This window comes from Numenius arquata, chromosome 1 (assembly GCF_964106895.1).
Source record: "Numenius arquata chromosome 1, bNumArq3.hap1.1, whole genome shotgun sequence".
Taxonomy (NCBI): Eukaryota; Metazoa; Chordata; class Aves; order Charadriiformes; family Scolopacidae; genus Numenius; species Numenius arquata.
Genome location: NC_133576.1, coordinates 54,079,178 through 54,218,732, shown reverse-complemented (window position 1 = coordinate 54,218,732; position 139,555 = coordinate 54,079,178). Strand labels below are relative to the sequence as shown.

General features: G+C 42.5%; 3 protein-coding genes across 4 annotated transcripts; 2 read left to right on the top strand and 1 right to left on the bottom strand.

Annotated features, from left to right (window-relative positions):
- Positions 1-84,830: 84,830 nt before the first annotated feature.
- On the top strand, positions 84,831-93,830 carry PRDX4 (peroxiredoxin 4). The gene is made up of 7 exons (XM_074168226.1): positions 84,831-85,090; positions 87,608-87,725; positions 88,744-88,860; positions 89,447-89,569; positions 90,257-90,387; positions 92,042-92,076; positions 93,651-93,830. The coding sequence occupies exons 1-7, from the start codon at positions 84,856-84,858 to the stop codon at positions 93,699-93,701; spliced, it is 810 nt and encodes a 269-aa protein (XP_074024327.1). The 5' UTR covers positions 84,831-84,855; the 3' UTR covers positions 93,702-93,830.
- A 1,479-nt stretch (positions 93,831-95,309) lies between these two features.
- Positions 95,310-124,445, bottom strand: ACOT9 (acyl-CoA thioesterase 9). 2 transcript variants are annotated; one of them, XM_074147451.1, is made up of 16 exons: positions 124,246-124,445; positions 122,717-122,808; positions 120,422-120,448; positions 117,448-117,493; positions 109,843-110,013; positions 109,720-109,757; positions 107,505-107,588; positions 106,813-106,916; positions 105,635-105,708; positions 103,552-103,619; positions 102,481-102,592; positions 101,294-101,384; positions 100,723-100,808; positions 99,826-99,913; positions 99,493-99,643; positions 95,310-98,475 (listed from the first exon to the last, which is right to left on the bottom strand). In XM_074147451.1, exons 1-16 carry the CDS (start codon positions 124,257-124,259, stop codon positions 98,417-98,419), a joined length of 1,305 nt encoding a protein of 434 aa, XP_074003552.1. In that variant the 5' UTR covers positions 124,260-124,445; the 3' UTR covers positions 95,310-98,416. The 2 variants fall into 2 exon arrangements, with proteins under 2 accessions (XP_074003552.1, XP_074003560.1); XM_074147459.1 differs by lacking the exons at positions 120,422-120,448; positions 124,246-124,445 and having other exon boundaries at positions 95,854-98,475; positions 122,717-122,798.
- A 9,371-nt stretch (positions 124,446-133,816) lies between these two features.
- Positions 133,817-136,960, top strand: SAT1 (spermidine/spermine N1-acetyltransferase 1). Its single transcript, XM_074144305.1, has 6 exons — positions 133,817-134,083; positions 134,428-134,479; positions 134,567-134,650; positions 135,819-135,920; positions 136,019-136,059; positions 136,365-136,960. The coding sequence occupies exons 1-6, from the start codon at positions 134,018-134,020 to the stop codon at positions 136,533-136,535; spliced, it is 516 nt and encodes a 171-aa protein (XP_074000406.1). The 5' UTR covers positions 133,817-134,017; the 3' UTR covers positions 136,536-136,960.
- The last annotated feature ends 2,595 nt before the right edge of the window (positions 136,961-139,555 follow it).

Sequence of the window (139,555 nt, the reverse complement as noted above, 5' to 3'; positions counted from 1 at the left end):
CTCGTGTTAACCTTGTGTTACCCATAGGATGATGAGCAGGCCTGTGGTCACAAACCCAGGGTGATACTGCCTTGCATGAAACTTCTCCTTAGCATCCAATCCCAGTGACCCCCCCCAAATGCCCCATGCAAAACCCGCAAATGCCACCTAGTGAATATTAATTTTCAAGCCAAGAGATACTTCCGAAGCTTCCTCCCTAGCAGAAAATAAAGATAGCCCGATATTTTGCCCTGAAGCAAACCCTTACATACTGACTAGCAACGCAAGTCAGCAGTGCAGCTGGCAACGTTTACTTTCCCCTGGATAAGTCCCTTCCCTAACCAGAAGGAAAGGAAGCTGTGTCCAGGAATGCACAGGCCCTTTGCTTGAACAAGAAACATGTGCTGCGGTAGCAGCTGGGAAGCTTCAACAACAACTTCGGCCTTGGCAGAAGTCAGGTGGACACCTTGGAGACAGCCAAATGAATGCGAGGTGAGGGGAAAGATCCGTTTCCCCTGTTTTCTTTAAACGCAGGCTTGGGGCTATGTTTTGCAGGCAAAAATCGTTCCTTAATTATACTTTCACTGTGGATTTTCTGTGAGGGTCTTTGTGTCATTTAAATAACAATCACCCTGTCTCCTGGCTGTTCAACAGGCAGCTGTAGTGGCTGTTAAACTTCTGAGGGCATTAGCAAATCAGCTGAAAGTTGCAGAGGAATTGCAAACCACTTTTGGCAGCAGCAATCTACTGGCTTGTGGGACACCTGGAAATGGGGGATGTGTGAAAGAGGTTATTTGTACGCTGCAGAGAGAAATACATGGCAAACACTGATTTTACACCTCTGCTATCCCTGATGCTATCACTTGCAAACACCAGACGCAAGGATGGCTACCATAAACCTCTTCACATCTAATTGAAATGCATAGATAGGAGCGGCTTTAAAGAGATGTCCAAAGACAAGCTTGTAGTTTCACAGATCTCTCATTAAATCTCAGCGTGTGAGGCCTTCAGAGGTCTTCAAGGAAGGTGATAAAACCAGCGATAAAATTACTCCTCCATCTCCAAACCTGTCAGAAAAAGGATGTGGAGGCACTTCTATGGCAAAGTGCTGCAGGACAGGCTTGGGTGTCCACAGAAGACAGGGTGAGAAGTCCTGCAGCCCACCCCTCTACCCCAAGGCAGATCCAACAACATATAAATCTTTTCTGATTTTCTGTTTGTCCAGCCCATTCCTAAAAATCTTTATAAGGGCAGATTCCTCCCCTAGCAGTTCCCCCCAGTGCCATGTAACTCCTGCTGGCTGCCTGGGAGAGCCCATGTCCCTCTCCAGACAGGGAAGAACAGGACAGGCAGGAAACAGTCTCTAAAGCCTCCTCACGCCCTTAGAAATCCGAAACAGAGCTAAAAAATGACATGTACATTTCTCACAGTGTTTCTTCTCAAGCCACCACTTCCTCTACCCAATTCCAGGCTTGGTGAGGTAAAGCCATGAAAATGTCCAAGGTGTACTCAGCCCAGGTCCATGAGATTTCTGCCTGAATCCTGATGTGTCTGAGAGATGCACCAAATACTCCTTCTCTACAGGTAGCTTGAATACCTCAACATGAACCAGAGTGGCATGTTCTCAAGGTTTCAAACTATGCTAACCCACTTTGGCCTTCCTCCCCTTTGACTCTTTCCTCTGGAGCAATTTTCTTCACCTCAATTGGCCCTCACTGCGCTGATTGATTACTAGGTGCAGATGCTGTGCTCTGTTCTCAGTCCAAAGCACCCCCGGTGGCTAACTGTGCATAAGATTTTACCCTTACTGGTGAACCTCCGTTTTGGAAGACTACCTAGGCTTAAGCAGTTTTTTGTCATACTCTCAAGTGGCTTTTTAGCCCAGGTATCACTGTGGTTTTGTTTGCAATATAGATGACCCAATTTTTGTATAAATTCAGTGAGTAACAGAGTATTATACACTGTCAGGCACTGACTAAAACCTTAGCAGCAAAAATTTTAACTAAAGCTAACAAGAATATATAGGACTGTGGCTCACTGAGCACATATATCTTCTACAAATATTAACATTTCCATACAGTAAGGTGTGGTGTACAGTATATTTTTACTACAGGGTAAAGCATGGGGAAAAAGAACCAACCGAAGTGCACATGACCATTAAGATCAGTCCAGTTTTCTTGTAACATAATTCCTAATGTTGGCTTAGCAAAGTTCATTTTCAATTTGCAAGTACTCGAGTTGGAGGAAAAGCGAAGAGAGAAAAGTTGGTATAGCTGGAATAACTTTGCTATAAAAATTAATTGATGAAGCCAGAATTTTCTGCCCAAAGCTTTAAGTGGAAATGTTCTAGTTAAAATTAGAGTTGTGAAAGCTGAGAAAAACCTGTCTGGCAAAGAAAAAGAGCTGCTTTTCCAAAGACAAGCAAACACACTTATCATGGTCAATCGCATGAACCTGGAGGGAAAACAGTACCAAAGTGGCCTGAGGTTACGTTGTGCCACATGAGGATTCGCATCTGCTCTCAGAAGCTTTCTGAGCCAGCGCTGAATTCAGGTAAAATGTGTACTGTAAATTGAAAGGTGTACTTTTAAATGCTTTTCTCTAGCCTAGCTGTCCTCCTGTGAGCCACCAAATCCCACCTCAACCAACACCTTGTTTATTTTTATTCAAAGAGAAAACAAAAGAGAGTGGTGGCACGACTGGGCAGGGTTCAGGAGAGTCAGTGGAGACCATGACTTCTCTTAAAAAAAGTCAGAAAGCCAGAAACAGCTCTTTAGCAAGTGGGGTTTTTGGGAGAAGACCTGGTTGTTTCAAAACTTAGCAAACCAGTGTTTCTCCCATTTGTTAAGTTTGGAAGCAAATAGCGTGTTCAAGGAGATGCAGGGAAGGGAAGCCGAGTTAACAGAAGTGAGCCTTGGGTGGGCTGTGGGCCCCAGATTGCTGTAGCTACTCTCCCGTGGTTGGGAGATGGTGGCAGGAAGGGTAGGAGGGGGTCTGCTGCTGGGACACTGGGGACACCAGACCTGGCACTGCAGCGGGGATGCCTCCCATGTCCCCATCCCGCAGCCTGGCCCGACGGCTCCCACCTGTGCCTCGCTTTATGACAGTGCAGCTGGGTTTTGCTGAACCAGAGCTGGTGGGAAGCTTCCCTGTGGGAAGCCACCCTGGTCAGAAAGGATTACCCTGAGCCTTTTCCTCCCCTGCCTTCACAGGAATTAAAACCCCGATGCCTACAAATCAAATTGTACAATTAGCTACATAGGGGCAAAGTCTTTCTTCCAGGGTTTTATCCCTACATCTGTCACTAAAACTACTTGTCATTTATTTACTTATAAATATTTTGAAATAAGTAAGCCTTCCTGGTGTACACAGAGCTCTGATGAGAAGGGGGCGTGGGGGGGAGTGAGCCCCTTTCCCTCCCCAAAGGTAGGCAGCATCCTTCACCCACGGCCAGGCACCACACCATCACCGCAGGGCACCCCCAGGGACCCCAGCCTTGGGCAGGGGCAGGGGAAAAAACCTCATGCCTCCTCCCCAGTCTGATTAGAGAACAGGGGGAGCTTTCATTCCAAATTGTGGCAGGGATGGGACTGCAGGGCGTGTGGCAGTGAGTCCTTGTGAAACCCATCTGCTGTGAGGAAAGCATAAGGGAGAACTTTTGGGTTGGTTTGGGGTTTTTTTTGAGAAAAACATGGCAAAGGCATCCCAGGAGGGAACTCAAAGACATATTCCTGCCCGTGGCGCATAGGTTGGGACAGAGCGGCCTGCCCAACATGCCACCACTCTCCCCGCTGTGGTCCTGGCATAGCTTCCTGCCTGGAGAGGGAGCACCTCAGCACCACCTGCGGCTGCCTGGGGCAGCCACTTCTCAGGCACGAATTGGTCTGATGATGTTGGCGTTCTGCAAGTCATCACCTTTTTTTAATTTGGGAAAAGAAAAAAAAAAAAAAAAGGGCCACATAAATAATTCTACAATATTTAAGCTCCAAGAAGTCTTAATCTGTGCGTCAAATGGCTTGCAAGATGTCAGGGGTTTTTGTTTGGGCTTTTTTTAACCTATTTTTACTATTTTTGTATTAATTTAGGGAAAAAATTGTATAATGAATCTCAATGTATAGCATAAGCCTAAAATAAAATGGCTGTCTCTCTCTTCGCTTCCTGTGCTCCCAAACTGCTACAGAAGTTCCATGCCATCACCAAGCTAACAAACTAATTTACCTGGCCTAACCCAAATAATCAGGCTGTGTGTCTTCTCTGACTCCCATCAGAGAGGAGTGTTGGAGCAGTTCAGGGTCACCTGCACAGAGCCGGCGATGTCCCAGAGATGAAGGGCACGCTGTTTCTCTGGTAGTCCCTCTTGTCCCAGGCTGCACAGTGCTCAGCAGCAACCACAGGGAAAATGCATTTGCTTTACATCCATACATTTCCATATTATTGAGATCCAAATCTTTTGGGGTTTTGTTTTGGTTTTTTTTTTTCAGGGGGGTGGGGTGGGTGGGGTTTGTCGTAGCTAATCCAGAAGCAGAACCCCAGCCTGAGCAGGCAAAGCAACAGCTAAGGTAACAATCTCAAATTCATTTGACCAAAAATTAGTGTTACGTGCTCAGACAAGAACTAGACCTGCTGAGATCTGGTGGGTAGACCCAAAGTATTACTGTTGAACAGAATTATTACTATTAAAAATTTACTTACCAACCCCTTATCATGCACAGAGTTAGGAAGCCCCGCCATCACTGAGACCCACCACTCCAGCTCCCCAGCAGAGCTGCAGCCACTGCCCCAGGATCTTCTGATGACAGTGGTCCGTCATCCTCATCCCGCACCCAAGTACACCACCCATTTACACCTTTTGCCAATGTTTTGGGGAAGGGGAGCAGCACCCCTATAGGCCCACCTGGACCAACTGCTTTGATGGAGAAGCAAGCCACCACACCCAGTGACAAGGGCGATAGCTACAACTGTTCTATCACACCTGCAGCACTGAGATAAAAATCGGTTATTTAGTCGAAAAGTAGGTGAGTCAGACCCAAGCCTGAGTCACTGCAAACAGCAGCAGGCCTGAGAGCTGGTGGGCTTTTGGCTGCCAAGGGCTTTCGGCCAGTTTAGTTTAATGGGAAGTTCGGGTCTGCAATTTAAAGGTGTCTCCTGTCACCTGTTACAGCTCCCCTTATCCCTTTCAGTCATTCTTTCTTGCGTTGCCTCAAATTCAGGGTCCACAAGCACAAGCACTGTTGGCAGAAAATATGGCTGAAACAGAAAATCAAATTAAATCAATTTTCTAAATCCTAATCTATTGTAAGAGAAGCTACATCTAAGCATCACACAGGAACTCAAAGAGCAAACTCCTGTATGAGGCTGGTGTGCCTCATTTGTCTACATTAGCAAGAGTTGTTCATGCAATTCTCCATAGGCCTAATTTACAAAAATCAGGCTTTCCAAATGTGTAATCAGTATGTTTTATTCTGAAAATTCATTTGTATGTATACCTTCAGAATAGAGGCATGTTAAGTCTGATTTTTAGGTTATCAAGGAATACAGTTGAGCCCAACAAACATTCAGGAATGGCAAGTCAATTCCACGTGCAATTCTTGCACTGCTGCATACAGATCAGAATACTTTCATTACAAAATACAACATTTCCTTATTTGTACAACTGATTTGCACACAGAATTAGGCAGGATTATGGACTCAAAACAGTGAAGTGTGCTCGCATTTACATTCATCCTGTATATGTCACTTAAACATGTAAAGGTTAATGGCAATATAGAACTTACTGAGGAGAACTGGATTTGTTTTGCTGATTTTAGCTTACTGGCAGAGAATAACTGAAATATATGTCAAGCACCTAGCTAGAAAGAGCCGGGGAATAAGACATCTAACAGTCCGTAAGCAGAAAGGAAAGTCCACTTGAAAATGTATAGAGATGGAAAACGTAAAAATCATGTTAAAGACCCTAGTAACTGGGTATCTGGACTATATACAATAGAGTATGTTATAAATGAATGCAGAATATTCTATTCTGATTCTCTTCAGCCACATTCAATCCCTTTAAATACGATCTGTTCTGTGAACAGACATACTTTGAGCAAGACTGACACTTATCTTCTGAGAAATTACTGAGTTGCACAGGTGAAGTTTGCTGGAAACAAAATTTTAAGTGTATACAAACAAACTGATGCCAGGAAACACAATTTGCAAAAAAAATATGCCTTCACATACTGATTATATTTCATAATAAGCAATCTGTTCACTGATGCTACAAGTAAAAATGATTTTATATGTCAGCTATATTCAGAAAAATGAGATGCCCCACTAATATAAATATATATATAGTGCATACACCCCCATACCAATTATGTATTTTTATACGCTCAACTCAAGTTGGCTCCATATAAAGAGGAGGAAAAGCCAACCTAGAAACGTAGTTGAAAGCTGGTAGGAAGCAGGTTTAGCTGTCATGAAATTAGTAATGAATCAGCAGGGCCAGGGGGAGCAACAGAGAATTTGGGAAGGAGTTTAGGAACAAAGAAACTAGCTTCAGAAATGCAGAGCTGTTGAGAAAGGAAAATACTCAGGGTTTATTTTGTCAGGTGGATGGGAGAGAATTGATATAAAAACTGAGTTGCAAAGGGAACGAAGGTCTCAGGTAGAATGAGAAGTGAGAAAAATTATATCAGCCTATGTAAAATTTGCAGCTGTAACACATATTAAGGTTGTTTAATAAAAGACAGGGTCTGCCCATGTACAGAAAATAAAAATCCACAACTGCCTAATTATATGAATTAAAATATAGATTCAGAACCTCATTGCTTTGGAATAAAAGGTAGATATCATTCATAATCTAATCTGGATCCCAGAGCTGGAGACTTTAGCATGATCTATATACAATATCATACAGAAAAAAATATCAGTCAAATAGATTCTGGCTCACAACTTACTGAAAAGTAACAAATGGACCCTCACTCTTTTTTACTACAATTCTTAGGGAAGAGCAGCTGACTTTTAATGTTTCTGAAATAGCCATACCTTCCTGATAAAATAATCATGTATTGGAGAGATTTTTTTTCTTTCTTTTGAAGATGTGATCAATTTTCTTTCTGGACAAAGTGAGCCCTCAGGCACATTACCTACAGCGGGAAGTGGGAAATACTGGCTCTCTTAAGGTGATTCCTGAGTCAAGAACATCTGCAATTGAATTTTTCTTTTTCTTTCCTCTCAGCATGCTATTGCAAGCTGTTCCAGACTTGCCTATTGACAGTTTTACCAATCAGTACCCCTGGCTGCAAGAGAGGTGGGATTCTGCTGAGCTTCTCCTGCTGTTGGCTTCAGTGGCAGTGGCCACATTATAATTTCAGGATTATTCCTGCTCATTAGAGCCTCTGATGGGAGCTATTTCTGTCAATAGCTTGGATCTTACTGGAAGGTGGAATAGTGCGTCCAGTTCTGGGGCCCCCAACATAAGAAGGACATGGGTCTGCTGGAGCGAGTCCAGCGGAGGGCCACAAAAATGATCAGAGTGCTGGAGCACCTCTCCTATGAAGACAGGCTGAGAGAGCTGGGGCTGTTCAGCCTGGAGAAGAGAAGGCTCCTGGGAGACCTTATAGCAGCCTTCCAGTACCTAAAGGGGGCCTACAGGAGTGATGGGGAGGGACTTTTTACAAGGGCATGTAATGATAGGATGAGGGTGATGGCTTCAAACTGAGAGAGGATAGATTTAGATTAGATATAAGGAAGAAATTCTTACTAGGAAGGTGGTGAGACACTGGACCAGGTTGCCCAGAAAAGTTGTGGATGCCCCATCCGTAGAAGTGTTCAAGGCCAGGCTAGATGGGGCTTTGAGCAACCTGGTCTAGTGGGAGGTGTCCCTGCCCATGGTAGGGGATTGGAACTCAAGATCCCTTCCACCTCTACAGAGTTCTATTCCATAGAATCTAATGATTCAATGATTGTATGAAAGCCAACAGCATTTTGCTGCTCTGATATACCTCTGATGTATGAGTGACATAACATATATTATTAGATCTAGAAAGGAGAAACATTCAAAGCTCAGTGTCAGAACACCATATTATATTTAATATCACCATCTGTGTGGATGCTATACGCAAATTTATAATATGAAAGTTGCAGAAACTGGGAAACTAAAGAGAGAGAACATCATTTAAACTACTCATTCAGCACTCTCCAAGTCTCTCTATCAAAGGAAGAGTTATTGCTTCGCAGTCAGTGGTGACACCAAGGCTGAAGAATCTAATTTACAGGAAAAGGTTAAAAGAATTTGGCTTAGAAAGGGGGAAATTTGGAGCTGAGATACGTGACTTCAAAATTACAGGAAGGATTGCTAACATCGGTGAGTTCCTTTTTTTTTTGCCCAGCGTGTGCTTCAAAAGCCAAGATCTCAGAATACAAAATGTTTTAAGTGTGAAGCAAATAATAAGTTTATGGCGATTGTTTCATAGGTAGAAATGACAAATACATATTGGAAATGGGAAAGTCAAGGGAGACAAAAAGTCGACTGAGGTGAAAAATGCCTAAATTTATTGTAGAGAACTCCATAAAAACCTACACAGAAAAACTCCCAAATGTACTCACAGCCCTGGAGAGCTCTTCAGGTGGTCTGTTCCAGCATCAGGCTGAAAAGAAGGTAAGAGTTTAAATTATTCACAACTGCAACCAACAGAGCTTTAAACTGTGGAGTCTGAATAAGGGAGAAAATGAAAAAATGATGGAAAAAATACTTCAATTATGTACTCTTTTTTTACATCAACACCTCGCCACAGACTTCACGGGAGTTATAGCTAGTTAACATTTGTTCAAAGCATGACCCATCACATTCCAGATGACTATTTTCCTCTTCTCCTTGAAGCCAAAGGCTTCATTTTGTCAGTCGTCTTTCTAAGGCAGAAGGTCCCTCTGACACTGCCAGAGTGACCGAGGAGGTGGGACACAGAGGTGACCATGGACCAGCATGGGGGTAATGGGAAACAACTCATACCCAAGCCACTGCAGGGCAAAGCTTTATTACTCCTTCATCAGAGAGATGTACAAAAGAGGGCACTGATATTTTTAATGTTCTTTAAAAGCTTATAAGAAAAATTGGCCTCTGTGGTACTCTGTAGATGTGCTAAGATGTAGATGTGCTATGGATGCCATCCAGGCATACTTATGCTTGCACTTTTCCAGCGCTTGGTAGTCCTTAGCCTTTGGCTTCATGCCACACAGCCCGTCTGAGATTCATATTGCAGGTTTTATTGAGATAACTGTTTGGTGAAAGAGAATTTTTTTTGATCAAACAAATCTCTTTAAATATGAACTGGTTTATTCACCCCAGAAGGTTTTCTACATCTGCCATCTCTATCCTCTGTTAGTACATTTGGAAATTAAGGTGGCCATAGTGGGAAGGCAAAAATTGGAAAGCAAGTAAAAGTCCCATTATTTTTGCTAAGTGGCAGCTGATTTTATGGGGCTTAATTAACAGTGATTTTGTGAGACTCATCTTCCCCTACCAAATTTCCAAAAGGTGCTCAATATTCCGCTCCTAATCCATGAAGAATTACAGGTTTTCAGTGTACTCCAAGCAGAGTATAATAGCTGGCTTCAAAACACGTTGCCCAGTGAAAATAAAACACTGGAAAGGGGAGGAGAGGAGGACAGAGTTGCTGGATTTGAGATTTTCAGCAGAAAATACTGGTTTTCTCTTTTTTAAAAAAAGATCACATTTTTACCTTTGTTCTGCGAGGAAAATCTTACTGAGTCTGACAAATCGAAAGCATATAAAATCATTTAGAAAAACTTCTGTGCAGGAGGGGAGAGACAGAGGGTGAGCAGAGGAAAGACATATCTTTTCTGACTTACTTCTATCAGGTCTCAGCCTTGTCACAGACGCAGTTAGCAGCAGTATGTCCAGCATCAAAACAGTGGGGTGCCAGTGTTTGGATACAATTGTTTTATGGAACAGCAAAGTGGTAAATAGTTCCCTGTTAAGGCCGACACTGACCAAGCTTTTTCAAAATGCTGCCGAAGGGAAAGAAGTTATTGAGCTCTAACTCTGCCATGCAGGGAAGATGGAGCTGCAGGTGAGCAGAATTTATCAGGAGGGCAATAGAAAATGCAAACAATAGCAAACCCAGTACACATCTGGAAACACAGATTTGAATGCAGAATCTGCTAAATGTTGCCAAAAATTCCCTCATCCAGGAAAAATAAAGTCAGGGAAAGACCATCAAATCCCCAAACCTCTTTACAGTTCTTAACTTCTTGTTATGTCGTATGTGTAATGTCACCAGTTCCCTGGAGCTCAGGGAACACCATTCAGATCCATAATTCTTTCCTTAGACATAGTTCCCATTAATATACATTGTCAACCAGTAAGCAAATATAAACCATGCTTAGGTGGCCAATCATAGACCTCAAGTAGTCAAGGGTCATCCTTTACAGCTACCCCCATTCCTAAAATACATATGAAATATAAGTATTTCACAGAATAATGGGGAAAATATGTATACAATTCAAATCTACCTGAAAACAACAATTTCCCTTAAATAGGCCAAACAGAATGCAAAATCTGTTTCCAGCAAATACTTTTATAAGCTCTAAATGTGAAGGTGAAGTATCTCTATTTAAGCCTTCTGAAGAGAATTAGAGAGAATGGATGTGAAAAAGCACATGGAGTGCAATTTAAAGAAGCAAGCAAGTCCTGACTAGAGCATGTCTATAAAACCTTGGCAGTTGACCTTCACTGGGTGAGGATGGTAAGTGGTTTGGAGAATCAGCATTTCATCAAGTGGTTGAGTATATTTTTACCCTTATCAAAATATGAACCAGCTCTTCAGGTAAAATCTTATTTTGCAAGGTTTGCCTACTCTCAGTGACCATGAAAAAAAATCACGTTCCTAAATGAACCTGTGATCTCTGCTGACTTTGATTACTTCAGATATACTTATTTCTGTTAACCGCTAAGGGGAACAAAATCAGAAATAAAAATGCTCCAAAGCTTTAATACTTTTTATTTTCTCGAGAATCTATCCCACCCCTCCTACTAGCTTCTTCTTTTGATATGCCAGACCTCTCTTATGAAATTCCCCAATTTCGGCCAATTGGCTCAAGCGCTCCCCTAATACACTCTTGCAATTGTAAGCACTCAGGGGTTCCACTAAAAGGGTGGCTGGATGCAGCTTCAGGACTAATTGTATCCTATGAGTTATAGAATTATGCACCAACAGCTAAAAGGACACAATTACAAGGTGAACTATTGTGACACACACTGTGTAATGTCATACAATCAAATGCAATGTTTAGTAAACATGAACCTCTTTGTCATTTTGTATTTATTTATACAGGTTTAAAAAAAAAAAATAAAGCACATATTTAAAAATATCTCTTTCTCCATTGTGTGGCTGCAGCATTATGCAACTTCCCAGCAAGGCCGATGGGTAGGCAATGACTCGGTCAGTGCCTGGGGGACTCAGCAATGATTAGTGAGGAATATGCAATGTCTATTTGATTGAATTACACTTGCAAAGAGAGAGTGACAGCCTTCCAGAGAGAGAGTGGGAGAGAAAAGGAACAGCTTACCAGGGGTTATCTAGGAGCTGCCCAGGTGGGAAAACCAGATTTCTGCAGATGCAGGAGCCTTAACTAGGTCACTGCTTAGAGGTTTGGATTTTTCCAGCAAAGTGTTTATGGCCCATTGTGACAGTAATGAAACACCAAAGGGTTTGTAATTCCTGAGCTTTCTCCTTGGTCATAAAGCCCATGGGAAAAGGGGAGGGACGAAAAAAGTCTTCCATGGATTCTTGTAGAGCAGGTAAATCTCCAGCATGCCCTAAAAACTTGGAGAGGACTTACAGATCTGCCAAAAGCCAGGCTCCTACCAGTTTGGATACATGGATTGTCCCACCAAGTCTCCAAGGCATGGGAAGGCATTGCTTTGCGGGTCTGTCCCGCCGGACTGTCCCCCTCTTTTCTGGGAGTGACAACACACATTTCCAGATAGCTCTGTCTTTCTTTAGAGAAGGATTTTCCTGGCACCTTGCCCTCCTGAACTGCCATCCTCCTTCTCTCTTCTCCTTTCATTTATTCTCAGCCTCATTTATCTCACGCACACGCACATAAGATGTTCCAATGCAAAAGGGTGATCTCAGCCCACTCCCCTCCAGCTTAAGCCATCCAAACTTCCACTGGCAAAGGAAAGCAATCTATAATTCTGGCAAAATGAACAACTTTCTTCCTTCCTCACTAAACCACAGAAAAAGAGAAAGGTGATATAACAACTGATATCCAAGTTACTGCTGAGAAAAGCAAGGGGCAAGCATGCCACTAATTTTTACTAACAGTGTATTGTGAGTCTAGTACAATGAGTGCTAGAATTAAATCATATGAAGAGAGGCCATATCGTTATTTTTTTTAATGGTTACGGAATCAGTATTTTTTGTGGTAGCGATTTTGATCTGTGCTTTGAATACAAAGCAATTGCAGTGTCAAATGGCACTATTTGGAGGGGGGGAAAAAGTGACTATGAAATTTAATCATGTTCAAATCCCAGAGTTATTGTGGCACAATAGGAATTATCATGTCATATTTCACCTCCATCTCTGTACTCTATTGCTACACATTTGCACTGTATGTGTGTGTGTCCAGAGTTGGGCAGAGAGGAACCTAATGAAGTTCAACAAGGGCAAGTGTAGGGTCCTGCACCTAAGGAAGGAGTAACCCTGAGAGAAATCAGTGGTGCAAACACAAGATGTGAAAAAATTGATTAAACTGCAGTTCTGCAGAAGAGCATCTGAGCTTGCATTTGGTCACTACTTCACCATGTGTAAAAACTGTGGCTATGCTACAAAGCCACCATGTCTAATCCTTAGCCAATTTATTAACAGAATAACATACAGAAGACATAGAAGACTTTTTTTTTTTTTTTTAATCTGTTCTCCTTGGAGCTGATGAGTCTTCAGCTGAACACTGTGGGCATGACACTTGGAAAGAGTACAGAACTGAATGAGAATGGGGAGTCAGGAAAATACACCTTCTGCAGGAAAGCCTGCTTAGTCTAGTAGAGATGAATTTGAGAGCCACAGTAACACTTTTTTGTATGAAAAGGATATACAAGAAGGACAGGTATCAAATATTTCCAGTGTCTCCCGAAGGCGGAACAAGACAAAATCAGCTTAATTTGCAGCAAATGTAATTCAATTTGCATATCCTAATTCCAAGAATAGGCATGCACTGGGAATATGCTGCCCAGGCTGACTGTGGAACCATCTTTAGCAGGGTTTAAAGAACAGGTTACACCAAAAAAAAAAAAAAAAAAAAAAATGCTTGAAACAACCTAGATACTGATTCAGCCTTTTTTCTACAAGAATCCAGTATTTTCCAACTCAAGTGTGGTATAGCGATTTAGCTTGCCCCAAGCTATGTCCCCTTAAATTGGCTCAGATTTGATATTCAGAAACAGAGGCACCTAGAATTGCTTGTCATATTACTTAATGTAAAAGCTGGATTCTTGGCCTGTAGAGGCTGGGATGCGTTTAAAAAAAATGGGAGATTTATGTATCTGTAGCTAATACTTTTAAGTATGGCAATTTGAAAATTTGTAGCAATTCAGCCACAAGTGGAGAAAATGTGATGTCTTCTACTGTTTTCTGATGCACTTTAATATGTAGCTGAGAAATTCAAGTCCTTTGGCTCACCGAAAAACTCTGCCATAAAACATTCAGTAAGGATGGTCCAGGAAGTACAGAATAACAGCAGAAGAAAGAGGCAAATTCATTTGCTGGATAGACAATTATTGGAAGCTTAGGAGAAGAAAAATATCAGACTAAAGACTTTCTCCATTTCTTTCTTGCAAATCAGTCTTTTGGTGTTTAATGAGTTCCTATCAACCTGTGCAAATAATTCACAATGAATAATTTATCTGATGATTTTTTTCTGTTTGTGGGATATCTAAAAGCAAATTGGTTTCCTCTCACATATTCATTATTCAAAATTATGTTAGCACAGCTTTAGGTGAGTGCTTTTTTGCTGCAGTTGCTTTGCTCCACAATTGAGTATTCATGCCACCTCTCTGAGCCAAGTGTCCCACCAGATTCATTTTATCCTTGATGCAAAATGTCCTTCAAGCTGAATTAAGGTCCTGCTTTCAACAGGCTCTGCAGGATCTGTCTTTCCACTGATGCAGTGGAGGGGACTAACCTCCTAACTTGAGCATCTGAATCTGATGCAGGTGGCTGGATTAAGTTGGCCAGTAGGAATTACTGTCATTGCCAAACTAGGGACTCTCTTGGGATCCCGCTTTCCAAATTTGCTGGCTGAAGAGAAGCAAGATTAACCAGGGAAACAGAAGGGGCACTCCTCCACACACCCCATTTCTGCCAATTATGTCCACCATATCTTCCATAGTTTTGGCTGAGCTGTTCTCATTCACCATTATCATAGAATCATTTAGGTTGGAAAAGACCTTTTATATCATTGAGTCCAACCATGTGTTATGTATATCCTTACACTTGGTTTTCACACAGTGGTAAGACAAAGATTATGACCTTAGTCTCAAATCTCATTTTAATAATCCTTACCTGAAGGAAACTACCACCATACTGGAAGTCTTCCCCATTTCAGGTCAAAAAGGATGGTAGGATATAGTCCATGGATCAACAGGAGGATCTCTCCTTCTGCTCCTTGGAACAAGGAATTAAATGCTAATGTGGAGAAACTTCAATTCACCTCTGTCATGAAATTTAGGGATGCCAAACAGACCAGCGAACACAACAGGCATTGTTTGTGTCATGTAACGCACTGAGGATGCCAGATGATGTCAGGGAACTGGCAAAGTCCTTCAGCAAGCAAATTTTGAAGAGGAAAGAAGGCTTAAACAGGACTACAGTTGTTTTTCCAGATATACTCAGATCTTTTGACGATTGCATTACATGGAGGTAGTTCTATAAACTTCCCTGTGACTTCAGTAGAGAAAATTAAGGGGTTCAGTAACTGAACACTACGAAATATTTGTGTTGCAAGCAGCACTTGATAGCAAGACGCACTGTGTTAGATGTTTAGTGTATCCAGCTCCATCAAATGCCTTCTTTAACTTTTTCAGAATGAAGAATGTCATATACACTACAGCATTTGTCTTTTCAGGATCATCTTTCTCACCAGCCCACCTCAGGCTTCCTCTTTCACCATTTCAACTGCGAGAAAAAGTAATTCAAAGTTGCCGAGACCATTTTTATTCACAAATGGAAATGTTAATTTTCTTTACCGCAAAAGATAGGCCATCTAAAACTGCGGACTGTTTGTTGCTGACCTATTAATGTAATAGTGGGAGAACTTGCATGGCAGAGATAAAAAAGCACAAATGAAAGAACAGAAAGCATACAAGGAGGGAAAGGAGATTAACAGACGAGGAAAGAAATAAGTGGAATGGGAAAGAAAAAGAAAAAAAAACAGAAAAAGAAGGCAAAATATACTTTAGTGATGCCCTCTGTAGAAAGGAAAAAAAAAAAGTGAAGAAAAAAAAGGATATTGGGGAAATGCAGGGATGATACCATCTCTTAAAATAATTCTGAGAAAATAGAAAGTGATGTCAAAATCCCAGTAATTGAATTTTTGCTTTGAAAAGCCAGTGACAGCTTTGCTTAAACATTTAGCCACATAAAATCAAACTCCACATCTCTGACTGCATGAATTTCTCAATGAAGTCAACAAAAATCAATAGGAACAGCATCATTCGAATCTATATTGTTCTCATCGCAGCAAATGTAAACGCAGTACTTTTTCCATAACTGCACCACTCTTCTGTCTCTTTATAGCCACTAACATGCTCCTAATATACGTCTATCCCAAAACCACAGTTGTTTGCCTTCCTCTATTGATGGTGTCTAGCTGAAGAGAAGCCAGAAAGGGAGAGCTCACATATTGTCTGTTCTTAATAAATAATCATTAAAAGATAGATTGGCATCACGGCAGCATTCTCCAACACTTAGTCTATTTGCCTTGAGTCAGCTGCTCTGTACTTTCTCCCTATTCTTGCATAATTGAATACTACATCTTACCTTTTTTTTTTTTCTGCACAAGGACAGCTCTTATCTGAAAAATACTGTAAACTCATTCAAATTTCATGAATCCACACTGGGCCTAATGCAAACTAGCCAGGAAGTGGTACAGGAAAATCAAATAAATGAGCAAACCAACACCTTTCCGCTACCCACCAATAGTTCTTCTCTTACTCCTTTTAACTGCTGCCCAGGCCTCCTAGCCTCCCCCACACCCTTTGCAAAATTTATGAGTAGCCAAAACTTACTCAATCATTTCATCTTCTTCAGACTTACAGCCTACTGCATAAAGTCGGTATTCAAACAGTTGAACCGTCACACTGAGATCACATTTCTTGGACCATTGACATCTCCATCCATCTGACCTGATGGGTCTGATAAGACAACCTGCAAACAGGGGCCAGATGAGGTAACAATAGTGTCACCTAAGAGTTAGAGAAATGCTTCACTGGTGGCACCTGTTCAAAGATTTCTTGGCAGTTTAGACAAAAACTGGACGTCGCTATACTAAAAGCAAATGAGCTAGCAGGTCTCCTTTCAGATGGTGGTGAAACAGATGGTGATGGTGAAGGGCTGTGGGTAAGCACAGGGGACACAGGGTCATGGAGGCTATGGGTAAGGAGCCAATGAGGTCCATGCTGATCTGGAGGGGCTGGCCGGCAGCCAGAGACTTTCTGGAGTTTGCGGGGATGCCCGTTTCCCATCTCCCCATTGACCTTGCAGATGCAGGAGCACCATCTCCCAGCTAATTTTATCTCTCCGGTGGGGCTCTGGTCTATAATAGGGGCACAACACAGCATCAGCCCCCCAGCCCTGCTCCCTCAGGAATCTCGACCTATGCCCTCCAGTGGAGGGGGCCTGGCTGCCAGGCTGCCCTTGGGTTGTCCCATCCCAGTGAGGAGCCCCACTTCCTCTCAGACATATGGTTTCCACCAAATCAGCTAAGGTGCTCCATGCTGAGAAAAGGATGGGCAGGAGCTATGTGGGCACCTCTACTGGCAGGCTGCCCAATCGTCCTGCCCATCTGCTGGCACACAAGGAGGTCAGCACATTACACCCCAGGCATCAACATGAGTGAGAAACACTAACTTTTGAAAACACACCCTAAAATGTAATGGGCTTAGGTCTTCGAGATCTTGTCAGTGTAAAAGCCTAATGATTCTTCAGTTTAATGTTAGTCTAGATACCAGAGACACGACAATCCATAGGGAGCCGTCAGGCTTGTAGGCTTCTCTATATGTCTCATTTGTGATGGGAAGACAGATAATATACAATTATGTTAATTAGCCAGAAGGCGTGACTTACAGTCTTGTGCACTGTGTCCTTTGAATTCTGACCACAGCTAAGCAAAGAAACAAATTTGAATATGTTCCTGAGTGGCCAACAGAATCAAACATATCTATATCTAGGCCCTAAAACTTGAGGAGGATTTGTTTCCCTTTTAAAAATCAAGGTCTCCAAGCACATAATACTGAAGGAGAGAAGACTTAATATTTCCCTCTAGAAGCCTTTCAGCAAAAGAATGTGTCAATGATATACAGCAGGTAGGGCAAGAAAACAAATTTGATAGAATAAAAATACTGAATAATTATTTTTAAGGACACTGTCCCATAATATTTTTGGTTATGATCCAAAATCATATCTTTGATTTGCACAATATGAGCCTTTCCAGAAATGCTGCATTAGTTGTATAAAATGCTGGGTAGTCAAGAAGAATCTTCCATCAAAAAGCAGAACAAGCAGGTTTCTTATTTAGAGAGGGATAGAGTTCACCAAAGGTACGAGGTCAGGTGAAATGAATAAGCAAAATTCTCTGGGTTTTTCAGTCACTGGGGCTGTGAGAAAAACACTTTCTGAATTCTTCCCATTTATGTGCCCATTATGTACCTGCGCAGCGCAAGGTTTCTTGTACACAGAAAGCGGGATGCATTAATCATGAGGAAAGGAGGGCCTGGAGCTGCAGTGTGCCACTCCACGTGAAAAACCTCTAAAATAGTGCCAGGTCTGCTTGTGCTGAAAATTACGTACTGTTCATAAAGTTGCATCTGAAAAGAGTAAAATTAGTTCTGTGCTCTCAGAAAATTTGCTGCACATCTACTCCCGATTTCTTTCCATTTCTGCCCTACCAAAGCATTGTAATTCCGATCACTGTCTCGAGCGTGTTCCTCTCGTATCTTTCACCAGACCTACGCGGGGCCCGCCTGCATTTCTCGTGCAAGTTCACCTCAGTGAAATTACCAAGGTGGATGAAGCGAGCAAGATTTTCCCATTACTTCATGGGGAATTCATCTGCTGAGGCTTCATTCTCTGAAACGTGCGGCTTCTGTCCCTGGCCTCCTCCACGTGCTTACGCACACGTGCTTACGCACAGAAATCTGACTTTCTGATGTGCTGCTTTCTCTTCGTGTGCACCTGCCAGGTGGTGGAGTGTATTAGCTGTGAAGGCGAGCACTAAGCGATAAAGCCTGCTTGTTGTCGTACTGGAGAAGGAACAGCCCCGGCCACGTTCCCGAGCATTTACTCTTTGTCTGGAGTTCCTCAGATATTTCGGTGCCAGCCATACATCACAACTTTAAGAGCCGAGGTGACAATTCAAAATATGAAAATCATTGCAGAGTAAATGAAGCAAATGATCGTTTTTGACAAATACACATGAGTGTGGCACTCAGAAATCTGGCTTGAATGTCTCTAAATAATTAAATTTATCTACCTCAGTAGCTACATTTGAATTGCAAATTAATTCTCCAATGCAGCCCTGCCGCATATGTGCGTACCTGCCGGTGGTACCCTGAGCTCTCTCTGGCTGCTCCCTCCCAGGTGCACGAACACCTTTGGGCAAAGGCGTTTCAGTGCGGAGAGCACCCAAGGGCGAGGACCCTTGTCACTGCTTGGCAGAAGCAAGCGAGCCCCGCTGCACGGCGCCCTCCTTGCACTTTCTTTTGGTGCCTCTAAGCCTGTGCTGCGTTATGCAGCATGCTCATAGCCCAAGGAGCGGCTGGTAGCGCTGAGCACGGGGCTCCTGAGGCAAGGCTGCCTTTGCAGACCTAGCTTAGCTCCATCACCTGCGTGTTGTGGTGCCCTTCAGCCCTCTGGTCATACACTATCCTCTCCGCAACGCTCCTGGCCTTCCCCTCTGCACACAGAATAGCTACTCAGCTGATATTCCTCACCGGGGGAGCGGCAAAGGACCATCCAACACTGCCAGAGTTAATTCCCTGTATTGTTTCCATCTTTGTTCAGGGCTCCATTAATGCCTCCCCTATTACATGTTACTCAAATTCTTTTGTAGAGACAGAATTATTCATCTCCCTACATACTCTTCAGTGTATAAGCATTTTCCCAAAAATGATGACTGTGTTCTCCCAAATGTCCTGTGAGATGAGGTGACTTCCTTACATCCATTTAACAAACAGAGGCTGGAGACACAGAGATATTAACATCAACAGGGCTAACTCATTTGAAACATTTACAGATTTATTTTTTTTTAGGGAACCTGGCATTTTTATTGCACTATATTTCCCCAGAGCAAAGCAGAGCTCTCCTCGTCTCCATTGGAAACTCCAAGTGTTCTTCATTTCATTTCAACAAGTCAGACTGAAGGGCTCAGATAAGAAATCCAGAAACTGAAGAACACACAGGCATCACCTGTGAAAAATGTCAGTGAAGTGATGTGATTTATATCCCTATGGAATTCAGGCAGCATCAGGAAGAAAATCAAGTTCTCCAGGGTAGTATTTAACAGCCCATCCCAGGAGACTTCCCCTTGCTCCATCTTATTCACTGCACACTTTCCCAGTTCCTGCAGCAAATAATGCAGAGGTCCTGGAGGCCACAGCCTCTTTCTCCCCATAGCTGTGATACATCCCCCAGCCCATGTACCCTGAACCATTCACAAGTCTGTGGAAAATACTGTGTATGAGCAGGTAACCCAAGGCTGCACTTGGTACCATTTGGGAGAATAAAGCCAGGTTTGCACAGGAAACTTGAAAATTGATTATTTTTTCTTGTCCTGTGTCTCCCTCTGGTGCAGTAAGCAACCCTTGACAACAAGTGAGGAAGGTGCTAGGAAGTTCAGAGGCTGCATGCCTGCAGCTCTAAACTGCCTGATGAGGCAAGAATAAACCTCTGCTCAGCTGTCACAAAGATGCCAACGGGAGATGGTCACTCTGGTTCCTTAGCAAAAGGGGCTGTACACTGCCATGACAGCAAGTGAATTTTTACCCTTCCACCCCTTACCTTGACCTCTTCTGTTCCTCGGGCCAGGTTGAACCCCCCTGGCAGCTTGTGGCTCCTGATGCCTCCAGCTCAATCCTGCCTGAGCCCGCTCCCCAGCCCACAGGGCTCAGTCCTGCCTCCTGCTCCTGCCTCCTCATTCCCACCCATCCCTTACCCACCCCCACATCCCTCTTCACCAGACATTCAGCCCCTGCATACAGAATGAAATAAGACAGCAGAAACTGCAGTCTTTCAGGGCTATTTTCACAGGGAGAGTAGGGGACAAACCCTGACACCAGCCCAACTCCTCACCCAGCTTTCCAGCCCTGCTCTAGGGCTCTACCTGTGCTAAAATGTGCTTTTTCACTCAAGCAAGGCAGCCATCTCTTTCTAGCAAACAGCTAAATGGTTTCAGAGAATAGAAATTGTGCGCACGTTCTGACCGTGAAAGTTTTAAATATAAACTTTTAAATTTTGGCAAAGTTATAAAACATAGAAAAACAATTATATAGATATTGCTCTATCCTAGAGCGAGGCTTGATTACCAGGCTGCATTATTTAAGGAAAGTTTTTACAAACAGAGAATATGTATATCGGCTCTGGATAACCAGATAACCTCAGCTTACAAAACAGTAACTAAATGACCGCACTATTTAGTGTAATTTTCTCTATCAGGTGGCCAATCCTCTCTAGTCAGAGATTGCAGGGTAAGTTCTGTCTTTTGTTTCCTTTCTCTGTATCTGAAAGTAAAACCCAAAGCTTTTTAGCAGCACTTCCAATTTATCCTTTCCACTAACAAGCAGCACCCTCTCCAAAATCTTTTCATCTTCCTCCACAATGCTAAATTACACGGACCTAATCCCAACTGAATCAGATGATTGTGCCCATCTGTGCTGTGGAGGGACTTACAGACAGCTTTGCTCAACATAAGCAGCAGCCGTTCTGCAAACACCATACCTGCTATTTGTACCAGATCCAGCAGTTATGACTGACTGACAATTATTTCTGTAATGCTAGCCCAACTGCATACTATTTATTTATATAATCTGGACTATATTTATATATTTATTTATAACTAATGAATAATGTATTGTAATAATATACGATTAAATTATACATTATTTTTGCTTATTTCCTTAATCAATTTATAATCTGCTAGTCCAACTACAGATTTAGGTGTATATAAAAGTATCAGGCAAGCATAGTTTACCTGGTACCATTTGTCATAGTTACTGGTAGCACAGGTGCTACAGAGATCATGGATAGCCTTGGGAAGGGGAGGGGGTTTGTGTGGGCATGCTCTGTGAATTTTTAGGAGTTTTGTCAAATCTGTCAAATCAATCAAATGAAGATAGGATTTTATACTGATTCCAAGTGACTCCATTACTGCAGCTGGGTACAAAGTGCCGGGTAGCCACGCTGCCTGATCACAGCTCACAGTTATAGAATCACAGAACTGTTTGGGTTGGAAGGGACCTTAAAAATCCTCTTGTTCCAACCCCTCCTGCCATAGGCAGGGACACCTCCCACTAGACCAGTCCGATGCCAACTGGGTTGCAGCATCACCTTTCAAACACAGACAAAGACCCAGCCTTCTGCAGCACATCTAGATTGCCACTTAGGCTCAAGCCTGAGGTGTGGAACCAGAAGCCAGCCTAGCAAGGCTCCCGACCGGCCCTGCTGCTGCCATGGCCAAACTAATCAGCACCTACCTGGCTTAAGAGGAGCCGGCGCTCTGGCCAGACCCTGCGCGCCTGCAGCTTCAGGTTGCCTCCAGCAGCACAAGGGAAGCTTTGGAAAACAGTCTGAGCTGGGCAGATGTTTGTCTGCAAAATAGCATGTAAGAAGTTGAAGGAGCTGCTGTCTCAACAGGGAGCTTCCTCTCACTCAGCTGGGATGTCTCGACTGCTGAAACAGCTCAAAGTTCTTAAATAGCTTTGAACTCTTTCAAAAGCCAGTGCCCTTGCCCCAGGTTCACTCACAGCTGTTGTTCAGTGCCCCAGAACTGCAGGCACAGGGTTTAAGGAGAGATTTAAAACTCCCCATGTGTCACTGGTGGGGCTGGTCCAGCAGGAGCTGGAAGTTTTCATCCATCCAGCAAAGACCCACGTGCTTAGGCTGGCAGTCACACTGGAAAAACAGATGTGGGATCTGGAGCCTGCTCCCAAATTCAGGGCAAATTTGCAGTGCATATTCCCCTGAATGATTAATGTAGTGGCCCCTAGTGCTAGCTGTTAATAGAAATAATGACACCCACTCTCTGCTTATTGTATGCAACAAATGCGCATCCCTTAAGTCTGGGCAACCCTGGCTCTGCCATCTTTCTGAGGACGGCAGGGAGGAGGACTTCATCGCAAGCACAATACCAAAGCCCAAGGCAAGCTGTGGCCGCAGGAGGGTGTCCCACGTACCCTGGCTGGGTGCATGAGGTTTTGGTGCAGGCAGCGCCTCCCAGGCCTGACAGTGGCTGAGAGTCAAGAGAAGGCATCTGGAGCTGCCAGTGCTCTCCCGAAATTCATGACTGCCCACTCAGGTCAGGGAAACCATCCCGACAGCCACGCGCTTGCAGAAACCACCCACCAAGCTGCATAAAATTGTCCTTCAGAATTACAGGATTTTTGAACTAGAAAGCATTCGTCTTCTCTTACGCTCTAATTTCTGTCTTTGGAGTCCCACATATAAGCTGGTCTCTTGTGACTATGAAAGCCTCCTAATAACATAATATAGGGTAGATTTAGATTAGATATTAGAAAGAAGTTTTTCACTATGAGGGTGTTGAGGCGCTGGAACAGGTTGCCCAGGGAAGTTGTGGATGCCCCATCCCTGGAAGCGTTCAAGGCCAGATTGGATGGGGCTTTGAGCAACCTGCTCTAGTGGGAGGCATCTGCCCAGGGCAGAGGGGTTGGAACTAGATGGTCTTGAAGGTCCCTTCCAACCCAAACCATTCTATGATTCCATAGTAACATGACTTTGGACAGGGAAGCCTCAAGGACAACACCAAAAGTTGCGACTCCTGCAGCAAAGCTGCCGCAGCTGGCAGCACCAGGAAGGCATCGCAGGCCGACTCTCAGCATGCCATCCACCAGGGGCCACCTGCTGATCTGACCGTCAGGCCCTTTAGTTTTCTTCCATTTCCACTCCACCATCTCTCATCAAAGTGAAAGGCGTGAGACCATGGATATCAGTTAATGTCTGTTAGCTACTTACATGAAAGTTGACAGAATATGAAATCCTATTATTGAATGCATCAAAATAACTAAAGGGAGGCTGAAGTGCATATATATGTAATTATATATTTCATATATACATATATTTAAAAAATGTTTTTTCTCAAGAAGCCAATGAAAAATTATTTGCTTTTATTCCTTCCTGAGATTGTGACTTTCTGATTAGGTAGAGCACTGACAATTATTCCACTGCTTGTTATATGAAACACTAGAACATTTCATATGTAAGTGATGCTTTACTGGAAATAATTATCTTTTTGACATAATGGTATATCACAGAATCACAGAATATTTTTGGTTGGATGGGACCTTTGAGATCATCGAGTCCAACCAACAAAACAAAACAAAACAAAAAAAACCCCAAACAAACAAAAAAACACACCCAAAAAATCCCAGAACACCAACACCAAAACCAAACCAAGACAAACACCCACAACCACACCACACCCACCCACAAACAGACACAAACCAACAATCTCAGGCACTAGAGCATGCCCTGAAGTGCCATGTCTACACGTTTCTTAAATACCTCCAGGGATGGCGACCCCACCATCTCCCCGGGCAGGCTGTTCCAGTGCCTGACCACTCTCTCAGTAAAGTAATTCTTACTAATATCTAATCTAAACCTCCCCTGCTGCAACTTCAGACCATTCCTCTGGTCCTGTCATTATTCACTTGGGAGAAGAGGCCAACACCCACCTCTCTACAACCTCCTTTCAGGTAGTTGTAGAGGGCAATGAGGTCTCCCCTCAGCCTCCTCTTCTCCAAACTAAACGTGCCCAGTTCCCTCAGCCTCTCCTCATATGACTTGTTCTCTAGACCCCTCACCAGCTTGGTGGCTCTCCTCTGGACACTTCTTTGTTGAGGCATCCTACAGGTTAATAAAATCAAGAGCCAGATGCCTTGGGACAAATTAGCTATTTCCTGTCAATAAAATGTAACGCTGCACACTTAATTTACAGGAAACACTGATGCCATTAAATGCTTTGGGCTGCCTTGGCTACTCATCCCCGTGGAAGCACTGTTATTATTGCAGCTCTACTACTACACAACATCAGTTTATAAGCATAAAAGAGTTTATCTAAGAGCCGTGAGAAATGTAAGAGGGTTCTGCACCAAAAAGATCCGTCTGACTTTGAATTTGCTTAGTCAGCCTCCAATTCATTCTTCATCTCCAGGATTCACTATATTCACTCATAAAACCAGGACGTTTTTACAAACATTTGAATAATGACAGTGCTCTGCAGCAGTTTGGTACTGCTTCTGAAATGGCATTTGTGTTGGTGAAGATCCCTTTGATGAGACCAAATGCTCATCTAAGCAACCACACAGTTGTTAATAAGCAACTTGAGAGAAGAAAAAATTCTAAAAAAGTAAAAGAAATTTTTTAAACCATCCTATCAACCTGTATTTTTCTTGCATATTTATAATTCATATAAGGGTCGTTCTCTTCTCTGGGCTTTGGTTAAGAAACATTCATGCCCAGTTTGAAATAAGTCGGTGAGATTTATTTGCAGCTGGCACAGTTAATTTTAGAAGACCTGCTGCCATGCCATGCCATAGTTAAGCTGCCTTATATTTTATCGTGTTGTTTAACATGCGAAACATGCAGTATCACCCTCAAATGTTTACCACATACTCTTTCTAAAACTTGACATTTATGAGGTGTTTCAGGAAAAACAGTAATTTAGGCTCTAAGTGCTAAGTAATTAAAAATTAGTCAAAAAAAAGAAGCAGGATTGCTTAGAGAATGCTACTCAGGACTGCATCCAGGCAGGTCTTGAAAATCTCCAAAGAAAGGGACTCCATAACCTCCCTGGGCAGCCTGTTCCAGGGCTCTGTCACCCTCACCGTGAAGAAATTCTTCCTCATATTCGAGTGGAACCTCCTATGTTCCAACTTGTGCCCGTTGCCCCTCGTCCTCTCACTGGGAACCACTGAAAAGAGTCTGGCTCCCTCCTCCTTCAACCCACCCTTGAGATACTCATAGGCGTTAATAAGGTCTCCCCTCAGCCTTCTCTTCTCCAGGCTAAAGAGTCCCAGCTCTCTTAGCCTTTCCTCATAAAGGAGATGCTCCAATCCCTTAATCATCCTCGTTGTCCTTTGCTGGACTCTTTCCAGTAGTTCCCTATCCCTCTTGAATTGGGGAGCCCAGAACTGGATGCAGTATTCCAGTTGTGGCCTCACCAGTGCAGAGTAGAGGGGGAGAATGACTTCCCTCGACCTACTAGCCACACTCTTCCCTATGCAGCCCAGGATTCCATTGGCCTTCCTGGCCACAAGAGCACATTGCTTGAAGCACATTTTTTGAAGCCTTTTTACCTTGACAGAGCAAATACTGAAAGTCTTGTGGCTTCTTGGTGGCTCTGTGCTTATTTTGTTTACTAACAGTAGCCTTCAACATTCAGACTTTGTTAGTCAACCAAAAAAAACAAATTGTCTGACAGTTTCTCCCATTCTTCAACATGAGAAACCATCTTAATCAGGTCAGGAGAGAAGTGTGATGGGACCCAATCGCACAGGACCCTCACTAAGGCTCCCTGCCTCCAAAGCCAAGGAGGCAAAAAGAACCTCTGCTGGACTTTAATATAAAAAAATATTCTGGGGGGCATTCACTGCAGGTTTGTTGAAGACAAGGTGGAAGACCTGAACTGGCTAGCAATGGGTTTAAAGGAAACAAAGAAATCTGTTAATTCATCAAAGCTTATGAGTCCTGTGGAGTGCCCAGCCCACCCCCCATATCCTTTTGATTTATAGCACCTCGACTCACGCCTTCAAACAGTTGGGTTCTTTGCACTCCCCTCCTGAAATAACTGAACAATAAAACCAGCCAATAAAAACAAACAAAACCCCCTCCTTTTTTAAACAATAGTGACCTTTTCTTGAGAAAATAACAATTTTGATAAAAGTTTATTGTTTTCCCAGACTCTGGTGACCAGGGAAGAAAAGGTCAAGTTCCCACTAAAGCATTTTTCATCTGAGCAGTCTTGAGAGGACGAGGAGCTCAGCTTGCTGAGGGCGAAGTCCCAGAGGCGACCATGTCCGCTCGAGTGCTGGCTGCCACTGGTGGTCCAGTCCCCTCCCTCCAGCCCCAGTGCCCACTGCTCCTGTCCCCCTGGGCTGCCTCCCCTCCTGCCACAACACAAAGCAAACCCACCCGAACACAACCTCGCCCATGCCACCCTGCTGGAAAGCTCAATGAACAGGAGAGGCTCTAACAAAGCGAAGGACTCTTTTTTTACACCAAACAAGAGGGTCTATAAGGAAAATTGGACATTGGGCAAAAAAATCCCAAATCTTTTCCATCTAGCAACAGTTATGATAAAATGTGCCCACTTGAGAAATTACAGTATGTGGTGAGGACATGGTACCATAATAATTTCAAAAACATTTTTGAAAAAAATTTCAAATCCAGAAGCCCCACTTGACCCTCACTCCTCCTCCCAGTTCTGCTGTGCCCCCTTCACTCCTCCATGGATTGGGACCCCCCCTGTCTACCTCCAGACTCTGACACAGAGCGTTCCCACGCCTTGCACTGGAAACAGCAACAGCAGGAGGCTTCACACCTCACCAATCCGAGCCCTGCAGCCTGGAAAACAAGGAAGAAAAGCAGGGGCGAAGAACATAGCAACTTTGATCAAGAAAGGGAACTTCGATATTAAATTGCAGCCGAATACAGATTAAAAGTGGTTGAACCTGGTTTGGCATGGAAACTCATCCGCATCTATTCCCTCTGCAAAGTTATATTTGGCCAATCTGCTTGTAGCTTCCGGTAAAGCTTATTTATGGGCCACCCTTTCATTTTTGTTAATGCACAATTATGAAGTACTGAGTGCTAAATTATTTGCAGCAAATGGAATTCATATTGAACTGGAACATGCCTCCTAATATCCCATGGAAAATGAGTTCCTGGTGTCTCCAGCAGGAATCTTCCGTCCGGCACCTCTGGATTATGCATGAGTTGCAGACTGATGTGCTTTGGCTGACAGGGGAGCGCTTTCTACCGATACACGTCTGCCTTTTAGGATTATTAGAGGAAGGAAAAAGCTTACCAGTGCATTTTACAGAATAGCTGGAATTTGTGTATGTGAATGTCCTCACTGAAGAACCTGCTCACACCAGTCAAATCTCAGTATAAAGAATACGTACGCAACCCAAGAGGGTGATTTCAAAAGCCCAGTATACAAGATATGAATGGAAAAAATATACTTATTCACTGCATGCTGACACAGTGTTCAACTCGCTTCCAATTAAACTTTCCTTTTTAAGGAAAATTAGAATAGGGTTTTAATTCAACGGCATCTCCGGAAAAAGATTTATACTTCATAGCTTCATATTTATCATGTCAATGGGTAAAATCAAATGAGCATTCTGCCACTGAATAAAATGTCATTAAAGCCAAGTGACACATTTAGAATTTAAAAAATTTTATTCCAGGAGAGAGAGAAACTGTTAAAAACAAGTAAGAAAAAAGTAGAGAAATCAAAACAATGAAATTGAGGAATTTTTTTTGCTTTATTACCTCTAGAATTCCCACCTCTTCTATTTAACCGTCAGGGAAACAAAGACCTGTCATCCAGTATCTTCACAAATTACAGTCCGACCTGCAAATATAAACTGAGCACTTAATATGATGTTGAGGTGTTTCTCTTTTCTATTTAATACTGTTTCATGCATTCATGTGCTAATAAAGGTCAAACCAGATGATCCTTCAAGCTACCCTCCACACTTTATCTGCCAGAGCTATAAAAGCCAAAGAAAATTGGTGCATTTATATTTTGAAAAGAGAAAGACTCCAAACATTGCAATGAAGTAGGGTATTTCTTCTTGTCTGTCATTTCAGCAGCAGTTGTTTACAACAAAAACATTTAGTCAGAACTGGATTTTTATGATAAATCCTCATGTGTTACTAATCTTCTGCTGACATCAGACTGATTCCCCTGGATCATTCATTTGCTCCTGGTGAATCACCCTGCTCATAAAGCAAATTGCCTTGCCCTGACTTTGATTTCCACGTTGATTTTCAGTGTAGCTTCAGGTATATGCAGCAGTTTACCCTTGAGAAAATTCAGCATAGTCATGCTAGCACAATCTTCATCCTAAATTAACACGAACAACCATTGTACAATGAACAAAAAAAACCAAAAAAAAAAAAAAAGGGAGGAACTTATTCATAAACACTTCCGCTCTAGAACAGCCTTTTTACCTCAGACTCCAAAAACAGAAACAGATGCAAAATCAAGTACAAGATAGCCCACATAACCACAGATCAGAAGCAGACAGAAGTTTCTATCAAACTGTCTGCTTATACCCCATGACTTCCTAGCCTTGCCTTCAGCATTTCTAAAAGATCAATTGCTCCTCCTTCATACTGCAAATAAATCAGCCCCTTTTTAACCCTCTCAGTAGCCTGAAACACATACCAAAAAAACCTGCTGTGGAGTCCCACAAAGAACCTGTAGGCAAAAAATCAGCTGACTAATGTCATCTCTTCAGATCTCCATGTCCTTCAAAAGATAAGAGCAAGTTCATGAATGTAAATGGTTGGCTTGGCTGAGAAGTGATGGATTTGGATTAGAAATGCTGTAAGGAAAAAATGTAATTAAAACCTTTATAACACATAGACAAAATCTCAGATTTCCCTATGGAGAGAAAGCTAACAAAAAATATAGACAGAGAGGCTATAGGTGTTTCCACTGTTTCTCCAAATAATGTTTAGCTGAGATAAACATGAACTAGCAAATCTTGATGCGTCCACTGATCAGGTTAGAGAGAGAGTTATCATTGTAGAATAAATGGTATTCTCCTTTGAGGAGAGTTGGTAAACAGCAGTCTAAAGGGAAGCAAAAAAAGCAAGCATGTCCATTGCAAGGGAATCACAATAAAACCCCCTTGTGTTACTATAATGTTTCATGATCACACAGGATGAGCCAACACCAATTAGAGGCCAAATTCTGTTTTTAAAGTACAAGCTAGTCTCCCATTTACAGCAGCACTTGTAGAAGAGGCAAATTTTAACCATGACCTCATCTTTTATTAACATCCTAGATGCCAGAAACCAGATTTACAAAGGTATTTTTTGAGCTAAAATTGCATATGTGCCCATTGACACAAATATAGGCATTTGTAGAAAATCCTCACAGGATGCCTGAAGTGGCTTTTTCAATTTTTAATCACAAACAAATGATTCATGTTAGAAAGAGTACACAGAAAGGGAACTACTACCATCACCACCAGCACTGATAGTTTTAAGAAACCTAAATTAAGCTTGCCAATCCCAGGCACTGGAAGTTCCTTCTCTCTGACATTTGTATGCACACACACAGTCTGACAAAGCACCCCCAAAATTAAAACACAGATTTTAAAAAAAAAGAAAAACACACAATGCCAATTTTTAGAAAAATCTGCCATAGTGCAGTAAAATCTTTTCATCATTTTCTCATATTTTCTATTTAATCTGAAAAATGCATATCACATTAAGCCCTTTTCTCTATGCTTTCTATACATGCAATGTACAGTAGGAACTACTCTTTTTTAGACATTTTAAGATCTATAATCAAACCAAATCTGGGTTTTTCCAACATAATTATACTGAACTACTTCCTTCCTTTTTCATATGCATATATTGACTTAAGTTGGTTTTTACATTTAAATTGGAGCAACTGAAATTGAAATTGAGAAAAACATTTAATTTTCTTATATCAACAGATTCTTTATACTTTCCAAATATGCTTCTATTATTATCAGGGAACAATGTGAGCTATCCTTACTAACTCAGGCTGGGTCTGGAAACTTCCCTGTATGGCAGGCTAATCAGTGCTTCTTTAGTCTAGAAAACAGCTCATCTTTTGAAATATTAAGTTATGTTCTTTGAATGATGTATTTTGTCGCACTCAGGGTTTTTTTCTTTTTTGCTGAAATGTCTTCGTTGAATGCTTTTACACTTAAGATGGTAAAATGTAGATTATCTAAGTGTCTACCATTGTCTGCATCATCCTTCTCTATTTACTGTAGTCTACAGACCTTGAGATTCTGCATTTGACAGCAGTGCCATCATCCAAGCCACTTACAGAAAAAATAAACACTGTGGCTACAGCAAGATCTTGAACTCATGTGTTAGAAGGTTTTTGCATTTCATAATTATTGTTCTTTGCCTAGAGTTCCCAACAGAAAACTGATCCCTTCTAGGTATCAGGTGAAGTGTAATGAAAAGTGAAAGGGAAGCTGAGAATAATCACTTGTTGACCGATATTCTTTTCTCCAGCTGTCATTTATGCCCACACCCATGCTTTCTTTTCTGTTTCCAAGTTAAATGTTTTCATTTTCACCAACCTTATGCCGAAATTCGGCACAAAGCTATTTAAAATATTTAGGGTCCAGATTAACTCCTATTCAAGGAGATGGAAAGAAAGATTGATTTCATTTCTCTAAGAGCTGGGTTCAGAATAGAAAATGTTCCTGTATTTCTGCTAAGACAAAGGCCAGAGCAATATGTCAAACTGCTACATTCAGTCATGCCAGAAGCATTCCCCATGCATGTCTTAATAACACAGCATACTGATGAACCCAAAAGCTCTTTTCCCAAGAAACAGCACCTCACCAGTCCTGTCCCAAGCTCCTCCTCACTCCTTCCTGACGTGAGCCAGTTGCTCAAAGTCTTGCCCACACTTTTTTCTATTTACTTTCCTTATATTTACTGCCTAATTTATACTGGCCTTGCAATGAAGCTGGCCAAATTGTTCCCTTTTGTCTCGAGAACAAGGTTGGATTATTTTTTTTTTTTGTGTAGATCATTCTTACAGGCACAATAGTGACAGTCCTAGAGATGAACTGAAAAATCTACTGCAAGGACTGAGCAGCAGTTCTTAAAGGAACTTGCTTGGTTTTAGCACTGGTTCTTTCTTTTTCCATTCTCTCTCCTCTCTCACTGTCTCTGTCACCAGCACCAACCATTTTCACTCCTGACATCACACTGTAATTTAAGAAAGCTCTTGTTCTATAGTTTAAAAAACTATTTTTATGCTCGCTTCTAATCAGATAGATCTTCTTCAAGTCTTTGTGCTATAGCTATTGAAGCAAGCAGGAGTCTCAAAAGTCTGTGAAAAGTGCTTATTAAAATTGTTATATCTAAAAAAGACTTGCTAAGAAATCTTTTCACAGGCTTTGATTCCATGAGGCAGCCATGATCTTCCTCCAAAATGTGCTGATCAGACAGACACAAAGAAAATAATTTGAGACAAATCAACAAAAAAAAAAAAGAAGAAAAAACATAATACAGAAAACAGTACCCTGAGGCGGAGTTCACATCCCAACAAAGAAGAAACTCAAGGAATGTATAAAATTTACTAGGGTGTTTGTTGTTGGCATTGATGTAAAAATGAGTGTCTTCGGTGAGATGAAGGATGGTAGTGCAGACCCTGGAGAGAGAAATAGGGCAGCACCTGAGTCCTTTATTTTAAGCATAGACTTAAAGATTTCCCTGAACCAGGCCCCGAGACACCAGGGAAGACCAGAACTTCAGCAGCAGCCTGGGAGACCTTTCACATCACACTGCAGTAGGGACTCCTTTTCATAGCATAGGAGAGGTGTCCTTTGACCTGCTGTCCTTTGTCCTGCTGTCCAACAAGCAGTAAAGCTCCTTGTATCCTCCTCCATGGAAAATGTTAAGTTAGCAATCACCCTGTCACATGTTATGAGTTTTCAAACCCTGTATCCCTACATGTCAAGAATAATACTGAGCCAGGCTCCTGTGAAGTAGGAGCAAGAAGCCTATGGCACAAGCGTTCTTCAGTCATGGTCTCCCTGCATCTCCAGAGCCACTTCTTCTGGCTCCCAAGCCAGAAGACCTGACTCCAGAGATATGGGAGGCAAGACCTCAAGGAAGCTCTGCTCCCAGAGCAAACCAAAGTATCTGGGGAGATCAGGGGCAGGAGACCAGGCAGGCCCGAGTCCCCACCTGCTCCGTTATCCCCGTGTGCACGCTGAAGGAAATCCAGTATTCACTTCTGCCTGTGGCACAGCATCCCCCGGCCTCCCACTGCAGTGGGGTAGCTCTGCTCTGCCCCTTGCGTGGGTCTGTAAAGCACCACCTGAAACAGTTAAGTACAGCGAAGTATAATTTTAAGTTCTATCTGTAACTCACACTGAGCTATTATTAATTACTTATTAAAGGGGAACATTATCCATATTATAAATGTTACATGAGTAAACGAGGAATATGAATGAGTGAGATCTATTCATCTCAATGAGCACATCTCTCCCAGAGAGCGCTACAAAGCCACAGGATGTCCCCAAGTTTCAGATTTGCATTCCCGCCTCTGAGTTAGATGAAAGGCTTGCAAAAGCATATGTATCTAGATAGCTCCTTAATGACTCTGCCTCTCAGGGGAATTTTGTGCATTGCTTATTCAGGAGAAAGACGGCAATAGGTTGTACCATGCACACTTACCGATAATAATTGCTATTTAAACAGCTGTTTTCTTCTGCAAAAAATTTAACAGGTGCTTACTATCAATCCTCAGAATGAGGGAAAGCTACAGACATCCCAAAGATGCAGATAGGGAGCTGTGGGGTAGCAACTGAAGCCATTTCCCATAGCCTAAGGCTGGGTCTACATTGCAATTAGAAGATACTTGTGTAGATAAGGCTGAGAGAGCCGGGACTCTCTAGCTTGGAGAAGAGAAGGCTGAGGGGAGACCTTATCAATGCTTATAAGTATATAAAGGGTGGGTTGAAGGAGGATGGAGCCAGACTCTTTTCAGTGGTTCCCAGTGACAGGACGTGGGGCAATGGGCACAAGCTGGAACATAGGAAGTTCCATTCAAATATGAGGAGAAACTTCTTTACGGTGAGGGTGACAGAGCCCTGGAACAGGCTGCCCAGGGAGGTTGTGGAGTCCCCTTCTCTGGAGATTTTCAAGACCCATCCGGATGCAGTCCTGAGTAATGTGCTCTCGGCAATCCTGCTTTAGCAGGGGAGTTGGACTAGGTGATCTCTAGAAGGTCGCTTCCAACTCTGACAATTTCGTGATTCGGTGATCCCGTGATAAACAGTTGGTGCTGAGGACCTAATGCCCATGTCATTAAAAAAACAGGAAGGGCAGGGAGTGGGGGGGGGGGATTTAATTCATATGACCCCTAGCCTGGTCTAATGGACAGAATGGCCATTAGTGGTGGGAGTGCTTGTCTCAGTTTCATCCAGGAGGAGCCAAGTTCATGAGCTCTGAGACCACCCTGTAATGCAAACCAAATGACATTAGTGCAGACAACTGGAAGAGCTGTTTCAAAACACATTTCTGATCTGAGCAAAACCACTAATGCAAATGCACACTTCTTCATCCTGTTCCTCCATACCTTTAAAAACACCAAAATAAGTCATACACAAAGGTACAACTCAAGGAGAAGAAAGGTTGCACGGTCACTTCTCTTTTGCCCAATCTCTTACACCTTTCATGTCACTTTGATAATAAAGAGAACGAAAGTCTGAGGCAGAGCTATTCAACTAAACTACATTCCATTGCCTGATTCTAAAGAAAGAAATGTCAAGCTTTTCTACCTTACCTATTGAGTTATTCTAAGACAGAAAATTTTCTATAATTTAAACTTTTTTTTTAATTTTCCTCTGCATTAATGAGACACATTTCATTCTATTTCTCTCTGAGAATTCAGCAGTTTTCTCAAGATAACCATTCCATCTCCACTTTAACACACCTTTTTCTGCTCAGCAAACAGGAATGAGCTGCTTTTTGTTAGGAAGTATCTTTCCAGTAGATGTTGCTGCTGCAGCGCTGAGCACCTCTCACAGCAACACCGAATTCTTCCTCACGGACTGTCAGTGCCAAAGTTGCACACTGATTTTGCTGAGCCAGAATTAATGCTCCCGAAGCATCCTACCTGCAGCATTCACAGGGGGAACCCTGTCCGGGGGCAAGAACCTTAACAAGAGCGGGCAGAATTGCAACTGCTCTCTCTCCCAGTTACTTCCAGTACTCATTTTGCACCTTTCTTAAACTGGGAATTATTTATTTAAAAAAAAGAAAACAAACAAACAAGCAAACAAAAAAACAAAAAAAACCCACCAAAAATACCAAAAAATCTGGCTACTTCTCTTTTCCCAGGAGGGCAAGAAGCAGAGCAAAAGTTGGTTACAAACCATGCCCATGCTGCGGGCGCCCTGCAACCACCCCGGCTCCCTCTGGGATTGCCCACTTGCATAGGTGACAAGGGGCTCCTCAACAGCTCTTCCCTTGGGAACTGCAGTTTGCTTCCAAAGATGCTGTGGCCCCAACCTCAAACCTCCTTGGGTGTAGTCAGCTCTTTCCTCCCAGGCTAGGGAAATAGCTCAATTCTGGTTTTAGTGTTAAACCGGTTGTCTAATGGGTCTCCCCGGGTTTGGGAACCAACACAAAATGCCCTGGCTACATCATCAAATTTTTTTTGCCTAGCTAGATTAAAAAGTTGGGTGGAGAGCAGAGTGACATTTACATCTAGGAGTCAGAGGAAGGGGTGCGTTTGGCCCCACTGTGAAAGAAGGAAAAGATTTGCACTGCCCTGTGACCAAGTCTTTCCACGATGCCAACCCGAGCTTTGCGAAGAAGTGGGGAACATCTCCACTGGTTTCACGCGATCCCACCTCAAGATCTTAGATCCAGCTTTTCTATGCTTTAAAAAAAAAATAAGTCCATGGTATAGGATTGGTCTGTTTCTGCTCCTTCATGATATGCATGACAGCAACACAGCAGAAACATAGTACATGGCCTTAATTTAGTCTCTGTAAAGCTCTCGTGTTACTGCTTAATGTAATCAATTACTGAGTAATCTAAACTGTGCCCACAAAATGAGCATAAATTGGCATCAAAGCTAGGACAATGCAAGCGGTGTTGTTAATTCCCAACCATCTATTGTAATCCTGTATTCATTGGAGAGATTTCTCTTCTGGTAAAATTTAAAAGCTCTTTACACAAATGACTGCTTTCCTTCAATGCAGAACAACAGGAGATGTCTTTTTAGCACTAAAATGATAGAAAACATACCATGCATGTATGTACACAAGAAGAACAGAGCAAACAGTATTTATATAGATTCTGGACTCATTTCCCTTAGTATATACTGTGTATATACTGTGGTTTTTCAGTTAAAGCCCATATACAAAAGTGCGTGACATATCCCCATTATACACATTCCTTCAGTACAGAAAACCCCCTTAAGAATTACTTAGAACTGCACTTTGCATTAATTACAAAATAAGCCACATCCACTCTTGCAAATGAGACCAGCAAAGAGGGAATGGAGTTATTCCAGAGCACGGTAAGGCAAGCAGCCTGGGAGACCTGCCCTCCTCTTAGCTCCATTTCCCCTGGGAAAAGGAAGGAGCTGGCGATGTTGGGAAGACTGCACGGCCACACTCACGCACTCTCTCTTCCTCTTGCTCTCGCCAGTCTTTTCCTTCTCATGCTGCCGCAGAGCTTTCCAAATGAAGAAGCTGTTTCCATGACACCAAACCCTTAATTTGAAGCATACATATAAACAGCCTAGGACTGTGATCACAATGCACCATTTCATATTTATTTTATTCTTTTTTAGTTCTGTTTTGGACAGAGACGGGCAATCCTTTTGAAACCCAACATAAAAATTGCTGGTGATAACCAGCAAGCAGTTTCACCTTTAGTGTTTTACAGATACCTTGATTTTGTTCTCTATTAAATTTCTTGTCATATTTAATAAGCCTAAGAAGCAGACAAGTTGATTAATCAGACTGCTTTGTGTTTGTGCTTTGTACTTGTAGTCAGAACCATCTCCCTGGTCCTTTTTTCTTTTGGTGAGGTCTTAGCATAGAGCATCCTTTCTCCTCACTGTTTACTTTTCCTCAAAAGCTATTTTTGGGTTGCTCTCTTCTCCAGAAAGCTGGTTTATAGTCTTCTGTCATGGCAAACATACAGTAAGAAACTAAAAATGTAAATATTCTCTCCTTTTATTATCTAAATATTTATCTATTTATCTAAAAGATAAATAAAAAAAACATTCTTCTTGCATATAAAAGCTGTAGGAAAATATGAGCCATATTAAGAAAGACATAATCTTGAACTGAGTAATGAGCAGCACTACCATCAATGGAACATACCCTAAAAAGCCATTTTACTTTTTTAATTCCTTAATTGTGTCAACTTAATCACACAGATTTTTTTGTTTCCTAAAGAAAGACTTCAGTCAAAATATCCTCTGATGAAAACACTGCAATTGTTTGACTCCCAGTGGAACGGAAGCAGAAGGTAAAGATGGCAGGAGGGTGAAGGTTTTGTGCATCCATAGCATCTCCTCTCACACCCAACTACTGCTGCAAGTGAACTGCACTGGCAGAAGCATCATGCAATAGCAGTTCGGTATTATTTATACCCTTTCCTTCATTATCAAGATTGAGACACCTACAGCGTACACACCCACGCACACGCTAAGTCAACAGCGAGGGAAAGGATGCATTTGCTGAATGCATTGCTTCCTATCACGTGGCACCTGCAAGGTAGCCACCCATGGGATGCCATGGCTTCAGCTCGCTTCTCAAATACAGCAGCGGGGATGAATTAGGCTGTAGCTGCAATTCATGTGGTGTTCCTAAGCGTGCAGGGAGAGGACGGAGGGAAAATGACAAGGTGGCACATTTCCATCTGGCCTTCATTGGTATGCTTGCTATGGAGCAGCAGCTTGTACCTTTGGGCCAGATGTTTCACTGTTCTGGAAGACATGAAGCAACAAAGAACAAAAACATTGGGAGCAGCATTTTAATATGGAGGCCTGGAGACTGCTCCCAAAATCAGCACACAAAAGACAGCGCTAAATAAATCAAGCGACTCAATGTAAGAGCAAAATCAGCACTATCCCTTTGGCTGTCCCCAGACTATGATAGAATCATAGAATCATTTAGGTTGGAAAAGACCTTTAAAATCTGCGAACTGCACTCGTGTGAGAACGCAGAAGAGCCAGGCTCAAGCCTGCTCCATTACAGTTTCCTCTGCAAACCTCAAGCAAGTTTTCCGGTCATCTGTCAGAGAGGGACAAAGCAGGGCCACGCATCTTAGGGACGAGGTGAAGACAAATGAGTGGGAGCACAGGTGAGCCTGCAGGAGCAGGTACTAAGTGATATGAAAAACTTGAGAGAAGCAGAGGGTTTGGAGGTTGCAGCGTCCCCATCCCTACCCTAAAAAAGCGCTGCCTTACTGTCAGGAAAACCTCAAGCAGCAAGAGCATTGATCCTGAAAGACGAAGTGCGACCCAAGCCCTGCTGAGGGGTCTGGATGCTGAGGCATGTGCTTAGGGCTTTTTCATCGCTTGTGGAGAGCAGGACAGTCTCTAAAGATAATTTGGGATGTGACAAGGAAATGAGACAATGACACATTTGGAAGTCAGCTGTAGGAAAGAGACAGGGTGACTAAGGAAGGACAGAGTTATTTGCTGGATCACACAGACAGGACGACACCAGAGATAAGTGATTTGAACTGCAGAAAACGCCTTTCCAATTGTGGGGTAGGGTTTATACCATGAGGATGCCACCATTCTGCGTGTTATTCTAAGGGCTATTTGTGCAACTCTATCTTTTAGTTGACTTATATTTTTTTCCCTTTAATAAACTTGCTTATTAAGTCTCACTATCACACCAAAGGGGTAATTTGGATTTAATTTATCTCTCTCTGTGTGCTTTCCGTAGCTATTGCTCCTTTTACTTTTTCTTCCCTATCTGCCAGTCTTTTTAATTCGCTGTCTTTTGTGTGAGCCTTGTAGGGCAAGGATCATACCTACTTCTATTTTTGGAAACCACCTACAGGGAATAAATTATGGTAATTAAGTCCAGCAGAATTAGATTGTAGTGACTGCCAGACATGGAATAGTCACTGTCAAATAGTCTCAGAACAAGATAATCTGTTTTTTGCCCTCAAGGATGAAAGAAACAAGGAAGATGCCCCAAGTCAGTATTACGAAAGTGCCTCTATCTCTAATCTCTGGAAAAGTACATGGTGAATGCTGTCTGAAGCCGGGGAATCACGGAGAGAGCGTAAGGCATTTGAGCTTTACCACGGAAAGGATATAATAACATTAGTGACTGCTGAATTTAAAATTGAATTCTACTAAAGTTCCCATTTGAAGCTACACTTATTCCCTTGCTCAAGGCTCAGGGAGGAGGCGGGGGTAAAAGGGTGGAAAAAAAAAGCTTTGAATGCAATTTTCATTTTACACGTTTCTGATATTTGAAATGTTTCAAAATGATTAATGCTCTACATTTGGCCTCAGTCCAAACGGTGACTTATCTAATGTAATGTTTATAAAAAATTTGAAAAGATGAACATACTATTTAAGCAGAAAAAAATGGTCAAGTGTCCTGACACCAAAGTAAGTGTGTGACACAGGCCTTCCAGAGGAAGAAAAATAGTTTCCCATGTGAAGGTGCTCGGTTCAGTAGTTTTAAGGTGAAGGACGCTGAAGCTGAAGTAGCCACACATTTTACTCAGACACATCAGGCTGCATCGGTGTGATGCTCTAGAAGTGAGGCAGTTTAAGAAGACAAGGTGCAGACTGAATTACCCTAGCTTGCTCTTGACTGCTTTAAGCACTTTTCCTCTACCGGTGCCTCTAAAGGTTTAAAGATGACCTGTGAGGATTAAAAAAAAAAAAAAAAAATTAAAAAAAAAAAGAGTGCTTGTGCCCTTTCTTTGCTTCTTCTTGGCGTATTAAAGACAGTTCCAAGACTTAGGAGCCTGGGTTGTTTGTTTTCTGCTGTTTTTTTGTATCAAAATGCAGGCTTTGTTTCTTGTATGAGTGGTAGTCGTTTGTAACCAGGGCCACCGACTCTCACGGAGCCTGGCTTTCACAGCTGCAGAGCACACTGTCACCCAGCACCCAGAGCAGGTCTGGGTATCTGCATATATGAAAATTAGATTATTCTGGATATGTTTTGCCTTTTTGTCAAACTGATGCAACCATGATAACGTGGATTAACATATCCATATTTGTCATCCTGTAAAAAGCATGAGTATAAATTGCAGAGCTTCACAGACTTCTACCACAGTGGGTCTGTTTCTGTGGCCTCTCTTCCCAGGTGGTTGCTCCTGAGTTAAGGAACTAGTATTCGTGGAAGGGCTTTTCTTTCCAGTAACAAACCACTCTGCCACTTTAAGAGGAAACTGGAATACTCCAAATATTTTTCTCCATGCTGAGAATCATGATAGACAGGTGACATGACTGATGAAGCATCAGGAGAGTAGAATGGAATAGATATTTCATGATGATTAGGGGCCTGGAGCATCTCACTTATAAGGAAAGGCTGAGGGACTTGGGTCTTTTTAGTCTGGAGAAGAGAAGGCTGAGGGGGGGGATCTGATCAACACCTATAAATACTTAAAGGGTGGGTGTCAAGAGGAAGGGGCCAGTCTTTTTTTTTTTTTTTGCCAGTCTCACATTCTCTTGCATTCATATTGCAAATGTTTTGTTGTAATCAACCCCTTTGAGATTTCCATGATGGCTGAAATAAAAAGAGAGGATTTTGGGCAACATCTGACTATTGAAACCAAGGGCTTAACCCCCATAGTCTCTGAAAGGTCAGCGCCTTCCCCTGTGAATCTGTGACTGATTGCAGGTATTAACACCTCTTCAACCACAACCTTGATTAAGGAAGCATTTCAGGACATTAACCTCAGTAATTAGTCTCCTGTATCACCTCCTTTAGAGGACATAAACTGAGAAGGAGGCAATAAAGAAGTTCAAAGAAATTAGCCCTTTTTCCTGTACCTCTTCTTGTTTCCTCAGGCTGATCCTAAGGAAGAGAGAAATTTTGTATTGATGGCTGAGCCTTTGGCCATCTACCCTTTTCCCTCTCTGAAGGAGGAGCTACTTTTTTGGCACTTGTGTAAGATGTTGTAGACGTTTCTTTCAAGGTCTCTTGGCTGAAATAGCCCCCTGATGTTTTCTTTCCTTATTCCAACATGCTTTCAGAATAGCTTTGTGTACATCTGGCCAAGCAACATGTACAGCCATAGAGTTTGGATAGCTCTGCCCAGCAGCCCTCTCTTCATCACTAATTAGCATGGAGAAGTCTCCATGATATCTACAAGATATTTAATCACAAAGATTTTTACCTTATTTATTACTGTCAGGATTGGTGAGTAGTTTGGAGGAAAGCAGCCAGGGCTGCAGAGTCCATTAAAAACTCCCCAATCTAACGACAACTTTTTACCAATCACAGATTTCTGAATCACTCAGTTTGTTCTGTTTTAATCCCTCTTCTGGCTCCACATCATCTCAGATAAAAAAGCCTGTATTGGATATGAACAACATATATAAGCAACGAACACATCTTACTATAACGCCATAATTTGCATGTTTGGGAATAAGGAGCCACAAGAAACATGACATACAATTAATAAGAAAGCAGCACAGTCCCCACGCTGCACACACAAAAACACTCCCTTCAGAAACAGGATTCCCTGAGATGGCATCGTGTGAGGAACTTACAGCTCAGGCTCTGTAAGAAAAGTGAGAAAATCTGTTTTCTCCAAGAAGCTGATACAGTGTCACTCCTGTATGGAGCTATTGAGTGGCAGGTACCTACCCAGTGAGCAGCACCAACTGCATTTTTACACTATGAAACCATATGTCTTTTCAATCAAAAAAAAGGTGGCCTGTTTGAGGCTATTTATATACATATTTCCTATGCAAATCTTAATAACCAAACAGCAAACCACTAGATAAAGAGATTTGTAATAGAAATGCTTACAGACCTCTAACATCCTAAACTGTGGCATTATAGTGGCCTGCACAGAAGTTTCTGCGCTCTCAGAATTTCAGTCCCAGCCCAGCTCTTGTGTCTACTGTATTCCACTTTTCAAAGAAAACATAACAATTATCTGGAGACTGAAGGATAAATCTGGACAAGTTACATTAACATTTTAATTAAAGCACATCTTGACAAAAGATCAAGAAGAGAATAGTGAGGTAACATCCATTAAAAAAAAGTGTGGAGACAGCTCTGATATATTTTCCAGTCGTAGAAAAGGTAATTGGATGAAGTGAAGAGGAAACAAATTCAATGTGATAAATGTAATAGATATTTATTGCTACAAAGGATTAGCTGAAATTACCATCAAGCACGAGCTTGATTCTAGATATGATAATTTGATAAGTAGAAACTGCCTTTCCCTTTCATATTATATCAACTACTTTTATTATGATGTACCATAAATGGAAAAAAATCCCATTATGGATTTGCTGGCCTGTGGGATAACCTTGAAATTGTGCCACTGAATTTCTACATCTTTTTTTAGATCTCCAGGATGGGACCAAAATAGTGTTGAAAGTACACGAAAGATTAAAGTGAGGAGGAATGTGCGTAAATACAGAGTGTGACCTTTTCTTTGTGCAGAGAAAACCCCTGCAATCTCTGCTCATTGGGAGTCAACGCATAAATGAAAGTGCTTAAAGGGGGGCAAAAAAAAACATAACCAGAAAAACAGCAAAACTTTCTGAGCCATGAGCATTCCTTACTGAATGAGAAAGTGTTACTTTAAACTCTCTCTCCATACATATTATGTGTATGTAAATATGGGCGACATATTCATTTCACATCTATACTAGTTCTTTGCGACAGGTTGTAATGAAGCACATGGCATTTGCCATTGTAAATAAGGACTCACGTGCTACCTATAGTAAACTAAGCAGAGAGGGGTGGCACAATAACTACAAATATGGAAAAAATGTGTGGTTTTTATAATTTCTGTCTTCTTGTACCTGTCGTCTTCTGCTCTCCTTCAAGCAAAAAATCATAACTAGCAGTTTTGCCTGAACAAGGAGTGCTATAAACAAGTGTTATGAAGAAGGATTGTTATAAACAAGTGTTATAAACAAGGAGTGTTATAAAGAGTTGAGAAGCTATATTTTATCTGCAAAACAGACTTGCTGACATCTACAGCATTACAAAGTAATTGGATTCTTTCTGCAAGTTGTGCAGAGGTGGGACCTGGGGCTGTAAGACTGTTCTTAGCACAGCTGGGTTGCTACTACAATATTAATAACCAATTATATAAATAGCACAAAGGGTGGGACCTTTTGCTTAAACTGAAAAAAACCCTCTGAACAAGTGTACGACACCATCAGACACACTCACTCCAATTTGTTCTAACTCAATATTGACATTTTTCTCCATTCCCCATCACATCCATGAGATTTTAATATAATTATTTCGGAACACTGCTAAGCTCTTGTCTGCTCCTGGAAATATACCAAAATAGCTACAATTATTCCAAGATGGTTTATTTCCATATAAATCCCAAAGCGGGCACTCTTATTCCAAAATAAGAGTTCCTATTTCCAATTTAATTTAATCTAGTTCTAAAATATCCTCCTGGGAGCTTATTCTGGAATAGCTATTTTGGTACATTTCCAAATGTAGGCAAGCCCAAAGGCAGGGATTGGAGACTGGAGTTTGTTGAAGAGAAAACTCTGTTTTCATTTTTAAAAAAATCCAAACCAAATAAGCTTAAGAAATCCATCCATTTCAGAAATACAAGTCCTTATACAATCAGGATAAAGATCCTATTTCAGTAATAGCAGTTGCTTAACTCTGCACACATTGATATCAATGCTTCACATTACAAATCCTCACCAAAGGAGCCACTCACAAACCTCCACCACCACTTTTTTTCATCTAAATATCTACTGTCAAAGCAAAAGCAGAAGAGGAAAAAATAAGAAAGTTGGAAACTAAACCAAGAAAATAACCTAGCTCAAGCAGCCTTCTGATCCTGAGAAAAGAGAAATGCCGAAAACCCAACTAGCTCAGCCAAGGGCTTCACATCAGCTGTTGATTTTACACAAAGGGGATTCAAATGTTGAACTCTAGTACCCCTACATGGAAAAAAAAAAAAAAAGATATTTGTTGGTTTTGAAAACCAACCATACATTTTACTACAATGAGCCTAAACTTTGTAAAATTTCGAGAACACAAAAATCAACTTGGAGAAGATCTGGGTTTTTTATATTAGCAGAAAACTTTTGTGCTAACTTAATTTCTCATACAACTCTCCTAAAGTCTGTGGAAAATCATAAGGTATTAAGCTAAATATTTCACATTATTCCTTTAGGATTTCTGCTATATTGCATACTACAGGCATTTAAACAAGCAAGCAAAAAAAAAAAAAAATTAATAATCAGCAGAACTTCCCGATTCACTAAATGTAGACATTTGATCCAACCAAGTTATTTCTACTACATCTGTCCCACAGGTGTTACTAAAAGCCATGGTCTATCCTTTTTGGATTTTGAAGCTGGGCAACAAACATTTTCTACTCATCAGCCTAAGAAGAGAATTCAAGGCTTTCTTATTTTCTTTAGAGCCCTTTTTTCAGCCTGACCATGAATGAAACATGCACAGCAGCATTAGCCAACACTGCCACCAGCATCCCGAAGAGCCAGAATGTGTCAGAAATGTCTTGCATCCCACGGTCACCTTTGAATTCTGTCCTGGGTATCACTGATGTGTGGATCCCCTGTGCCTGTGCTTTCCTCTGGGATTTCCCAAAGCTTACCCTAGCCCAGCAACTCCACAAGGGCCTGCAAAGGCAGCAGTACTGACCTCGTGAGCCAGCCTTCTCGGCAGCCTGGCTTCACCCTGGGTCATGCATCATGGGCAGCCGAGACCTTGGAGTCAGGGAAGGAGTCTCCTGCTCGGAATGACATCTCCTTGGCAAGCCAAACATGTGGAAAGGAAAGGAGTATGAAGAGCAGCTTCAGGTCCCTTCCCCACCCCCAAAAATACATCAATGACACCTGCAGCAGCAATGCTTCAGGTCCGCAAAAGGAACATGCCATAGTCTTAGCTGTCCCTCTTCCACAAGACTTGTCCCTTTTTCCTCCAGCTGCAGGGGAGGAGCAATGGTCATACTCTCCCCCGTGATGCTGAGCTGTGCTTCCCAGCCAGAAGAGAGACCTCAGCATGTCCTGAGCTAAACGAAAAAACACTGTGGGTTGCCCCACAAGCCCTGTGCGACCCCCTCTGATAAATCCTTTCCTTGGGATGTCACCATCCCTACTTGGGATAATTTCCACCCGGAGTTACCGCCACCTCACAGAATGCTCCTCACCTAAATGTCTCAGTAACATCACCGCCACGCCGAAGCTGTATGGGGTACAAAGAGTTGCAAAGTGAGCAAATATCCCCATCTAGCGTCCCTGAGCTCCGAAGAGCATATCCTGATCTTTTCTCTCTCTTTTATCCCTTTCCAGCCTCCTGATTCTTAGCGAGAAGGCAGTTGGTGGATTTTTCTTCTCACCAAATAAGAGACTAAAAATTACCACTGCCCACCAGATGGGCATTGTGCAAGCTCTGGGCATGCAAACAGCTCAGTCAGTGCGCGGCTAATTACATTTCTGCAAGTCTAGACCAAGCTTTCTCTTGAGCAACAGCTGCTTATTATTCCATCTTGCACGGTCAAGCTCTGTGAGGTTTCTTTCTTGGCTCCGTTCTGCTAATCTGACCACAAGGAATTGGCGAATTAGTTCTAGAGGATCAATCAAAGGGGTTTTCACGTGGCCCTTGCCCCCTGTTTTGCATACAGTGCTTCCAGCTGACGACTGTCTCCTCAGTTCTTCTAGAAAAGCTCTCTGGCTACAGTAGCATGTTATTTGAGGGTGAAATGCATTAGCCTCTGTTTGCTCCAAATTTAATTCATCTATTTAAATAATTTAATACAGCATCCATCAGTATGAAAGCTGGGCAAATTGAATCCAAAGGATTTGAAGACACATAGATTAAATAAACTACCTTCAAATCCTGGCTCTCAAATTATCACTGTCCCTGGATTAATTCTACCTTAATTAGACCAAATAATCTTTTCAAACTGATTAAATTAGTGAAATAAAGATGAAATAAACATAAAGCAAAAACAAATGGAATATAAACAGCCAGAAAGCATAAGCTATAAAACAGAGCCTTAAATCATACACTGAAACTCATTCAGTTTAGGTTCTCATTAGAGTCCTATAAAATCTTGAGTGGCATAAAGGAGATGAATAAGGAATTTTGTTTCTCAAAATACAAGAACTAGGGAGGCACCACGTGAAATCTTCAGTCGGGACTTTAAAACAAACAAAAGCAAGGACTTTATGACAGAGCAAATCATTAAATTGCCAAACTCATTGCCACAAAATGCTGAAGATACTAGAAGAATAAGTAGGATTTCAGAAATTAACAGAAGAGAAGTCCACAAAGAGTTGTTAAACACAAAGATCAGAAAATCTTTAAGCCATAAACTGCTGATGGGTGGGAGAGCACATTGGGGAAATGTCACTCAATACTTTCCCTGCGTTACACCCTTTCCTTAATTATCCGCTACTGTCAGAAACAGGATACTGAGCTCGATGGTGTAGCATAATGGGGCTATTCTAATAATCTGACAAGTCATGAATTGGATATACTTTAAAATGTTGACACTGGCTTCAGAGTCTTAGACCAGAAGGTGACTAAAGAGCATCCAAGCTAAACTGAGCTAATGGAGTTTAGGATAACAATTAGTCTCTCAGGCTTATCTAACTTGCAAGAGTTGTTCATGTTGCAACTCCAGCTAATTGTCAAATACATTAAGCATCAGTATTGTAAATGCTAAGGCAGACATTTTTCTACAGCAATGGTTCATGGTGACAGCTAGTCAGCATGTTACAACAGAAAAGACAACACTACTCCAGAAAAGGTCCCAGGAAAGCAGCTTTATCAGCAACAAGGACTTTTAGGACAAAGAAAAAGCAGTATCTTCAAAAAAGACCCCACAATCTGGGGACAGGATTGAAATGTTTTACAACATCTGTCCTACCCAGGTACCTAGAAACCACAGTCAACACTGCCTTGAAGTTTCTGGGTAGTCCTTTGGAAGAAAGCATAGAAGAGCACATTGTCCTTGCCCCATCTGGACTGTAATGAACAGCAACACTTAGAGATCGGGGTCAGAGAGATGTTTGCTCAAACCAGCACCGAGAAATGAGAGGAAGAGCAGGTCACCACTCCAGAAGACAGTGTAGCCCCAGAGCTGAATTCAAAGAGAGGTAAGGAAACAATCCACTTTCATACCCTTGCAGTAAGTGGTGCAGACTCACACCCCATCACTTAACAGGCACCACCATCTGGGAGACTGATCTTCCCCTCTTTGACCACAATGCCAAAATTTCAGAAATTTCAGCTCAGTTTTAAGCCAGCTAGTTTAAATAACACTAGCAGGAGAGCTGCCAGGACTCTGAGAGCTTGCACAAATACCTGCCCTGCTTTTGCAGTCTTTGTCGAGTTCCTTCTTACCAGGTACCTTGCCAGCCGTACCTGAGCTTGCTGAAGCACAGACTTACATGGACACATCCCATGATTGCATTGCAACCTGTTAACCTATCGTGATCAAGGAGAAGATGTTGAATCCAGAGAAGCCCCTGAGAGGAAGCAATCCATGCAGTGCTCCCTCAAACGACGAAACAGCCTGAGAACAAATGCAATGGTTGATAATCAATATTGCCAAATCCCAGGTCTCCTGCCAGATCTGGATCATCACACCAGCTGTATTTTTCAGAAAAGCTGACACTAAAATTCTAGCTGCGAGAAAAATTTGTATGGGGAAAAAACCCTAGATTGATGCTGCCTGCAGGCCTGATTCAGCTCTCATAGTCTTCAGCAGAAAGACCCCCAATGCTCTTCTAGGACTGGAGTGCAGCCTTCAGAGTTGGCTGGAAACATAAAACCTGACAGGACCATTCAGATAGCAAAGCTGCTCTCAAGGGCCAGCTATGAACAGCCCAAGACCTCCACAAAGCTCCACCAAGAGCAATTACCAGGAGCAGCAGAATGAGCTAACTGCCTTTTTTGCCCACACCAAAATCCCTCAAAAGTCAGGCAGGCAGGTACTCCCAAAGGTGGCGTTGAGGTGTGCAGGCTGATGGCTATCAGAATCATACAATCGTCTAGGTTGGAAGGAACATTTAAGAACATGGAGTCCAACCATTAACGTAACACTGCCAAAACCACTACTAAACCATGTCCCTCAGCACCACATCCACCCGTCTTTTAAATACCTCCAGGGGTGGTGATTCAACCACTGCCCTGGGCAGCCTGTTCCAGTGTTTGCTAACCCTTTCCGTGAAGAAATTTTTCCTAATATCCATCCTAAACTTCCCCTGTATAGGGTAAGCACCTCACCACTCTGATGCATTTCACAGCAGCAGCAAAGCAAGCTCTTTTTCCTAGCTTTCTCCTGTCCTTCCTCCCTCAGTTTCCTATGCAAGGTGTGTCCCCATCTTCTACCATCATCTTGCCATAGCAGGAACAGCCAAATAACTTAGCCCAGAAGCTGCAAAATATAATGCCTACCCTGCTGACTGTCCTCAGCCAGCTCTCTCTTTGCACATTCCTTTGGGTAACGATTCTCAGCCGTGCTCACACATTTCCTCCACCAGACCAAACACCACTCTTACTGGTACTGGCCTCTACTCTTGAAACAGTCTTCAAAGCCCTTAATAAAGGCTTCCCTCCACCAGTCACCATCCTGACCTATATTCACACAGCCTTAAAATGACAAAGCCTGGATCCCTGCCAGCTCCAATCATGCAGATCCAGATGACTTTAAATCTCTCTTTTTTTCCTCCCTTGCACTTTCCATCCAGGGTGTTAAGATCCACAGAAGAAAACTCTGCCTCCCTGCATTTTTCTGTAATCGCAATGCCACCCACCAAATGGTACAGTAGAAATATTTAATCATATAGGCTTGGGATACGCATAAGCTGTGCTGTAAAGGTGCTAATAGATATATTTGAATTCTAAAGAGATCTGAGGGGCAGAAAATAATACCTTATTAGTATGCTATATGTGTGTGCAAAGCAGCAGCCTGTTCTCTAAAATATGTGAACAAATAGTAGAATCAAAGACTTCAGCCTCTCCTGTAAGAACTCATTAAAATCAGTAATCTTTATCACTTTTCTCATTAGCATTATTAAATCCATTGATTTCTGTATCACCTAGTTTTGTACGATCGCAAAAATATTACACATAGTAAATCTGCATTTCCATATGTTCACAACCAGTCACATATATTTCTGGGTCCAGCGTCAGGTACCAGCATCCCACTGTTTCCATACAACTTGCAGTTTACCCAACATTTAGAGAAGTGTGTTGGACCTGGATCAGCATAGGAATTGAGCCCTCAAAATGAGCTGTTAGTTCCTCTTCTGAATACGGACTGAAAGAACGCAGCACAGGTTCATCTCAACTTTGTTACCTTTATTTCCGAGAACAAATATTTTCCTCATATAAGCTTAATTTATGTGAACTCCTGTTTCTGTCTTCAACATCCTTCTGGTTTGTAGGTTGTTTTCTCCTAGTCTCTGCTCATTGTGTGAGCAACAGCCTTCACAGGACATATCCAATTGCAATTATGACTGAGTGCCCATCTTAAGGGGTCAGGGACAGAAGTTATCTATAGAGGTATGGGAGAAAAAGAATAGTGGAGCACAGAAATTATGGTAAGGCAGTATCCTAAGTTAAAAAATTAGACAAAACAAGCATACCCAAGCAACTAATCCAAGTTTCATTATGGCTACATAATGTGCTCTTTTTGGTCAAGTCAGTACATCCATCACATCCATTACATTTACATCTCAGCTATAGGGTATGGAAATGATTCTGCAAAATACCATTTGAAAAAAAGCGATAATTTCTTTTCAAATTTTGATGCCTGAGGGGGAGAATAAATACTAGACTATTTGAACTTAATGAGAGTGTTTTCATTGACACGGGGAGGCATAGGATTTCAACCTGTTCTGTTTTTAAGCTGGATTTCACCATGAAAAATGGATTAATGGGTTGTGCCACCCACTGTCACAGCATGCTGTGGGGACCAGGGGCATGACTGAATTAAAAAAAGTATTAGGCAGGCTCTGCCTCTAGACATTCTCCACCCCCACTCAGTTCTCTAATGTACAAACTGGCACAGTGAAGCATGCCAATAAACATCATGTTTCCATGAGCAAGAAGTTACTCTTGCAGTAACTCTCCATGGCTAATCAGGGCTCAAACAGTAAACCCAAGTGAGATGAAGGTTGCACCCATGGGCAACAACATTTGTTGTACTTTCATTTGTACCTAAATAAGTAAAACAAAAGAAAGCAAATCCCCTCGGGCATGTTCCACTCTCCTGGCCAAATCCAGCTCTACTTGGGCTGTTCATCACCCGATCTCCCACAATCTTTAACATGAGTCAGGCTAAGCAACCTCTGCCGACCAGGATGACTGGAAGACACTTTCCTGAGCATGGCATGTGCGACGTGCCCCCAGGAGGGCACAACTGACCGAGAGCCACATTGAACTGGGAGGACAAACACATCTCTAAGACCCCAGTCCCACACCGGCTTTGCAAGCTCCATCTTTCAACCTAATGTTGTCTTGAACAGCAAGGAGTTTGTATCCATGTTGTATCCTGCACACTAGTTGCCTCAGGGGTACCAAAGGAAAAGGATAACAAAAGCAGAAAGGAAAGATGCCTGTAACAAAAATATTTTCTGCAATAACGAAAGCTGTAGAGAATTCGGAGCTCTAGAACGTGAAGCTTCCAGTTCATCCTCATTTCCTGGCAACAAGGTGGTGCTCCAGCAAAGCATACAGTATGTTTTACGTGAAAGGTAGAGTCACACACTAGGTGGATAATATGAAGCACATGCGTCTACTCCACTCTCCAGCAATCAAGACATCTATTCCTTTCCATATCCTTTTTGTAAGGATGAACCATGCCTATAGCAATTGTGTTTTCATTAGTTAACACTGAACGTTGATAGAAAAAAACAACAAATTCGTTTTAAAAATTATGATGAAGACCCACTGCTCTTCCGCAAGACATTTAAACCTTTCCTAAACACGTGCAAATCTCTAAAATTGACGTTTATATAATGCTTGGCTCATCACTTTTTTAATTATTAACACAATTTAAAAAATTATTCTTTCTATACTGGGTCCTCTGCATCACCTTTGGAGAGTATTCCACAAAGTACACGTGTATGTATATTCAAAACATACTTGAACGAAGCCTGTAGTGCAAAAAATACAACTCTCAAAACTTGTTCATATATACATATATATATATATGGGTTTTCAAAGATGAACTGCATAAAACCCCAGTAGAAATGCAAAACACTAAAGACTTGCTTACCATTTTTGCATTAGTACAGCTTCCAGGAAGATGCAATATTTTCTGTTAGAATTTTTCAATTTCACCTTTATGGACAACATTATTATTTTGCTGACACTGTGTACTGGTTATAACCTGTCCACAGAAGTTTCAATTTTGGGTTTGTGATTTTTAACGTTAAAGCTAGAAATTGTAGGCTTCCACCTGCCACAGATAATCACAGAAATTATTTGACACTTTGGGGTTCTTCTTCTGTCCCCATGTTCACAGCACAGGCAGCTTCACCGTAGAGTTTAGGATCTCCTGAAAAAAAAAAATATCTCAAGTGAGTGAAAACTATTGCTGCTGGGGGAGCTCAGTGGGTATCAGACACACCAGGTGCTGCTAAACACTCAGTTCAGAGTGTGCACTGGGCATAACTGGAATTGGAAATAATTAGATGAGTATTTCAGTTCTGAACTCTGCCTGTTCCTCTAATCCTCTCTGTTGCAACTGTATTTGCTGCTTAGTGATATCAGTTTTAATACCCAGTTCCTAATTAGTGTTATCAAGCACCTCTCTCTCAATTCCATTATGCAGAACTGGATGAAACGTTAGGTCAAGTGTAACCCCCAGGTGAGCTTATATTACAGTTTGCTTCCTGGTTTCTATGTGCGCGCTTGATGTTCCACCTCAAGCAATGGCAGATTCCTTGTAAGCGCTGAAATTGTTCAGCTGGGTCCCCAGGGCACCCCAAAACACAGCAGACATCACACAACAACTGTCACCACCCTGATGTGAGGAGGTATTTAGCTATGACAGTGCAGCTGATAAAAGTGAGTAGTCAGCCTATTAGCCGACAAATGCCACCTGGGTTAGCTGGGAAGGAAAGTTAGTTTAGACATGCAAAAAAAGGAAGCAGTACAAATCATCCTTCCCATTCTTTCCATCCTCTTTCCTGACAAACACTTTGAAATAAAAAAATAAAATAAAAAATTAAAGTTCTCATTTCTTCTTCAACTTACATAAGCAAAAACTGGTAGTTCATGTCCATGGCAAATTATGAGCGTGAAATATGTGACAACTTTATGTATTTACGAGACTTGGAGGAGGCATTTGGATCATCAGGAGCCTTAACCACATGGTTTTTAATATGTGTTTCTGACTCCCATGGATATGATGAAAAGTGTTTTACTGCTGGCTGAGCACTAATGGATTTAGAGCTGTTAGCTGCAGTCCACAGGCAGCTGGAAATGGTGAGCTTACACACATTTAATTTTGTTCATTTAGTTTTAGCAAAACCAGGTTTAACTATAACACTGAAGTGTCAGCCCCAGCAATCTGGGGGTGAACACTGTGTCAGTGGTCAGTGAAAGTCTAAGAAGGGGAAATTTAAAATGAAATGGATAGAAAATAGAAGAGAATCAGGCAGGGAGAAGAAGTTGGAAAAATTCGGAGAAACAACAGCAATAAAAGGCAGTGGCTGAATAAGCCCCAAAAGGGAGTGTCTTGAATAAACATCCACAAGTCTCGTTGCTGGGAAAAGACCGGGTGCTGCTGGGGCACTCTCTGAAAACATGTCATTAATATCAACAAACTGAGAGACACCACTGTTCCTACTTTAGATCTCAGTCCTCAAATAAGGATTTGGGTACTGGATCCTCTCCTGGAACAGGAGCAATCCTGAAATCATTCAGTCCTGGAAACACTCTGGAGCTACGTGGCCATTATATCTCAAAACAAGAGAAGGAAATGCTTTTCAGGGAGGAAACTTAACATTAGCTACTTTGATATTTTGCTGTGGACTTTCACCTCCCGGTTTTGCAAGTAATAACATTTGGGCAGGATGTCAGCACAGGAGCTAAAGGATGACAACCCCAAGAGTGTACAGAAAAACAGGACCATCTAAGGCTGGCAGAAGAGCTGCTGCCAGCAGAAAGAGAGTCTAAGGAAGCAAAAGGCTAAAAAGGTAAAAGGAGTGAAGACTAGCAGATCTGAGCAGTGGCATTGCTTCCGCAAACCAGGAACACAACCCTATTCCTCAGCTGCGGCTGTGCACCTCAGGTACATCCCAGCTCATAAGGACCTGAAACCCAGACCCACATTTGCAGGGAGAGGAAGGATCCAGCAGAACACGAGCAGAAAAATTTGCCTCACCATCTACTACAGGGTGAAGGACAAGCAAGAGTGTATACTGTGTCCTAAGCTGAATGCACAAACCAGCAACCACGCTAACACCAGTTCGGCTGACTGGCACCAGCACAGGGCAGCATCCTGGCCTGTAGACCATGAACCAGCCACAGCCTAGACAGCTCTTGGCATTAACAAATGGACAAACCACACAAAAAAAAAATTACAAAAGTTCATTTTCAATTTTGTTACTAATGATTTCACATCAGTTCGAGAGGGCCTTCCATAGCTCTTAGCCTGGCAGAGCCTGCAGCAGGGCCAGCTCTGAGCAGACAGTAGATATATTCCCCTAATTTTTAAGACTAACTATGTAATATCATTTTGTCATCACCAGCAACAAGAACTCTCCCGATAGGCAACCTTGGAGAGCCTGGGGGGGACTTTTAGAATCACATAAAAATATCGTCTGTCTTTACCACTGGCCAGAACTTCACCATTTTTCCTGTGGGAAAGTAAACTTGAAGAAAGAGAAAAATTCACCATCTCTGAGTGATGTGCAATAAGCAGCAGTTTAAACCGTAATGTCAAACGTACAAGTTTTTACCTGGAGTGTAGATTCAGAACCTGCTGGGAAATTAATATTTAATAGCAATCTCAGGACATTAGAAGTATGCTGCACACTACAGCCTTTTTTTATCGCAAATAAAAGAGTCTAAATACCAGCTAAGGTTTAATTATGCGCTCACACACCTATTTGTAATGGGACATTTTTGCAATGCACTTGCATACTAAAGTGCCGTAGCAGTTTATGCCAGGTATGAGCAGGGTCCACAGCATCGGTGTGCTGCCCTCCATCACGCTAGAGCTGCTTCTCAGCTGGGTGGACAACACTACCTGAGGCCACAAGCTGCTAGGGCAAAGCTGTGTCCTGGGCCCAGTCAGCTCCTTTGGCTTGGGTACCATGACGGTGTTTGGCAGTCAAAATCTTTGCAGGCAAATCCAGAAAGATTAGCAGCTGGAAAGCCGGAGTTAAACTGAGAAACTTGTTCCTCCTGCCAAATAAATGTAGCAAATGAGTCCTGGGGAATGGGAGTCGGGGGTGCTGTGCAAAAGAAGTGCCTCTCGCCGTCTCCTCAAATGAGGGCCCCAGAGGATTGGCTGTACCAATTAAATTAAATCAACTTCATAGCCAATATTGCACTATTGCACAATCATCTGTAGACAGCGTTATTTAAATAAAAAGCATTTTCTCTCAGCTCAAATTAAGCCAGTTCATAGCAGATTTTTGAAAAATTAATGCAAACCATTGCTGAAGTGAAATCAGAGCCTTGACAGCACACCATTAGCTGATTTCATGCAAACCTTGTAAAGCAACTTCTCAGCAAGACACATAAAATTATGAGCAAGGTTTTTGTTTCTTGTGAGGAGATTTATTATTACCACTATTATTTCTAAAATTAATTTCTAAAGCATTTAAGACACCTCTTTAGAGTGGCTGGCTTTTTGCTTGAGTGCTGCAAAGCAGTCTGAATACTGAAAAGTTTTTTGCTGGTAAAAGATACTGAGAACTTACACTCTCTTAAGCTTGGACTATTAAATGGTCATTGAAGATCTATCAGCTTCCAAGCACAGGGTTTTTTAAATTAACTTATGAATTTGTATGACCAATCATTTGATAGCATTTAAAAAACTTCTAGGAGACTTTTTTTTTTTTGTTATTATAGGAGAAGGATACTCTGGAATGGTGTAGCTAGAGAATGGTGTTTGTAGGTGAGACGTCCACCAGAAGCAAGAACATTGAGAATTAAAGTGTTCAGTCAGACTGGCACAGATTTACTGCAAAAAGTGAAAGCATACAGACATTTGAGCTAAATTTTTTTCCCTGTAGTGGGGTTTTAGTGTCACCTCATCTAAGGCAAGGTCCACTCTTGGAATATTTGCCAGTATAATCATCTCCTAGGTATATGTGGGGAAGGAGGGAGGGAGGAGAGAAGGGAAGAAGGTAACAAGGGAGAGGAGAAATGAGATCATACGATGTTTTTAGACTTGACAGCATAGATGTATTTCTGTTGGAAAATCACTTTAGCTAACCTCGCTTGTTTTATTCATATACCTGGTATAAATAACAATGCCAAATGTAACTTTTTGCTGCTAGAAGCTTATAAAGATTCCAGCTATATTACACAACTGTAAGCAATGAAATTACTACTGCTCAACTAGAGGTCATCTAAGATGTAGTGAACAGTTTTGCACATATCCTCAGTCCAGTCTAGTACAAAGTGCAGTGGGCTGGATTATTCCAACTCAGACAGTTTGAGATAGCACTGATAGTGAGGTAGAAATCACCACCCCCACACCCTGAACAGCTTCAACAAACAGCTTCCAGCAAGCTAAGCAGTCACAGTTTCTGCACTGAAAACCTTCTGAACCACTTCAACTCAGGATTTTGCATATGTCTGATGATACCATAAGAGGGCTGGGCAGTAAAGCTATTCCACTATACTGTGGGTCTTCTAGAGTGGCCTATAGCCATTACCTGAGAAGATATATCATAGGGGCCCAGTTGCATCATTGTGGTCACTTCTCCATCCCTCTTATGAACAGGCAGAAATATCAGCTCCCCAAACCACAGATCAGCAAATATTCGGTCCTGCCCCTCTGACCCTACCAGACCTCAGCTCGCTGGCCATAGGACTTCTTTGAAGCCACACTGGTACAACTTCTGTTAGCAGCTCCAGCCTCTTAAGCTGTCCCCTGGAGAGTTTTCCTCATCTAGAAAAGTTGATAACGTCCTTATTTCAGTTCATTCATTAGCAAGCCACTGAGTGGGCAGGGAAGAGCAGAAGAAAGGATGTGTATTGAAAGACACAATGTTCTTCTCGGAAATGTGGAAAGACTGGCACATAATAACATTCAAGAATAATAAATGCACCTCTAGCACTTTCACTAGCTACTTGATCAATAGGTTTAACATACTGATGTATTTGAAAAGTAACCACCAATCCAGATACGCAGCTTGTGTAGGTTAGGATAAGGGCAATGCAGGAGAACTCTTTAAAACTAGTTGATGAGAAATTTGATTGAAAACAGAGTTGAAAAGCAGGTTACTATTTCTGACTTTTGCTACAGAAAAGCTAAATCTCAAATAAAAAAGAACGTATTTTCATCAAAAACACTGGCAAAGCAGTGTAGTAACTGTCATTTGAGTCAATTGCTTGCCCCTACTGTAGGCCAAGCTCTGTGGTCAAGCTGCATGTCACATCATGCCACCATGAAGACATCACCCCCCTCAGTTGTGAAAATCATTACTTCTGGGAAACCTGGCTTACAGGGCAGAAAAGGGGCATGAGGAAAATAAATGACAGCTCTCCTAAGCCAAAGGCACAGGTTTTGGCTGGACTACCTCTGTTTTCAATGAAGAGAAGTACCTATTTCTGCCAAAATGCCACTGCAGTCTGATTATTTTATTACACCTTTATGATTGAAAATGTTACCTCCTCAAATTTTGTGAATTACCCTTCTTGAACCATAAGAAACGATGATGGACTAATCTTCTTCCATTAAAAAGGAGAAAATGTGGTGCTATACAACTTGACTAATTTTGCTAGACTTTCAAATCTAATAATAGGATACTTCATAATTGATTTAGTCTTTCTCAATTCCACTTAAATTAGCTTTCTGCTTTAATTAAATCGCAACATATTTTATGCCATGAGAAAATTGGTCATTTTGAACTGCTGGTATAATTACGAAATATCACGACAATGCACAAGAGAATCTTGAGGTCTATAGTTATAAATAAGCTCAAGAGTTTATGCTTCTGTTTTCCCTACAATATTTACAGTATATTTGCATTGCTGATACGTTTTACGCTGCTATGTTTTATAGTGTTTTGCAGACAGCACTGCAATTCTCAGCATGCAATAATAGAAATTAAATATTTATGGTTGTGTATCACTTCAATTCTCTCTGCAGTCTTCAGAGTTCCTCTTAGAAGTCAGCATTTGTCAGCTCGGAGCCTGCGCTGGCACCAGCAATGATTGTACTGGCACTGCCTCGTGCTACAGCAAGGACTCTCTCTAGCCCCAGCTCATCCATAATTTCAGTGCATTTCATCCCATCTTCTTCACAGAAAAAATGTTATCAAAGTCAAAAATGTTGCCCTACTTTTCAAGCCTGAAGAAGACACAGTCTGCGAGCTAAAATTTTGCTTTGATTTCCATGCGTCTCATGCATGCCTTGGAGACAGAGGTTTGATTCCGTGTGGGACACTTGTAACTCATGCCTCTGATCAGGCCAAGACTTCAGACTTCTCTTCACCTGACAATAGGTCACATAAAACACGCAAGGAAGAAACATGCAAGCACTCCACATGGCATTTGAGTGTCTCTAGAGGCTGCAATGAGGGACTGAAGGAGCAGCTGTTCCTCTTCCATCCAGAGCCACAACAGGACAGGACCACAAGAGTATCCAGCCTCTTAGCAGAGACACACACAGCACTTGAGAGAAGCCTTTGCCTACTCCTGTCTTGCTCCCTCCTGAGTCTGGGCCTCATCCTTAAAACCGGTCCTGGCAAAACTTTAAGATCCTTTTCTAGCTAGTAAACAGAAAAGCCACTGAAGAATTTAGATGACACGGGACAAGAAAATGGAGATGGAGAGACTTCAAGGAGACACATAATTAGCTAGGGATGACTTCAACTCCAGTCCCCAGCAGTCACAAGTACGATGGAGGACCACTGCTCCCTTGTACTCACCACAAGCCACAAACCACTCCGGCAAACTACAGTGAACTCCAGGTGCATAGTAAAGAAAAGCAAAACCCATAAAGGATCATGTGCCTCAAGAAGCAGCCAGAAAGATCAGGATCATGATCAGTGTGAATGGCACTGGCGTTTGGGCTCACTGGCCTTGCGCTGTTAGTGGCAGGCCATCCCATTCTAGAAATTTAAAAATTAGGTAAGACTCAAAAATCAAGTAAGTGTTGTTCACATCTGTTAAAAATGTCTAGACTTTTTATTTCTTTGTCTGTTCCTTTATCTGACCATCTGTGCTGCTTTAAAAACAGGAACTCAAGTTGCTGTTATCTCCACCGTACACGATTGAATGGACCTTGCTAAATCTGCAGGCCCTTCCCCAGAACTTTTTCCCTCTGCTTTGTAAGTGATGTCATTTTATGAAGTTATTTTAATGATAATATGGCACTCTTACATTAGGCTTAATTTCCTTTCAACAGGGCCTCAAAAGAGCGAGCTCATTTACAATGGTCAAAAGCACTCGTATTTCCATATTGCCTGAACTTTCCTAACACGAATTCTTGCAAGACAGAGCACAAGATGAACTGTCTGTATCTGTATTCACTCATGAGCCTATAAAAATTTGCATCTATTCCCTTCTTGCTTTTCTTCTAGTTGAATTTGTTGTTTTCTTCTCAATGTAATCTGTTAGGGAACTGGTAAATCATTTACATCAGTACATGTTGCCGTTTTCAACCTTGAATGTAACCATCTAAGAAAAAAAAATCCAAGAAAGTCAAATATTCCTGTACTGTATGTACTCTTGTATACTGTTCCTAAATATAATTTCCATTTTTATCTGGCAGAAGCTAGGAAGGGATATCAATGATTTCTCTTAAAAATGACAAAAGCTTAACAAATTGTGGAACAAGATTTATGCCGTCAAAGGCCTATTCATTCAAAATTCCCCATGTGTTTCAGAATGAGTAGAGTTACATGATTTCCTGTTTGGACATCAGACTCTTCCCTGAGTGCCCTTTCTGAAAGAACATGCAGTCTATAACTCAGACACTCGTTAAATAGAAGTGAGGAAATCCTGTTTACAACTGTGTGCATAGACATAGAAACTTATCCCTTGTGCATAATTGCATATGAAATTTTCAATTTTTTATATATGTGTGTGTGTTTATATATAAATATAATAATATAAAGATATTATCAGTGACTCACAGCTAGAATATTTCTGCCTGTTCTGGTGATAAATGATTTAAGAGCTCTCCCAAGGGATGGTGTTATTGCAGTGGAATTGGACAAGTGGGGTGGACAATTGCTCCGGACCACTCGCTCTTCCTGTGGAGTTTTATTGAGAATACAGCCGTTGGCAGGTTTCTGTAGCAGATCTCTACCTATACCTAGCTCTTTAAAACATAGGTAAAGCCTTCAAATCATGTAAAGACTCACAGCACTAATGCATCTGAAACTATTTTATGAAAATACTAAATATTTTCATGAAGTATAATTGTGTGGTAATTGAACTGGTTCAGAGGGTGCTTAATGTAGTCATGTATGCCTGGCAGCACTCTACTACATCTATCTGGAGATCTCTGGCAGTCCAGAATTAACCTGAGTTTTAGTAAATATTGCAAAATGAAAACGAATTCAAGGCAAAGGAAAAAAGAAGTAACTTCTTAGCTTTTAGGTTCTGTCACTATGACCATAAACAGGTAGCTGAATTCAGTCACTGATCCTACATTTGAAATCACTGAGATGTCACTTGGGACATGCTGCTGCAATAGCTGAAGACAAAAGAAGTGATGAAAATAATTAAGTCATAATACATTACTGCTATACATATACACAACATAAAAGAAAAAGAAATCACATTAGCAAGAACACATGGAGGAGAGTGCTTGTCCTGAAAAATTGTCTAAACTTCTCCCTGTAAATCTTATTTGGGAGCACATTGGGTTTTAAGGCCAATGCTTCTCACATATTGATAATGTGGGGACATTGATTTTCTTCAATAAGTCAGAGCTGTAATCCATAAGACCGACAACAAAAGAATTCATAGTACTTTGTCCAATTTTCAACTGATTATCAACCACTCCAAGCAAAGCTGCAGTAAGCAAAAAATTAACTGACTCATTCAAAAACAGACCAAACAGACCTGCGTTTCTACCAAAAACTAAAATGTCCTTCTTTGGCAACACATTGGCAAATTTAACCAATTTAACCAATTTAACTTATTTGTCTGTGATCTACTCAGTACATGACTTATTTTGTATATTATTATTTACTTAAAGTAAATCAATTTAAGCACTGCCAATAATCAAGTCTTTACTTATTGAGCTCTATTGGGCTTGTACCCAAAAAATCCTAATTTAGTTTGAGAGTCACAACTCTTTTTAAAAACTTGTACGAGTCTGTCTTGTACTTCTTATAGAAAGGACAACTTTGCTATAATCATTTTGCATTATTAACGTGAAGGAACTGTTCAGGTTTAAAAATTGGCACTGATTTATCTATACAGGTCCTTCTACAACAATTGTTGTAGTTTCAGTAATAAACAATTCTGCATGAAATGAGAAGACCCACTGCACACTGGATTAGATGCTGTTAAGGGTTTCCACCTGTGGTGACACTGTTGAGTTGGGCCAGGCCAGTGCAGTGCAGACCATGCACTTCACTGCAGGGATGGTGACCAGACCAATCACTCTTCTGTGGTATGGCTTGTAATGACTAACATGTGGCCTTCTCTGCCTCGCAGCTCCAATTGCTCCTCCAAGTGGGCCAAGATCAGCATTTCTCACATAGCTGGAGACAACCTTCCCTTCCTTGGGCAAGAGAGGTCTCCAGGATGGCCCGTGACACACAAGAGGCTCAAGTGCTCCTCTCAGCTGCAAGCTCTCTGCAGCAGGTCCGGAGAGACTTTTGGCTTGAGGGTACCAAGCCTGCCTACAGGCTTGCAATGATGAAGACTCTAGGCCACAAATCCCTAGCATTTGGGAGAATATTCAGGGAAGTATCACTGGGTACTTTCTCTGATCTTTCTCTCTCACTCGAGCATCTGCTCCTGGATAAAAGGCAGGATATCCATTTAGACGGTCCCTGGTCTGACACAATATGTCTTTGCTTACGTTAGGTATGTTTGCTTACACTTGATATTTAGAATTAGAAATAGAATTATTATTTTAGAATAGAATAATTAGAAAAAGAATGATGCAACATCAGTTTCCCTAGTTCCCTTTTTTCCTTCTTTTTTTGATATTCCAAGGAGTGCAAATAACTCACTATTTTTAGAAGTCCGTAAAGACTGTCATGTCCCTCCTGCAAATAAATAAATTAATGACATTTAGATTTTCCACTATAGAAGTTTGATGTTAAATCTAAATCCCACATTCACAAACTGCAAAGAAGAAACTGGATTGGACCCCAGCTCCTAATAAATACATGCTTAAATTCCTGTGAAGGCAACCGCAGGTAACCCATTGGGAAGGCCCAGACCTACACATGGAACACCTTCACCACTTGTTGGAGAGTAGCTTTGAAACTTGAACTATCATTGCATTAGATGTCTATGTGATTTAAAAGCAAAAAATTCAAAAAAGCAAATCAACTTATTATTTCAAATTCTAATTAGACTGGGAATTGATAGACAATTTACTAACTTGCTGAGCTCAAATTCTGTTCTTTAGCATTCTCACAGTAGCAGTCCAGCTACTTTCCTTAGCTGACTAGTCTACAGTTAAATCTGACCATCGAATTAAATTCCGAATTTTCAGATCAGTTTTATCTTTTCTTACCAGTGTTCTGTCATTTGACTGGACTTTTTGACCCTGCTTATTAAGGAGAGAGTTTGACTTGAATTTTAAATTATGACAGCATTCTTCTCTGGGACTATGTGCTGATAAACAATGCTGTGCAACTTCTATAACCTTTTTTTTAAAAAAAACTAACCAAAGCAATAACAATTTTATCTGAAGAGCATAAATACATTTGAGGTGACCCACAAAGACAAAACAACATTTTATTAACTTAAATATTCTACAAAGTCAACACAATAAGAGTGGGTTGACTGAAAAACACATCAGTCAGTAAAGCAACAATCATAATTTCAAATCACCCAGGGAAAAATATGTTTATCTGTGGCTGCTTTTAAGAGTGGAAATTAATTTAGCCAAATTTCAGAGGGGAATAAATGACCTTTTGGCAGAACTGCCATAGCAAAATCATAATTACTTTCTGACTTCTAGCATGGCGGCAAAACCCAGAATCCCACACAGCATGCGAGTGCAAAGTCCCATCAAACAGAGATCAAGGAGAGGATACAACCAATTCTAGTCCCTTTTGGAGGCACATGTATTTATAACTGCTCTGATTTGGGCAAAAAAAGAAAACAGAGCAGGATGGATGTGCCAGCTCAAATCCACAATAAGGTGTGCTGCTCCATTTTTGAATGGATTGCAAGTGGCAGGTCAGTTTTACCAAACGAGAAGGGAGTCACAAGCGTTAAATCTCAGGAAAGCACAGGTTATTATTGCCAGATCAATACATGATAAATAACAGTGTATGCCACAGAGACCGCGTATCTTAAATCAGCCCTGCCAAACTACGCCTGTTGAAGCAGAGCTAAAAATGACATTGAAATTTTTCATGCGGCTTGTACTTCAGAGTGAATCCATTCAACCCGAGGGGACATAAAGCAGGAGCGGATCCTCTCAGAGAAACTGCTCTTATCTAGCAGCAGCATTCCTGCTTTGCCAGGGCTGAGGACATTTTTAATGCATCTAACCAGTAGCGTCACTCAGGCGTCCCTTCCCACAGAACTGAGTGCTAATTTGACGAGTACGCGGAGCATAACATGCAGAAGTAAATCACGACAGCTTTATACCCTGTGCCCTGCTCATCTCCCCAGACACCTCCGCTTTTGCTTTCAGCGACTGGTTTCCAAACTTTTCTGACAAATGAGTCACTACCCATCCACCCGTCTTTCTTTCGGCAGGGAAAAAGCCTTGTGCGATTTCCATCATGCCGAGGGATAGCGAAGCAGCTGTGAAAATGGCTCTTGCCAGCAGGTCCCTGCTCATGGAGAGCGTGGGACCACTGTACAGACCCATGCACAAGACTCTCCCAGGTCACGGCATCTGCAGACCACCACCCAGAAGCCCCCACCTCATATAGAAGGACCAGGCTGTCTCCCCAGGAGCCACTCTGTCAGGTTTGTCGGTGCTGAGAAGGGCTCACACATTGCAGCCAGGTGGCCACAGGTAGCAGGAGCTGCAGGAGAGCTGGCCTCCATGCTGTGACCGTGGTCCCCATTCCTGGGCACAAAATACTCTCAGAAAATGGCTGAGGGCTCCAGTTGACATAAAACCACTACTAACAATCGTCTCATACATTGAAAAGGCAACTTTTAAGTATTTTTCCTGAACATTTGAAGGAACCATCTCCTAAGTACCACTTTTCCTTTGAACCTCTGAGTTTACCCAGGCAGCATTTCACTCCATGCCTACCTCACCCTGCCTGACTCCAGTTTTCCCACCTGCATTCCCTCCCCTGTTTGTTTTCTGTGTGCTTCTGCTTGGTCTCATTTTCAGATTAAGCTCTCCTCTCAGTTCATTAAAGTATCTTGATCTAAACTTTTTTCTGTTGAAAAAGTAGATGGCATTGAGCGTATTTGCAATTTCTTGTGCAAAGTATAATCCAAACCAAAATACACCTCTAAGGATTTCAAAGCCGTTGCAGTTCCTTGTCATATTATACTGATAGTAGTCCTATCAGCTAATTAAAGATTTTTACCTTCTTTGAAATTGTGCGTCCTTTTTTTTTTTTTGCTGTTTTCTCAGATACAAAGCTCTGATTTTTTTAGTAGCACCTGATTTTTTCTGGAAGACATCTCCTCCAGATAGGCATTCTGGAAACAGCAGCAATAATTTCTGACCCATTATGGGCAAATCAGCAGTATTAAATGATCTTCAAAGCACTTCTGTGGATCGTGCAAAATGTATATAAGCTGCTACAGCCAGTTATTGACAAAATTATCTACCTTCTGGTGCCATTACACAGAACAGCCTAATATGCATAATTACAGTAATTACGTGGAGTACAGCACAAACAAAAACAAAATTATATGCTGCTTCACACTGGCACTCTTTCAGCCAAATTCATTTTCACATTTACAGTATTGCAAATATGGGCAACATTATTAAAGCAGAATTTGAACCCAATTATGAGTACTGACTCCACAGTAAATTGGTGTTTTCCATCTTCAGTAAGTTGTAGGTAGCTGCTGTGATGCCATTTTGATGGTACACTAAACCACCTGAAGTCTAACAACCTCTATGACTATCTCTGATTTTCTTTCAACAGTACCACTGAAAGTTAAATATTACAGGACCTGTAATCACCTGCTGCCTTCGAGGCAACAGTCCCTTCTTTACATAGCACAAGGAGCTGGCAGGAATTACCAGACAAGAAATCTTGACTTTGGGACCAAACTGGTCGAAAATCACATAGAATGACAGAATCACAGAATGATACAGGGTTGGAAGGGACCTCTGGAGATCATCTAGTCCAACCCCCCTGCCAGAGCAGGTCCACCTAGAGCAGGTTGCACAGGAAAATGTCCAGGCAGGTTTTGAATGTCTCCAGAGAAGGAGACTCCACCACCTCTCTGGGCAGGCTGCTCCAGTGCTCTGTCACCCTCAAAGTAAAGAAGTTCCTCCTCATGTTTAGATGGAACTTCTTATGTTCAAGTTTGTGCCCGCTACCTCTTGTCCTGTCACTGGGCACCACTGAAAAAAGACTGGCCCCGTACATCTTCATGTAATTCTGAAAAGAAACGTCCTTTCTGCTTTGGAATTTAAAATACACTTTTTAATTTCCCCCACAAAAAGGAAAGAGTCTAGAGAAAATATTTTAAACACTGTTATTTCATTTCACTTCAATTATTCTTGGAAACACTGGAGCCCAAGCTCTGAGATTTCCCACACTGCAGTAACAAGCTGCATGAGCACAGCTGTTTCCAGAATGTACATCCCTCTATACCCTCTGATAAAACTTCAAGCTGCTGTTATTTTAAGCACATAGTTATATAAAAGGGGAACCCCTGTTGGGACACAAGACTGGGCTACCACTTTGGTTGGTGGTTTACTGGGAGCCATACCAGACTTTTTCCTCCTGCCAGCCGCAGCAGCTGGGCAGGACTCTGGGGCAAGGACAGGAGGGAGATGAGGCTTGCTGCATTTTAGGGGACAGTGCTGAAGGTACCTGGAAAAGACTCATCTGGCCCCAGAGATAAGACACTGCTGAGGCTAAAAGAGTATCCAGAGCCCATCCAGACAAGCAGTAAGTGATTATAGCTCTGGTGCGTGATTGGAAGTGGTGAGTTATTGCCAGCACAGAATACCTGAACTTGGAAACTCATTAGCTGGAAGAGGAAGAATTAAGGATGGTTCAGTTTAAAGCCTCCTCCAAGGGAAGAAGTTCAATACCAGCAGCAGTTATGGATGTCTTTTTCACCAAACTATTTGGATATCAGCTCTTTCAGAAGCGGTTTCATCTATTCAGGCTTGTGATATTTGGAAGTGGGAAAGGGGAGAAAGAAGCAAGCAAGCTGCTGAGGAAAGCAAAACTGAATAATTTGTTGAAGGACTAAATTAGTAGAACATTTTTCCACATTGATGCCTGTTAGTGATGCCCTTCTTCAGCTCTGAGTGGATACCCTGGCAGACATTAAAACCAAGACCACCAGGAAACGCAGAGGAAGGGAGAGTCAGCAAAGACTGCAGATGTGAGAGGAAAACCGTGAAGCAACCCTGTGGGTCAGCAGTGACAGGGTGATGTTCAGACTTGCCCAGACTGATCAAGGATGGGAGAGGAGACTTTGACACCAACAGGTAGAGTCCTTCATCCACTGATCTGATCTGAAGGTCTCCAGGTCTGAAGAACCATGTGAGCAGAAAAGCACTGCTTCTTTCCAGATGTTCCTTCACACAGCTTTGGTTCTCATTTTAAGAGTGAAAGCTAAAATGCTACCATTTCTTAAGGGAACAAGGATCTTAGTGTCTGCATCTGTGCCTGTTCATCTTCTGTTTGTATGTCTCTTCCCTAACCTTTTGTGAGCCCATTGACCAATTTTGATCTAATAAGACAGGAAAGAAAGAGTCTTAAAGATATTAAGTTCCTGCATGTTTCCAGAAAATAGGGTGTGGGTGGAAGAGAAAGATTAATGCTGCCTGTGAGGGAAAGGCTGTTAAACAAACTCCCACCTCTTTAGAAACCAGATTGCACACAAGAGAGAGAAAGCGAGCAGTTACAAATACCTCACGCATGGGAAAGCTTCACTGAGCACCCACCTTAGTAGGCTGCAGAGGACCCAGACACAAAGCCCAAAGCCACAGGAATCCAAACTTTCCTTTTTCATATGTTTTGACATTTGAACTTGCCATTTGGGATAATTCAGTCTTTTTTAGTTTCAGGACCTGAAATGAGAAGGAGAGCAGATGTGGTTGTGCTTGCAGTCTAAGCGCGCACATCTGTGAGCTCACGTAAATTTCATAAGAGAAGGAAACGTGCCTCAAATAACACACAAAATTACTCATGTATTTTTAACTGTCCTGAGACTGGGGAATTGCCATCTGTAATTGCTGGTAATTGACAACCGTTGATAAATTGATAGAGCCCTGCTTGTTGAGTGGACTGTATTATATGGGCAGGGCAACAATTTACAGGAAAGGAAAGGAAGAGTTTGGTTACCACAAAACAACTTAAAACTAAGATGAAAGCTTTATAATCAGAGTTGTGGTTCATTAATTAGATAAATATTCTGCTTCTGTGTGGAGATGTTATCCAGCTGAATAGATCATCTTTGACTCTGATAAAATTATCTATTTAATCAAATTTAGAATCAAATAGCAGCCAATTTCTTATGAAGTTCTTCACTGTGAGTAGGGTCTTGATTCTTTTTTTTTATATATTAGAATGTTGCATTCTGTGTGGTCTCTGACTGGATCTCCACCAGGTGCAGGGACTCAGGCCTTCACTTTTCTTGGCAGAAAATCTCCTACAATTCCCAAAAAGTTCAAGCCTCATTTCTCACACTCCTACTGACTATGTAAGTCTTCAAGTTGTCACTTAGGAGCTATGGCAACCACTTGAAGACAATGACCCAAAGCAGTTTTTCAAACGTCTACTTTTTTAATCTTACACTTCTTTTTAAACTTATTTTCTACAGAAACAAAATATTAAAAGATAAATGTATTTTTAGTAGTGCAGATGGTATTTAATTTCTTTAATCACAAGATTTTCAAAAATGTGTCCATTTCAAAAGAAAAATTTCCACCGCAAATACTTGGAAAATAAAATGCATTACATAGAATGTTTTCAGTTTCTGTCAGAGAGTCTTGAGATTTAATTTCCATATCTGATTTATTTTATGGGACTGTTCTGTCCATTTTACTTTATGCCATGATGTTGTTACGATGAATTAATTTTATGCCTAGATCAAACCACCTCCCTAATAGGTTCATTCATCCTTTGGCCACGCTGCTGGTGCTCCAAGGCCCAGTGCCAAAACTGTTGAGCTAGCACATCCAAGCCAGCGCAACGCCTATCAGCTCCCAAAAACAATGCAGCCACCACAGTCCAGTGCTGCACCTGAGCCAGGTGAGGTGAAATGTGGTGCTCACACTAATGTGACAGGTCCCTGTCTGAGGCAAATGTGACGATCGCTGGCTTAGGCATTTTCTGCACTTGGAGAACAGAATAGGCAGATATTTCCATTAGGGACAGAAAAAGCCACAAAAAAAAACCCTATCTGTGATGGGATTAGATGGAAATTAGCTATCTACTGACCCTTGTAAGTACTTCAGTCCAATACTGAGAGCCTCAAAAATGAAAGCGTGAGAGTCTCAGTCACACACTCTCTGTCCAGTGCTGCATGCCTGTCTATAGGCACCTGCATTTTCAGCATTAAAGCTCCCCTGGTGCTTAAAAGTTCTTTGCCACAAGGGCACATTGCTGGCTCATGTTCAACTTAGTGTCCACCAGGACCCCTAGGTCCTTTTTTGCAAATCTTCTTTCCAGCCAGCATGTACTCGTGCCTCAGGTTATTCTTCCCCAGGGGCAGGACTTGACCTTTCCCTTTGCTGAATTTTGCGAGGTTCCTGTCAGCCCATTTCTCCAACCTTCTGCGGTCCCTCTAAATGGCAGCACAACCATCTGGTGTATCAACCACTGCTTCCAATCTTGTAGGGGCTGCAAACTGGCTACACTTGGATACAGATGCCCCCTTCTTGAAGCAATTCCAATGTTATTAGTCAATCACCTGAAACCACTGAAAAAGTCTCTCTCTGGGTAGAATATCAGTATTTGCCTGTGTTTTAGCAGAAAGGTGTGAGTTTTGCCTAGGGGCACTTTTTCCTATAAAGTTAACACTATAACATTAAAAGAAGCAGTGCTACTATAAAACCTGTATCAATTGATTTAATAAAAGATGCCATCTCTCCCTAAAATGTCACATCTCTTATTAGACAAAAATGGTTGTTGCGAATACTACTGCTATGGCTACCATAAAATTTCAATCTTCTTATTTGGGCTTTAAGAGTAGGTTTTATGGATTCTTTACCACTAGTTAAAAACCCCTGCCTCTTACCTCTGCATACTTGAATAGATTGCCTGATATATTCTGTTAAATTATTATTAATCACATTTATTACCTGAAGATTTAAGCCTTCATTTGAGAGATCCATGTAGATAGTAAGGAGGCACACACTGTTGGAGGGGCACGTTGCTGAGCTGTCTGCTTCTTCCATTAATCAAGGTACCAAAGGAAAAATCTCCACCAGCACAGCTACACCAGTTCTCACCAGGCAACGATCTCCCTTTAACATCTGGAAAGCATTTCTTATTTAACAATGCCAGATAATTAAATAATCAGAGAAGCATATGTCTATGGACAATCAGAGAAGTATATGCCTATAGAGATTGTATAGAGTCCCAGGCACAAGTGTGAGAATAGGTTTCTTTCCCTCTAATTAGTATTGAAGCTAATTTCCTCCTTAACTCTTTATCTTACTGTGCATTTGAATTTCTCAGAAGCATTCGTTTTGACTCTAAGAAAAGCTGCGTTTCAAATACTTGCACCTTTGCTGATGTTCGGATTAGATCTCCTCGCGGAGCAAAGCGTTCCCCAGGACGGCTCTGCTTAGCAGGACATGAGGCTCAGCGTTTGTGTGAATCAATCCAGACCATTTCAGGGTCACTTTTAGCAAAGGAAAGCCTGCCTGTTAAGACCAGATAAGAGTGAGGTCATTGATTTATTTTTTTCCTCATTATCTGGCAAGGTTTCAGTTGAAGCCTAAACTCATTATCTCTGTGGAAATACAAACATAAGTTGGTCCCTTGAAGCAAGTTAATTTAGTTTGAAAACAGTTAGGGAGTTACCTTCTGAATTCAATTAGCTAATAACTCCTGATAGGTAAAGGTCACAGAAGATCAAGGCACGGCGCTGGTTTAAGTTAAATGCAATTCCAGGTAATATCAGAGTAGCACTTTTCCCCTTCCTACTGAACCACGGCTGCAGCTTCTGGCCACCATCCCCAAATTCTCCATCAGTAAGAGAGACAAATTTATGCCAGAAGGAAACACCTTTGGGGACGAGAACGGCAGTAGTACCTTTGAGCCACAGCTCCTTCAAAGTCTTCCCTTTGTACAGGAAGGAAATCAGCAGGGGAAGACCTTGCCCCTTCCAACCATGCTGAAGAAAGCCCCTCTGTTCACCTACTTTAATCAGAATAATGTGTACGTTAAAATCCAAATCCCTCGCTGCAGCAAGGTTGCAGCCAAATGTAGGATCCATTTTCCATTCCCAGATCTAGAGATGTTTGTTACAAGGGCTTGTGCCACAGGAGAGTCTGTGTTTCTGCAGAAGATACAACACTTCTGGATCACTCATGGGCCACCAGCAGCAGAGGCTGTTTCAGGCTGGGCTGGGAAAACATTTCCAGCTTAACGGCCAAGATGGAAAATAACACTATGATAGAAACACCGACAGGCTTGATCACAGTATAATAATTGTTGGCATCACTATAATGGAGGGGAAGTAAACGGTGCAAGGGCGGCACATTGTAATTGTTCTCTCAAGGAAATGCCGGTCTCTGAACTACCCTGCGCAATCACGAGCTACAAGCAGCTCCCTGTTAGAGAAACGATTTTTCATCTTACAATGTGAAAGCAGATTTCTTGCCAGTATTACCTCAGGTCATTAGCTGGATTGTAATTCTTGTGTTTTTCCAAACCGATTTCCACCTTAATTTGATTTTGAGCACCTGATTAAATTTACCATCCCTGAAGAAACAGACATTCAGTTTAACTCCAGCTTGGCATTATCCTCGTACCAAAACACAGTTCTCATGGTTGCACTTTTAGCTACAGAGCAATTTCGTCAATGTTTTAAAGTGGCATTCTCTAACCAATGACAACATATTGGCTTGCTCCTGCACATCCGTATTATACACAAGCTCAGAAGCTAGAACAATAAACTGTACAATGCAAAAGGTGAAGCAGTAACTCTTCGGAGAACTACAAAACATTGAATTGCAGGATGAGGAAAGCCATTTCTCATACATTACTCAACACACTTTACCTTTCCCAAGTGATTCTTTTCATCCCACCAAGATGCACCATGGGATAACATGCAAAGTGCAGCACCAGTATCCATTTTATTTCCTCATTCGACAAGGAATGTAATTCAATACCCAAAAGCATGGGTGTCTCTTCGGTTCATTACAGTAGTGCTCAGGGCTCTTCCCTCCCCAGGTGGCTGGATTAATGTGACCTATTGGATATTTTCCCTTCCCAGACTCCGAGGAGACATATAGGTTAGGTCTTAATTCTTTAAGTAGAGATCAAGCCTTGGGACCCTGTGGGTTTCTGGGCTGTTTTATGCAGCTTTCTCCCAGACTGATTCCTCATAAAAACATGCAGAAGAATTATATCGGATCAGATCAAAGGTTCATTTAGTCCAGTATCCCAGTGCCAACAGGAGCCAGCAGCAGATACCAAGTGAAACAATTTTTAAAAGGGGTAACCATGTAGGCATTTTCTCCACTCTCTTCTCCCCACATCCAGCAGCCTGCCACGCAGGCAGTTCCTCAGGCAGGAATGTCATCTTGCTGCCTAATAGTCCCTGATGGATTTTTTTTTTCCCCATTAATTTGTCTGATCGGTTTTGAGCTCATCTAACCTCTTGACACCCAGCAGATACTGTGAGACTGGTTCCAGTTTAATCACACACTGCAAGGGCCAAGTTGTTTGCTGTTGTTTGCTTAAGCCACTACCCTGTAATTCCACCTGATGTCCCTTGTTCTTGTTCTGGGAGAAACGCAAATAATCATTTGCTACTTATTTTCTCCATGCCACTCATGATTTTAAACACCGCTATCGCATGCCTTTCTACCTCCTCTTTTCTCGTCTAAAGAGTCTATTTAATCAATCTCAATTCAGAAGCCTTTCTGTATTTCTGAAAACACTTGTCAGGTTCCTTCGTCCCTTTCAGGCTCTGCTATACCTTTTCTTAGACAGGGAGACCAGAACGGCACACAGTAATCAAGAGGTGAATGCACAGCAAAATGATTATTTTGTTTTCTCTGTCTTCCCTAGCAATTTCTGACAATCTATTTGCTTTTTTGAGCAATGCTCTGCCGTCAGCCAACGTTTGTTAAAATTACTGACAGCCACTCTGAGCTCTCTTCCCTGAGTGGTAAGAGGTAGTTTAAAGCCCATCTTCAGCATCCTGCAGTAGGGTTTATTTTTTCCCATGTGCATTATTTTGTGCTTACTGGCACCAAATGTGGGCTGCCATTTTACTGCAATGCCACTCAGTATCATGAGATTCTTCCACGTTTTTAAAAGTAGATTTTTATTTTTCCTATCCTGAATAACTCAGTTAAAGAAACATCCAGCACGTCACTATTTAGAACATTTTCCAGACCACTTATGAATATGCCAGACATCACAGATCTTAGTGCAGATCCCTGTGGGATTCCACTTGTTATCTCCCACGGAAATACCTCACCGTCTCTTCCTACCCCTCACATCAGTTCCAGAGGGGATCTTTCCTTTCATCCTGCTACAGTTTACTTTTTTAGGATCTTCTGACTGAGGAGCTTATCAAAAGCTTTTGGAAAATCTGAGCGCACCGTACCAACCAAATCACCCTAATCCATACGCATGTCAGTGCTTCAGAGGAGCAGCAGCAGATTCCTCTCAGATACAATTTCTCTCAACAGAAGTCATATTGACATCTTCCCAAAGTCTTTTTCTTAAAGACTGGTGTCAAATTGCCATTTTGCCCTTTCTTTGGTCCTTTACTACAGTGGATTTCACAGGAGAAGGGGTAGAGGTGGGAGGGTTCCTCCTCTGCTGATGAAAGTTGGCTGAATCAGAGTACGCTGTGGTTGCAAGAACCAAAAGTCCCTCCAACCTTAACCATGCAAACGAGGCCTTGCTTGCTCTTTTGAATGTCTCCCAGCACCGCTTCCTCTCCCAGGGATTCCCTGTTTCGTGGCTTCAACAAGCAATCACTCATGCTGCTAACAATGGCAGTCTCCCTCCCCATCACGAGGCTTCCCCCACTGACACTCCATTTTTTTTTTTTTCTTCTTCAGCTGCTGGGTTCTGTGGCTCACTTTCGCACCTTTAATGCCCTAAACACCCCCTGCAGAATAACCCTCCCCTCAGCAGCCAGACCTTTCCTGCAGCCAGCTGAACTTGGGCCCTTCTGTAGCCCACCTGGAGGGCTGGGGATCTGCTTTCACAGGGGTGAAGTCCCTGCGTTTCTCCCCCACCTTCAGCCACCCCTGATGAACAGGGCACCATAGAGCTGTCATTTAAGAAGGTTTAACAAAAGCCCGATTTACAGTTCACATGGGTTGCCCAGTGATAAAAATTTTGGACCCACACAACCCTACTGGCCCTTCCCTTTACGATTCTGTGTTAATCATCTTAGTGTTATTGCGACTCATCTAAAGTCTGAGACATTAATTAGATTAATGCCAGTGACAGAGTTCCTCGGATAACATCCAGCTATTTGTCAACAGATCTGGTAGTTATTCCAAATTGCTGTGGCTATTACAAATAAAATTCTACTATGCAAGGGTACTTGGTTCTTTCTAATTTTAGTTTCAGTGGCAATTTAGCTTTTCAGAATACACCACAAGTTCTTAGAGCTTTACACATTCAATCAATGAAAAATCCACCAGGATCTTAGGCACTGCTTTGCATGTATGAGGTGCTATCTGTAAAAGAATTCAATCAGAAAATTCATTACAAAATGTGAGAAATGGCCCAGAACATCCAGTCTAGTGTATGCAGAAGTTTATGAAGTGGTGTAAAGGGAAAATTGTTTCCAGAAGGCATCAGACAGATAAGATAGCAAAGATAAACACTTCCAGACAAGAAATCAGAAAACAGACCACACAGTGATGCCCAAAAATATGCCATTATAATTCAAGATACCGATGTTCTAGTTAACAGGTAGATGTGTAATCACTCGTGTGAAGCAAGACTGGGGATTGAAAATGTTCCTGTCTCTGAAAACAGATATAATGAAGTATGTTAATATTAATGGAGTATTCTCCACTAAAGAGGTAAAACCTTTCAGTGGAAGAAAAATAACTAATTGGAGTTTTCTCACTGACACACGTATGTGGCTGTGTGTGTACGTGTACACAAAGATGGCCACATGAGCTCATGGAGCATTGTGAAAACACATGATTTGAGCTCCACGGTATTTCAAAAACTGAAAGGTGAAGCAGGAAAGGTGGCACTACTTTCCTGTTGTAAAACACCCTCAAACATTTCATTTCAGATGAAACATCTTTTGGACAGGATCATTTATGTCACTGGGGCTACAGTAAGTACCACTAGGCAATAACTGGTATCATTTACTGCAAAATTTAGTGTACCAAAAAATCTCCCTCTGCAGCACTGCAGAAGCCAGGAGGACACATGTATAATGAATATTCCAGTACTTAGCACGCATAAAGAAAGGAAAATCCAGCCGCGTTAGATCCCAAACCCAACCACATTAGAACAATCACTGCATAGAAGCAGAGTTTGAATGAACAGTTTCCAACTAATTAAAACCTAACAACCATAGCAATGTTTTCAGCTCTGCATGCTTCACTAATGTTTCATTTTTCCCATTAATGTTCATTTCATATCATATTTTAGCAATATTTTGTGTCTCTTGCTATATTGCTGATGCCCAGACTCAGTCCAGCTTCCTCAAGTCTTTATTCCACACTAATTCCCCCAGGCACCTGAGTCAACCTTTCAGAGATTACATTCCTCCAAACCCAGGTCTGACCTAGCTGTTTTGAGGTATTTAACCAATGCAGCAGGGTCCATCAGGCACAGTGGAAGTGGAGTAACACCAGACTCCTCCTGGTGATGCCTGCAAACCTCTTTTCTGCAATCGGCTTCTGAAAACGGCCCTGACCCCGCTCCATCTCCCAGCAGCAGTTGCCTGCTGGGGAAGAGAGGGTGGAAAGACCAGCTGGCCTCTCCCCCAGCCAGCCCATGGCAGGACAAGCCCGCAGGTACAGCAGAGGCTGAGGGGCTGCACAGGTCTCCACGTGCTCTGCCATCACAGCCGCCTTGCGTAAGAGCCAAGACCAAATCTGACCCATGGCAAAAGGAGGAGACTCCTCCAGGCTCTTCTGCCTTCTGCTGGGCACAGTTCATAGAATCACAGAATGTTTAGAGTTCAAAGGCACCTTAAAGAGCACCTAGTTCCAACCCATGAGCAGGGACACCTTCCACTAGACCAGGTTACTCAAAGCCCCATCCAGCCTGGCCTTGAACACCTCCAGGGATGGCACATCCACAACTTCCCTGGGCAACCTGTTCCAGTGCTTCACCACCCTCATAGTGAAAAATTTCTTCCTGATATCCTTCAGGAGTATCACAGTATTTGCTTATTTTCCAAAAATTCCTGCTTTGAAAGCCTCACAATTACATGAAAACTCATCTTTTATTGAAAGCAAACCACAGTTTTGGGCCTCCATCGAGGCCCAGACCTGTGAACCATACACACGCACACACACCAGGGACCAGGCATGTTTAAAGATCTCTAAATCTATTACTGTTACCACTTCCCATCTCCTGACTTCTTAGCATCTGGTTTTGGCAACACAGCTCAAAAGCCCATGGCCTGTGGCTCATCATTTCCTTTCTTCCAGGCTTGAGGCTTTTATGTGCCACTGGGGGTGAGGGAACGGGGACAGTTTCGGTCCAGTGGCGTCCCTCACTGGTCTGCCGAGAAGCAGAGCGCTGCTGCCTGGCAAAGCTCGTGCTATTCAGTTGTGGGAGCAGCACCACCACCACCGACAGCAGGCTTCGCGCCAGAGACCTTCTGGCTAAAAGCAAAATCTTTACAGCTTCCGAAAACCAGCCAGCGCCTGTAGCTACAGACAGGGCAGACTTGCTTTTCCTTTGAGTGGGTGCAGAAGGATTCAGCGTGTTTACTGAGCATTGAGGCCCCACCTCGAGTGCTGTGTCCAGTTTTGGGCCCCTTACCACAAAAAAGACATTGAGGTGCTGGAGCAGGTCCGGAGAAGGGCAACGAAGCTGGTCAGGGGTCTGGAGAACAGGTCTTATGAGGAGAGGCTGAGGGAGCTGGGGTTGTTCAGCCTGGAGAAGAGGAGGCTGAGGGGAGACCTTATCGCTCTCTACAACTACCTGAAAGGAGGTTGTAGCGAGATAGGGGTCGGTCTCTTCTCCCAAGTCACAGGCAATAGGACAAGAGGAAATGGCCTCAAGTTGCATCAGGGGAGGTTCAGGTTGGATATTAGGAAAAATTTTTACACTGAAAGGGTTATTAAGTGTTGGAATGGGCTGCCAGGGGAGGTGGTTGAGGCACCATCCCTGGAGGTATTCAAAAAATGGGTTGACATAGTGCTTAGTCACATGGTTTAGTGACGGATTTTTTATCAGAGTAAGGTTGATGCTTGGACTAGATGATCTTAAAGGTCCCTTCCAACCTAGACAATTCTATGATTCTACTGACCAGCCTCTGCATTCTGTCATCTGGAGCTTTCTTGATGCTCTTTATTTGTAATTTTTAAAAAAAACTCTTGGTGAGGAAGGACATACCCTGGCTTGCTGGTGACAGTCTTTTCCCTCCCTCCACAATAACAGCCTCACAGCGGCTCTCCTGCCCTTATCAGAAGGGCCCAGGAGCACCGAGATGGGAACGCGGATGCGCTGAAGCATGAAGCGGTGTGGGATTATAATGAGCTACTGACCCTTAACAAATAATTTGGGAAATATAAACAGCGGCTACCTAGAGTGACCTGCTGAAAGATGCCCAGGCACAGCGAGCGGGTGATTTGCAAGGCATGCTGCCGCTGCCTGGGGAGGAACCCAGCACACAGCCATGGCACAGCCAAGCCCCTTCGGTATTGATGCCAACTTGCCACAGCTGTTTCTGGCCATATCCATGGTTTGCCAGTAAGTAAACTGACCTTATGGGTAATAAAACCAAAATCGCCAAAGAGATGATGTCAGGCATTTTTAATGAGGCTTTTTAAAAATTAATTATTCCTTGCTAAACAGTAAGAAGCTCCAGTCTGTTTGTAACATGGCTGCAGACTCACCAGGACAAAAAACATAATGTCAGCACTCTGCAAAATGGCAGCAAGTGTTGCAAACAACCTTGAAGTCTGCTTTCCTACAGTATGATCAGGAGACACAGAATCTGACTTTTCCTTTTTTTTTTTTTAAAGTGCTGCTTGTTTCGTTTCCATTAAAAATACCATCTGGCAGAAATCTTATCTCAGAAATCAACATCCAGGTCTAAGAGAGGAACTCTGCCCCACAAACTATGCTGTGTTATCAGCTTTCGTAAATGGGAACTTCAGCTCACTCAGCCAGATTTTCATAACAACTATTTCAAAGCGTAGGCCTGAGGAATAATTCCATGTAACAGCTAACTGTGCAGCAGGGCAACACGTTATTTTATTTATCTCAGCAATGCTCACCATCTTCAAAATCTTGGAAAGTTCTAAAATCTTTTTTAAAATAGGGAGAATTATTTAGCAGCGCCTGCCACCCACCGAACAGGAGAGACGACACAATTTTGATGAGATGGCTGCAGCTCCAGAGCGGTTCAGACATACCCATCCCCAAGCCTGGGGACAAGCTTTGCTGCCCCAAGCAGCAAGGGGAGCAGCACTCGGCATTAACGGGAACTGTGCCATACAGAAGTGCTATTTTATTTTGAGATTACCCCATGGCATGAACCAACCTATTCCCTTTTTTATCACTTTAGATTCCAATACTGAAGAAAACAGCCATAGTATTTTAGTTTTCACTCTTGTATTGTGATTTAAGTGCATAAGATGCGTAACGTTTTATTTTAGGTTTGAAGAGCAGCAGATACAAGAAAATCAGCTGCACTCTACTGTAGCAAGTGTTAGCATCTTCTAAACATTTTCCCCCACATTTTGATTCTGTAACAGTGAATGAGATTATAGGGTAGCAACATATAAATGCTTTGCACATAGGTAATATACTTAAAGTGTACTATCTTAAGTACATATAGTATCTTGAAATCCCTATGCTTTCACTTAAAAGTTTGTAAACTTGCAAACTTTTCTAAACTTCTAAGAATAATGCCTTACTGAAAAAAAAGTAAGCACACAATAATAAATATAACTCTCAGCTGGAAACTGTGGGCTTCTTTTCCATTAATTATGGGAAAACAAGAACACTCGGTTTCAAGTTTAGATGTGGTACATCAAATATTGGCTCTTGCACAGAGGCGTGGCTTCCCAAGGCCCCTTGGAAAGCTGACGATCCAAAGCAGAAAGAGCTTTGACGCAAACAGGGGTTATGTTAGTATTGACCTAAATTAATGTACAGTTTACTACCAACACAAGTTGTATGCTAAATTAGACTATAGGATCTAACTGAAGGAGATTCAAGACATATACCTATGGTATGAGGAACATAAATATTAGATCTATTTCACTTCCAGTGACTAAGAAATTTTGCTTTGCAAGGAAACCTCCAGGTCTTTGCATTAGAACAAGCAAACAAGCTGAAATAGTTGAATCTCTGAAATGTAGGCAAAATTGAATTGGAATGGACGAGGATGCTACCATACAAAATGGTAAAGTCTTCATTTATTTACAGCAATTCTAAATGGAGCACAGAGATTTCTGAAACAGCAGAGAAGAACAAGGATCTGTGCACTCCACTCTGCTCAGTTAAAGTAGAGATGATAGCTTCCTGGACTGCTATTTAAGCTCTCAGAAAACTGTGTGTAACTATCAAAAAAGGAAACAGAAACAAAAATCCAATATTGATTTCAATACTCCATAGTGACCAGTTTAAAACTTACCTTGTTACAAATTTCTTGCACCACGAGTTTTATGGTTGTTTTTTTCTTATTTTGTCCTCCTTTTTAAGAGACTACTTTAGTATCCCCAGCATCTTCACTCTCAGAGGCATAATACAGAAAAATTCTTACTAAAAAAATATACAAGGTTGATTACCTTTATTGTTGTAACAAGTTCACAGGAACTGGGGTTGTTTGTAAGTATTGAATATATATTTCATCTTGCATTTCCTACACCTGTGGACCTTGTATTTTAGAAAAAAAAAAAGAAAAGAAAAAAAACCACTTCTGATACCAGATCCTCAGCTTTTAGGAAATTTCAGGCACTTGGATAATACATGACTTCAGTTTTTTTAAGCATTATAACAGCATCTTACTGCCACCTAGTGAGCAATGTAAAAGCGACTAACACATCAAGGTGCATGAATATTTCTGGTCAAATGCCATTTTTCTCTTTCACAAGCCCAAGTAAAAGAGAAAGGCAAATTTAGATATGGAACAGTGCTAGATAAATAGATAATACAAAAATCTTTTCAAGGAAGACTGAAGAGGGGCGGGCAGGCAGGCATAAGGAGAGGAGCTGGCAATTTTTAAAGAGTAAGCCTGGTATCATGGGAAAGCAGCCGCTTCTCCTCAACGGACCTTGATGTGATCACCCATGTTTCAGGCAGTAGTGTCTACTTTTTCAATGACGGCTGAACATTTCATTTTCCTCCATTTAGTCCAAATGCAAGGCAACTAACACACTCATAAGCTTATGCAAGGCTTTAGTGACTACCCACAGAAGAGGCATATCCAGACATCATCAACAGCCATCAGCAACATCTGTCTCTATTCTGGTTTGAGAGGGTATGAAATTGGGTTGCCACAGGGTTTCTTTCCACCCATAAGGATGCAGTGCAACCACCTGCGAGGGCAGGACACAGCTTCGCTTTTTGTCTGAGCTGAGGTGACAAATTTTCCACCTTTTCCCAAAGACTGACCGAGCTCGAGACTTAGACCAGAGCGCACTAGCCTCAGCTCAGGCCTGAAAAGGCAGAACCAAGGGTGGGATCTCAAGGGCAGGAGCCTGTGAACCCCCTGCAAATGACACTGATGGAGACCACTACACTTGACCACTTGCTCTGTGTGTCTTGGCAGACTAAGCTATATGGGTTATTTTGGCTAGCAAGCTCCTAGCTGTGACAGTCTCAGGGCACGTCAGCAGTATGCTGCCAAGGGCAGGTCCAGACGTCCAATATTAGTTTTGAGGTGCAATACCTCAACTATCCTTCATAGTGCACTGACTTGTAGAGCACAGCATACCTCCAACAGGTGGTGTTCAGCTTTGGCTTTCTCTGTCCTCACTTGTCCAGAAATTGTGCTAATACTCAGAGACATTTTGGGCACTTTCTTTGAATAAGTGCTTTGTCAATGGAAGAAAAAATGGGACAGAGTGTAAAGAAAGACACTTGTAACTCACCTCCCAGGTGACAGCCAAAGGAAAATTGACGGGGCCCCGCAAGGGCGACATTACTTTTTAGATCAACAAGGTAGTTTCACACTATTTGTTTATATTCACAATCTTGTATATTCTGTCAGCACTTACCAAGGCAGAAGAAAGCTTGGAACTGGTGGTGCTTTAGGAATCGTACTCCCCCATCACCCAGCCAGTAGCAGTATTGATCACCCTTTTTTGCCATGGAGGAGGAGAAAGGAGAAAAAAAATGAAGCAGAACTTTTCTATGGCAGGTGTGTTTGCAGAGGAAAAACATAAATTCATCCCCAAACACTAGCGTATTCCCCAAAGGGAGGTTATGGGAATAAATATATCTATGATACCTCTACACTACCAAGTGGCAGATTTTAAGAAGTTTATGTTTATGTTTACTCAGCCATATTGCCTCAGCTAGCTGACAATAGTTAGAAGTCAGGATGTTAGAAGTCAGCAGTCAGAAGTCAGGATGAAGTTCCCATCAAAGCAAACGGCACCACCCAGCAATTCTCAGCCTGATTATCATTTTCTTCAGGGACCCTTTGCATTCAGCGCACACACAGCTGATCCCACTGGTCCAGCCTTATCAAGAGGCAAGGAGAAGACTTCTCTAACTGGTAATTTTAATTTTGGTCATTCTGATCCAATAGCACTTACAAAACAGATGGTTTTTACCCTCTTTTCTCCAGCAAAGTTTTCTACACTACAGATTTTTTTGTCATGCATGACAAGCAATGCAATATATTTGTTAAAAGGTCCCTGTAAGCCACAAGGAGGATAAAACCAACTGCTAGTTTCACCGGCGCAATATTGAACATCTGCTCCATCTGCTCCAGGAAATGGTGACAGGCATCTTGCTACAATATTACTATGCTAATTTTTCCAAGTTATTTTTATATTAGGTCATTTAAATGATAGCGAGGTATTTTATTACTACAAGCAAGAACAGACAGAATCTCCGTAACCATTTCTAAACTGCTTTAGCAGCCTAAATCACTCCCTGCTTCCCTAGCTTTGGTGCCACTGTGGCAATGGCACCCTGCCACAATCAAGCCCTTTGCCAAAAACTCAACCATCCTTGCGGCCTGAATGTGGCATGACATGCAGGAACACAGCCTGTAATGCAGTGGAGGAGAGGAGGGATTTAAGAGCTTTCTCTTTTACGTGGTAAACCCTACCAACTTCAGAAGAGCTGTACAACTGGATGAACGTAGCACGGTGTTTCTCTTATTACACATTAACAGCATCACTTAATTTCATCCATTTAAACACAAAAATCAGCATTCAGTTTAAGTATTTCATCACTGGACAAAGAAAGAAGGCTGCCTGTGTTCTCCATTTGGACACTGAAGACTGATATATATTTGGATTTCAACTCGGATTTAATTTACAAAATTTTTCATTTTTAATCACTTGCAGAAGTCTTGATAGTACAGCAGCAGCCAGAAAGTCTTTCTTGTTGCTCTTTTGAACTCTGTTCCATGTCTATATACACTTAATCACACATGAACCTCACATTAGTGCTATTTAACTAACATTACATTCTGCAGATAAAATCCATTTTTTGTCCTTCAGCATTTTCTCTACTCACAAGAGGCCTGATTCTTTTCTATTTTTACTGCATTGATTTTACTGGCTTTCTCTCTCATTTATAGGTATTTGGGAATATATTTCAACTGAGAGATGTTAACATTATGCAAAGTGCATACCTCTCAACTGCTCTTTTTTTTTTTTTCAACTTTCCCATATGACTACTTTTCAAATCACTACTATTTCCTATGGTTCAAAACACCAGCAAAAAGAGAAGAGCAGGGACAACCAAAATAACTTTCTCTGTGAACTCACGGAAGCCATGACTGTCGCTTCCCTTACAAGCAGTGAGATTGAGGAAAGCTTGACATTAAATTCAGTACTACTAGAGTTGGATCATGTAAAACAGTAATCTACATTTTAGCAAGCTTAAAGGTAAGGCATGCCTGAATCTGAAATCAGTGGGATTGACTGGAGGTTGTTGAAGAGCTTTTTTCCACCAGATCCAGAGTGCTTACCATGAGCAACGGGTTTTGTTCATCCTCCCTTTAATGGCATGCCCTTGATAGGAGAGGGAAGTAAAATTTAAACAGCAGCACTAAAAAGAAGATCAGATTTTATCCTGCTTCCAACATTTTAGGAGCTATAATCAGAGACTGGCCACTACCAACTCACTGTGAAAAGACAGGACAAGGGGACCTCACGTACCATCAAGCCCATTTCCCCTGTAGGCAGACATTTAATACAATTTTTTATAGTTTCAGACACGCTGATGAAGTCCAATAGCTACGTAGGTATTTTGCTTCTGTAGCTGTCAGAGGGCCATTCCAGAGCCTTACCCTTCTGATCCACAGTAATCTTCAGTCCCTTCAGGTGGGCAAATACGCCTAAGTAAGATTATTACTGTGACAGTAAAATGGCTTTTTACAAGCATGATCCCTAACTTGTAGAACCTAGACTGGAACTTAAAGGCAAACATGACAAAAGATGGAAAAGGAAAGGAGCTCCTCTGGAGAGGAGTCAGAGCTTTGGGAGACAGGAACACTAAAATCACAGGTTAAGAAGTGCAAGCATGCCTGCAAGGTCTTGTTTCTCCTACTTCCGTGAATTTAATTTTGTGAAATATCTTTTTAAAGGGTGGATTCTGTTGTAGGAAACCAGAAAAATAGTAGGATTTGTTCAAGACAAAATACATATTGATAGAATCATAGAATCATAGAATGGTTAGAGTTGGAAGGGACCTTAAAGATCATCAAGTTCTAACCCTCCTGTCATGGGCAGGGACACCTCCTCTAGACCAGGTTGCTCAAAGCCCCATCCATCCTGGCCTTAAACACTTCCAGGGATGGGGCATCCACAACTTCCCTGGGCAACCTGTTCCAATCCTTCACCACCCTCACAGGAAAGAATTTCTTCCTAATATCTAATCTAAATCTCCCCTCTTCCAATTTAAAACCATTACCCCTTGTCCTGTCACTACATCTCCTGACAAAGAGTCCCTCTTCGGCTCTCCTGTAGGCTCCCTTCAGATATTGGAAGGCTGCTATGAGGTCTCCCCGGAGCCTTCTCTTCTCCAGGCTGAACAACCCCAGCTCTCTCAGCCTGTCTTCATAGGGGAGGTGATCCATCCCTCTGATCATCTTCATGGCCCTCCGCTGGACCCGTTCCAACAGGTCCATGTCCTTCCTGTCTTGAGGACTCCAAAGCTGGACACAGTATTCCAGGTGGGGTCTCACGAGCGCAGAGTAGAGGGGTAGAATCACCTCCTGTGACCTGCTGGCCACACTTCTCTTGACGCAGCCCAGGATGCAGTTGGCTTTCTGGGCTGCCAGTGCACACTGCCAGCTCATGTTGAGCTTCTCATCCACCAACACCCCCAAGTCCTCCTCCTCAGGGCTGCTCTCCAGCCATTCTCCGCCCAACCTGTATTTGTGCCTGGGATTGCCACGTCCCAGGTGCAGGACCCTGCACTTGGCCTGGTTGAACTTCATGCGGTTTGCACAAGCCCACCTCTCAAGCCTGTCCAGGTCCCTCTGGATGGCATCCCTTCCCTCCAGCATGTCGACCGCGCCACCGAGCTTGGTGTGGTTGGCAAATTTGCTGAGGGTGCACTCTATCCCACTGTCCATGTCTCCGACAAAGATGTTGAACAGCACTGGTCCCAGTATCAACCCCTGAGGAACTCCACTCATCACTGGCCGCCAACTGGACATTGAACCATTGACCACAACCCTTTGAGTGCCTTGCTAATCCCTTTCTTCTTTTACAGAGCCTGGAATCTTGGAAAATGGCCCTGAGCATTGTCTTTCGGCTCTGCTCTTTACATGCCTGTTCATTTGTACTGTCCATTCTGGCATGGGTAACGTACCATCCTGAAGGTACATTTATCACAAATCATCCGCAGAGACAGGTTGTGATGCAGATGTTCCTTTGTTAAGGGCCTGACATAGTCAGTCTGGGGTAACCTTTTAACTGAAACACCAGTTTTCCCAGAGAATGGCATCCACAGTGCTCCAAGCGCAAAAGGCCAGTGATGTCCCGCTTTTGATAAGGGATAACTCCAGCTCTCTCACATCTTAATTCTTAAGGCTCCTGGTTGCAATTTAACTGATATACTTGACAGACAACCCCAACTATTCCAGTCAAACAGATAACGCCTAGCATAACTTAGTTCGACCAGACATTGTGCTGCAAAGCCTTACCTACTGCTTATCAGGACCTACTTAGTGTCTTCAAAATCTTGTTATTCAATGTGCTGCTGAATTACCTTCTAGCTATGCTTGCGTGTGACAAATATGTAACTATTTTGTGATACAAACCACAATCTACTCAGTACTGAGCAAAATGACCTGTCACAAGGTAAACTTGAACCAAGACATCAGGGCCACAGAAATGTTCAGAGGGCTGGAACACCTCTCCCGTGAGGACAGCTGAGAGAGGTGGGGCTGTTCAGCCTGGAGAAGAGAAGGCTCCCGGGGGACTTTATTGTGGCCTTTCAGTACTTAAAGGGTGCCTACAGGAAAGATGAGGACAAGCTTTTTAGCAGGGCCTGTTGCAATAGGACAAGAGGTAATGGTTTTAAACTAAAAGAGGGAAGATTCAGATTAGATACAAGGAAGACATTTTACAATGATGGTGGTGAAACACTGGCCCAGGTTGCCCAGAGAGGTGGTAGATGTCCCATCCCTGGAAACATTCAAGGTCAGGTTGGACAGGGCTCTGAGCAGCCTGATCTAGTTGATGATGTTCCTGCTCATTGCAGGGGGGTTGGACTAGATGACCTTCAAAGATGCCTTCCAACCCAAACCGTTCTATGGTTCTATGAATTAAAAGGCACTTAGTAGTCTCATTTCAGTTTAACCACACTCTTAACGCGGCCACCATGTGCACGCACTAGACAGAGTGCATCCACAAACAGCCGCCCAGCTGGCAGCAGTTCAAGAAGTGAGACCTAAGGCAGTAAGTACACTTTCTCACATGCCGTGTATTCATTAGGCCAGAACCTACAAGGGGCACCAGATATGACCCCGAGCAATGAAATGCCCACAGAACCCACACTGCCAGGCAGGAGAGATACCAGGCAGCCAGTCTCCCATATTGGGCAGTGTCCTTCTGCGACCACGCGCACGGGAGCACACACAGTCTCTCTCCCACAATACACATCCATTCTTCTTTTCCCTGTTTCTCTAGACACGTACATAATTCACCGTTTCCTCCGGGGCTGAGGAAGGGGGCAAGCCGCAGGCCTCCCCCCGCTGGAGGGGCCGGGGGCGGTAGCATTACGGCAGGCCCAGGGCCCCAGCCTCTCCTCACGCAACCGCCGTGCCGAGCGGCCCCAAGGCCGGGGGGCGGAGAGGGCCTGGCCGTGCGGCCGGGAGCGTGTGCGAGCGGAGCGGCCAAGCTCCTCCCCGCCGCCGCCCCTCCGCCGCGGGGACGTGCACTCGCTCGGCGGGCCATGGAGGCGGCGCGGCGGCGGCTGCGGGCGGGCGGCGGGGCGAGGGACCGGCGCTCCGCGCTGTTGCTGGTGGTGGTGCTGGCGCTGGGAGCCGAGGCGGCGGCGGAGGCGGAGGAGCCCCGGCGGCAGCGGGGGGACGAGCAGTGCCATTACTACGCGGGAGGCCAGGTCTACCCGGGAGAGGCAGCTCGCGTGCCCGTCACCGACCACTCGCTCCACCTCAGCCAGGCCAAGAGTAGGTGCCGGGCAGGGCTGGGGCTGTGGCTACGGCTGCCGAGGGAGCGGGGAGAGGAGAGGAGAGGCGAGGCCCCTGCGGCGGGCGGCGGATGCCAGGCGGGCTCCCCGCGTCGCGCTATGTCCGCAATGCGCCTCCAGTGGCACCACGCTGAGGGGGATGGAGGGAGGGAAGGAGGGAGGGGGCGGTGGCCGTGGGGCCGTTAGTGGCCGCGAGGCCGTTAACGGCCGAGGGGCGGCGGCGGCCTCCCCGGGCGCGGGTCGGGAGAGCGACGGGCAGCGCCACGTCAGGCCGAGCGCACGGCAGGGCCGGCTTGCGGCCCTCCCTCCCGGCATCCCCGCCGAGAGCAGCCCCCGGCCCGCCATGGTCCCCCCCGCCGGGTGACCGTGGCCGTCGGGGGTGTCCCGGAGGAAGCGGCGGCTGCGGCTCCCGGATGCCTTGCCTCCGGGAAAGCGGGCTCGGGCCGCAACGGCGGGCGTGCTGCCTGCCGGGGGGGCTCGGCGGGCCCACGGCGCCCCTTCCATTCCTGCCTTTTTGTCGTGGTAAATGGGCAGCCAGTTCAGGTTCACCAGTTCAGTTCTGGTTTCACAGAGGTTCAGCCAAGGGCTGTGGTTCCAGAAACAGCGACCGAGCAAAGGGAAGCGCTTTAAATACTATCCAGAAGTGTTTTGTTGCTGGCACTGTGGTTAGGAATAACTGAACGGTCACCTCTCATAATGTTTACCAGTTATTACTGGGCTTGGCCCATCACTTGCTTTTTGTGCCTTACTTTTGTGTCTTGTGATTTAAATACTTTACAGCAGACCTAGGTGCAAGCATCTTTAGTCGAGTTACAGTGAGGTGTTGAGGGGCAGCTGTTCAAGTCCCATTTTGCAGAACAGGGAAAGGAGAGGAGTCGTGTACAAACCATCTCTGCTGTGAGAATTTACAGCTTTAAGTCCTTTTTCTCTGCCAAGCCAGGGCATGACTTCCATTTTAAACATTTGCAAACAGGTGCTCGAAAAAAAAAATAAAATATGGAAAACCAGCCAAGATATTTGTAACCAATACTGTTCCGGTTTTCTTCCCTTTGTAATGTAAGTTACTACAGTGTTTCAGACAAGTGTTTTTACACAAAAAAAAAAAAATTACCTTAATTTAGAAAGGGATCAACACACAACATATTTTATTAAATTTCTTTTCATTCTCCCTCCTAATCTGAAGGTCAGCTGAAGAGAAAGTCTTGCTGTAAAGAGATTAGAATTGGGGTGTCACTATTTTGTGAAGAGCAACATATTTGAAAAATTTTGGAGAGCTCAAAATAATCCTTAATCCTTGCATTCACTTGAAAATAGTCCCATACCTGCAAAAACATTAGAAGTCTAGGTCTTGAAATCTCATCAGAAAGAATTCTGCAGAAGTCTTGAGAGGAAGAAGAGCATTTCATCAAAAAATGTAGACTGAAATTATCAGTCACACCTCCTAACTCTCTGTACTTGTATTGCTGCGTCCCTTGTGGGTTAGATCAAGTGAAACCAAAGCAGACTGCCTTCCTGCTCAGGGGCACAATCTGATGATTTGAGTTATTTTTTGCAGTCTTTGTACATCCTTACTAACTATATTCTGCAGCTGTGGGTTGTCCTAAGAAAAGGAGAGCCCAACCAAGAGAGTCATCATCCAGATAATAATTAAGATTCCATATATTTTTCTCAGCAGCATTTCACTAATTTCCTGGAGCTGTGTGTCAATGTCCTTGACATCACAAGTGTATTCAGGTCACCTTGTATCTGCAGCATATGCTATCCTTTGTCTCCAAATTCACATTACTATGAAAATAGTACATGGTAGAATAATTTTTAATATTTTAAATTCAGAGTTAATCCCTTTTGACAAGAATAGTAAATACATTTCATGCATTTTAATTGGATGCTTTTTTAAACACTACTATCTTCAAGTTACAGTTTGCTTAGGAGTTGTAATTTAATATATATGTACTGCATTTTTAGATATTTGTCTCTAAACATGTTGCAGCGTGTATTTTTTGTGGACTTAAATTCCAGGTATTTTTTCATGCCTGAAAAGTAACCATATGAATTTGAACCATCTTACGCTTCTGGTTCACAACAGCTACTCATAACAGAATAGTGAGAGTTCCTGAAATCTTAAACAGCTTCTCCTTCACTCTAACAGATGTTCTGCCATGAGCTGGCAGTGCACACATGGTTTGTTCACTGTGCCCAGATAAGGTTTGTGTGGCCTTGATTATCAGCAATCTAGAGGGCTCACGTATAAGCAGAAGTTGGTCAAATTATTTACTTTCCCTGTGTACTGAAACCTACGTTTCTTCATCATCCTGAAACCTCTGCCAGCTGTGAACTTTTTAAAGTGGTAAAAAAATTCCATTTTTTAATTGCAGTAGGTTGTTTTTCAAGCAAAAGGAAGAACAGTTGTCCTTGCACACCAGGTAGCTAGTGAACAGCTTTGTTTGAACACATGCTTTGTATTCTGACTTTTAATTGAACATCCTTTGTCTTTCAGTCTCCAAGCCAGCACCTTACTGGGAGGGAACAGCAGTCATTAATGGAGAGTTTAAAGAGCTGAAATTAACAGATTATGAAGGAAAATATCTTGTCTTCTTCTTCTATCCTCTTGACTTGTAAGTAAGACCACTGTAGGTTTATCGAGACAGAGTGCAGCTACGCTAGACTCGTAATTCATTAGTTTTTCTCTTTTTTTGAGGTCTTGTTCTTTTGTTTAGTAAGGGTTTGGAGGAGAAGAAAGGAGAACAGAAGAAAATATATTCTTGCACTTTTGTTTTCATCATGCATTGGTAAAATTGTAACACAGTCTTTGTCCTAATAAGCATGTCCACTGATTTGTGCCCCCTCCCAAAAAAATATCTTTCAGTCTGTGGTACCCAGTCAGGCAACTTTTGTATTCTGTATGATGCTGTAAATTGCTTTGGCAAACAAGACAGCATCCCTTCTATATTTTCTAGAGTGTCTGTAGCGTGTCTAAGAGATGGCCTTTTCCCTTTAAGCTCATCCCTTAACATCCTAAGAACACTTCCCATTGCCTTCATTTATTTGGAATGCAGTAACCTCACTGGTTGAGTGAAAACATCTCTGCTTTCTACCAGACAATCCCATTCTCTTCCACAAAATGAAGAGAACAGAGATGCATAACTACCTTAATATTATAAAGGAAATGGCGTTACTCTTGGCGTTTAGCTTCAAGACTCTAGAAATTGGGATCTTTACCACTTTATATCTTCTGTAGTGGAAAAAGTTCAAGTCAAAATAGTTAAAATTTGTAGACGTGCACATTAACAACAAATTATAGTATGTTCCTCTGGAAAAAAATGGCATATTGTGCTTAAATTCAGCCACTAAATATTTGTAAAATCCAAAAGAAAGTAACTGTAAAAACACTTGTATCCAAATTGTAATCTAACTGTAGGATTATAATCTTCTTCAGTAATAAACGGTTCGTAACTAAGCTAGAGTCTGAGCCTGGAAGATTTATCAGGCAGCATTTCAGTTAAGAACTTGAAGAAGGAATAAAAAATAAGTGAAGCTGAAATCATTTATGATAAATCCACAATTTTAAGTTAAACGGAGAATTTGCTGGTTGTTTCATGAAATTTTGACTTTATCTTGTCTTAAATTTTCTAGTACATTTGTATGTCCAACTGAGATAATCGCCTTCAGTGACAGAATTGAAGAATTCAGAGCAATAAATACCGAAGTAGTAGCATGTTCTGTGGACTCAAAGTTCACTCACTTAGCGTGGTATGTGTCTTATCCTTGTCTTTCACTGAACATTATTCATGGGTCTATCTTGGCTGCAGAACTGGATCCCCAGATTTTTAGCCTATGAAGGTATATCATAATGTGTAAAAGCGTGATGCTATTGATATAAATGTTTAAAATATTTTTCAGTGGTAAAAATTTTTAACCTTATTGTGTGAAAGTACCTTTATCTTTGAAGCTCGTTTAATATGTATTGCTTGAAATATATCATGTCTCAGTCCAAAAAATACTACAAATATAAATTAAAAAAAAAAAAAAAGAGATAGGGATGCAAGTATCTGTAAATGCATCACACTGTCCCAATTCATGAGCACATTGGTATAAAACAAGTAAGATTGATAAGAAAGAGGTCATTATTAATGGTTGTGGCCAAAAACTGCAAAAGATCTACTGAACATTTTGCTTGAACCATAAATAGCATTTATCTCCCTTATGTGCAGAACAAAAAAAATAGTCGCTTGCACTAAATCCTTCTGTCCATACTCTTCTGGTTTGTGACTTCTGCCTTTGTGTAAGGAATATAAATCTTTATAAGACATACATCTGTATCTCATTTCTTTCAAAGGATTAATACTCCTCGAAAACAAGGAGGACTTGGACCTATGAAGATTCCACTTCTTTCAGATTTGACGCACCAAATTTCAAAGGATTATGGAGTATATCTGGAAGATCAAGGGCATACACTTAGGTATTTCACTTAGTTACAGCTCTTTTCTTTTTTTTTCTTTTTTTTTTCTTTTTTTTTTTCTGGGGTAGAACTTTATATCTGAAGAAGCATTTGAAATTTTTTGAGAGCAATTTTTACTTGGGGATTCGTGCCAAGAGACAAAATAAATATTGAAGAACACAAAAAATTTGTCATAATAAGGCAGAACAGGGGTGGAGGTTAATATCCTGTTTAACAGCAGTCATCAGCAGATACCTGGGGCAGGGCAAACACATAGAATTCACCAGAATTGCAGTTACTTGGGGACCTCCCAAGTCCAAGTGGAGTCAAGACTAAGGGTAACTAATGGCCTCAAGAGATACATCTTTCATAAACTTGATTTGTTGCTTTTGGGATCCCTGTAACATCACGGCATCTGCAACCTCCCGTGGCAGGACCTCTCAAAGCTTGGTTTCATGTTCTGCAGGGAAGTGTCCATTTTTGTTTTTAACTTACCCTCAGCTCATGCCATTTGCTACCGCAGGCAAAGAATGGTAGGTTAGTGCTATTCCTAGTATTCTAGTTAGTAGTATTCTAGGGCGGTGGGTATTGTATGGTGTTTGCAGAGATAGAATTCCTCCCATCCAGCAGACATAGAATAGTGTGTTAACACAATGCTGTAATTAGTTCTGTTTTCTAACACACGCACACACTAAAATGTTTTCACAGAGGCCTTTTCATTATCGACGATAAGAGGATCCTTCGACAGATCACAATGAATGACCTTCCTGTCGGGAGATCAGTGGATGAAACGCTTCGTTTGGTACAAGCATTCCAATACACTGACAAACATGGAGAAGGTGCTCTTTTAAGTATTTCATGTTGAAGATTGCTTTACTTAGACTGGAAGCTGTATTTGTAGCTTTTTGGAAGAAAGGTACTCAGTAGCGTTAGAGACTAGCCTCATGCAGTGAATGAAGTGGTTTGATTGCTCCGCTACACAAATCTGTGGTCCTGGTACCTCTGTAGGTTGTTTCTAGTGTAGTAATCCCCATTTTGCTTCAGATCCATGAGAATGCAGATAGAGCATTCCTCAGTCATAATTAAGACATTATGTGCCATCTGTCACAAGCCTTACTCTGCATGAAATATGAGGCCCTGAAGAATCAGGCCAAAGATTTCAGTGTGTTTTGGCGTACTAAAATAATTGAGATGCAGGCCATCCTTGTCCCGTGTCATTCATTGAGGATCTGTGACAAGTAACTGAGGGTGTTTCACATCAAGATACATGGGGAAACTGTGAGAGTTTGACCACCTTTATACATGGTTTTTTACAAGCGCTATGTGATCATCTCCCCCTGACAAAGAAGCTTTCACTGGCTTCAGATCATTACTGTGTCTCAAGAATTCATATTCTCCCAGTTCAAGCATAGGGTGAACTTTTAACATTTCTTTAAATTATGTGTTTAAATAAACACATCCATTTATTTAAAGATTTTTTTTAAGTATTAATATACGTGTTCAGCAGCTTAACTTCCCTTTCAACTACGTTGCACCTGGCATTTGAAAGTACCTTTATCTGAAGGTACAAATCATTATTATGCTTTGCTGTACAGATCTGAAAAGATAAATGCTGCTACTTAGGCTCTGCACGTTTAACTAAGGAAATTTAGCCTCTAAGTTACAAAGCTGTCTTACAGAACGTTGATCTGCAGTGTGTTTCCAGAGTAGCACATTTCTTTCCAGCTGTAGGTAGAATCTCACCAGCTTTTGCATGAATGCTGAGGAGAGCCTCCCTAGGTGCCTTACTGGATTCTTTGCACAGAACAGGAAAAATAGTTCTCCACAATTCCTAATTGCATTTGTGGTGTTTTGTCTGACAGCGTGCTTTAGAGCAGTGTAATACGGCATAACCCACTGGGCTAAAGCCTCAGACGGAGAGCTCTGAATAGACAGGAGCGTCACTCCAGGATGTGCAACTGTACAGGTGGTCAGAGGGCGCTCGGCCACGCTGTGTGTTAAGCACACGCTATAATCCCTTTCCTCCTGAGCAAGGCTTCAAATAAAAATCGCTCCATCTCTTGTGGAATCTTTGAACTGATTTCTTTTCTAGCAAATTTCCCCTAGCCTTGGTTTTAAAGAAAGAAAGATAGGTAGGTCTCTGTGTAGCCACCTAAATTTTATCATGAAACTTGTTTCTACTAGAATAGGCATTCATTCTCAGATACTGCTATGCCAGCACCTTGTCTAGAAGGTTACAAGAATTAAACCAAGGCATAGACATCCCTCCAGAGAGACGCAGTTTCCAGTCACCAGAAGTGGTAGGTGGTATCAGGTATAAAATGTTATGACACCATCCCACGTATAAAGAAAACCGCGTATTTAATAGTTGCAGATATTTACGTGTGACACTTGTGTGCTGGTTTACGTCAAGTGCAGAAAGAGAATATTAAGTTCACAAAAGTAAGTGTTCGTAAAAATACTTTTACTAACTTTGTCCTTTTATTTTTCCAGTTTGCCCTGCTGGTTGGAAGCCTGGCAGTGAAACAGTAAGTCACTGTTTATATTTAAATGCATGTACTACTGAAAAAACACTCAGTTATCCTTTCCACTAAAGCCAAATTCAAAATCTTTGCAACTTTGAGATGAGTAAGAACGCATTATTATAGTTGCAGCTTTTGGATTACTACCGATTTCGTTAAGAGCTCATTTCCATTTCATTAGGAGCTCATTTCCCTCACCCTAGACATATTCCAGTTGTTTCAAATTCCCTGTGTATGAACAAAACTCTCTTGAGCAGCAATGAGTTCATGATCAAGAACTTTTTTTCCTGTTAACACCTGATGAGAGGAAGTTGGAAACTCTTGAGTCTGTCCTATCTTCTCGGTTACTTGTCTGTATAAATTCTTGGCTCTGTCCAGTCTTCCTGTGGATCCTAGGCACTACCCCAAAAAAAAGATACAAGTTCCCAGGCTGCTGTAGTACCTGACAGAGCCAGTGTGCCACTATCAGAACTCCAGCAGAGAGCACTGCTGGGCGATAGCTCTTCCTCCTTTGTGACTCCGAGCAGAAAGAGCCAGGGGTCAGATAAACACCCACTGAACTTGTTTGTGTTCTCTGGGCTTGGATCGAGCCTCAGCAGAATAATGAAACTTTCACTAGAGGCCTGAGCCACCTAGTTCAGATGAGGTCACTGGCATTTATTTGAGCATCTGGCTTTCTCCTCAACCATCTGGTGATGACAGGGTGGTGTTTGTTTAAGAGCTGGCTCAACAAAACACAGGTCCCAGCAGCCTTTAAGCATAGTGAGCATTGTGATTAATAGTAAAAACAGTGGAATGTTAAACCTGTGTTTCTCCTGGATGTGAAAACTTCCCAGGACAACTGGAAGCTAGGAGTCACCTCTTTCAAGCTAGCAGGAGAGTGTCTTAGTGAGGGAAGCAGGATATCAAGACTGTAAAATGAAAAGAGGGCTGGCTGGTCTAACAGACATATTTTGGCACTGCAAAGTTCTCCATAACCATGGAATACCTAAATAATATGACATTGACATATTTTCTAAAAAACAGTCTTACAATGTTGAAATTAAAAGCTCCAATACTACCGGTTTAAAGATCTAAACCAATACGTAATCATTCTCTTTCTCCTCTGTGCAAAAGATGCAGATAATTTAAATAGCAAAGTAGTTCAAAAAGACTTTCTTGAAGATATAGCTACACCTTCTAAATGTGTTTGATTTAATTAGATCAAACCAGAGGAAGCCATGAGAGTGTGGTGGCCAAGGGAAGAACTGTAAGTAAATTTTAAGACTCTTAATTACAGACATTAATTTATTAAAGCATCTTGCTTTTGGGGCCAGCAACATTAAGTATGTGCTCCCAACTGTCAAAATTCTTCCTTTGGTAGGCTGCACTCTCTCTTCCCCCAATTAGTGAAATCTTTCTGCTACTGCTGTTAAACGGTAATATAGTATCAAGTCAACTGATAAATTACCCTTTGGTGTTGCTTTGTGGGTTGGCCTTAGCATCATATTATGAAATACAATGCTGTTCTGGTTTTATAGTTTGTTGCATTTGCGTGGTTTTGTTTTTAGACTAACATTTTCATTTTCTTTCTTGCACAGATAATTCCAGATCCAGCTGGAAAACTGAAGTACTTTGATAAACTAAACTGAAGCTTGCTTCTGCTGGATTACATAGGTCACGTTCAACTTGATTTTTGCCAATAAAATGTCAATAGTTTTGTTACTTTCATGCGTTTGACTACTATGTAACTGCAGTAGACCATTAAAGGTCTCCTTGCTTAAACAGGAGTCTAACCTGTGTGAAGCAGGGGTACCTTATTATTAGAGAATGTTTTTGTGAAATACATGTTTTCCCAAAGTTTACTTCTCTTAGCATCTCAGGCTTAGATTCGTGACTTTTGCTATTGATAGATTACTTAATTTCTGAAAAAATCTTGTCAGCTTGGTCACATACTCAGAGCTACAGCTAGAAAAGAGCCACTTGGTTACCGTACGTTACTCTCTAGTTCAGAGGCAATAGCAGCTAACCCGAACGCCAGAAACAACTTACAGTTGCTGAATTAAATTTCCAATCTGTCCAAAGCTGGAAAACATTTTTAAACTACTAAGAACATACCCTACGCTACATAAATCAGTACAACTGCACTGAAAAAAATACGGCTATGCCAGTTCATGTGGTTCAAGAACTGAACCAGTAATTTTTTCCATGCTTGTATTTGTACTGTACGTGCTAATAAGATCGATTCCATTTCACATGGCCTGAATTTTTTCCCTGGCCCTACACTGTTAACAGCTGTACATAGTGGTTAGTGTCCTGCGCTGCTCCGCTCATTAACGGTGGCTCCTAGTTTGAAGGGAGTAGGTGTAGTCTTTCCCAAGATTAGTACTGACGTGTCCAGTGACTATAGAAACTCTTGTGGCTCACGTACATGAATTTCTACTTTCAAGGGAAAAGAACATCTCTGTGTAGGACATCATACTTGTGTGCACTGGAGGTCTCTTTCCTAAGAATGTCTTCTCTTGCTCCTTCTCACCTCTCCCTCTTTTTAACACGGTGTTTTAGTCTGTGCAACTGGAAAAACAGCACCTGAAGTCAGTGTCAGCCCTTCACCAGGGCCATCCTTGGAAAGGCTACAGAGAAGGCTTCTTCCCTGCCCCACTCCAGCACTGCTTCATTACTCTTGGTTGGATCCCTCACTCGTGAGAACTCGCTTCCTTTTCCCCTACCAGCCCATACAGTTCCCTTCCCCATACACAGACGCTTCCGTACAGCGCTGCAGAACTAGAGCAGCAGCTGCGTTCTCACCGTAAAGTTCCCCAGTTTTCTAGAGCTCAGTGAGGATTGAGCAGCTTTCCTCCGTTACTCGCTGCAGACAGAAAGCAGAGGGGGCTGCTTGTCTTTTGCTCAGCTCCGATGCAAAGAACACCTAAGCACGTCCCTGGAGCAGGGGGAACCACAGCCAGAGCAAGCAGAATTCCATCAAGCCCCAGCCCCCTGGTCCCTGCGAGGCCTCAGGGAAGGAGGATTTCCTGATCCCATCCAGAGGAGACCGAGGCACCGTTTTGGGGAGGCCAAATGCCAAAGGCTGGTGATGTGCTGCTCCAGCCCATGTGATCTCAATGACCAGAGGGCAGCACGTAGAGAGGCAGCTTCTCACATTACTAGGCTGTAAATCAGCCATGTATTTGAAGAAGGGCTACCAGAAGCTGTTACAGTAAGTTTGAATAAGTAATTTTAATTCTTTTTTTTTTTTTTTTAAAACACAGAAAAATAAAAACGTTTAAAACAAAGTGCTTCTTCGGGCCCTGAGCTCAGCCAGTCCCACAGAAACGGGGCCTGGACCTATATGATCTCTGACATCCCTTCCAACCCAAACCATTCTGTGATAAATCTCCTTTTATATCACCATTATCTACTGAGAGGGTTAGGAGAGGCAATCCAGCTACCACAGACTTCCTCTTCCTTGCTGTATTCCAATATGCAATGGGCACAAAACCATTTACTTCCCACTACAGAGCTGCGGCCAATTACACAGGTAAGTTCACTATAAATGAAAAGCATTTCATAGCAAATTTCATAGCAATACCTTTAGGCTTGTATGGTAATGATCAGTCACTTGGAGCAGTGACAGGCTGGTCATTAAGCTGCAATATAAACTCAATGTTATTTACTACATTGAAATATTTTCATTCTGAATGTGAGATCTGAGAACAATTTTCTCTCACACACAAAGGTATACAGCGACGTGCATAAATAATACCCTTGAACAAAGATACATTTAGCCTATGACAGCCCATCAGAGAAGGCTATATCTTTTTGTTTATTATATATACATATGTAAAAGATATAAAATATAGTATACACACACATTCTGTATGACTGCACATACATTTCTACAACTACTGTGATTGTGGCATATGATTAAGTTATCATGAACTTTGGAAACACTAATTCTTCTAAGCATTGTCGTCATTTGTGGGATTTGCTTTCTTCACTGTATCCAGAGGTTGTGATGTCACGCCTCTCTCTCTGCTCTTTGTCTCCTCTCCAGTCCCTTCCTAAAGGCTGAAGTTTAAAATGATGATAAATTCCTAACTAAATGCAGCTGAAAATACAGTAGAGGAAAAACTTGGTACTCCCTTAACTTAGAAACGTTATACAAAGTGACCCAGGTAGGACCACTGGGTCAATGATAAAAACCTGCAAAGAGTCAGGAGTAATACATAGTTCTAAAACAGATCCCTCCACTTCCCGCCTTCCTACTTATTTTTTAATAGCCAGCAGTGACCCATGCAGCGAGGGAAGAAGCAGCTGGGATAGGATTTCAGTTCTTTATTTGTGTGGTCAGTCAAGTCTATTCAGCTTCTCAAGAGTTTTAAGAAGGAGAAAACCAGAAAATACAATACATATTCATGGTATCATAACCACTAAATAAAAAGATTGTAACATCATAGAGCTCAATCAGCACTGGCGTGTGGCTGAAGAGAGAAACTCTGCGTAAGGAACCAAGACCTTACGATCACTGCAATGCATTAATCTGACCCGGATCAGGCAACACCCCCATGCCTCCACTGGAAAGCTCTCTAGCTTAGAAACACAGGCAGCCAAATCCTGCTGGTTATTACAGTGCTCGCTCTCCTCACACAAGCATCAGCTCACAAGCATCACACCTCACATCAGCTGTTTGGAGCCATGAACTTCACGCTGTCCTAGCAGCAAAGGAAGCTGGCCCCAATTGTGAACTTCTCAAAACTTTCTTACTCAAAAATAAAATTTCAACACGTTGCTTTATTTTATCAACCTGGTTCATGCATCTGTGCCAATTCACATCATTTCTACTTGCTGCTTCCTGATTTGAAAAGATTTTAAACCCCGCAGGGAAGCCGGAGCCTTTTGTGCATTATAAGACATGATGTTTCATCAGTTTAACCTACAATTGAGCCTAACTACTCCTCTTTGGGTGTCTTGATGAAACAGGGGATCAGTCTTGATTTGAAGGCACCAGAGGTCCAATTTTGTGCTTGTGACTAATCACCCTCACTGCTAAAAGCTGATGCCTCCCATCCACTCACCTTCCTTATTTCAGGATGTTGGGCTTTACCTCCCAGGTATTGGAGATTATTAAAACTTTCTCCACTACATTAGAAGCACTTGAGTATCAAGTACAATTTTTTCCTGTTACTTACATGATACAGTTAGGTTCACCGTGGTGTCCCCTCTGTGCTGGGGATTTACTCTTCTTCACAGGTAAACTTAACAACCTTTAAAGCTGTGCAATACTCGTATTTCATTACAGTTTACTAAGGAACCAGAGGAATCCAGTTGAGGATGTTGTCCTCTAGCTGTACCACCCCTCAGTGGGATAAAAATCCTCCCGCCATCCAGCAGCTGACTTGGAAGCTGCTCAACACAGATTCTCTGGACCCCTAACTCCAGCATCAAAGATAACCATTACCATTTGAGAAGCATTTTACCTTTCCTGCTCCCAGTCCCTAACAAACCAAAACATTCTGCTCTACAATGCCATTTCCCAGTCCTATTCAGTCTCACCAGTCAGATCTCTACTCTACAAGCCATTCGCTAAGGAACTCCCAGTTATATCAAAAAAAAAAAATCCCAAGTTAGAAGAAGCTGGCAAGGACTGGCTATACGCAAACAGAATGTCAGAAGAGACCATCTGGTCACCTCAATTCACTGCAAAAATCAGTTTCCTCCCAAGGGAACATGAAACCATCCAAATAGAAGCTGTAACAACCTTGTAAAATCCCAGCTGACGGGAAACACCTGCTTTACGTTGTGCACACACTAGTAACTTCTGAGCTTATGTTGCTGCCCAGAGGCATGTGCCCTTGTTAAAAAAAAATAAGACCCTAAACCTAATTTACACAAGAACATTAAGTCAAACGGCTTCGTCTGTGTGTATCTACTTATTGCACCCTATTTTTCTGACAGAACCTCTATCCCTTATCAGGGAAACACAAAGAACTACAGGAAAGAATGCAGATGGTGACAAGACAGCAAAGGTCATAATGAGATCTCTCAAAGCAGACAAAGAGAAGTTATCTAAAGCTTAAGATGGTATTTTTTCAGCCTTTTTTCCTAGCGTCAGCATGTAAAAATAGATTTCAACAAATCCTAGCAGCAGAGAATAAAAAATCCAAATATATGCAAATACATAAATAGCACTAAAAAAGATACTTTTTGCTGTGGGGTTTGGTTTGGGGTTTTGGTTTGGTTTGGGGTGTTTTTTTGTTTGTTTGGGGTTTTTTTAAGTGTTGCAAACATCTGTCTGTTAGCCATCCCTGATGACAGCTCTTTCCAAGACAGCATGCTGCTACACTGCTGATGCAGCAGTCGGTGTGTGTCAGATTTCTTTCATGGTTGCAGCAAAGTGTCGCTTCCCATCTAAATACAGCATGGACTCTGCAATAAGATGGAGAAAAAAAGAGAATCACATCAGTAACTTAGTGTCCTGGTTTGAGGTAAAACAGAACTAATTTTCTGTTCAGTAATTTCTCCTTTTTAGCTGGGCCTCTTCTAACTAACTAAACTCTGAAATTAACAGCGTATTGTTCAGAAACTGCTCACTCTCACAGTCATAAGACCTGATAATACCAAGGAATGGTATGCAGAGAGGCCCTTGCTTATACTAATTGCTATAACAACCAAGGTCAGGTAAATTTGTTATTTGCCCCCTTGGAGGGTCAGAAACAGAAAAGCGTAGAGGGGTCACACCTGTAGGGAGGAGCGGACAGGACAGGTGACCCAAAACTGACCGACAGGGTATTCCATCCCATCTGCATCATGCTCAGTATAAAAGCTGAGGGATCAAAGGGTCATCTCTCTTCCTTCAATGGCCAACATCTGAGGAGGATCCTGTCTGTTCATCTGCCTTTGATCCCAATCTGAGCATTCCTGACTCCAGATCTGGAATCCAGCTCCTGTCCATCACCGAGTCCAGCCTGGGACTTTCCCCTGTGCCTGCTGGTGACATGATCATCACCCTGGGAGCTTGATATGGTTTTGTATATACTGTATACTTTTTTTTTTCCACTTTTTTTTTTATTATTTATTATTTCATTGTTTATTAATATTTTCATTAAAATGATCTCTTCATTTCATAAATGAAGAGATTCATAAATCTCTTCCTCTCCTCTCTTTTCCTTAGAAGGGGGAGGGAGGAGCCATCTGTCGTTCTGATTGGTTAATCTGGTCAAAACCACGACACTTAGCATCAATGCGGGGCAGCTACACAGAAGGGTAAGATTAAGAAGCAATCCACGCTGTCATTAAAGCATAAAATAAATGTGTTTTGCCATGAAATCCTGCTAAATTATTCAAATGCCAATAGTTCGCCTATTAAAACAACCAATGTTTCAACAGAAAGCAAGCCATCTTGTTTATGGAGTTATGACGACAATGCATTAATTGGATACTTGCCTCCATAAGTTTTAGGAACAACCCGTGGGACTTCATTTTCTGATATAAATGTGAAATGGAAGATATTGGTTGTCTGGTGCTCCCTGGTATCTGCATCATAAACCTCACTGTGTACTCGAACCTGGATGTAGTTTTTTTCTGTGTAACAGACCTACATAATCAAGATAAGAGTTATAGTTCGTAATCACTGGCACTGAAAAACTGTGACAGACTTCATTGCACTGTTTAACAAGAAAAGTCACACACTCTCATAATGCAGTTTGTTATCAGTGATTAACAGTGACTACAGCAAAGGTCAGTTCTTCTCCTTTTCAAAAAGACATCAACTCTTACCTGTGCAGAGAGCAGTAATAAGGATCCAACCTCAACTGGCCTCTGAAACATGATATCGTCAACAGATACGATAAAAGGTCTGGAACCCCTGAGCAAAGAAAAGAGAAATTTCTTCTCAAGAATAACAAGAGTGTTTAGAGCAATTTAAAATATTTCACTGCCAGCATTGTAATGAAGGGTAGCTAGAAAACAGACCCGTCTTAAACACAGGCCACAGGAAGTGTTAAAGAATTATGTCATCACTCATGATAAAAATAACTGGAAGAAACCTCTCACATGCATAAAAATACACACTCTCTAAGGACAAGTTATTGCATCATTATTGTATCTTATGACTGACTTACACTTGCTAGGCAATCTTCATGCCATCATTGATTAGGCTTCAATTTTCCAAGCACTGTCATAAAACACTTCACTTTCTATCAGGCTATGCATACTCTATTATTAACCATAAATCTTTGCTAGGTGGTGACCTCAGTCACACTTTCTAAGCACAAGCAGTTACAAGAAGGCGATCAGAAACCATTCCTCTTGTGTACAGAATGAAGACACATAATATTTATTTGACAGAATATCTATTTTACATGGTTAGAAAGAAAACGTATCTTCAAAAGTCAATCTCAATAGCTTGGTAAGATAAAACATAAAAAGGATGTATTTTCTATCTTGACATGTAATGCTTAAAAACCAAGCCCCAAGGAGCAGGATGCAAATCTTTTTGTAAATACAACAGATACTCTAAGTAAAACAGTGCTGTGCACTGATAGTGCAAGATTCTACTAGACAACTAAGTCTTTTCTACTCAGATTGTCATTAGGTTGGTTAGTCTGGCTTCCCAATCTATATATAATCCAGAGCACTATGCACATACATAAATATTGCAGGTCTACAGCTCACCCATAGCTGCAAGCAGTTGCCCATCCCAGTTCAAACGCCTTTCTCATTAGAAAACCCCCAAAGATCCTATTGAAGATGTTCCGTTCCTGTATGTAGAAACAAAAATCAAACTGCTATATTACATACATTCTTTTCAAAGCATTGTGCCAAAGTCTGTGCTTCAATTCACAGTATTTACTAGAACTCCCAGCACTTGAATGCATAAAAAAAAGCACTACTGAAATATATATGCAAATGTACAAAAGCCTGAGGCAACTTTAGAAGCTCATCAGACTCATTTGACAACATAAGGCAAAAACTCAAAATTGTGCCAGCAACCAGAAGCCCAACTTAAACGCTTTGCAAAGGAATTTCTTTACACAAAATAGTCTAGTAAGAAAACAAGGTAATTAAAAGTCTTCTGTTTTGTAGTGGCAACCCATACAGATAATAGAAAATGGCAAAAGAAAGTAAAATCTAAATACAATGCAAGAACTGCAGAACCAAAACAAAATAATGGATTGACTAGTCTTACAAGACAATTAACAAGTAACTGTTTCTGTAATTCTTTAATTAATACTTTTCAAAATACCTGAGGATGGCAAATCTGCAGGCCTTTTAGCTTTGCATCTTCCATCCACACTGAATTGGGTGGTAATTTACGACTCCGGAAACTTACTGTCCTTTGGAAGAGACAATAAACTTTATAGCCCACATTAGCAGAATTCAGCAAGTCAAAAATGCACAAATAGCAAATACAGACACACACTAAAAAAACCAACCAACAAAAAAACACCCCAAACCAGAAATGCTATCACTAAAAGATATTCCAACTGACCTTGAAGCCTTATCTCAAGTGATACTTTGATTTGTTATTGCAATAAGCCTACACTCCTAACTTTTCGAAAACATCTGCTAATGTTCAAGCTTACATGAATGAAAAAACTGAAGAAAGGTACATGAAAGAAAAGATAAATCACAACCACAAAGCACACACCTTTCCAGAAAACCTTACACTGGTTTTTAAGTCATAATATGAATTAAAAGCACACAATGAGCTAACAGAGTAATTCAACATCAAACATGGAGGCGGTTTGAGGCTTTCAAATCCAGACAGAGGGTGTACAAAATACATCTGCTAATTTCAAGGGAAGGCACATCTCACTTTGGTAAACAGCTTTGAAAATAACAATTGTGTAATGTTAGTAAGTTTAAGAAGTTATAAATTATCCACAAACACAACATTGCACTAGTGTCATGAGGCATTGTTCTATCACCATTGGCACCGGAAAATTTCGCACAAATCTCAAGTATAAGAGAAGTACACCAACACTAGTCTCTCTCAAATAACGTTGTCAGATATTATATTTAAAACAGATAGCAAGATTATGTGGCCAAAATATGGCCAATTCTTGTCCTCAAAGTTTTTCTTCCTAGATATTATGGCAGAAAACTCTCAGACTGTGCAAGTCACATGGATGCAAAACCATTCCCTTATTTGGTTAAACATCATTAACCTTTTTCCTCAAGATTTTTCGTACCAGCTTGCTCAGAAGCTCTTTGTACTAACTGTCACTTTCACCACACTTAACATCCTTGAACGACAGAAGACTCTCGTAAGAGGCTTAGACGCCATTAAATTTTATACCTGTGTTTCAAATAAAATGCCCCAGCGTTTAAATCACAAAATGGGAAAAGAAAAAGTGGGTGCTTATTCCAGACTACCCTCTTGCGAACAACCACTCAAAAGGCACACTACTTTTCCCCTCCCTTTCTTGCCTTGTGTCCAATGTATTAAGGAATATGTCATGAACAATGTTTCTTTCTTCTGCAGTGGGAGCCATTTTGAGTAAGGAGGCAGTGCTGAAATCAATCCTCTTCACCTTGTTCACTAAACATTAAAAAGAAAAATCATATTATAGTTCAAAGGAAAAAAAAAAAAAAAAAAACGGCTTGGTTCTGGAGATTTCAACCTGGAATCAGCTCTTTCCTTTTTTCTTTCTCCCCCCTGTAAGTTAAAAGCTGTAACTTCACAGCTCCATAGATTCAAAGAGAAATTTGGCTTTTAGAATTGACTGTATTAAAGAAAAAATTATGCAGAAGTCCACTGTTACCTCACCAATGTGATAAGGACCTTTTATACATGCACTATGATACCCACCACCATCCCAGAGAAAACTTAAGTACTCCCCTCAAAGTACAGAAAAACGTATCAAACAAAAACCCTGCAGAACAATCTTCTTCAGGTTTTGCCAATGGTATAAGAATGCAAATTTATGATAGAATTCATTACCATAGGCCACAATGATTGACACTTTAGCTTAAAAGATCTTCTGTTCGGTTTATTCAGTCTTTAATGTTTCTCTAATTCTCTGCTTTAAAATTCCAGCTTGAAACAAAAGAAGATGGAGCTACACACTCCTTCCCTTGCTCTCCCTGTTTCTTTTTTTGAGTTTCTTTCCAAAAAGAACTTGGGCCCCCAGACAGGTAAGGAGCTGTGACACACCCAGCAGACCCACCATGGGGGCAATCAATCAGCCAGAGTATTAGGGAAGGCTGTGCTGACTCAGATCTGAAGTGGAGCAAGCATCCTGGAAACAGAGAAGTCATGGGGGGCGTGCAGAGCACATCAGGAGTACTCTTGTCTGTCACTTTAGCCAAAGCGTTTCTAAGAATGAGATAGCAGGCTTTTGAACTCTCTTACACTACTGACATGTGGGACAGAACAAAAATCTGATTTTAAACAAATTAGGAGCATTTCTAAGCAGCAGAATTTCTGAAGTCTACTTCCTCCCAGCTACTAAGTTGAACCTGAGGCAGATGGGCATACTACCAGGAAGTATGACATACATTCCCCTTGCTTGAAGATTTCTTCTTCCTCGGGGGTCTCAGGAATGAGTGGATTAACAAATGCTGGCCTAAGGAGGGGAATTTTATTTAGGTTACAAACATTATAAGAATCTGTCCTGTCAATATGTTATAACAGTCTTCCATTTTTGCTTCCATACACGTTACAAGATTAAAAGACATACACTTCAGGTTATGTGGCAGCTGCCAAGAGAATATCATATTTAATTTAACTCTGAAGAGGCAGTTAAGTGACCCAACCACTATCTAGTATAATTGAGAAAGAGTAAGCAATGCATCTATGCTTCTTAAAGAGCTAAAACTGTATCCATGGATTATAATGAAGATTATTCAAGCAGAAAGCTGCTTAGAAACTCAACAAATGAAGATGTGATGACCTAGGATAGTCTGAAAGAGATAGACAAAATTCAAACGGTATCATTCCTCCTGGAATAGAACGTGCACAGTGTCGTAGCTAGCAAGTGTTCTTATAATCTACACCTTCCCATGACACCCTTATCAACGGCCAAAAGCTGTTTACCACATGTACTACTTATCAAAGATGATATGAGGCCGCCTTGAGTACAAATTTGTATGTTTATTTTACTACACAAATAAGTTTACTCTAACCTAATTATATAACAATTATTTCTTTTCACAAGGCAAGGCAAATGCTTATTTTCATGAGCCATTCTTCCCCATAATTTCCAATTATTATTTTTCCAATTCTTATTTTTGCTGAACAGTTCACCTCTAGCCCAAGCCTTTACTTGGGCTGGTGACATGAGGCATGCAGACGACCCTTTTGCTTGGAACAAACTGCTCTTTCCTGGTTTGCTAAAGCTCTGGATTTTGGAGACACACCAGCTCCTTCTCCATCACAGAGCTCATTCTCCCTCTCCTCAGCTCAGCACACATCTACATCAGCTCTCCTGCCCAAGACCCAAGCTGCTGAGATGCAAGTTTGCTGTGGTCCAAAAGCCACACGACCATGTTTCTGTGGCATTATAACAAACCTAACATACCCTTTACCCCTCTATGTTTTTACCTCACATAGAATAAATACCATGCTTATATGGACACAACACCTCAAAAACACAGCTGGCTTGCGGCCAGCTGGCTTGAAGAACAGACACTGAAGTTTGTATCTATCTGCAGAAATTCATATAGGCTTATCCTCAGTCAATCTGGTAGTGTATAACTACATCAGATTTGATGTAATTCTTTTGCAAAATAGGTTCTTAGAATGGGAACCAGAAACATAAGCATTTTTTTTAATGTACAGTATGTTAAAGGGTTTCAAAAAAAATCTTGTAAATCTGAAGGAAACCAACGTAATAACAACTTATATCATCAGGACTAAATAATTATGTCAAGCAAAACCCCAAATTAAAAATTAAACATATCCCTCTTCATTAAATACAGGCAATTATTTAAACCAGTTAGAAACAGAGAAATGTTTACTACTTTTGCAGGCTACAAGAGTGCTAAAGCCATATAAATCAAAACTGAAACTAAGCAGCCTGTTAGCATGATGACTAAGGAATTACAGAGAGAGCGAAACCAGAAAAATAAGAAACTTAATTTTGTTTTAGTTTTCTGAGAACATGTTACTTACTTAACCAAGTTTTAGGCTGAGTTATTCTGATGACACTTATCATGTGTCTTTAGGGAATTAATGGCATTTTTCACTCAAAGGCTATTTAACCATTGAGACTCAACCTCTTCATTTTTTTAGGGCAAGAAAGCAATTCCTTCTAACAACTGCTGTAGAATGCAGGTTGGTTTTTAGCCAAGTCATTCACTTATATGTTCATCAGGCCAGTCATTCAAATACAAGGAAAATCTCTTAAAGAAAAGGGTTAGAACCCAAGACTAACAGCAATTCCCAGTATCATCTGACTGCTGAAATTGATACTTATAAGTTTGCCCCAAAAAAAGTAACACTTGCCAGCAGAAGAGATCGACTAGATGACTTATTTAACATCTACGCTACATGGTTTCTACATATACATACCAGGCCACCATGTTTGCTATTTTTACCATAGCAGGAGCCTGGAGACTATTTTTCTGTCCTACAAATTACCGTTTATTTTCTGGATCCCGGGCCACCATGACAAAGGTTGCCTCTAACACAGGGCTGTAATCACCATCATGTAGCTAAGAGACACAGAAAACAATTATATTTTTAAACTCTAACATTGTAAAATGCGCTCAGCAAACTATTCAGTTGACATCAATTATGCCATCACACTGTTAACGTTGCTTACTTTCACCTTCTGTTACCCCTTCCAAGATCTCTCACAATTGGTCAAAAAAGGAAATAACACAAATTAAAACTCCAGTTTCAGGAATTCTGCAGTGTAAACAGTAAGCAGAGAATGCTTAACTACTAGTTTCAGCTGGGGGGCAGGAGGAAATCAACACAGGCCCTTTATTCTGAGAAATGCCAAAACAATTTGTTGTCAAAACCAAATTGCGGCTAAAGCCAACACCAGGAGGAGTTTCAGACAACAAAGGTGTAACATTGTCTTCTACGTCAGAGACCTTACTTAATGAGACAAACTGAATCAAAAAATATTTACCTATCTGAATTATAGCTCCTAATGCCACTTAGGTGTTTAAAATATACCTTTGTTACTCTAAATAATTAAATTACTGAATTAATGTTTCAATTAACTAATCAATTGACAGTAAATATGCAGTAGAAACATTAAGGAATTTTTAATTTAATTATTTATATTCCTTCTGCTTCCTGCACAGTGTAGCCTGGTTACACCCTTCATTTAATTTATTTTCTATTTTTTAGTATTTAATAACTTATTACAATAGTTATGATACACAGTAGATAAAATGAACACAATAGATACAATTTAATACTGAATCTGAATACCAACATTAAAATTTTTAAATCTATAAAATGCATAGATATAAGGAAAATAAAGTTTTTCAAAAGCAGGGAGAAACTTCTTTAAGAAAATACAGAGCACAGCCACCTATTTTTTCTGTAGGAATACCATGTTCCAATTTAATTACAAGATACTGGTTAAGAAATATGTATGTCTTGATAGAAAGATGAGCAAGAGTATCTTGCTGCACCTGGACTATTGAAAGTCATCTTTGTCTTGAAACCCAGGGCTGTTTCAAGCCCTTCAAACCAGTTATTCTAGAAAATATAATTTAGACTGCTAATGTCATCATCCAGAATTCACCCCAAAGCACCTCATGACTGTCGTAGGATGGAGGGAAGTCACAGGAACTAACCTGGAGCATGTGCATCTTCACTTCCATTGAGGTCCTTCCAACCCAAGAAACATTGCCTGTGAATTTGATATCGCAGTCCGGATATATAATCTTCTTGCACAAATCTGCATGACAAACGTTAGAGGTTACTGGAGACGTCTAATATAAGAAAGACTGGATTCTCCAAGACCTTTTTCTGTAGGTGGCAACACACACAAAGACAACCCAGAAAAGAGAGCTGTTGCAATGGATGATACTGTCAACCTGCAGTTTTTGCCTTATCAGACTTCTAAAGCCAGAACAGGAGGACACAGTAAGCATATAAGTGGCAGATGGATAGCAGACCCACAGAGGTGTTTAGCAGAACATGTGACACAAGCAAGGTCCAGCTCCATCAGAACAAACTTTGTTCCATAATGAAGCTAAGAAATTCATGTGCCAAAATAAAACCAAACACTGAAGTGCAGGAAGCATGAAAGTCATATTTTGAAATGAAGGGAAATATGAAATGCTGAAAAGCATCTACAAAATCCTCTTCCCTTCTGCCTTCAACGAAAGCCACCGTAATCAGAGTTCAAAGCCAAAACAAGATGAAGCGAACCATACAGGAGAGGGAAGAAGGTATCCTCAGTAACAACCATGGGAAGGCAGTAGCTGCTGAAAGAGTAAGACAAACAGATGAAACCATTCCTACTGATCAAATTGCCACTTACTGATTTTATCCACCAGAGCTGTAACTATTGATAAGGGAGACCTTGGCTGCGTTTCCTGCTTGGTGTGAGTGTAGCAAGTTAGAACTGTGGAGAGACCAAAAATGAGAGTCAGCTCTCAGTTGTCCCATACTTTAACAAAAACTTTAGCGGAGCAGATCAAAGCCGTCTTTGTGAAGCATGAGAAGTACCTACAAAACGAAAGTATCATGTTGTAGGAGTGCACACAACTTCCACATTTTCATGTATGTAACTCACAGGACTGCTATAAAGAAAACAGTGATTCAACCGCTGTCTCGGCTACAACCATATTTACTTACTACAAAGATAAATTTAGCTGAGCACTTTAAATCAACCCATTGCTTCTCTGCTTCCAAACCCACTTAATCTATTCCCTTTACCCCTACAGCCCACCATCTCAGATCCTTTCTACCTCCTGTTTTGATTTCATGTAGGTTGTCCAAGAATACATGCTATCTGGGGACCTATTTTCAAACACTGAGTCCTTTAAAGATGTGCAGATTAGATAAACTGTGCCTTACAGGCATGAAAGTATAGTCAGAGGTATTTATCACACTGTAATTACTACTAGCCAAAGTACTATTTAAATTAATTAGCTCTGCTCAGCACATTCAAGTAAACAGACTCCTTAGAGTAACACAAGGCTGCAAAGACCTTTTTTCTAATACTCAGCCGATTTTCACTCAACGCAGGTTTCCATAATCAAAAGTTTCTACTTAATGAGATATGAGAGAAGGAAGATCTCTGTCCTTCTGGGTAGTCTGAGATTTTTTTCCCCTAAAATTACTAAAGTCACAATTCCAAAAACCGTTACGCCTATCAAGTCATGCCATCAATATGATTAGTAAAAATCTGAATGGGATTTATCAGAATCCTATTGCCAAAGACAAAATACTAGAAGTCAATCAGACCTTTATGTAGTACATATGATGCTGAGATCACATGAGGACAAAACAGTACATTTTCCTGTGAAAACTGCTGACCACCATCCTGAATATTGTATAATTGGGACAGAATCTTGATTGACCCAAAACAGTACATCCCCAGTGGAAGTGACTGAAGCCCAGTATGACTACAAACAAGGCAAAGACAGGAAAAACCCATGGTCTTCACAAATTTCCAGGGAAAATAAGCAAGGCACAGGATGAAAAACAGGCCCATCTCATTTACTAATGGAGAGTAGCCAATAGTTTCAAGTCTCCTTTTCTAATTCAGGACAGGTACTGAAGCCACTATCTTCCACATCCCAGAAAGAAACATAAATCATCTCACTATTTTGTCTCTCCTTGACAGAGAGGTGACTTGCATTCGCTTGTTTCTCCGCCTCCCTCAGTTTTGTCCATCTGGACCCACAGAATGTCTTTCTTTTCTACCAAAAAAAAATGTTCCATTCAGAACTTCCCCTTAATTATTATTTGTCCAAAACATCCATCAAAATGCTCCCAATCAGCTACAGACGTTTGATGAAGGAAGTCACCTGGTGACATTTTAAGAGACAAGCATCTCCAAGTTATATTAACAACCTAGCAATTATTTTAGCTGCAAAACAAAAGTCAAAGATCTTGAACTTCTAAAGATCATGAATAAATGAAAAGGAGAAAAAAAAAAAAAAACTAAGAAAGCCAACTCATTAAATAGCTGAGTTGTTTCTACCCTTAACATCAATTCAGAGACAAAACCCAAGAACCTACACCAGGTGTTTTTCATTTGTTCTCAATGGACAAATTCTGTCCTTTCCAGCATATACTCTCTTTTCCCCAAAGGAAAGATTAAAATACTTGCCACTCACTATCTGTTGGGTTTTATGTGTTGTTTTTTAGGGTATTTTTAAGAGGAAAAAAAATTATTTTTTTTTAATTTGAAATAGCACTCTGCAAATTTTCTCTGATTTAACACTCAATGCAGATTCATAACCTAGGATCATTTCTCAGTAAATTATTCTTGTAGCACGTCCTTTACAAAATTGGCAGAGGTCAGAAGCTGAAGCTGAGCAATTTGGCTACTGTCTGTTCTTTATCATCCTTCTTTCTCTTTCAGCATCAGTATCTTTTCTTCTTTTCCTTCCCCTTCGAGACAGTATATTGACATGATTCCCCCTCTGAGGTGGTATTATATTATACCAAACACCACTCAACAGTACTCAAACTCACTCTGTCTGCATTACTTGTGCATTCCTTACAAGAGCATAGATACATACCTCCTAAACTGTCAAGATCTTCAAGGATCCTTCCAAACCTGTAAGATACAGGGGGGTTTGACAATTAACTACCTACATCCACAGTAAATGAAAGTTAACACTTTCCTGTGTGTGCTTTCTTACCTTACACTGTTGTGTACATTCAGATACTTTTCTCTTATTTCAGGTTGACTTCCTAGAGGCAGAATAACTTCCAAGTAGCTATCTTTCATTCTTCTAGGAGGGAGATCTTCCTGCCGTTTTGCCAGTAAAGTATGAAGAGCTTTTCTTTCTTGCATTGCTTGCACGTGATCCCTGGTAAAAAAGAAAACCCAACACGCTGCCTGAAGCATGACAACAGAACTGCAACCCTAGCTAAAAGATGTCACACTGAAGATCATCAAAACGAAAACAAAAAAGTAGTGAAAATAGCAAGACCCAGTAAGCGTGCCTTGAAAAGAAAGTGAAATGCACATAATCTAAGCAAGACTACTGCAGAAAAGTTTTAAATAGTTTTGTGTACGTGTGGCAAGCACATACTTTGCACTAAAGAGATCAACAAAATTTATCTAATTCTGAATGCTATCAAAATGGTTCCCCTTGAAAAGAACAAATCAGACATAATTTGACATATGAGGTTTTGTGCATATTCATGTCTTCCATAGCCACTGTATCACAACTTTTCCTACGGTGCCAATTTTAAAGGACTGACTGTCAACTTACAATCTCTCTCAAGAAGCAAAGCAGATGTATGGTGCTGGTTAGCAATGAGAACAGAGAGAACTCATCTGCTAGGACTTGCTATCATCCATAGGTGACTTCTCCTACATCAGTTCATAAAGCATACACTAGGTCAGCAAACTAAAAGAAAGGGAAGATTAACCTATTTCACTTCCTCTTCCTACCTAGTTGTCTTACAACTATACAGGAAAGCTATAGAAATAAACAAAACGGAAAAGGGAGCACTACCCCTTCAGAGCTGCTTTTCCAGCATCACCAAGTCAGAAGGGTTACAACTCTCAGAAGGGAGTAAGGGCCACCTTATTGTCACTTTTTCCTGATCTACCATGTGGGTTCCTTGCATAAGTATCTCCAAGATAGAACAACCCTGCCCAATGTTTGTTCTTACTTGTTCCTGCCAAGTTCCCTCCCCTGAAAAGTGCAACCTGACTGAACAAAGCAACTACTTCATAACATCCCTAGGACCAATAACAAAGCACTAAAAACCGAAGGGTTAAACATGCAACAGTTTCAGTATAAAGCCAAAGAGTATGCAAAATTATTAATCCATTTCATAGAGCAAGAGAAGGCATAAAACACTGAGTGACCGAAACTTGTGGATATGTGCCATTCATCCAGTACTGCATGCTGCATTGCCGAGATCCGAGTTGTGGTGTTTAACAAAACCAATTAAAAAAAAAAAAAGAAAGAAAGAAAGAAAACAATAAAAAGAACCTTTTCACCAAAAAGAATATTTGTTTTAAGTTTTGACTTAGGATGAATTCTGAGTATTAGCCATTTAAGATGAAGCTTTTGTGGCTTGAGTTTTATTTTTGGGTGAGGAGAGGTACAAAGCAGTCTCGCTTCAACGTATTTATATTCCCTCTTTTCTTTTTTACAATTTATGGGGAAATATGAATAATCCATGATCAAAGAGAGTAAAAGTCTAGCCGTCTAGCAGAAAATTCCAGTTAGTTGTTTGTTTGTTTTAAATACGAAGTATGGTTTACCTCATCTGGGCAACATGAGTACTGCAGAGTTCAGAGAAAATAGAAAGATAACAACTCCTCCAGAGGGTTAATGTTTGAAGTTATGCCACTGCACAGAAATGGAATATACTAGATGAGCAAGGAAAGATGCAATCTCCAAGATGAGGCACCTTTATACTTTTTAAAATACTTTCTTCCAACATCTTTCAGTGAAAGGTTTAAGAGAAATTCATCAGAGAGTAAATCAGAAATTTATCCACAAACACACAGAAACCAAACAATAGAAATTCAACTATAGTCTGTTTTCACCAGTCTTATCCTGGCTCCGAGGTCAGCAGCAGAACTCTTCTTGACTTCAGCTTCAGAATGCACTCTTCATTATACAGAAATATGGGCTCAACGCAATAACGCTTTTCAACATATAAATACCGTTACACACTGCAGTACCAGTCATACAGTAGCAATACTTAATCTAAGTATTAACTAGTGCCTGCCCTAAACATTCTGAGAAATGACATTACTTATTTCTGAAATAGCCACAACTCTACCCAGACTACAATTAGCAGTGAACAGATTAATAATTTTAGTTACCATTTAAGTACAAAACCAGAATAAATATATAAGCAAGATATTTCCTTCTAATACAAAATAGCACTGGCCTTTACATGAGAAATTATGAACCAAAGTTTCCTTTTAGCAAAATTAATGGCCAAAGGCATTTCTCCCCTCTCCCAGCAATCCAGATTTATGCGCATCAGTCCTTCCCTAGTTCCCATTTTGGGACCCCTATCAAGCTATTCTCTTAGGTTTGTCCTCTACAGTCATTCTGTGGTCTAATTCAATTAAAGCAGTGGCTGTACAGTTTCCACACGTATCAACTCTTTGTCACTCTATTTTAAAAGTGGAATCTCAAAGGCTACGTGATCCGTGTCCTCCAAACTTCCCCATATTAAGCCCATCATTCTCAAGCACTCCCAGCTATGGGCTTCCCACCTTTACTTCTTCCTGGCAGTTGAAGTACACAGTACTCTACAAACTATTCCGGCTGTATTTTACATAGCACAAGAGACATACCTATCTAAGAAAAACACTGCTGTGCTGATCCTGGCTTCAGTCTGCTCTCCTTCCAGGGTGGGGACAGTGGGGGGAAGACAAATGCATGGAAGATCAGGCTTGACCAGAACCCTCTCAAATCTCAATCTTCAAGTGGTATTTCCATATGGTCTGCTTCCTCCCCAGCCATTCTGGGCTGCAGGAAAGCTTTTTTTTAAAATTGATTTTCAGCCCTTTTCAGCTGATCTACAAAAAATTTCAAGGCCCCTCATGCTTAGACATCAGTATTACTAAGCACATATCAGCTTCCCAGATTCAGACATTTTCTTTAGCGTGCCTATAATCCTGTTCAGACAAACCTAGTCAGAAGGCCTCGACACATCAGACACTCCACTCAGGCAAGCCTCTCCCATTTCCCACCAGTGCACAAAGTGTGAAACAAGAGCTCAGCAAACACAGCCATAAGAAAATCAACAATCAATACAATAAATATAAGACCAACCAAAGAGCAATAAATAATTTCTCCAGACTGCTATACTGAGTTATTCAGAATTGTTAACAGTAGAGGATTATAGTCAAGTCTGGTTTATTCAATGTAATGGAGGGGGAGGAAGGTAACTGGCATAAAGCCAAAACATCAATGATTTAAGCTGTATGTAAATTAATCTAAAATTAAGTTACAGCAGAGAAAATAAATGCCCAAGATGTTCCTGAGTAAGGAGATGTGGGAGACTGGCTAGCTGAGAAGGGTCTCGTAGACATGGTCCAGCTGGCTGAGTGAGAGCTTGGGAAACATCGGACTCAGCTCCTGTAACTGCTGAGCTGGCAAGGACACCCTGTCCTTGACTGTAACTGTTGTATGATAACAGGGAGATTGCAGCTGCTCAGGCATGGGAAAAGAGGATGAAAGTAACTGTAAAGAAGGAACTAAGGGCGGGGTTGAAGTTTGGAGGACAGGCCAATCAGAAAGATGTATTGCAGAATATGTATTAGCTAATTATAACGAAGCATAAAAGACGGCTGTACTATTCAATAAACGAAGCTTGCTGATCACTCATATTGTCTCTGTCTTCCCTCCATCGCGACAAATGGCGTCCGAACAGGGACCCTAGAGAGGGCTGAACCTGCGAGCCACGAGTCTACGGAGCCTGGATACCAGTCCTGAAAGCAGCAGAGGAGACGAAAGGGACGGATCCCCGCGCCCGGGAGCACCTACAGAGGGTCCTGGCGAAAGGGGCTAATCCCCGCACCCGGGAGCACCTACAGAGGGTCCCACCGGCCACGCGCCGCCGAGGTCTTGCAAAGGCTGTAACAGCGCTGATGAAGGTATGAATAGACAAGCGGCGTGCCTGGGTACCGGTCCTGAAAGCAGCGCAGGAGGCGAAAGGGATTAAGGGATTGATCCCCGCGCCCGGGAGCACCTATAGAGGGTCCCGCCAGCCACACACCGCCGAGGTCTTGCAAAGGCTGCAACAGCGCTGACGAAGGTATGAATAGACAAGCGGCGTATGATTTGCTCAAATGCTTTTTAGAAAAGCGGAGCATTCAGGGTATAGATAACGAAGGTATGGATAGACAAGCGGCGTACGATTTGCTCAAATGCTTTTTAGAAAAGCGGAGCGTTCAGGGTATAGATTGTAAGAGGGAGTTGCCTGGGTTATTAGCGTATGGAGTAGTGAGAGGTTGCTTTGATAATCCAGATACGGTTTTTGAACACGAGGAATGGCATAAATATGGGGATAAATTGCTTGACGAAGTTATATGCGATAATAAAACAGCCAAAAAGTTGATAAAGCCGTGGTGGGCAGTTGCTAACGCTCTGTTGCAACACCGAGCTGAGCAAAGAGCCGCTGCCGCAGCCTCCGAAAGGTTGGGAGTGTCGACCGGGGCTACAGCTGTCCCGCAGCAGGGGGGCTCTGGCTCTCCCTCAGGCTGCCCATTGCCTCCCTCAGCACGTACGCTAACGGTTCCACAGGGAGCGGCGGGGACATGGAACCACCCGCCTTTCCCCCCGCCCCCTCCAGAGCCCCCGGCCCCCCCGTTAGGGGATGAGGAGGCAGGCGAGGGAATGGAGTGTAAAAATCCAGTGGAGAGTAGGGAAGGTACGAATCCCTTTACGGGGGGTTTGCAAGTCGCCCAAGAAAGGCAGAAAACGTGGCGGCAGATAGCAGAGAGTGCTATGCTTGAGGGTGACCGAGAGTTTGCCGTGAGTGTTATACATGAAGCCTTCCTGGCCACGTACTCGCAGCCAGATGCACAAGGGAACGTCACGGTTTCGATTACGAACTTGGATTGGAAACTATTAACTCAGCTGCGAGCCACGGTGAATGAGTCGGGACTGAAAGGGGAACCTACAAGGCAAATGTTGGACTATATTTGGGGTACTAATATCTTACTCCCGAGCAATATACGTAGTATAATGAGGCTGATCCTGACCCAACATCAGCAGCTATTATTTAACGCCCACTGGCAGGCTGCCTGTCAGGAGTCAGTAGCGGTGGTTAGAGCACCAGGGGACCCGCTACACGGGGTCACTCTCCAGGAGTTGATGGGTCTAGGGCCTTATTTTCAAACAGAAGCACAAGCGTTGATGGGGCCAGATAAGGCAAAGGAAGCAATGAGATTAGCTAGACAAGCTCTCGACCGCATAAGAGAGCCCGGAGGAATCCCTTCATATATGGGTATTAAGCAAGGAAGAGAAGAGCCATTTGGTTTGTTTATCGATCGAGTAGCAAACGCCATACAGGCGGCCGGGGTGCCCGATTATCTCAAAGGCACTATACTAAAGCAGTGTGCTATACAAAATAGTAATCCGGCCACGCGTAACATCTTGGCTACATTGCCAGGGACATGGACCATCGAGGAAGGACTAGAAAGAATGGCACAGGTACCAGTGGGACCACAGGCAATGTTAGTTGAGGCAGTAAAGGAGCTAGGGAATAGTTTAAAGGAACACGCGCAGGCTACGCTGAGTCAGGTTTTAGCAGCCCTTGCTCCTTTGCAAACCTCCGCTGGGCGGTCAAATGCCCGCGGCCCACCTCGTTTGCGGTGCTTCCGTTGCGGCGTCGCCGGACACATGAGGCGGGACTGCAATGCCAACTCCGTGTGGTGCAAGAACTGTCGATCAGACACTCACAACGAAGCTGCCTGTCGTCGAGCTGGATCGGGAAACGGACGACCCAGCAGGAAAAGCCGCCCCGCGCCGACACAAAAAGCAGCTGCCTACCCAGCAGCGCACAACCCCTTCCTCTCCGGCCAGCCACAAGCGGAAGCCTCGGACTGGACCTGGCAACAGCAGTAGATTGCACCCTACTGGACTCAAAACCTGTCAGCATTGCTACCGGCAGACAGGGACCAATCTGTATTAACGGACGAGCGGTCGGAGCGCTACTTATAGGGCGTTCATCTGCCACTATGCTGGGACTTAATGTTTTGGTGGGACTGATTGATAAGGACTTTTACGGAGAGATTCAAATTATGGCTCAGATGCTGTTCCCACCACTTTTCGTAGCTAAAGACACTAAGGTGGCACAGTTGATTCCCCTGCCACATCTTGCGGGGGCCCTTCAACCGCTGCAGGAGCAACCTCGAGGGCAAGGTGGTTTTGGATCTACGGGACAAATGGCCTTGCTAACTATCGGCCTGCGCCAACAGCCACGACGATTGGTTACGGTGCAGTATGGCGACCAAACCATCTCACTTGTCGCACTTTTGGATACTGGTGCCGATGTTTCTATAATCAGTACACGGAAATGGCCGGCTCAATGGCCAACATACCCGACCAATGCCACAGTTGCGGGAGTAGGGGGATTGACTCTTGCTCGCAAGTCACCCCTTTTGCGATGGACTATAACGGACAATGGGTGGGTCCTGCAGAGGTGGTTTACGTAGGACGTGGTTATGTCTGTGTTTCTACTGCTACAGGTACCATCTGGGTTCCTAGCCAATGGGTGAGACCTGCTGTTGAGCACACCGGCGACCACACCTGAAGAGCTTTTGGAGGCCCCTGCTATCTGGGCCAACTAACACTGTTTGCTCCAGATATACATACCCTCAGAAATCATACTAGAAATAGACGATCTCTTTCTACCCTAGGTTCTTTATACTGATTTTGATAGCAGCACGTGTAGTACTGGGATGTGTAGTTGGGAAAGTTGAACAAGTCACCGAAAAGGTATTGCTTGCCCAAAATAAAAACGGGGGAATTGTGGGAGACTGGCTAGCTGAGAAGGGTCTCGTAGACATGGTCCAGCTGGCTGAGCGGGAGCTTGGGAAACATCGGACTCAGCTCCTGTAACTGCTGAGCTGGCAAGGACACCCTGTCCTTGACTGTAACTGTTGTACGATAACAGGGAGATTGCAGCTGCTCAGGCATGGGAAAAGAGGATGAAAGTAACTGTAAAGAAGAAACTAAGGGCGGGGTTGAAGTTTGGAGGCCAGGCCAATCAGAAAGATGTATTGCAGAATATGTATTAGCTAATTATAACGAAGCATAAAAGACGGCTGTACTATTCAATAAACGAAGCTTGCTGATCACTCATATTGAGTGTCTCTGTCTTCCCTCCGTCGCGACAAGGAGACACAGACCTCAAGCCGACAATTTTCCAAAGTGACACGGGTGCTGCCAGGCCATTCGCAATGCAGCCTGCTTCATACTGAACCAGCTCAGTTGCCTCTGAACCCAGTCCAGGACAAACCCACCAACAGATAAATGAAGAGGATAAATTTCCATTCAGACTCTACAGCTCTTAAACTTCCATCAGATTCAAAGCTAATGTGAGATTCTTGTAAGCATCAAGATCACATATTTTTTTCTTTTGGTGCTAAGTTCGTGATCCACAAAGTAACGATTCAGAAACACTGTTAGCATTACTTTTTAGCTGGATCTTTTTTCATCCCCAGTCAGTAAGCTAACATCCACTACCACAACCTTGAGCTCTCTCTGGGTTTCCCAAATAAAGTAAAACACATTTAATGTACACTGTACCTCCAGTTGGTTGATGCTCCCACTATATCCCTCAATCTGCTCCGCACTGAAAAAAAAAAAATAAAATCAAAGCAAATCAAGCTTAGTTCTGCAAGTGATAAACATGAGGTTGCCTGGTGCTAAAAGGCACAATCCTCATCCCAGAACAGGAAAATTAAGGAAATTCATGCAAATAGCAGCCCAGAAACAAAAGTTTGGCCAAATTCACTGATGCTGTTAGTAGGCATATCACAATAATGGATTGAGTAACATGATTCTGTAGCTTATTGTGTACAGCCAACAAAGAATGCATCTCGAGTGTTTGTTAATGCAATCAAACACCTGCAATGCTAATTAGCAATCAAAAGAAACAGCTGATCAAGACCAGATTGAGGAATTTTGATGTGAAAATATTTGAGCCTAAACACAAACAAAGTATTGAGATAACACAGATCAGAAAGTCATAAAAGAACATAAAAAGGAACAGTACAGCTGGGAGAGAGGGAATGAGGAGAGTACTTGTTAATTAGTCCCACCCATGAAGGGCAGGTAATGTCAGCAGAGTGGCTGTTGCCCACAGGGTTTGGTAGTCTAAATTTTTAGCAGCCTCCAAGAACACAGTGTTAAGACACTGAAGACAGGCCTATAAAATTGCTTCCAGCACTGTTTGCACTATCAGAGTTAACACCAGCTCTGCGCAAGTTTTTTCTAATTTTCAAGAATAAGCTGCATAAGCAGTTTTTCTACTCTTTCCTCAGATGAGGCAATATATTAAGTATGCTAAGGTCCCACCAAATCTATCAAACTACTCCAGCACTGTTAGGCAGATGAATGTATGCCACTTCAACAGATTTGAAACCAAGCAGCGACAATTCCCACTCTCAGAACAGAAGGAAGTTGAGAGTTGTATAGTAGGGATTCCTTGCTTATTTACAAAGATTTTTATACAAAGGGGCTCAAATATTAGGACAAAATACTTAGGGACACATCAAGGGTGGACGACCAAAAAAAAATCCAAAATCTTATGGAGAAACAGAAAGAGGGCTGCTGGTGACTCACGAGCTGATCCTTAATATTTTTAGGTTATCAGACATCATCAGGCTTGGCACTTTTCTAGCTAAATGCCCAGTCAGAGTATTCATAGTGATCAGCAGCTGTCCTGTGAAGCCTGGAGTGAGCAGAGCCTGATTTCCTAGGTATTTAAATCACATACCTCTCTCAGCCAGATCCACCCAAGTCCTCCACCACCCCTAACCTCCCTTTCTTGTTCCTTCCCCTGCAAGACCCTCAACTCCCATCCCTACACCCCCAGCCTGCTTCTGTTTTGCCTGCCCTCCAGACAAGCACCAGCATGAGCTACGGTTAGCCTGGAGCTACACAAGGCTGACTGCCAGCCAGCACATAGATCCCAGGTACTCGCCAACTGCCAGCAACACCATGGTCCGTGGCTGACCCCAGTACTAGCTCTGGCACCTTAATGAACCTCTGATTCTGAAGCCAATTTTCACAGTTTGTGGAAACACAATTCTCTTTGAGATTTGCGCTCATCTATTTTGGCTGACATCAAGCAACAAGAGAGGGGCAAGAAGATAGGCAGACAAAGACACAAACAGATTGCTTAGGCCTCATTTCTTTAGGAAATTAGTTTAAAAACATGATTTGAAATTAGAAGAGTTCCACTACTAATTCTATGAACAAAAAAATTTCAGTAGAAGTAATTGATTGAAAATCTTAGAGTTGCTTTATTTTGTATTCATTTTGCCTTAAGAAGCACTGGGCTTGTTTACAGAATAGGTACTACTTTCCTGTTACTCAATACTCCACCTGTGAAGCTGCCATAGCATGCATTGGATCAACAACAGTGTTAGCAGAAACACTGTTACAGCTTCTAGAACACAAAACCTCAATTTTTCAACAGTGTGCAGACTGTGCTGGGATGGAGGGGGAATAAACAGCACTTCCTCTTTGTTTAAACTAATCACAGAGTTCATCTTCCTTTTCAACTCTAAGGAGGTAAAAAGCTCTGAAAAAAAAATCTCAGGTTCAAACCTGCAAACACGTATATACGCTGTTAGTCCCATTTAATACTTTTGATTTCAAGTTTAGGCATATGACTAAACATTTGCCAGGCTGAGACCACAGGATTTTTATTTTAACAATAAAAGGGACAAAGTGTAAAAGTGTTTCTAATTTGTTGCTAAGCTAAACCTAGTCCATTCTACAGGCTCATAAGTACATAGTTTTTCTCTTTTTTTTTCCCCCTGGGAAAACTATATAGGTCTTCTAGATATTAGTTATCTTACAACAGAAATTTAAGTAAGTAATTAGGCATAAAAATCCATAAACTCTTTCCCTTTCTTATTTGGCAAATGTCTTAGATGTGCAAAACAATTACAGCAAATGGAGTTTACCCATCACTATCATGTTGCGTATTTCACAGTATCTCCTAAACTGTGGTAAGCAGATCATTAATGCCAGAGCAGCAGAGTCTGAGTTTATTTGCACTGTGCTGTGGCTATGGACATGAGGGAAGCTGGACAAGGTCGCTGCATTCATCTCTGCCAATGAGATCCATGCTCCCTTGTGCCGGTGCCTCCCCAGGCTGTATCCAGGTTCAGGTAGACCACTAGGATGTACTTTACCACCAGTTTTGGTATAAAGTTTGGTCCAGACTTCAGTGAAAAATGCAGATTCAAATGTTGAAAATGAAGCTAAGTACTGCAGGAGTTGTAAGAGATTTTGTATCCCACAAGCCTCTTAGAAACGTGTTATCCAGCACGCCACCAGAAATACAGTGTGCTGACAGAGATCTAGTACAACAGTATTACCACAAATAAGATCAGAGCCAGCCACTGAAGGCAAAGAGGCTTTAAGCAAGTCGACAGAGAATAACAGAATTTCATTTTTCATGAACGCTGAAGTAAGGAAAAACAGTAGCTAAGTAAGTTTAGCATTATAGCAAATATTAAAATATGTACAGATTACCACAACACACCATTATTCACATGAATGGGTAAGTGTCCTGTGGAGTGGAAAACACAGGTTAGATTAATAAGTAAAAGAAACAATGCAAATTACATCCCTTAAGGGGTTACCTGATTATTCTACCTGCTCGAGTACCATTTACGCTCATGTTCCTTAATTTTAGTAAGCAACTATAGGCAACCTGTCCTTGCCTGATTTACAGTCAGTATCTTTGTGTTTTCAATTGAGTTAGTAGTTTCCTTCAAAGCCAACTTTCCAATTCCTTTGTCTACTGGCTCCACATAGTATCTCCTTGCAGTGTAATTCCAATCTGTTTTTCAAACTTGGTGCTACCATGTACTGCTGACAAACACTATTAACTTTGGAAAGAATATCTGGAGCATTTTTAAGGAAGCAAAGCGAGAGTTATCTCAGAGGAAACTTCAAAGTCCTGCTTGGTGTAGCCTTTGGAAGAACCATAGAAGAAGAGGCCAGCAGGTCAAGTGAGGTGATTCTGCTCCTCTACTCCACTCTCGTGAGACCACACCTGGGGTACTGTATCCTGCTCTTAGCACTCAGCATAGGAAAGACACGGACCTGTTGGAGCAGATCCAGAGGAGGCCACAAAAATGATCAGAGGGCCAGAGAACCTCTCCTATGAGGATAAGCTGAGAGAATCATAGAAACATCTAGGTTGGAAGGGACCTTCAAGATCATCTAGTCCAACCATCAACCTAACTCTGACAAAAAAAAACATCACTAAACCATGTCCCCCAGCACCATGTCAACCCGTCTTTTGAACACCTCCAAGGTTCAAAAGAGAGCTGGAGCCTGGAGAAGTGAAGGCTCTGGGGAGACCTTATTGAGGCTTAAAGGGGGCCTACAGGAAAGGTGGGGACAAACTTTTTAGCAGGGACTGTTGCGATAGGACAAGGGGTAACGTTTTTAAACTAAAAGAGGGTAGATTCAGATTAGATATAAAGACGACAATTTTTACAATGAGGGAAACACTGGCACAGGGTTCCCAGTGAGGTGGTAGATGCCCCATCCCTGGAAACATTCAAGATCAGGTTGGACGGGCTCTGAGCAGCCTGATCTAGATGAAGATGTCTCTGCTCACTGCAGGGGAGGCTGGACTAGATGTCCTTTCCAACGCAAACTATTCTATGACTCTAAGTGAGGGCATTCACAACGGGGATCCAAAGTTGGGAGGAGGCATGTGAAAAGCTAGTAAGAATAAGCATTTGGTGTTTTGTGAAAGCATGGATACCAAACTAAAGGAAACTAGTTTACATATCAGGAAAGGTTTGTATAACGTTATTTAAACATTAAAAATTTGGAACTGAATTTCAAATATTTACAGTTATTATAGTCCAAAAAATATTAGTATTCCTCAAAAACAAATCAGAGGCAAGCCCAGGATGGCCTCACTGTTTTACTATTTTTACTGGCCTCCTAGGTGGTATCGTTATGAAATATCCAAATAAAAAAGCAGGGTAATATTTGCAAGCATACAATAGTCTGTATCCTTGCTTCTCTCCTTTAATCTTCCAAATTACTATTTATTAACAATAATGAAAAAAGTTCTCTAACAACCAATAACCCTAATTTTCTCTTCTACTGGATAACCCGGGGTTTCTATTTAGAGAACAAAGGGGAAAAGAAGATCTCAGAAACAAGCAGAACTCCATGAAGGAATTATTTATACCTGGATCCTCCTCCCCTGTTCTCAGTACATGGGATTAGAATGTAAGAAAACTTTTTTTAAAAGCTTCTGTAAAAGGAACATTATAGTTTATTACTATTAGAGTGCTAAAACAATCTTTCAACACAAAGCTCTATTGACAAAAGTGTTTTCACGAGGCAATGCTGCTGATCTGATTAAAAGATTTCTCTAATTTTGCAAAATTAACGGTACTGAACACATTAGAAGTTCTGCAAAACATTATTTCCATGCAGTTCCTCTATTTCTTGGCCATTCTCTCCAGTCACTGTAGTACCTATCTGTACTATGTTGACTTTCTATCTATAGCCAACTTGAGAAGTAGTTGTGCCTCTAGGAAAGACTCACACACTTTCCTAAGACTAAAGAACCAGATGAGCCCCTCAAACCAGGGCAATCTGCAGCTTCAATGATTACGCATATTTGTTGCCATTAATCTCCAAACATATACAGTGATTTTTCTGCTACTTCCTAAACACACTACGAGCTAGCAAAGGCATGTCCATTATCCAAACCATATTAACACATGAAGGGCCACCACCTGAAAGAATAAACTCCATAGAAACATTTCCAGATCTTCCGAAGTAAAGCCAAGTTTTTTACCTTCAGACATGTCCGGAAGCACTGAGGAGCCACTTGTCCCTGAAGTGAGTGTCCTAGCCAGAACTGAAGGAATCTTCCTCATGGTGCACAACCTATAGGCAGCACAGAAGAATTTAGTGTCATTAAATAAGAAAATAACTTGGGATTTATTTTTGCAATGGCACTGATTACTTCAGAAACCCCACTCATTTTTAGCCTGATTTTTAGAACCAGATACAATCAGTACATGAGATCAAGCCAGATGAAATTCCAACTGATACCTGTCCTTATCTGAAAGCAGGAAGGAAGAATGGTTCGCTGGCAGTAACTGTTCTCTTCGCTGACTATTCAGATGCCCTGGGACAACCAGCTTAGGCCAAACACCAGCTTTTACCCTGCAGACAACCTAACACAGACAGAGTCTGTGTGCACCTATGAAATCATCCATGATCCTAACCACACACTTTTCCTGCACTTGGCTAGCATGCATACGGTGGAAGACGGAATATCCCAGGAAGGGCCTCCAACACAGTCACATTCATCTAAACCTGGTCTTCTCCTCCATGGCTTAATACTGCTGCAACTCAGAACAAGCCTAAAGTGCAGGATATAACCTGATTAGATTCAGCAAGAAGGGACAACCATGAAAGCCTTCAGAGAACATAATCCACCCAGCAATTCAGTAAATGTTCAACCAGGGAGTAGGCAGTGCAACTCCTCCAGGCAAGCAAAACTGTGGCAACACAAAAATACACCAAGGATTAGCAGGACTAAAACCCCTCATGATAGTTCATGATGCTATCCTGACAAGGTACATGGGCTGCCAGTCCCTTAATTTTCTTCAGCTGGGGCAGGTGTTTCACCTGAAAAAAAAGAAAAAGAGGCAAGTCTGCAGGCACCAGTGAAAAGTAGAGCCATGTACACATCTCTTTCTATGTATATACTCCTCATATACATATCTACAAGTATATATCATGTACACACAAGCTTCCTTTGCCTGCAGGTATACCAGGATTAGTTAAGAGAGTACATAGGGACCCAAAAAATCCCCACCCTAAGATGCCAATAGAGTCTCTTCTTACCAGAGATCACATGAATGGTAATGGTGAAAACTTTAACTGGTGCAGCTCCTGGACTCAACTCGTGTCTCACGGCCCAGCCAGCATCCGACACCCCACTCAGCCCCGCCTGCACCCCCGCAGGGCCTCACCAAGCCCGCTGCCATGCCGAGGCGCCCAGCGGGGCGCCGGCCGCTCCCCACACGGAGGAGCCGGCATGGGCAGGGCCGGGCGCCATCGCCCCCAGCCGCGCTGCGGGAAGTTTTGGGGGTACCACGCCCCGCCATGGGCCCGCCAACCACGGGGCCGAGCCCCCGCATGGCAGCGGGCAGGGAGGGCGAGGCTCGGGGCCTGGCATCCCCAGGCAGGGCCCTGGCCCACCTCCCCGGCACCGCAGAGTGGGAAGAACCACCTCCTCCCCTCAGGGAGCGGCATCTCCTTCGGCCGCCGGCCGTTCCCCCCCCACGGTCCCGCCGCCGAGGGCAACCTTACCGGGTGGCCAGCATGGTGCTCGCCTCGCCGCCACCGGGCCCGGGCCGGGAACCGGGACCAGGATCGGGACTGTCAGCGGTGCCGCCGCCCGCCCAGCGCCTGCGGGACCACGCCCGCCCCAGGCACGCGGTCCTCCAGCACCATAGACGCGCGGCTCCGTTGGCGCAGAAAGTGCTCCGTGCGCGGCCCTTCTCCCACCCACGGGCGGGGCTGCTCGGGGCCGGCCCCCCTCGCCTTTCCCCGCCCCGGGGGCCCGCCGCCCCGAGCCGCTGGGCCCGGGCCGCCCGCCAGCCACTGCCCAGTTTGGACAGGGGCGGGCAGCCGGGCCCTTTTCGCCGGCCGCTCTCGGGGGCCGTTGGTGACCGTTAGGCGCCGGGCGGGCCGCGGCAGAGCGGGCGGGCCCTGCTCGCTGTGCTCTGCGTGGGACTTGATTGCAATAAATACCGATATTTTTTATTTTTTGATTCTTTTGTTTCCGCTGTGTCTTGAGGAGGAGCAGGCTCAGGGGCGCGCAGCCGGGCACTGCCAGGCCCAGATCCCGCCAAGCGCTCTCCGGCCCGGGAGGCGGGGGCAGCGTTCGGCAGCCCTCGGGGGTGGCGGGCCTGGTCCCCACAGCGCCGTGTGCCTCCGGGGCTCGGCGTCCCTCCAGACCACGCTGTCACCTGTTCCCAGACCTCGCACCGCTCAACAGATACCCCCGCTGCCTATGCAATCCACTCCCTGCCCTGCTGCCCACCAGGCCACGTACCCACCCATTTCTAAAATCAGCATGCCATCAAACGCATAGGCCAGCAGCAGCCTTCCAGTAACTAAAAAGGGCCTACCGGAAAGCTGGAGAGGGGACTTTTTATCAGGCCGTGTAGTGATAGGATGAGGGGTAACGGCTTCAAACTGGAAGACAGTTTATTTAGATTAGATATTGGGAAGAAAATTTTCACTGTGAGGGCGGTGAAGCACTGGAACAGGTTGCCCAGGGAAGCTGTGGATGCCCCATCCCTGGAGGTGTTCAAGGCCAGGCTGGATGGGGCTTTGAGCAACCTGCTCTAGTGGAGGTGTCCCTGCCCATGGCAGGGGGGTTGGAACTCGATGATCTTTAAGGTCCCTTCCAATTCTAACCATCCTATGATTCTATGATAATCCATCATGGTCCCTCAGACAAGTGGAGCTATCAGTGCAAGTTAATATCTCTGCAATCAAACCCACCTGCTCACCATTCCTGAATACACCTTATACAGGGTGGTTGCACAGGTGAACCCTCGCCCCTCCAAAATGATCAAGGAGAGATGTGACTGGCATCCTGGGGGCAGGACTAGGAGGGCAAAACAGCATAGATGCTGAAGTTTTAGCAAACAAAATAAGCTTGGCAACAACTGATTTGCATAAACCAGAACACTCATTACGATCTCCTTTGATGGCACTGGGAACTAGTCAATGGCTTCTAGCTGATATACTGCCTAAGTGGGAAAGAACTCATGAGAAAAAACACCAATTAATTGTAGACACATTTGGCACTGCCCAGAATAATGTCTCTCTAGCTCTTGGCTACATCCAAGCTCAGTATCGGTGCAATCTACCATGGTAGCAATTATAAGGGAAGGCGATGAGGGCACCTTGCCACTGAGATTCCAAGGGCAATTTGGGATAATGCAACTCAATTTGAAAGGGATTTCTAATCTTGGTGGCATCTAGTTAATTTGGGCCAAACAAATGGGAAGAAATGGCAAACCATTGATGTTGATGCATATGTTGTATGGGAAAAACAGGGATTTATTTGTGGAAGTAATACAATTAGGGCCCAAGATATTTATCCTGACACTGAACAAAATGCTTGTCATTGTGAAATACATCCTGATGAAACTCCTGAAACTGTATTTGTATATGTTGGAAATGGATATGTTTGTATGAGAACCCTTTGTGAGTCTATATTTACAGACAACACCACTGCAGAGACTTACAATCACTCAAATATCCATATTTGTCATTTTACCACAATTATGGGATGCAACTTTTAACTATTCAGCTCCCACCAATTGCTACAATCTAACTATACATTGTATCAAGATTTATTGCCTACCCTATTGGAATGAATCTCACACTGGTAAGAAAACTGTTGCCACATGATGACCTGAGTCAATTGCTAAAACCAAGTTGGAACAAGGGGCGAAGAACCCTGATTACCTGTCCATCATGATGCAGAAAAGATACATGATATCCTAGAAAGACTGAAGAAAGATGGAAAACTTCACTGGTGGGAACCTCTTCGGATGGTCACCAACAGCAACTGGAATTTTTAATTTGATGCTGCATCCAACTGTAGTTTTGTCAGTTTTGACCTTATTATGTTTATTGCTTATAATCATTATGCATATCAAAGTTTGGCAAAAGATGAAATAAATTATGTTAATCCCACATGCAAAATGTACACAATCAACTGATTTTATATGTGAAATGGCATGTAACTAGCATTAGTTGTGACACTCGAACTAAACAGCTTGACAAATAGTTGGAGTCTTGCCACTGATCTGCAATACGCCACATATTTATGACACAGAGGCAAGAGGTAACCAAGCTACCACTCTGTGAGTCAATAAAGTGGATTGACTGTAGTCACATGGTGGAGTGTGACAGGCTAACTCAACCCCTTAACCAAAGTAGCAGTAGTCTGGTACAGGCTCCAGAGGAGGTAAAGGCCTGAGCCGTAGCCGGGCCAAGAACTACTGTAGTTCCAATATGCTCTCTGAAAACCCACGAAAGAACAGAGTGACACGGTGAGCATCAATGCATATGAGCTTGGAACACCGATCATGTGATTAACACATGAATAGCAGGTGGCTTTTCCAAAACTCATTTATCAAGGAACAAAGAAAGCCGTGGTTACAAGGAGTCTTATGCATACCTTTCCCATCACATGTAATTTGACAACAAGCCAACCACTTTATTCCGTAAATATGGCAGCTCAAGTGGGCCTTCCTTGAGCTCTCCCTGCTAGGCAGCATTGGCTGCATGGTGGTGATCTCCCCTTCAGCTGGGGCACCTCTCAAGTCTGCTCCTCGAGGCAGAGACACCTCTTCCCAATGGCAGATCTTTGTTAAGCGACTGATACCACGCATAACCTTGTGGTATGATAACTTTGATTTGTGACTCGGTAACTTTGATTTTGTCTTGCTAACTTCGATTTGTGACTTGGTAGTTTGGAATCAATGTTCAAATGATTGTGCCGTACAGTAATAGAGTGAAGCTTGCCATCGAACTTTGTCACATTTTTACAACATCATATTAAAACCACTTTTGCTAGTACCTTTGATGGTGGTTCTTTAAGTGATCTGAATCACCCATTCACGACAAATTGGCATAGTCGGCAGGATCCTAAATCAGGATTCGCGACAGGGTGGCAGCCTCCTCCCCTGGCCCGTCACTTGGTGGCACTGTTAGGGAAGGTAATTGAGAGCCTTGATATGTCCTAGGAAGAAATGGTTTAAGAAAACACTGCCTTGTTAAATGAGCTACACGTTTTCCACACACGAGGAATCAACAAATTTAATTCATTAGTGTCCTGGTTTCAGCTGGGACAGAGTTAATTTTCTTTCTAGTGATTGTTCTGTTTCAGATTTGCTATGAAAGAAATGTCAATAATACATATTGTTTGAGTTCTTGCCAGGCATGTGTATAGTTTTCAAGGGCTTTTTTTCAGCTTCCCATAGAAGCTGAGAAGAAGCCTGGACAGAACAGTGGGATGGCCAATGGAATGTTCCATAGCATAAATGTCATGCTCAGAATATAAATGGGGTTAGCCGGGGTGTGGGTATTCGCAATCAGTGCTCAGGACAGTGCGCATTCACCAAGCGGTGAGAGTGACTTGTGTCATTATTATTACTGTTATTATTATTATTTTCTTTTTTCTGATATTGTTTTATTATACTGTCTTTATCTCAACCCAGGAGGTGTTTGCTTTTTTCTTTCCCCTTCCTTTTCTCCCTCTTCTCCCTACCGTTCTTGGGGAGGTGGGAGAGGGGTGAGTGAGCAGCTGCATGGTCCTAGCTGCTGGCTGGGGTTAAACCACAACAATTAGAATTATTTTTATTACTGGGAACTAAAGAACCGTAGAGCAGAGAGGACAATCAGCCTGCATCAGGGTCTGAGGGCAGAGTGGCAGCTCGTGCTCTGCGCAGAGACACCGTAGAGCCAGTAAGGATCTGTCAGAGAACTAGCCCCTAACTGTGCCAGCACCTCTGAGCGACCTGTATATAGGTCACCAGGTGCAGCCAGCCCATGGCTTTCACACTGACCAGAATGTATGTCATTCTCACTAGTCATCTAAATTTGCCAGCAAAAGGTACAGGTACAAAAAGAAGGTATAATTTAGCAAGGAAATTGCTAAAAACTTACCAAAGACACCAAGCTTGTACAAGGATATGAGAAAACAGATGTTCTAGCCAACAGTGAAAGTACATTAACCAGATTATTCATTATTTGCAAGAGTAACGCCTGATCGGTCTTTTTCCTCTATCACCTTCTTTTTGCTATATTACTTCCAAACAAAGTAAACTCAGGCTATGTGAATTGAAAAATAGGATTCGTGTCTCTTTAATACGAGACTCGTGATGGACTGCAGATTTCCTTTTGAAAGACAGAGAGACTGAAGTTGCGTGCCTTGCACACTGAGCGAAACCCGCCCGCAACCAACCCTCGCTACTAGCACGGTTTTTCTGTCATGGATGCGGTGCGAGCACTTCCCTTCTGTTTTATGACCACGTAACCAGGCACAAGCGAGGGGCCTGGCGGGTGAGCCTCATTGGTGGTCCCACACCCTGAAACATCTTACTCACAAGCCCTATCCCCAGCTACAGCCCTTGTAAACACCAGCCCGTACAGTCACACGCCTCTTGCTACGTCACCACGCATAGACCAGCTCTGTGTGTCTACTGAGAAAAGTTGAGAGCGCTACTGCAAAGCTTCTCATTCATCTGGTCATGGGAAAAAATGTGGAAAACTGGTATGGGTGCGTGCTGAAGGTTCAAAAACCAAGATGCCATGAAAAGAATCAGCTCTGGACAGACCAAAAGACTGTGCCAAAAGACAATATGATGTATAGAATCATAGAATCACAGAACCATAGAATGGTTTGGGTTGGAAAGGACCTTAAAGATCATCGTGTTCCAGCCCCCCTGCCCTGGGCAGGGACACCTCCCACTAGAGCAGGTTGCTCAAAGCCCCATCCAGCCTGGCCTTGAACACTTCCAGGGATGGGGCTTCCACAACTTCCCTGGGCAACCTGTTCCAGTGTCTCACCACCCTCACAGGAAAGAATTTCTTCCTAAGATCTAATCTAAATCTACCCTCTTTCAGTTTAAAACCGTTACCTCTCATCCTATTGTTACACTCCTTGATAAAGAGTCCCTCCCCGTCTTTTCTGTAGGCCCTCCTGTTCATCTTGGAAACCCCTATTAGCTTTAAGGAAAAATTTAGATTTCCTGGGTTTCCTTTTAGAGTCTGAGATACAGCACCCAAGAACACTGATTTAAGTATATTGTGGGATCAGAGCCAAAGGAACTTCTACTGTATCCAAAACATAAAGTCATAAAATTGAGGCCTGGCTTGATTTTTCCCCAACATTTATTTCTGTAACTCCTATACCCCAAATTATTTGCATGCATGATATAGATGATTTGTGGATGTAGGCAGATAATTAGTTATGTCTAAATCCTGAATTCATCAAATTGCATAATTACAAATGACAGATGAGATATATCATCTTACAGGAACGGGGTTCTAATGATCTAAAATACATTTTCAAAGATAATAATTCAAAATCATGGTCCTTTTATTTCCAGCATATGGAAATTCAGATAGTTTTATTATGTGAAACTGTTAATTTTGCATTTGCCTCAAATTCTGAGCAGTGCTACTGCAATATTTGTTTACTATTTTTACTGTTCTGACAGAAATGAGTATTTTTTTCAATATACAGCCTAGTGTTGATAAACTGTAATTGTAAGTTGCTTGAAAAAAATCTGGAAGCAACTGTGAACTCATAAATATCAATGTGAGTTCTGACTAAGAAAAAGAAATCATTGAGTTGAAAATGCTGAGAATCCTGAATGTTGCCCAAAGACTAGTCTGGAAAAATAACAGGTCGACACTGAATATTAATTGCATTTTCTGTATTTTGCTCCAGAGATTTGACAGGAGGTATAATTTGGAGATACAATTTGGAGATATAATTTGGGTTGCAATACTTGAGAACATTTAATACTGTAATCAAAAATTATTAACTCACTGCATTTTAATGTGGAATAAGCAGTTCTTCTCCTTCCCTCTCTTATTTATTATAAACAGAGAACCTTTGAGGCATGAGAGAGGCATTCATATGGGAATTCAAGGAATCTTTCTAGCGAAGGAGGAAATCAAAAATTAAAATACCAGAAGTAAAGGAGAGTTTGATTAGTTGAACAGTAAAGAAAGCAAGCTGGTGCCCACTTTTGGCCTTTCCCTCCAGCCTCCAAGAGAATAGTCAGATAAAAATATGTTAACAGTACTACTGTCCAGCTGCGGTCCCACAACTCCGAATAAATTGTTCATTTGCATCACCACGAAAGGATTTTTGGAAACTTGCATGGCTATTTCCTGTAGCTTGAGACTAGACAAGACCTCTATTTTCAGAAAGGATGTTGGGAAAACTTGCCTCAGCCAGATATGTAGCACTCTGTGTGCTTTTATTAACAACACTTCCTGTTGCATGCTAATAAAGAAAGTGCCGCTTGCTATTTTGCATGAAATTTTCTGTCTCCCAACTTACAAGATTTAGGGAGGAGACAAAAGGAGAATAAGAGGAACAACACACATGATCTTTTTAGATATTTCTAACCATTCAAACACCAAAGTACCAACCCTCCTGGTGGAAATGCAGATGAATTCCCAGACGGCAGGTTCTGCACGGAAGAAGCTGCTGGCTGGTAACAGAAGAACGAGCTAATCCAGACTCCAGTGCATATTTCACTATAACAGGTTATTTCAACATACCTTAAACACATTTGCCATCTACTTTCCAGCAAATATATTTGCATAATTTGAAAAACTTGATTCTTTTCAGGAGTCTTACCAGTACTCGTTCCCTCTAGGAGAAGTGCAAATAAAAAGGCTGACCACTCAAGGGTAAAATCTGAGCCCTATGCAAGTCATCAGAGATTTCACCACTGACCTCAGCTAGATCAAGACGACACAAAACCTGCTCCAAGGCAAACAGACCTGAGACAGAAGGAAGAAGCTGATTCTAAAGTACAAGGCCTACCAGTCTGATTCATTCACAAAACTGAGTTCTTTTAGAACCTCTTTGTAAAATATTCTTAGCATTCTTATTAACCTTGCTTATTCTGAAAAAATATCTCTAGTAACGTAGAACTAAATAACTACAGTGTAGTCTCTGAGATCTACGTATCTTAATTATATATTTTTCATTTTATTTTTATTTTTAAATTCTCTGCATTTCCTAGTTTTCATGAAATTATTTTTGATACTTTAGGAAATTTTTAAATAGTTTTTTCTTCTGCCCTGGGAATTTGAAAGCTAACTCCAAGGAACTGTATTCACTGGGGTAACACAATATCAGCATATTTCTGGGCAAGTTAAAGCAGGACTTTCAAAAACAGTCAAGGTGTAAAATGCTTTTTTTTTTTTTTTTCTGAAACTTCAACTTCTAAAATCATATGACTTTTCTGACTTCAGAATGAAAGAAACCAGGCACTTTCTGCTCTTACACAACAGTAGGTTTCCTGACAGCATGACTTCCTCATTGTGAAATGCAAAACAAAAAAAAGTTGACACAAAACAAACACTCTTAAGTCTTTCACAGAGGCAGTATTGCCTGTTTCTGATCCCAGTCAGATCATTTCTAGGGTTTGAAAAAATGCTTATTCATTAAATATATGTAGTTAGGCTGGGTCTATTCTTTGCTAGTTTATTTAGATCCAGTCTCCCTACCAAAAGCCCTGTCCTGAAGGGACAAATCTTAACTTTTCTACTACTAGCCATTGGCTGTTCCTTTGTGTTTTGGAAATGCTTCTGTTCTCTGGGCATCTCCATTTTTGCTCTGATAGAGGGTAAACTGAGCCAGTTAGGGTGTTTGCGTAAATCATAAATTACTCTTCCAGGACTCTAGGCAGTTTCCACTGTGTGCCAAAGGACTTTCTTGGCTAACACCAGTCACCAGAATGCACACTTCTTTATACAATTCTCATGCTCCATGCTGGTCCCTCTGCCTAAATGAAGGTGAACCTTGTAAATCGATGGATACACTGAAAAATAGAGTGCAAGTGTTGTGAGAGTATTTGGGAATCCAGGTTTTTACTCTGCAGCGGTAGCATGACTTAGTCTTCCCATATCCCAAATCACTCCTAAAACAAGCCAGTTTAAGCTAAATGTAAAATAAAGAGCTCCTTTACAGTACCTAAGCATGGACATGATACTTGCCAAGTTTATAGAAGGGGGTGAGAAGAAAACCATTCATATGCCAAAGAATTATACTTCTCCTCCGGGTGGCCCATCTGGTAGGTCTATAGACACGCATGGTCATCTGGATCAGGATCCAGCTCTCATTCCGCAGCATGCGTCTACAGCTGTAGGTAATGTTCGGAGGAAGAGCTGGGCTGGGGATAATTCCTCCATCCTTTCATACTCTAAAGACATTTTTGTGGAGTTTATTCAGACTGGATTTCCCCACTGCACCCACCTCTCTCCTCAGGGACACCCGTGCCTCCGTCAGGACGGGGTCTCAGCCTCCCTCACGGCAAACCCCTCCTGCTTTGAAAACACTCCTGCCCATCTTGCTTCTCCCAGCACTACCCCTTCCTCTCCAGTCCGGGAAAGTGGGTCCGTTGTGGTGTGTGTGTGTCAGGCTGGAAAATGTCCCAAACCCGAGTAAAACTTAAGTGTTTTGAAGCCTTTTCCATCAGGAGGAAAAGGGCGTGTCTTGGTACAAGACACCCCAACGTAGGGCTCGATACGGATCACTACTTAATACTTCAAGCAAGTACAAAGGCTTGGAATTTTTTTTTTCCCCACACAGCGCTAATAAACACCGTCGCGAAGGTGGCCGTACCCGCCGAGGGCAAAGCCTGCGGCCCAGGCGGTGCCAGGGCCCCTAAGATGGTGCCGCAGCGCCCAGCCCGGGGCGGTGGCAGTCGCTGTGCCACCGACGGGCTCGCTTTCTGGGGAACGCTGGCAGCCGGTGCCGGGAGAGGCCGGCAGCCGCGGGTGGGCTCCCCGGGCGGGATCGGGGTCCCCTCAGGCCCCGGCCCGCTGCCGTCCCGCACCGCGCTGAGGGAGAAGGGGCGACGCTGACCCGGGCGCCCTGCAGAGCCTCCCGGCTCCGCTAGGGGGCGCCACCCCCGGGGGGAGGGGAGGGCGAGTCACGAGACACCCCGTACCAGCTGTTGCTGGCAGGCTGAGGCAAGATTCCGGGGACGGGCACTATGATTGGCTGAGGGCGAGCACGGCATGCGCTCCCCATTGGCTTGCGTGAGGAGAGAGGCGGAGCGTGGGTATCTATAAATAGGGATGCCGGGGCCAGCCACCCGGCACAGTTTGTGTCGGGGACGCTGCAACTGGTGGTGGAGGGTGAGCCTTGTCTGATCAGCGCCGCCGGGACATGCTCGCAGCCTGACTGACCGCAGGTGGCCGTCGCGCCCGGGACACGAATGAAGAAACAGTTGCTCCTCCTGTTCACACACCGGGGACTCGTCAGCCGAGGGGGCCGCAGGGGGAAGCGCCGTCGAAAATGGCCTCGTTTAGCATCCGCGCCGCGCGTCCTGAGGATTGCCCCGACCTGCTGCGACTGATCAAGGTGCGGGGCGGGGAGCGGCGGCTGGAGGCGGGGGGGAGGGGGACAGGGTCGCTCCGGTAGCAGGTGAAACCGGCCGCTCCGTGCCCCCCGCACCGTGCCCGGAGGTCCGGTGAGGCGCCGGGTCTGCCCGAGATGGGCAGGCCGGGTTTGGGGCAGGTCCGCGGCCTTCAGCGGTGCTGAGGAGACGGCGGGGGGGGAAGGGGACGCGGGGCACCTCTGCCCTTCCGTCTGGGGAAAAACAAGCTCTTGCGCAAGGCCGCGGGGGGGGGGGTTGGGGGGGGAGCGGCCAATGGGGAAGCGGCCGCGGGGGGAGCCGGCTGACATCTCTCTGCCTTCTCTTCTAGGAACTGGCGAAGTACGAGGACATGGAGGACCAAGTGGTGCTGACTGAGAAAGGTACACAAGGCGGGAACCTGCTCGGCGGGTCGGTAGCCCGGTGTCGGTGTCTGTAGCTCAGGTGCCCGGTTTGTTCTGTTTTTCTAGAACTACTTGAGGATGGTTTTGGCGAGCACCCTTTCTACCACTGTCTGGTCGCAGAAGTGCCAAAAGAACAGTGGTCGTCTGAAGGTGAGACTTATTTTTAGACACTAAATACACAAGAGGCATCGTAGACTTAATGTTATCAATTATACATAAGGTTCCACCAATGAATTGGGGTAGGAGGAATAGGTTAACTGTTAAATGCAGTAACATATAGTGATACTCTACTGAAGTAGTTGCTAATCCTGGAGGCATGGGAAGATCAGGTATAACGTAATGTGCTTGACTCCAATTAATTAAATGGCTTTTCTTGTTTGACCCTGACTTACCTTTATGTAATCCTGTTGAATCACATTTTTTTCTTTAATTTGTCCCCAATCTTCAGGTTACAGTCTCTAGCTTCGCCATGTACATGGCCCTTCCGTGTACATGGATGGGCGGGGAGGTAACTAAAAGATCCGTTACACAATAAAGTAGATGATCATAATATGAGGTAAGGTCTACAGGGACAAGTGCTATTCCCAAACCTTTACCAAAGACACAGTAGATCAGAAATCTGTTTGCACGCTTCTCTTACAGTATGTGCAGAGTGTTATGGCAGATATAGTTAAAGTACTCAAGGTTTAGGTTTGAGTGGGCTGGAAGAGTTGGTTTCTCTTCCCTGTTGAGCCACAGAATTATAATTGAAGCTGCAGCTTTTCTTACTGTGACTTTATGGTGCTGAAAGTAAAGACAACAGCGTGATGCTCTCAGTGGAGCCGTAAGTTGAGGTGCTGGAAATGCTGCTGTAAAGGTGGCCTGTGAGCATGCCTTCTTGCACAGTTACTGAGTTACTGAGGAATATACATTGGAAGATCAGTGTTTTTTAGTGTTTGATAAACTGTTCTGGTTGCTAAGGAAGCATAGCTGGAGCACTCATCTAGACTATGAACTGCTGTGTAAAGTTTTTACTTGTATTCCAGAAGGGGAATACTGATAAATCAGTAGGGTATGCATTTGTAGAAAAAAAGCCTTGTGTTCAGCACTTACTATGACAGTGCTTTTGAGGATTTCAGGGTATGGCAAGGGCAATCTTCACTCTGTTAGGTTGATACAAGTTTGTCAGAACTTGTCTTTTCAATTGTGTACCTAATTCTAACCTAATAGCAAACGGCTGCATGTTACAGAAAGAATCTGTATCTTTAAACATGCATGTAAGACTTAATATTTTTGCCTTTTAAATTCAGACTAGCTAAAGTTACATGCTTTGTTTCAGAACACTGCATTGTGGGCTTTGCCATGTATTACTTCACTTATGATCCATGGATTGGAAAACTTCTGTATCTTGAAGATTTTTATGTGATGGCTGAGTATAGAGGTATGTGTTACAGAATTAGATGAGTTGCTTCCTATAGGGCTTCTTTAAAATTAAAACTTACTTTCTTGTGTGTGTTTGTGTTTTGTTTTTTTTTTTAGGACTTGGCATTGGGTCAGAAATTCTGAAGAACTTGAGTCAGGTATGTATAAGTGATAAGTCTAAACGAGCAGAACTGAGGACACATGGCCAGGCAGTATTCTTGCTGTTCTGTGAACTGCATGAGAGCTTCTCCTTCAGTGCTATTCAGAATTAAATTTAAGGAGGTGACAGGACCCTAGATGGCTTAAGACATTGTCTAGAGTGAGGAGTGCTGATGTAATGTACAGAATGAACTTGATGACTTCTGATGATACACAGTTATTTGCTGAGTAGTCTTGCCAGTTCGTACTGGGCTTATTATTTAGGGCTGCTGTTTGAAACCTGTTGTGTTTTGCACTTTGGCAGGTTGCTGTGAAGTGCCGCTGCAGCAGTATGCACTTCCTCGTTGCGGAGTGGAACGAACCGTCCATCAGGTTCTATAAGAGAAGGGGTGCCTCTGATCTGTCCACTGAGGAGGGGTGGAGGCTCTTCAAAATTGACAAAGAGTATCTCTTGAAGATGGCAACAGAAGAGTGAGAGATTATTCCAGCAAATAAATTCTTTCTGCGAATATATATGCTCTCTGAATAAACTTTCTTGCTTTCTGTGTACAGTTTGTAGTGGAATAAAGTAGCCTGGATGCTAATAATGAAAAATGCTATGCAGGTGTGGCCGTAGAGTAATTGGCACTGTGATCTGGAGTTGAGGCATCTGTGAAGTTGAGTATGTGCTTGTGTGCATCCTTTACCAGTGTGGGCTTGTGGTCTTTGTATATAGAAACTTCATTCTTGTAAGTGTCATTCAAATGTGTACAATGTACACACTGGTAGGGTTTGTTTTAATTATTGCCTTTTATAAAAATAAAATAGTGTTTTCACTTCATGGCAGTAGTTCTGACTTTAATTCTCACATAAGAGTTGTCAGATAACGTGCAAGTTGATAAAAGTCTTTTGAATTCACCCAAACATATCACGAGCGAAGCCTGATTTACCACAGCCCCAGGGAGATGAAAGGTACACTTGGGTGCCCGCAGGACCTGTGGGAAGGTTCTGTGCGCATCTGAAGCTGAGTGTTTGGAGGAATTTTGAGATCAGTCCCTGCTTCCTGTGTGGTGCAGAGCATCCTCTCAAGTGAGCGCTCTGTGCAAGTGAGCTACATTTGAGTTGCAGTTGGTTCATTTGGACTCCTTCAATTAGGCTGAGGGTCTCAGCCCTCTAGGAAGCAGCTCCAAAAACCAATGGAGCTTGGGATGTTGCCTCCTTGGGACTTTAAGTGAACTGGAGGGCACCTCAGTTAGGAGGATGTAGCCTTGAAGGGTAAGAGGCACCTAGTTGAAGCTTCAAAGCCTAAATCACAAAAATAGGTTTGACTGGTCAGGAGTAGGAGGAAGTATTGCTTTTACAAACCGCAAAAAACTCTCCCTTATGCAAGTCTTAAAACATCAGACTTGACTGTTTGTGGTAATCGGGGTTTATGTAGGTGGTTTCGGACACTGGACAGTTTTTCACCTGCCTCAGTGCTCTGTAGTCTGTGGCAGTGCTGAAAGTCCCTGAAATGAAGTGCTGTGTTTAAACAGTGAAAAACTCAAGATACTGCATGTTTGCACCTTTGAACAGTAGCAAAGGAGAATAATTCTGCTCATCAACTTTTTAATCATCTTGCGAACAAACTTAGCAACTTTGCAATAAGTTATCATAAATCGATGGCGAAAGTAGGTGGGTGCAAGTTTTACGCCGCTCTCCTCTTCCTCTGCGGTCACCCCACAATAAAAGGCTTCTTTCGGCCGGCGCTGCTTTCACTTCAAAGGAAGGGGAGAGGCTTACCTGCCTTGTAACATGCACTGGTTTAAATAAAACAGGCTTTTAAACTGAGGTTCTGGCAGCTGCATAAATCGTGTGTCGCCTGGAAGATGTCTCCTCATCCTAGAGAGCAGTGGGCAGCAGCCACCTCAACTAGGAGTAACGCTTGATTTTAAGAACAAGGTGTCCCTCTGCCTAGTGCCAACGGCAAGCTGGGCAGGGCATCTAGGGTGAAAGTATTCTTGTTTTCTGTTCTGTTTTTGTTTTTTAACTGAGGCACAGGCAGCAGCGTGCCAGCTCTGCCCAGGTGTGAGATAAGCCTGTCCGCTGTTGCCTGGGGAACGAGAAGGCCGACAAGAAATACAGGAGCTCTTGGGAGGGAGCAGAAGGCAGTGTATGCCCAAGTGGTTGCGTGGACAAACACGGGCTGGACTTAGCCCGGAATCTGTCGTGTAAATTACCCTGATTTAGCAGATCAGGTTCGGCTTAAGAAACAGTCATTTCCAGACACTCCCCGCGTCTGCGCAGCAGCTCAGCGGTGAGAGCGTTCATTCCCTGCGCAAGGGCCTGAGGCTCGAATCCCTCCCCTGCCCGAGGGGAACAGAAATCCGTGTTTCTCGCTTGACAGCAGACTAACTGCGAGGCTACACATCGCCCTGCGCTTGCAGAGGTGTTTCCTACCAGCCCTCGCTGAGCCTCTGCTCTTCTGCAATTCAGTAGCCCAAAGGAGGTGGGAGTAAGCCCAAGCAATGAACTGGACTGGTAACTGGTGCTGGAGGTGGTGTGGGAAGGACAAGATGGTCTCCAGCAGCTCTCGCTGAGCCTCAGGGTGTTGTATCTTCTCACCAGTGATGCTGCAGTGACTTTACTGGTAACCCAGTGAGCTACAGTCACCTACTCGTGCATCTCAGTCCCAGTGGAATCTGTTTTGAAGCTATTTTAATCCGGTCCTTTTGGGCTCCGTATATCAGTCCAGAAGGTGATTACTAGTAGAGCAGTTTAAGAATGTTTTTATTTTCAAATTAACAGTTCATTAGATATCTAGGACAGACCTGCTTAAATCTCAGACTGCCCCAGACTTCTGGAGCACAGTAAGGCTATCAAAGCTGCATGACTGAATGGAACAAGGTAACTAATTAGGCATTATAATTAAGAAAGTAAGCAGCTTAGTCAACTTCTCAATCCATTCAAAAGTGTTTATTGTATCTTGTTCATCGTCTGCTGCCAATGCACTTTACCATTGCATTTTCTTCTGAAATAGGTTCTCAGGGAGTCACAGAAAACAAGCGAGGCAGTGCTGAATGAGAACACCTTCTCCAGCCAGCTGTGATAATTTTAAACATTCACAGGTGAAAGTAAAGACATGGACTAAGCCTTCAGATGTGCCTTTCACTGAGATCCTACTAACAGGTGGGAGTTTTAAATCCAGCAGAAGTTTTCTCACAGTTATGGTAACAGGGCCTCCAACAGTGGTAATGCCACGGCTCAAGAAAAAGACCAATTTGAAGTTCTCTCCATAACTTTTTCTCAAGCTACCGGGGGACCAAATTGACTCTGTAACTACAATCAAGACATACAGCAGAGTATTTTCTATGGGTTTAGACACGGTACAAACCTCACCTGACTTGACTCTCTTCGTTTCCCAGGGTCCTGATCACACCGCCAAGCTGCAGCGCGCGTGTGTGACCGGGGGCTAATCAATACCAGTAGGCTTTGAGCTGGTCACTGGTCTCACACCAGTGGGAATTCATCACAGCA

What these genes read in the sequence shown, in the direction of transcription:
- PRDX4 (XM_074168226.1), top strand. Translation starts at nt 84,856, where the DNA reads ATGGAGGCGGCGCGGCGGCGGCTGCGGGCGGGCGGCGGGGCGAGGGAC. An exon ending in TTCTTCTATCCTCTTGACTT is followed by an intron (nt 87,726 to 88,743) that starts GTAAGTAAGACC and finishes TAAATTTTCTAG; the next exon opens with TACATTTGTATGTCCAACTG. An exon ending in GATCAAGGGCATACACTTAG is followed by an intron (nt 89,570 to 90,256) that starts GTATTTCACTTA and finishes ATGTTTTCACAG; the next exon opens with AGGCCTTTTCATTATCGACG.
- ACOT9 (XM_074147451.1), bottom strand. An exon ending in AATGTACACAACAGTGTAAG is followed by an intron (nt 109,758 to 109,842) that starts GTAAGAAAGCAC and finishes TGTATCTTACAG; the next exon opens with GTTTGGAAGGATCCTTGAAG. An exon ending in AGATCTTGACAGTTTAGGAG is followed by an intron (nt 107,589 to 109,719) that starts GTATGTATCTAT and finishes GTCTCTCCACAG; the next exon opens with TTCTAACTTGCTACACTCAC.
- SAT1 (XM_074144305.1), top strand. Translation starts at nt 134,018, where the DNA reads ATGGCCTCGTTTAGCATCCGCGCCGCGCGTCCTGAGGATTGCCCCGAC. An exon ending in AGAACAGTGGTCGTCTGAAG is followed by an intron (nt 134,651 to 135,818) that starts GTGAGACTTATT and finishes GCTTTGTTTCAG; the next exon opens with AACACTGCATTGTGGGCTTT. An exon ending in TTCTGAAGAACTTGAGTCAG is followed by an intron (nt 136,060 to 136,364) that starts GTATGTATAAGT and finishes GCACTTTGGCAG; the next exon opens with GTTGCTGTGAAGTGCCGCTG.